The sequence below is a fragment of the Lycium barbarum genome, chromosome 11 (assembly GCF_019175385.1).
Source record: "Lycium barbarum isolate Lr01 chromosome 11, ASM1917538v2, whole genome shotgun sequence".
Classification (NCBI taxonomy): domain Eukaryota; kingdom Viridiplantae; phylum Streptophyta; class Magnoliopsida; order Solanales; family Solanaceae; genus Lycium; species Lycium barbarum.
This window is the reverse complement of record NC_083347.1, coordinates 24650072-24794250: the sequence shown is the minus strand read 5'-3', so window position 1 is coordinate 24794250 and position 144179 is coordinate 24650072. Positions and strand designations below refer to the sequence as shown.

Sequence of the window (144179 nt, the reverse complement as noted above, 5' to 3'; positions counted from 1 at the left end):
ATAGGGGTTGAAGATGTTCAAATTGGTTTAGGGTACAACCAGTCAAATCCCAGTTGGAATGGGATAAGCCAGTCAAATTCCAGTTGGAATGGGACAATTTCGTGAAACCCTTTTGGGACATATTCTAACACATCGAGAGCCAACAGACCTTACAGACTTGATCTCATACAAATGGAGTCCCTTCGGCATAAACAGAGGAAGTTCTTTTGTATAAAAATGGTCCAGTTGAGATTGCCTATCACACTAGATTTCTATATTTGCGCAAAATCTGGTGGTTGTTTGTTTGGATGAAGTTTGTTGCTTCCACATTCAGGGGGCAATTGCTGCTCTTTAAGCAAGCATATGTGATCTTTGAAACTAAACATTGCTGCAATTTCGGTCATTTGCTGCTGTATTTTCTAGGCTAAACGCTGCTGCATTTCAACCTTTTACTGTTGTAAATTTTTAGGCCAAACTTTTGCTGATTTTATGGCCATTTGCAACTCATTTTGGGAGTAATCTATTGCTCCAGTTTTGGCGTTTTGATGCTGTTTTTAGCCCAAAAGCTGCTGTATTTTGAGTCCAAACGCTGCTATATTTTGAGGCCAAAAGCTGCTGCATTTTTGGTCCAAAAAAAAAAAAAAACTTTTATATTACAAAAAATAGTTTAGACACTTTTGTAATATTTACGTAAAGTTAAATAATTTTTTTGCTACAAAAAATAGTTTAATAACTTTAGTATAATAAATTAAAATAGAGTGATCATCCATGAAATTAATCATTCTGATGTTGCATCTTCGCTTCTCCTTTGAACAAAAAATAACTCCTACTCCATATGCTGCTCCTTAATTTTATCTCAAATTTAATGGCGTGATTGGAAGCAAAAAGGGTCGACTCATCATTGTAATTTGTACTTGGAATTGACGTTCTTATTCTATTTATCTTTTTTTTTTTTTTGGGTGACATTAACGTCCAATACATAAGTTTTCAGCCTGTGACCTAATTAAAACCTAGATGGCGAAAATTAAAAAGAAAAAAGAGAACGAAGATAATATAATTAACCTTCTGGATCTCTTGAGCTCGTCATTCTTTCTTCTTCTTCTAGTTTTTTCTTTATTTTTGTAGAGGTGGAGTTAGTAGGCGTTTGGCCATAGAAATCAAAAAAAAAAAAAAAAACACTTTTTTTTTGGGATTTTTAAAGTTGGAGTTGTGTTTGATCATAGTTTTTGCAAATAATATTTGGTTATTGAAATACACTTTTTCTAAAAAAACATGAAATATGATTTATACCTCTCAATTTCTAAAAACTAGCAAAATCACCTAAAACAATTAATAAACATAACCAGGTCGAGAAATATAGCAATTGTATTTGAGATCAGCTTATGGAGTGCTCAAAACTGATGGTTTCTTTCCATCAAAAGGCTGCAATTGGGAGGCTTACTAGTGTACACAAAATATATAGCATTTTAAATATGGTTTTGTTGCAAAATTCCCACTTCCTTTTTTTTTTTTGAGGCTTTTTAGCAAATGATGTTCAATGTTATTGGGGTGGAGAGCAACTGAGCAACATAAGTTGCCGCTGACCAGTGAAAAAAGTTGTATGAACCTTTCGGGTAAAATCTGAGCAACATAAAAACTTTTGGGTTAAAAATTGAAAATAAAAGTAAAGGTCCAAAACAGAAAATGGAAAAAGTGAAAAACAAGTTTTGGTTGTTTCCAAATTCTAAACACAACTTCAAGTTGTGTTGGAATTTTTATGGCCAACCACCGTAAAGTGAAAAAAGTGAAAAAACATTCCGGAAAAAGTGAATAATTCTCATGGTCAAACGGGTTAGAGTTTTAGTTATGAATTTGGCAGAATATAACTTTGACCAAAACTCTATATTAATATCAAGAATTTGCCGCATATGTATAAATAATTTAACGAGAACGCAGTAAGCTATCTTTTCTAAATTTAAGAACTCATAACCTCGAAATTTTGGATTGGGGTCTATACAAAAATAATTGTATGTATCATCAAATATAACCTGGGGAATAATCAATCCAAAAGTAATTCATACTCTAGTGCTCCGAGCCTCTATAATACAACGTAACCATCCATTATTTTTTCTTCACCCTTTTGGATGTTCCCCAAAAGAGAAGCAAGAAAACTAACTCTTCTTCTTCTTTAATAGGAGTATATGATGGCAGTTGTGAAAATAATTAACAAAAAGTGGCTCTTGATTAAAACAAGAAATATTAGGTTGTGAACTTTCTCTTTCGGGATTCTTTCAACATATTTCGAGTGTGGGGTGGTTAGTACAAATAGTTGAAAAGGGTAGTCACCTGAAATTATTAGTAATTAAACAGATGCACATGCATTGCAAGTTGCAACCCTAGATGGCCCATTCCATTTGATTTAAATGACAATTTTTGTCATAATCCAACCTTTGATTGCGCCACAAAATTTTGTAGTAATACTCCCCCTGGCCCCAATAATGCCATTTTTTTCTGTATTTTGTACGACTTAGATAAAGACATTGTTAATATTTGGAAAGAACCATGAATTCCTGTTTTCAAGAGTAGGTCTCACACACAGTACACATAGAGATTGAGGGTTTGGGGGTGGGGGGTGTTGATATTCAGTGGAATTCATCATTAAATGTTGCTTTTAGAATGTTCTGAAAATCCTATGTTACTAGCTAGTTAAATGTATTACTCAAATATATTTGTGAAATGTTAGTAGTTCATCTACTTTATATATAAATGTAAGTATGAAAATAATAGTATGTAATATTCACCTTCAATCAATACCAATATCCACAAATGTGACGCCCAATCATAAAGAGGGCGGGTCAGAAAATGATTGACATGCTTTTAGACTGGCAAATTCTGAAAAACAAATGTGCAATACATGACACCTTAGACGAATCTTTCTTCGGAATTGAAGAAAGAATGAAGAGTTTTATAAGCATATATAGCACCAGTTCACATAGTACATGCGTATTGTGGTTCGGTGATATCGTAACCCAATTGATGAATTTGTGAAGCCTATTGGACCAAAGCGAACATATGTGTCATGGGCTTGAGTTGTGACATCAAAACCCCCCAAAAAAAGTGGGGAGGGGTGGGGGGTGGGGTTGGGGTTGGGAATGTAAGTATTTTTCTTTAATCAAAATCCTCTTGTTAAGTACAGATAGGGGTGTACATGGACCGGGTTGGTTCGAATTTTTTAAACACCAAACCAAACCAATTGCGTCGGGTTTTTAAATTTATACACCAAACCAAACCAATAAAATTCGGGTTTTTCAACCTCGGGTTTTCTCGGGTTATTCGGTTTTCTCGGGTTTTTCGGGTTTTTTTTTTCGGAATAGTCTTGATACAAAACATATAACTTTTACTTCAAATATTCCTTTAGTCCTAGTAAGGTACAACTATATAATTAAGGTGTTTCTTAAGAAAATAACACCAAATGTAAGAAGAGTGATGACATTGTATTAAAATATTTAACAAAAGATAATAAAATCGGTTAAAATAAATATTGCTAATTAACAAGCCATAAAGAAAATGACCATAATCTAAAAATATTAAGTCATGCTAAAATAAGTACGACAAATAAGTATTAATTACATGACAGAGAAAAAAAACTTAAGTTATGTATTTTCACTCTCTAAATCAATTATACAAAACTAAAGAATAGATATCCAACATTATTGTCATTCCTAATGGTAAATTGAATTTCTTTTGTTAGCATTAGTGTTGAGTTGGTTTTGGTTTGGACTTTATTTGAGTTACTAACATCCATAGGATATAAAACTTATTGACGTTCAAAATTTTAAGTTCAAGCTTGAATAATATGATAATAGATAAAAAACTACGAAACAATTTAAGAAATATTTATAAATTACATTACAAATAAATATTTTTATGTATAAAATATTTTAAAAATTGAATACATGTAATGTCGGGTTGGTTTGGTTCGGTTTGACATTTTTTAGTTAAAACCAAACCAAACCAATTATGGTCGGGTTTTTTTTTCAAAACCAAACCAAGTCAAACCAAACCACCAGTCGGGTTTTTTTCTCGGTTTGATTCGATTTATCGATTTGGTGCGGTTTGTCGGTTTACCTTGTACACCCCTAAGTACAGATGTGGTTGTTTTAAAATAATCTTATTGAAGATGCTTCTTTAAACGCATGCAGATAATGTTTCATTTAGACGACACAATTTTAGTTTTTACTGCCTTATATAAATGTAAGTCCATGTTTTAATGACCTAATTAACTTATCTGTACATCGAAAATGTTAATTATGTCTTGCATCACTTAAGAACAGTGATCGTCTGCATATTGTTACTACTGCTATTTAATTTTAGTTAAGTAATTACATGCCTGAATGACATCACATTAAGTCCACGACCAGTGCTGATCATCAAATTGAATCAAACTATCTATATCAAAATTAGCAATTCCAAATACTCTTGCTAGGTCCAATTTCAGTTCTTAGGTATAAAAATAATATGGTTCAACACAAATTAGTGCAAATTAAACTCAATGATACATCCACCCGAGTTACCTTGATAGACTTGGATGCTTTATTCCCAGTACATCAAACCTTAACATCATATGCAACAATAATTTGTTTTAAGATGTTTGATTTGAAAGAACTTGCATGGCGATCTATTCAACACTAGAAACTACTGTATTATTTATGGAAAATTTTATAATATATCTTACAAAAGAGTCTAAGGTCATTTTTGTATTTTTAAATAAGGGAAGTGGATCACCAAGGAGATGGTGAGATAGATGAGATCCTTTTCACCTTTAATAAAAAATCTCAGGTTTTGTGATCATGACGAAATCACTAGTAGAGAGCACATCCCTTTAGTGAACCTTACGTGATGTGAATCTGAATTAATAGGACCAATAAATTTTGAATACCAATTATATTAAAAAATAATAAGGGAAGTGGAAATGAAGATAGGGCTGGGCTCCAATGATTGAGGTTGATCATATTTCACTTAAATACTGTGGTCCTTTCTCAGAAAATGATTCCAGAAGACAACAACTCAATGGTGTCAAATGTTCTCAATCTTAATTTACCCTTGTCTTCAACTCTATTACTATACGTCGATGTCAAAGCTAAGTTAAAATTGACTAAACAAAATTTTATTATCAAGGTTCTCCATTAAGCTTCTTTTAGTCCAATATTGCAACAACAACAAAAATTGTTATTCTAATATTATATAAGTTCTCTCACAATGATTAATGATGGTTTCGAGCTCACAAAAAGGAGAAGAGTTGCGATAAATTAACAACTAACGTAATTAGTTAGTTTATAATGAACGTAACTCTCACGCTACAAAATACATGGTCTTCAACCAACAAGTGAACAATAAATCAGTTTGCATTCACGTCAAATTTCAAATGGAGGACCTATTGTTAATTAGTCATACATAGTTCCATATTGCCCATTGGAATATTTACTCGATGCCATCCATGGTGGGGCTAAAAAGCAAACGGAAAAAGATTCTACTCCCACTGCCACATCCCCCATTCTGTATGGCGATGCTAACATCTAACTACAAACTTTTTTTTTTTTTTTTTTTTTTGGGATTTACTACTTGTTTTTATTACTTTATAATGGTCCTTTCTTCTTGACTATGTTTTTCTAATTTTTACCTTCGTGAAATTATTAGCTCATGTACATATGATCTGCCCAATTTAGGTCATCATTCCTATATACGAAGTCTTCACTGATGGAAATATGATCCGCCCAATTTAGGCGGGTATAATGACCACTCATTATTAACTTAGCTCATTTTAATCTTTTCAATTTAATTAGATGGACTGGTTTGGGCTAAATATAGTCCAAATTGGCTCATGAAAAATTTTCTGATGAAAAACTTGGTCACAATACTTGTTCTTGTTTGATATATTATATATAGCCATAAGACAGAAAAAAAATTTAGTTTTGTGTGGTAATTAAACAAATTATAATAATAAATTAAAATTTGATAATAGTTGACCGAATTGAGCTATGATCCATTGTTTGGTCATCTTGATGCAAATCATCTTAGCTCGGTAACCTTCATTTTTTTGCACGGATTGCCCTTCTTTTGGGGTGGTCTTTAAATTTTGCTCCTCATATTTGTGTTCTTTAAGTTTTGCCCTTCGCTTGGATACCTGAGGTTCTGGATTCGAACCCCCGCTCAGGCAGAAAATTAAAAAAAAAAAATCGCAAGGCAGGGCTGGGGGGAGTGTATGTCAGATCCGGCATACAATCCTTAAGGAAAAACTAAAGTTATGCCGGAGGGGTCAGACTTTGCCTTGAGACATATATATATATATATATATATATATATATATATTTGTTTTTTACTTTTCAAGGCAAACTTTTAATTATGCCTTAAGGAAAAGTTTCGCCTTATGGGGCATACTTTTAGTTATGCCTTAACTAAAAGTGTGCCCCATAAAATATAACTAAAAGTATGCCCCATAAGGCGGAACTTTTCCTTAAGGCATAACTAAAAGTTTGCCTTAAGGAAAAGTTCTGCCTTATGAGACATATTTTTTGTTATGCCTTAATTAAAAGTCTGCCCCATAAGGCATAGTTCCTTAAGGAAAAGTTTTGCCCCATTAGGCATAACTAAACTATGCCTTGAGGAAAAGTTATGCCCCCTCCGGCATAACTTTAGTTTTTCCTTAAGGACTTTATGTCGGATCCGGCATACAATCCTTAAGGAAAAACTAAAGTTATGCCGGAGGGGGCAGACTTTGCCTTGAAACATATATATATATATATATATATATATATATATATATATATATATATATATATATATATATATATATATATATATATATATATTTTTTACTTTTCAAGGCAAACTTTTAATTATGCCTTAAGGAAAAGTTCCGCCTTATGGGGCATACTTTTAGTTATGCCTTAACTAAAAGTGTGCCCCATAAAATATAACTAAAAGTATGCCCCATAAGGCGAAACTTTTCCTTAAGACATAACTAAAAGTTTGCCTTAAGGAAAAGTTCTACCTTATGGGGCATACTTTTGGTTATGCCCTAATTAAAAGTCTGCCCCATAAGGCATAGTTCCTTAAGGAAAAGTTTTTCCCCATAAGGCATAACTAAACTATGCCTTGAGGAAAAGTTATGCCCCTTCCGGCATAACTTTAGTTTTTTCTTAAGGACTTTATGCCGGATCCGGCATACACTCCCTCTAGCCCTGCCTTGCAAAATTATTTTTTTATTTTATGCCTGAGCAGGGGTTCGAACCCAGAACCTCAGGTATCCAAACTAAGGGCAAAACTTAAAGACCACAAATATGAGGGGCAAAATTTAAAGACCGTAAATATGAGGGACAAATTTAAAGACCACCCCAAAAGAATGAGAATTGCCCAGTAACCTTTGGGCGTGTCAATTGAATTGGGTATGACCTATTGTTTGGCCCACTTGACCCTGCCCATCTTAACTCAATAATCTTATGACCCGTCATTTATTAATTCATCTCATTTTAACTCATTCAATGTCAGTATAACTCACCATTTTTTACTCGTTCAAATTCAATTCAACCCACCCACCACCAACAAATTAAAAGTATTTCAGATCTAACACGACGGTAAATCATCCCAATTGAAAAAAATTCAAGTAACCTTAGAGAGATTAAAACACAACTTTTTTCACTATAACAACTTGAGATTCGTAGGTCACACAATTAGGCCCCATTAATAATGTGCATATGGAATTGCGTAACCTCATTCTATGTCTAGCATCTGATATTGCTTTTTAATTTGAGCTTCTTGTTTTGCTATGATTGGACGAGAAAAAGGACTCGAAGAGATGCCCCAAAAATTGCTTTATCATGAGAGGTACCACGTTTGCCTTTCAGTGTCAAAGAGAGTGTTAGGTTTCGTGCAAGTAACACTTAACAACCTTTCATACATTGATTGGCCAAGCGTGGTACATGTTGAAGTGACCCTTAATTAGTATGCAAGTGCATAAAGTAACAAAACTGTTCAATTAACTCAGTTAAAAAAGCCACAATGTAAGCCTGAAATATTTTGCTTACTAAACTATGGTTTAATCCCAAATAATTGCCCCACCAACCCCTTCTTTTTCCTTTCATTGAGTGTTTTTTTTTTTTTTTTTGAAACACGCACATGTTTCAACTCATTTTGCATCAAAAAACTTGATTATGATGTCTTTCAAATCCATTTTTTCAGTTTGAGAACTTATTTGTTTTCTTGTACATGAAATTTTGGCTGAATAAAGATTTTAAAATCTTTCAAAGGCCACATGGCTCAAATCTGCCATGACAAGAAACTCCATTTCCTTTTATATTAACAAATTTTCTTCGTGTTGTAACCTTCATTCGCCAGAAAATCTGTACGTTGATTTGACTCTCTTTTAATATATTTTATTATTGGCGCGAAAACAATAAAAATACAGTAATTAACATGGTTCGGATCGATGTGATTCTAGTCCACGGCGAACGACCGGCACTTTTATTAATATCAAGAGACAAAGTAAGTTACAAGATTGAATTTTCTTAGGTTCTATCTTCTGTCCTACTTAATACATCCTAGCTAGTATGTATTTGTACTACTAGGTCTAATCCTTTCCTAGAAAGGATCTAAATCCCAATAACACTCGAAAACCAACAAAGAAAAAAGTTTTCTTTTATTTCTTTCCGCTTTTGAGTAGGAATTGGCTTGAATATCTTCTCAACTTCACAATCTCCACCTTGAGATGAATTTCAAGCTTCCATATGAACGTCATTCAGTCCAATGTCTCTAAGCCTACGTGAGGCTAACTCCGTGTAGGAAACAAGAGACACTAACCGAAACCTTATACATCCTAGTAGCTCTACCTTGCCCTGTCGTTCTCTATCCTGATGCATCAGTTGATGCGAACTCCTGCCAAATTCATACAATGACTGAACTTGACAAGAGGAACCACCTTGGTCAACATATCTGTTGCGTTGTCCTTTGTGTCAACCTTCAATACCTTAACTATGTCTTATTCAACAAAATCACGAATAAAATGGAATCTAATATCCATGTGTTTGGTGCGATCATGAAATCTCTGATTTATTATCAAGTGAATAACACTCTAGCTATCACATTTTATAGTTGGTTCATGTTGAACCCTACTCAATTCTGACACCAAACCTTTCAACCATATAGCCTCCTTTAATGCTTTTGCTGCTGCCATATATTCAACTTCTGTTGTGGACAAAACAACTATAGATTTGAGAGCTGCCTTCCAACTTATGGCACTACCTGCAAGAGTAAAGATATAGCCCGTTGTTGATCTTCTTCTATCAAGATCACCTGCACAATCAGAATCCACATAACCAAGGGTCGAGAAGCCTTCATTTCTCATCCTACGAAAAGTTAGACCAACATTCGAAGAACCTTTAAGATATCTCAATATCCACTTAATTGCTTCCCAATGTGTCTTACCCGGATTAGATATGAATCGACTTACCACATTCACTGCTTGGGCAATATCAGGCCGAGTGCAAACCATAGCATACATAATACTACCAACTGCACTAGAATAAGGAACTTTTGACATGTACTCCACCTCTTCCTTTGATTGCGGTGCCATCAAAGAAGAAAGTCTGAAATGTTGTGCTAACGATAAAGTAACGGGTTTACATTTATCCATGCTAAACCTCTGAACTACCTTCTCAATATACTTCTTCTGTGAGAGATGTACCTCATCGTTCTTCCTATGAATCTCCATTCCAAGGATTTCTAAGCTTGAACTAAATCTTTCATGTCAAACTCCTTACTTAGCAGTTTCTTCAAATCATTTATCTTTGTCATACTACTAGCAGCAATAAGCATATCATCAACATATAACCGTAAATAAATATTTAAATTACCATATACCGTCATGTGATACACGCAGCTATCAAATGCACTTCTCGAGAAACCTTTAGTAATCATGAACGCATCAAATCTCTTGTACCACTATCGTGGAGATTGTTTCAAACCATACAAAGTTTTCTTCAATTGACAAACCTGGTCTTTTTTTTCTTCAATAAAGAAACCCTCAGGTTGATTCATGAACATCACCTCTTCAAGTTCACCATGTAAGAATGCAGTCTTGACTTCAAGCTGATGAAGCTTCAAGTCATAATGGGCAACCAAAGCTAGTAACAAATTAATTGAGCTATGCTTCATGACTGGTGAGAAAATCTCATTGTAGTCGATTCCCTTCTTCTGACAAAATCCCTTAGCAACCAATCTCGCTTTGTATCTAGCATCTTCTACACCCGGAATGCCATCCTTTTTTCTGAAGACCCATTTGCAACCAACAGTTCTCTTCCCCTTTTGGTAGACTCACCAAATCCCATGTCTGGTTCTTGTGCAGATACTCTATCTCTTCGGTCATGGTTAAACGCCATTGTTTAGCTTCACCACACATAGTAGCTTCTGTATATCTTGAGGTTCCAAATCCTTTATTTCCTCCTCGGTAGTAGCTAATGATAGGCTACAAGATTAGCTTGCGAAGGCTGAGGATAATATTTTGGATTAGGCTTCGAAGTTCGTTTGTCCCTTCCAGTAGCTATACTGTATGGTTCACCTTCAGGTACTACTGTGTAAGCTTTTTCATTATCTGACTCCACATGAGTCACTTGATCCTCCTGCTCAGTGAGTTTCACATTTTCCTCCACCATTTCTATTGTAAGAACTTTCTGTCCGACAAATTTAATATAAGTCTTTCCAGGATCAAGCATAGAGGCCTCATCAAAAGTAACATCTTTACTGATTATAAACTTAAGAGGATATAAACTCTGTATTCGATATCCTTTTACCCATTCAGCATATCCCATAAATAAACCTTTTCAAGCTCTAGGTTCTAGTTTTCCATCACTTACATGATAATACGGGACATTCAAAGATTTTTAAGTATGAGTAATCAGACGGTTTACCTGACCATACCTCATTTGGAGTTTTGAAGTCAATCGCTGATGCTGGAGAACGATTAACAACATAACAAACAGTATTTACTGCTTCCGCCCAGAACTCCTTAGGCACCTTGGCATTAGAGAGCATACATCGTGCTTTCTCAAGAAGAGTGCGGTTCATCCTTTCAGCTATTTCATTCTGTTGTGGTGTATGCCTAATAGTTCTATGTCTCAATACACCATGAATCTTGCAGAAATTGTCAAACTCTTCATTGCAAAATTCCAAGCCATTATATGTTTGAAGACACTTAATCATTCTGTCACACTGACTTTCAATTAATGTCTTCCAGTTTTTGAAATTCTCAAAGACATCACTTTTAGCCTTTAAGAAGTATACCCAAACCTTGCGTGAAAAATCATCAATAAAAGTAAGAAGATACCTCTTTCCACCCTTGGATGGAACCTAAGATGGACCCCATAAATTTGAATGAATGTAGTCAAGTACCCCTTCGGTTTTGTGCTTGTCCGTGCTAAAGCTGACTATTTCTGCTTTCCAAGGACACAATGCTAAAAAAATCAAGGGTATTAATCTTCTCAACTTTCAAAAGGTTTCGGTTGCTCAAAATTCCCAACCCCCTCTCGCTCATGTGACCTAATCTCATATGCCACATCTTAGCCTTGTCATCATCTGATAACCGTGAGGTTGCAGCATTCGCAGTACCTAGAATGGTGCTGCCTATGAGGTTGTAGCATTCGCAGTACCTAGAATGGTGCTACCTATAAGTACATAAAGACCACCCTCCAGTTTGGCCTTTAACATGACCAGAGAACCCTTGGTCTCCTTGCAGATCCCACCTTCACCCGCATGCTTATATCCGCATTTATCAAGACTACCAAGAGAGATCAGATTTTTTTTCATATCAGGAACATGTCGAATAAAAGACAATATTCTTATGATGCCGTCACACCATATACGGGCTCAACCAATGCCTGTTATTTCACATACTGCATTGTTACCCATAAGTACAGTCCCACTCGTCTGCTCGTAGCTCGTAAAACAATCTTTTCTGAAGCACATGTGAAAGGTACAAACTGAATCTAAAATCCACTTGTGTGTCTGTATGTTATCTGTTGAAGCAGTTAGCACATAATTTTCTCCAGATGTCTGAGCTACCTGAACCGTAGATGCACTGACTGTTGTTTTATCAATCTTCTTATTCGGGCAATCCCTCTCAAACTGACCCTTTTTTATGACAACCCCAACATTCAGCATCCTTCCTACTCACCCTTTTCCTAGACTTTGACCTAGTTACTGATTTGCCTTTGCCTCTTTGGCTCGAGTGACCTCTAATCGTCAAACCCTCACCATGGTCCTCTTTCTCACCATTGTTGATATGGTTTCTTAATTCATCTGAATTTAATGCATGTCTTACCATCTGTAACGTGACCACCTCCTTACTGTACATCATTGAATTAACTACGTCTTTGTACGCCGGTGATAATGAAAACAGTAGAGTGCACGCTAGTTCTTCATCTCCCACTTTAATATCAACATAAGTAAGATCCATAGCCAATTTATTAAAAGAATCAAGATGATCCTGTAAAGTTGTACCTGTCTTCATCTTGAAGGTGTGTAAACGCTGTCTTAACAACATTCTAGTTGTTACTGATTTCTTCTAGTAGAGATCTTCAAGTTTCTTCCACAAACTCGCAGCTGTTTTCTTGGTACTGACTTCACATAACATGCTGTCTGATAAGGATAATTGAATTGCGCTAAATGCATCCATCTCAATCTTCTGCTTCTCGACCTTTTTTGTATTTTCGAGATACGAGTCGTCCAAAGCATAGACTGATCCTTCTCTCCGTAACAACGCTATGATCTTAATCTTCTAGATGTTGAAGTTATTACTTCGTCCATCAAAATTTGCTACCTCAAACTTCATAGATGCCATAGTCTCCTCGTCTCCTAGATCTCACGACCTGTAGGCTCTGATACCAATTGTTGGCGCAAAAACAATAAAACACAGTAATTAAGTGATTCGGATCGATGTGATCCTAGTCCACGGAGAACGGCCGACACTTTTATTTATATCAAGGGAGAAAGTAAGTTACAAGATTGAATTCTCTTAAGTTCTATGTTCTGTCCTACTTAATAAATCCTAGCTAGCATGTATTTATACTACTAGGTCTACTCCTTTCCTAGAAAGGATTTAAATCCCAATAACACTCGAAAACCAACAAAGAAAAAAGTTTCCTTTTATTTCTTTCCGTTTTTTAGTAGCAATTAGCTTGAATATCTTCTCAACTTCATATTTATGGTGGTTTTATTGGCTTCCAACAAATACTTACAGTCTTCAATTATAATCTTAGAAGGGTGCATTGTATGTCCTCCTTTGTGATAAGACAATAAGTAGGCATTGTGTTTTCACTTCCGGTTATTTAACTTATTTGTATTAATTGTTATTTGAATCACAGTTTAGTGATTAATGCAAATTCTCATTACTTTACTTGCAAGGTTCCAAACTCTTAATTATATCCTTTCCAATTCGCGGGCTCATATCCATTTCAAAAAACATTCAACAAAAAGAATCTATTTATAAGCCTCTAATTACTTCTTTGATCTTTTCAGCTAGGCTAGACAAAAGTGGGTGCAAATCGCATGAATAGAGGGATTTGGAGATTTTTAATCTTTCTTGAGGGGAGGGTCATGGTAAGTTTGGCGGTGATACTAAGGGTCTGTTTGAAAAGCCACCTGGTAATTGGAATTGGTGTAATTACCAGAGTAGTAATTACACAATATAGTAATTACGACGACCTGTTTGTTTGTGATAATGCAATTACACAGTTAGATTAGTTTAAAAATAAAAATTAATATTTGACAAAAATGTGCCTTATAAATGATATATTAAATTAGGTATTTAAGATACATATTTAGTGCCATCTATTTTCATTGTTCAAATCTTTGACAACACGAAAAAACCATCAGCGTGGGGATCTTTCTGGAAATAAAAACTTGTTTTGTTGAGGCAATTTCCCTGCCCTTTCGAATCCAAAATTCCGGCTCGGCCCGGGAAAGCGCTGGCAACAACTGAAAGGTTTCTTGAATATATATATATATATATATATATAGCACACAGTTTGCAAGAACACATGGGTTGGATGTTTGACCAAAAAAGATTAATATTTATGCATATAATGTCATAACATTATTTAAATGTTTGATCATAAAATAATCTATCAATTATAAGTGGAAAATGAACAACATACAATGTAAAATAAGTGAATAGTACCAAATCAAATAAAGTGAAATCGAAAATAATACTTAAATTCAAAATCAAAATAATAATAATAATAATAATAATAATAATAATAATAATAATAACATGATACTTCAAATTCAAACATAACATAAAATAAGTTTCAACATAACTTAAGTAAATATAATTCAAAAGAAAGTGAAAACAGATATTAGTCTATAACCTCATTCAACAACGGAATTCTACTTTAATAACATCTCTCGTTATATATCAAGTTTGTTAATGACTCTTTCTTTCTAATATTGGGAAGTGTAATTTAAAAAATTAAAATAATAACGTAGTAACGCTAAACAAAGAAAATAAGAAAAGAAAAAAATACGAGCAATTACATGGAATCACAAGAAATAAAAGTTGGGAAATGAGAAGAAAGAAAATGAAAGATAAATAATATAATCTTTTAAAAATAATTTAAAATTTAAAAATAAAAAAAGAAATTAAAATGATAGAAATAAAAAATAAATAAAAAAGAAAAGAAATTAAAATAAAAGAAAAAGTAAAGAAATTTAAAAGTAACCATGTAATTATACGGTGTAATAACACCCAATTCTCGGCCCCGCCTTGAGAATTGGAGAGTGTAATTACATCCTCCCAATTACACTCAATTACATGCTGACCGTGTAATTACTTGACCTGACAAACATGTCAAACTGTATAATTACACCCAATTCAATTACATGGATGACTTTCCAAACAGGCCCTAAGTGAACATATATAATCATGTATTAATCTTTCACTAGAAGTTGATAAATTAAAAGACCACCAAGGCCGTGGGGCATGGCTGAAATTTTTATATGATTAACCACATATCTCGCGTTCAAATCTTGATAATGAAAAATTTCTTAGTGAGGAATTCTTCACTCTCGATCTTACTAATTTATCTGACGCTACGGTATAAACTTACGAATTTTTTCTTGCGGTAAGTTTATATATTGCAACCGCGACTTAAGATACCACTCGATAGGACCTATCACAAAGTTGTACAACCGTAATGTTTATTTACAGGCAATTGCTTAGAGTTTACTTGTGGAACGTTAACTAATGGGTTAATGGCCTAACTAGCACTTTTAATGAGTGGTTCGAACTCGATAATATATTTCGACAGGCATAAATTTAAATAAATCAAATCAGTGAATTTTGAATACTGAATGGTTAAATCAGGAAAAAAAAAAAGGAAAAGATAAAAGGCTCTCAGCTTTAGTTCCCTACATAGACTGATCCCTAACTAAGCTTGTTAACCGGTCTGGTTGGATCGGTTAAAACAGGTAACCGGAACCGATGGGGTGGTTTAACCGAAACCGAAACACCGGCCGCCAGTCTACCGGTTTCGATTTTCAAAATATGGGACCGATTAACCGGAACCTACCGGTTATCAATTTTTATTTTTATTTTTAATAATGCTGCTGTGGACTGGACCATTGGGCAATGGTCCATTTTGCAAAAATGGCCAATGCCAACGGCTCCAAACGGCCATTTTGGCCTCCCAACACCTCCCCCTCTCCCCCAAACTTTTTTTTACACTTTAACCCATCCTCCACTCCTATATAAACCCCTCTCCATTTCCAATTTTAATCCACACCAATTCACTCTTCTCGTTCTCTCAATTATAGCTACTTTGTAACAATTAGCCACTTTAAATTTCTCTCAATTAAATATTATAAAGTTTTATTCTAGTTTCAATTATTAATTTTGCAATTATAAAAAAAATTGTTGGTGGAGTTGGTGATTTTGTAACAATCCAAAGTAGCTCAAAAGCTTTGGTGGATTTGCAATTCTAGCCGCCTTCACTTTGGTGGAAATTAGTCCGGTAATTGGTACCTTCGTTCCAACTCTATCTTTATTTTTCGCTATTTAATTTACGCAATTTAATTCTAGCAATTTAATTTGTTGCAATTTATTTTCTTGTGATTTAAATTAATTCTATTTAATAATGTCGAAGAGAGTGAGTCGTGGTGGCGAGTGGTATTGTTAGGGGTGGATTTAATGAGGAAATATTTGTGACCGAAACACCTAATTTAGGTATTAATATTGGTGGAAATAATCCATTTTTAGATGATGAGGTAATGCAACACTATACCGGCACTTTTAATGAAATTAATGATGATGAAACACAAGCTCTTGAAAATCCCATAGGAGATACAGATCCTGCACAATCACATACACAAGACAAACCGCCAAAAACTGGTAGGCCAACCGCTAGAATTTGGAAATTTATGACTAAAGATAAGGAAAGACAAACAGCTACATGTGATATATGTAAACAAGAATTTATTTTTAGGCAACAAACTAGTAAGGATGGTGGAACGGGTTCACTAACGGGTCATGTGAGATCTAAACATAGGGATGTTTGGGGAGAGAAAACAGGTTCAAATGTGGGGGGTATTCAACAAAAAATAGACCTACGAACCGGTAGAAATTTTAGCTATGACAAGAAAAAAGATCGTATAGAAATAGCTAAAATTGTTGCTTTTGATGCACTACCATTTTCCTTTCCTTCGGGTTTGGGGTTTGTTACTTATATTCAACGTTGTTATAATCCGTTGTTTGAGGGTATTCCTAGAAGTACTTGTAGATCGGATATTATAGATTTATATAAAAAAATATAGATTTTATTTGCGTTATGTATTTAATTCTTTAAATTGTGGTGTTTCTCTTACAGCCGATTTGGGTCTTAGTCTTAACAAGTTAGATTTTTTTGCTATTATATGTCATTGGGTTGATGATAATTGGGTGTTGCAAAAAAGAATTATAGCTTTTTTATATGATGAAGGGAAAGGTCATCATGACGGAATTTTTTTAGCGGATTCAATGTCAACTATTATGAATTTTTTTAACATTTATAGAAAAACACTTTATATTGCTTTAGATAATGCTTCTAATAATACAAAGGCGGTTGGTCTTTTAAAAAGGGAACTAAACCCTCCGCTAAAAAATATTTTTCATGTGAGATGTAGTTGTCACATTTTAAACTTGATTGTTAGATATGGTCTTGACTATTTCGAAGATTCTATTCAAAAAGTTAGAAATGCGATTGCTTTTCTTTTTTGTAATGCTAATAAGCAAAAAATGAGAGATTTTAAGAATTCTTGTGTGCAAAATGGCCTTAGACCTAGGAAAATTCAAGTAGAAGTTGACACTAGGTGGAACTACACTTACATTATGTTACAACAAGCATATGATTATAGGATTCTCATACAACAAGTTCACAACCATTTTAATACGGATAGTGATGATTGGATAAATATTAACGATTGAGAAGATGTTAAGGAATGTATTGAACTTTTACAAAAAATTTATGATGCAACTCTTGTTTTTTCTAGACAATTCTATCCCACGGTAATCGGAATTTTAGCCTACTTAATGGAAATAGCTAGAGTTTACATGAGTATAAAGATAAATCCGGTTATCAAGCAGCTATTTTTTCTATGACAACAAAATTTAAGAAGTATTTTTTTCCCATCCCAACTTTATTTATATTGGGTTCTCTTTTAAATCCTTGTTTTAAAATGTCTTTTACTAGAGGCTTGGTTGGTCAAATTTATAACTATTTAGAAATTGACGAGGGATTTGAACCATCTTTACATGACGCCGAGCTCGCGATTGATGCAGAGTTTAGAAAAGTTTTTAGTCATTATTCTAATTTGGAAGAAAGTGCTACACCCGTTGCTCCACGCCCTACTACTTCTCAAAGTAGCAAAAAGGGCTTGTCGGGTTTGTCGAATTTAAAAGTTTTACATTCACATTCAACTCCCGCTCATAATGCAAACTTTGATGAATATCACCTTTATTTGATGCAGCCAAATATGGATATCAACTAACTAGATGATTTGGACGTCTTAGCATGGTGGAAGAAATACAAGGCGAGTCATCCGGTACTTTCAAGAATGACTCGAGATATCCTTACGGTTCAAATATCAACCGTGGCTTTGGAAAGTGCATTTAGCCAAGGAAGACAATAAATAGGAGACCATAGACACTCATTATCCGGATTTAGCTTGCAAGTACTATTTTGCATTCGCGATTGGATTAGATCGGAGCGACGCAACCAAAACTTAGAAGCGATGAAAGGCGAAGAGGAATAGATTGAAGATTTGATAGCAAGTGGAATAGACAAAATGGAAGACTTTGAAGATATCTTAATAACCGAATATAATATTGCGGATATTAGCCAAATGATTGACACTTTTTTATTTTATTCTTGTACTACTTTTTTGCAACTCATATATTATTTGCAAGTTAAAAAAAACTACAACTTGCAAATAAAATGTTATACATGAATGAATAACATATATGGCTCATTGAGCTTTCTTCTATTTACTTGTGTTCATATTTTTACTTATATTAAGTTAGAAATATATTTGAAATATACTAAGAATATACTTATAATATACATCTACTTAAATTAAAAAATAGAAAGTTATATACTTAGAAAATAACTTAAGTTATAATACATATAACTTTAAGTTATATTAAACACACACACACATACAGATATATATATATATATATTATAAGTAGCTAAGCATATAAGTTAAGTTTTTTCTAAGTTTATAAATTTCTATTTTATAACTTAAGTATATTTATATTATAACTATATTCTTACTATATTTTAGGTATATCTAGTATAAATATACTTAAGTTATAAATAGAAAGTTATAACTTAATATATATACATATACATATATGTTGTTAGTAAATATATAAACTTATATAACATATATAAATATAACTACAATATACTAAGAAATACTATAATATACATATACTATATAAAAAACAAAAAAAGATTTTTTTTTACGTTTAAAACCGGCCGGTTCCGGTTTTCAACTTTGGAACCGGTTAACGGGTCCAGATTTTTTGATCGGAAACCGGCTGGTTTTCTAACCGGTCGCCGGTCCGGGCCGGTTGAAATCGGCTAACAGGCTTATCCCTAACATCACATGGAGACTTGTGATGTTTATAATTCATGATGGCATAGCTAGTAGTATCACACTACTTTTGGCTATTTCCGCTTGGCTATCTTGTCAGATTTTTCGGTAATCACTCTTGTCCTTATATACTCCCTTTTCCAACCACGTTGGCAAGGAGAATTAAATTGGCTCTAGTTTCTTTTTCCAATACTTGCAGATTAATGCGTAAAAATGTGTTTCAATTTCCTTCACCAGATTAACTGCAGAATCTATATCTAAAGTTTATGAATTTGAAGTTATCATCGAATGATCTAATCCAGCTCGTTTTAGGTACTTGTGAGCAGTGGCGGAACCAGGATTTTTAGTAGGGGGTTCAAAAATATGAAGAGGTAAACATACGAAGAAGCCAAGGGGGTTCAACACCTACCATATATACATAAAAAAATAATTTTAACCTTCAATATACACTGTAATTTTCTGCCGAGGGGGTTCGGATGAACCCCCTCGGTTACACTTGGCTCCGCCCCTGCTTGTGAGTTTGTAGTTAAATATTTATATAAAATGAATTTTCTAATACGAAATCTAAATAAAAGTTATTGAGTTCATCCAAAACCCATATCGAATGCTGTAACTCTGCTTGCTGTCACATAGTTAATTCTAATTAAATAGATTAAAAGGATTCAATAGGTCATAATTGGCACAGGATCCTGTATTACCTAGTTGAGTCATGCATGGTAATTAGGCTGAGTGAAACTTTTTAATTACTGTAAGTTAAAAATACTACACATAAATAATAGAGGTCATCATAATTGTGTGCACCGGCGCTGACTTGTTAGCTAAATATTTTCATGTCTTGAATTTGAAAACGACGAAAATCCGCACAAGAAAAGATTCTTGAAACCTTTTGACAACAACGTTGTATTATGAGTCCAAGTAAATAAATATCTCTAAGCTACAAACCTATATTAGAACTATACAAAAATAGGGTAATCATGGTTGAATTTTGTTTTTGCTTTTCCTTAAGATTTGGAATCAGGACTTTTAGAAATTTATAATTGCCAAGTAAACTAGGTAGTGGTTAAGACTTACGTAATAATTAAGCTAAGTAATTAATCTTGTCAAGGAAGTAATTATAAGTCAAGTAAGATTAAATCTTGAGGAGTATGAGATAGTAACTTGTGACTCAATCACTCATTTTAAGGCGAGAAATTGTGAAGTAATCACTGAGAATCGACAGTGTCTCTATCAGCGACCAAATGCTGTTTCCCCCTGTCTCCGGGAAATACGTGAAAAGAAGCTCAAACTAGCAGTACAGGTCTATTTAAATTCTAAAAAAGTATTTCAACTTTTATACAGAGGCGGAGCCAGGATTTGAAGTTTGTGGGTTTGAGATTCTAATTCGTTTAAGTTACTGGGTTCTAAATTAACAATTTATACATATTCACTAAATTTTTAAAGACCAATACAGAGTTCAGACCAAAGTTACTGAATTCGGTCGAACCCCGACTACCATGCTAGCTCCGCCCCTGCTTTTATATATTACTAACAGTAACAGATAGTATAAAGTTCTTTTAACTTGAGATAGCATGATGACAGAAGGCTATATTAGTTGCTAATACTTATCATAAAAAACTTATCTAAAAATAATAAAAATGGCTCATTAAGAGAATATAGATATACAAACTAGTTATGTGAGGCCCGGGCTTACTCAAGATATAAAAGTAGATATTTTAACTAAAAAAATATAATTTGTGTTAGTATAAGTGTACAACAACAACAACAACAACAACCATATACCCATTGTAGTCCCACAAGTGGGTAATTATATAAAAGCAAAATTTTCATTCCACTGCTTTAATATTTTAATTTCCATTTTGATAAAATTATTTACTTCAAATCAAATGCGGAGCCAGAATTTGACATTTATAACTTATGTATCCTAATTTTCTGAAGTTATTTAGTTCTAAATAAATAATCTATACATAGTTAATGAACTTTTAAGACAAATACATAATTTAACTTGTGCAGCGGATGGAGCTGCTCCTCTCTTAATTAGGGATTAGGGGTTCGAACATGGATATGGAAAAAATCTTTGGAGGAAGCGTTCCCTCCGAATAGGCGCGATACAGTGCTAATTATCTAGATTAATTGGGCTTAAATGCGGATATCGAGCACGAACCAGAAAATCAAAGAACATGAAAAATGAGGTAGAAGGTTCGATAGCTTTTGAAAAGTAGACCTTAAAAATAAAAAATAAAAAAATTGACTTAAATAAATAAGATTAGGACCTAAAAGTAATTAATTAATTTTTTTTAAAAGAATTAGAAATTATTGTGAGGACTACAAAAGTCCCCAGGTTCGATAGCTTTTGAAAAGTAGACCTTAAAAATAAAAAATCAAAAAATTTACTTAAATAAATAAAATTAGGACATAAAAGTAATTAATTAAAAAGTTTTTAAAAATTTGGGAAACTCTTGTGAGGACTACAAAAGTCCTCACATTCCCTCTTATATTATATAAATAATATTACACTTTCTGTTTCAATTGTCATAGTAATAGAGTTAAACTAATTAATGTTCGGTGTGAATTTGGACATAGAACCTTCACTTTGTTGAAATTTACATATTTAAAAACTACATAAAAAAAACTATAAGTCACAATAGTTAATAATTCAAAATATTTAAAAAATATTTAAAAAAATTATTGTCAAAAACATATTTTTAAACTTTACAAGTTAAACTAATTAAGACAAATAAATTGAAAAGGAAAAAATATTAATTGTTTAACAAACTAATAGGGAACAACAACATACCCAGTGAATCCCACAAAACAAACTAATAGGGAAATTGTATCAAAATTAGAACCGATGGAGTAAAATAACATGATACATTCATACCCGTAGAAGTAACTCAGTTGATTGAGCATGAGACTTTCATAATGGATGACTCAGGTTGGATGCTTAGGAACTAACATAAATTGCTAATCATGGAAGTTAAAGTACATTTATAGACTAATTTCAATAGTTAGCAACATTGCCACCCAAATATTTTCCACATCAATACCTCAAGAAGGTCATTTTAGAACTTTGCTTCAAAGTTTCAAGGAGAAAAAAGTAATTTAACATAAGCTAATAGTGTGCAGTTTGCAAGATGTGATTGGTAGCTGCATGAACACTGTAATATAAAGAAACAAACTCTTTTGCCAAAATAATGGAACATTCCTTTATTTAAACAAAAACATCATTAGTCCACCAAAGTATCTTCCAAACTCATTGGAGAATAAAAACACTTTTCCCCTATTATTTCAGTTCTTTAGTCTAACAGTTGAAGAGAGAGAAAAATGACAAAAAAGGCTTTCCATCAATTAATTACACACAAAAGCTGCATAAATCATGTTACCTGCCCTTTGAGTTAAAAATCTTGGTTTGCTTTGTGGGGTTGCTCTCAGTAAACCCCTCAATTTTTTTTTTATATATATATATATATATATAAGCCACAATAAATAATGGGTAAGTTACCAAATCTCTCAGGCTCTCTGTATCTCTAGGTTTATCATTTCTTTTTTATAACTGGCATGGCTTAGCTTTCCCTTTTTTTCTTTACCATATACCGCTTTTTTCTGTTTCCTGTTTTTATATGTGTTTTTTATAAGGTTTAGACATGGAATATAGATGACTATATTTGAGATATGAAGTGGGGTTTTTTGTATTATGCAGTATTAATGGGGAATGTGAGTGGGAAGAAAGAAGAAGATGTTGCAGAGACATCAGAAATCAAGAACCAAGAACATGAAGAGGAGGAATATATGGTTCAGTCCCCTCCTCATAGCCCTAAAGCTTATCATCAGTCTCCTTTGATTTTCACTCCACAGGTCAGGCTCAAAAAAAAAAAAAAAAAAGTACTGTAGTAGTTATATTTTTATGTCAGTTAGGTTGGCATTTTCAAGATACCAGTTTAAGAAAATAACTAATATTATCTTGTGGTCTTAAACTAAATATGTGGGTAACTTTGAATTGTGTGGTGTTAAATATGTCATGTGTGGGAGTATATATTGAAAGTGACATTTTTTTTTTGAAAAAAGACTGAAAATAAAAGTAAGACAAACAAAGCAGAGGGAGTACAATTTTTGCTTATTTAAGCTTGTGTTGTGGTAAATCATTGTATTCCGGTATTTGGAGAGAAGTATGTTAGCAAGTCTTCTATAAGTACTGTAGATTTTTTTGGACAGCATACTTAAGAAGGTAATGCTTAAATTGTTAAAGCTCTTCTTGAACTAACTTGTGCGTGGAGGATATATTTGGTAGGTGGTTTTGGCCTGAAGTGGAGGAAGTTACTTTTAGAGTTGGGAGATTTAAGTAGTAATAGTATATATTCCTGCCTGTACTACAAATTTTGTGGGGTTAATGTGTTGTGTCTGGTACTATTAAAGGACACACAAGAAGATCATTTGGCAATTTGTTAGTCACATAAATTGGAGGGGACCAACTGTCACAATAAATGTGAGGCATGAATCTATGCCCTTTTGTTTAACAGCTCACTTGTTTCAATTCCTCAGTGGTATTTTAGTAAAATTCAGGTATTGAAACTTCAATTGAAAAACTGATACTTCTTCTCTATCCTGCAGGTTCCAGTTTTTCCCTTACAAAGGCCTGATGAAATCTTAATGCAAAATCAAAGTGGCAACATATTGCAAAAGACAATGGAGTATGGGGAGATGCCTTGTGAAAATGGGATACCAACAATGATCATATGGAGTTATGGGGGACATGAAGTTGCTATTAAGGGATCATGGGATGGCTGGAAGACAACGTATGTTTGATTGATTCTTGTTCTTTTTTGTTGCATTTTAGTCCCTCTAAACTTAAGCTTGTTAACAAAGTGATTTCACTTTTTTACAATAGAGATTTCTTACAAAGAACAGACAAGGACTTCACTGTCATGAAGGTGCTGCCGTCAGGCGTGTATCACTATCGGTTCCTTGTTGATGGACAATGGAGATTTGCTCCTGATTTGCCATGTGAACGTGATGATACCGGAATTGTGTTCAATGTCTTGGACTTGCAGGTAATAATCTTTTTTAAACATCCTGATTTTAACTCAACATTGGACACTCTATCAATGTGCTTCATTTGATCTCCTTATTGATATATGCCATAGTAAAATGATCACGCATTTGCATGTGTCAATATGGCTGGTGAGATAGGTTAGGTGTGAAAGCATAAATTCTTATATGCTAAAATTGGTAAATACTCCTGTCAGGTAGTGACAAGATTGAGTTATTGGGATAAGGTCTGAAGTTGAAACCAGTAGCTGAGGATAATAAGGTTACAGTGCTGCTTCCTGAATCCAGATCTTGTCATCCCAGAAACTGAATTTGCTTAATCTATTAAACTTAATGTTATGGACCTATCATCACATTTACAATGCCAACAGGATGGCATCATCTGGGATATAAACTACTTAAAATTAAATAGGATGCACCTGCAGATCTTTTATTGAAAGTTTTGAATTTGTAAAGATGAGTAAAAAATATAATTGCCTAATTAATCTTCTGAAAAAGAATTTGGTCCGGAGGCCAAGAAAACGGCATTAGCTGTGGCTTCAAATGGTACTGTCTGTTGTGTACTTTCTTTTCCTGCTCAGTGTTATGTACATTTACATGCTTCACTCCTAAAAGAGAAAGCTGTACTACTGTACAATAATGAGGATTTCCATTTTCACAGGCCTAAACTTGTTTCTATATCCCTAGAACTAAGATCTAAGATGCTGTTAGAGCTTAATTTAACTAGGAATTGATGATCTTTTAACAATACTTTCTAAGGGATGGCTAGTTCAGTATTATATTTTCCTATAATCAACATAACGATTCAACTTTCAACTAATGTGCTATGCAGGATAATATTCCAGAGGTCCTTAATAACACCAGTAGGTCAGAAGAACCTCCTTCCCCTGAATCAAGCTACAGCAATGCACCTTTCAGCACAGAAGATTTTAAGGAAAAACTACCCAATTTGCCTCCTCTGTTACAACAGACGCCCCTCGACCTACTGTCTTCATCTTCTAGCAGTATGGAGACATTTCAGAAACCATTACCAGCAGTGTTGAACCATCTTTACATACAGAAAACACGTAGCAGTCAATCAATGGTGGTACTAAGTTCTACAAATAGATTTCGTACCAAATATGTGACAGCAGTACTTTATAAGTCCTTGAAAAACTTAAAAAAGTGAAATGCTTCCAAGAGTTTTCCGGAGTTGGAAGTCTTCGTCAAGGAAGGAATCTCCCAGTGGATTCATTTTGAATAGGAAAGAAGATCCATGTAAGAAAAGGTAACAAAGGTCTCTACTACATTATGGAACTGCTTTTTTGTTTTTGACACTCATTTCGTAAGTAAGCATCTGAAGCTTACCAAAAATCATGATGAAAATTTTAGATTTTTCTAGATTTTTTGCATCTTCGTTTAATATTTATCAATGTGATGCTTCTGAATATCTGTATGGCAACTATGCCTGTAGAAGACTGATAGGAAGAGTTAGATTTTTTCCAATTTTGCCTGTGTACACGGGTATTGGAATTAATAGAAAGCGACACAAAGCTTTGGTCTACTGTCCAGTGGTAAAGTTTACTGATCATCAATATATGGTTAAAGTTCCAGTAACGTCTCGTTTTCAAAGTCTTCTATATATGAAATGTTTGCAGCTAGGTTTGACATGTTCTAGTTAGTTGTGTCCTTTTCCATACTCGAGTACTTCTTGAATGAATACATTGGACCAATATAAAAAATTTCAGTAATATATTGATCATCTGAACTCTGAAGCTCTTCTCCATTTTCACTTTCCTCTCTTTGTGACTGTGAGGTAATCTTCATAGCGAATAGCATCGTAGAGAGTTGGTTATTCATGAGTATTCAGACTTTAAGCTCTCTTATTTGTATTAATGCTTCTGGCTCTCTCTATTCATATGGCTTAATTTACAACTGCTGCTTTCTGGTTCCACTGAAAAGGATGAAGTGACAACTTCTTACATCTGTTACTCAAATATGTTGTTTTGGTTTTATAAAGTAGTTTTAGTTTGTTCTAATGATTTGCATATAAGCAAGTGAATGTCTCATCTGTTCCTCAATGCAATTCCAGTTTTAAGTTTACTAATTTGCATATATGCAAGCCGATGCTCAGACTCTTCCATTTTTCACTATCAAAGTACAATAAAATGCTATATAGCTTCCGATTTTCTGGCTGTCTTCATGCCCTTTCCAGGATGATAGTAAGTAGTAACATAATCTGACTGAAACCTTTATCCAGCCATTAGCAAAAGCAATGGCCAAGACTATAAGGTGTTCAGACCAACAACAACATACCCAGCAGAGGCAAATCCAGGATTTCAAGAGGATAGGTTCACCATTAGCTATGAGATTTTTTGATTTCTTTTGCCTTTGGTTCGTTGCAGCTTAGCGCCTATGGGGTTTTTTGATTTCTTTTACCTTTTGGGACTTGGGTAATTAGAAATAAAGGGGAAAAATGTTCAGTAGATGTAATATATAAAAAAACACGTTTTTTACGTTTGGGGAATTAGAATTATAGAAGAAAAAGGATTTAGAATAATATAAAAAAGAAAGTTAAAAGACTGCTTTAGAAAATAAAAGCATAGAACGTGCGGGAGCTCAGGTACGATCCCGAGATCTTGAGGAAATAACAAAGCTCCTAACTAGTGCTCCACTGGGCCTAGTTTGACCACGTGTTCCTTCGGGTAATATTAGATATATTTTCAGAATTATACACATAATATATCGAGTTTAGTCGAGCGACCATGTGTTCACGTGACCCAAAATTAATACATAAATACGCCTTTGATACCCAGTGTAATTCCACAATGTGGTTTGGGGAGGATAGGATAGGATTTACGCAGACCTTACCCCTACCTTTGTGGGGTAGAGAGACTGTCTCTGATAGACCGGCTCAAAAATAATGGTGTTGACACCATATATTATAATATAGGGAAGGGGTATTTTCATGGGATTTTCCCCTTCTCTTTCTCCTGCTGTGTCCCAATACCTAAAACAGAAAAATCTCTTTATTTTACTTGTCTCAAATAATCTAAAAGGCAATTCATACAAGTGATCTAAATATTCACTAATATCTTCATGAAATTTGTTTTCTTGGGGTACATGTGTAAGAAAAGAATAACGGGGCAAGAACAACGAATTATGTACCTTTTTCGATTGAAGCGGAAATCGTTAAACTCACCACCAAAACAATTGTTCAAGATCGACTTCGTCTCTCTAAGAAACAAAATTCTTATCACGAACTAAATGCCTTATTATTGTGTGTTTGTGATATTGCTAAAACTTTAGAGAAGAGAATTCTCCATCATGGATTGAAGAAGAGCTTTGTTCTGTATTTTTAAATAAGAGTATAAGAGGAACCGCTATCCCCACCTTCCATGTTAATAACCGTAGAGGTTATTGAGTGTGGGGTAACTTCTCTACAGGTTTTTCATCTTTTAACCTCTTTACCCTATCTCTCCTAATCGGGTCGGTTCAGCCCACATGGAGCGACCCACGACCCAGACAAAAAATCCAACATCTCTCCTTCGCTCATGGTGGGCTACACCCAAAAACAATATCATATCGATAACACACGTTATTCATACAGACAAATAGTTCGTGCGACCTGCGAGCATCAAGAGATATAAAATTTCAAACCTATTAAGGTTGTATAAGATCTCCACGTAGAAATCCAATCACATACAGAAGGGATTCACTACTAACAAGAGGATCTTATTACTCGCAATACCTAAACATCATCTGCTACTCCAGTAACTATTTGTCTGATCCCTCATCCTCAAAGAGGCGAACTCGAGTTCATGTTTAACTTTATATTCACAAGTACACTTGACACCCTTATAGTAAGTGTAATGGTCGGCCTGTGTATACAAGTTAAATTACTAATGTTAATTGTCTTCCCTTTCTATTCGAAATTATCCATCCTTGATCAAATGCTTTCCTAGACATGCACGGCATTGCTGAATCACTCATAGTTATTAGTGACATGCTAAAGTAGCAACGATATGTACTTCAAGAAACAGTAAAAGGTCAAAGGGTATTCCGGTGGAAAGTCAATATTATTTTCTGGGTCTCACACAATGAAGAAGCAGGGATCCATTATTCCATTAACCCATTGGTCGCCAAGCACACATGGTATGAAGTACGTGTTACGGTGTTATCACCTTATATTGGCGCGTGTGTCGCATTTTTTACTCATTCAACACCATACATATCTTGATCTAGACATATCTAGATGTCTAACCTGAGCTTATCTCTTCAATGATCCTCAAATTCATCTTCTTAGAGAAACTCACACCTAACTTTCAAAACAAGTCATAACATGGTGGTGGAACTCTTCTCTTAATGTTTCTCGACGTAAGAGGCGATTGCTCGTGTGAGAAAGCCAATCTCGCTTCTTGTTTGACACACTTTATCAATAAAATTACATCATCACATGCATATAAGATATGGACATAAATTAAAGAGTCAAATATTGATGAGAATATTATAACAACCAAGTCATTTTATAATACAGAAATATGATCACATCCTACGCAAACCTAGAGCCATATCATGTTTCTTAAACAGATATTTAGATATCGCCTTTGTAAAATGATTAGCTATCATTTCTCCCATAGATATGTATTGTAAAGTTATTTCTCCACTTTCTACAATGTCTCTCACAAATTTATACTTGATGTCGATGAGTTTGATTTTGCTGTGATACTTACGATCCTTTGTGTATGCAATAGTTGTTTGACTATCACAATATAAAAGCATTGATCCTTGGGGATTCTTTGCAACGCCCAAATTCTCAAAGAATATTTTTAACCAAACAGCTTCTTGTACTGCAGATGCACAAGCCACGAACTCAGCTTCCATAGTCGAAAGGGCCTGCAAGTTTGTTTCTTACTTCTCCGTGAAATAACACCACCATTAAGTAAGAAAGCATATCCGGATGTCGATCTTCTATCGTTCCGGTCACCAGCCCAATCAGTATATATATACCCTCTCAAGTGGAAATCATTTCCACTATAACGTAGTGAATAATCAACATTTTTTTTCAGGTATCGAAAGATCCTCTTTACAGCTTTGCAATGATTCCCTTCAAAATTGGACTGATACCTGCTAACCAGACCTATGGTATAACAAATGTTCGGACGAGTACACATCACAACGTACATCAAGCTCCCGACAGCACTAGAATATGGAACTCAAGACATCTCTTCTTTTCTTTTTCAGTCTTTGGACACATTTCAAGGCTTAAAGTCTCACCTCTTGCTATAGGAGTATCCATGGGTTTGGAACTATTCATTAGGAAGCGTTCCAAAATTTTCTTTATATAAGTTTCTTGAGATAGACTCAAAAACTTCTTGGAATGATTTCTTTGGATCTTAACATCCAATATATAGTCTACTTCACCCATGTATTTCATGTCAAATGACTTTAAAAGCCATGACTTGATAGTTTTCACATACTCCAAATTATTTTCGGCTTGTAAAATATCATCCACGTAAAGGGAAAGAATTACAAACATTCCATTGGACTTCTTCACATAGATGCAATGGTCTTCATCGATCAAGGTGAAATCGTATCAAATCACCTCCTTGTGAAATCTCAAATATCACTGCCTTGAAGACTGCTTCATGCCATAAATATATCTTTTTAATTTGCAAACTTTGTTTTCTTGGCCTTTAACGATGAAACCTACAGGTTGTTCCATGTAGATTTTCTCGTTTAGTTCTATTGAGAAAAGCTGTCTTCACATCCATTTGGTGTATTTGTAGATCCAAACGTGCAACAATAGCCAAAAGTAAGCGAATTGAGGTAAACTTCACAACTAGTGAAAAGGTTTCCTCATAATCCATTCCAACTTGTTGGGTAAAACCTTTTGCGATCAATCGTGCCTTGTATCTTTCTATTGACCCATCCGCGTTGCGTTTAACTTTGAGAACCCATTTGTTCCCAATAGCTCTACGCCCAGAAGGAAGGTCAACCAGATCCCAGACTTTGTTGTTTCTCATGAACTCCAATTCTTCTTTCATTGCTTTCATGCATTCATCTTTTCCAGGACTTGCCAAAGCCTCAATCACAGAATTAGGCTCATCAAATTTTGTAAGAGATACCAAGAAAACGTAATCTTCAATCTCATAAGATCGTTTAGGTACACCTTTTCCAGTAATCTTACGTTGTTGAAATTTAGATTCCTCTAAAGGATTTTGGGATTCAAAACTCCCACTTGGATCAGGAACCGATCCTTGATATATCTGACTATCAAACATGTCTGAAGACATTGCCTGATCTTTTGAATTCAACATTTCGTAAAGAGGCTCTCCTTCCTTTATTTCGCCTTTTTTTGGAAAATCATTTTCTAGAAAAGTGACATATTGTGATTCAATTTCAGTAATACTTCCATCTTCTAATTCACCAATCATCAAATACCCTTTGGAGTGTTATGAGTATCTTATAAAGATACATTTCTTTTCTTTTGGACTCAATTTTCCAAACTTGCCAAAATGATCTTTTACATATGCAGCACAACCCCAAGGTTGTAGATCATTTAGGTTTGGTTTATAACCAGTCCATAACTCATAAGGAGTGGACGTAACTAATTTAGAAGACACTTTATTCAATATGTAGGCCGTAGTTAATAACACATATCCCCAGAAAGAGATAGGCAAATTTGACCGCGCCATCATTGACCTTGTCATGTCCAATAGTGTTATATTCCTCCTTTCTGCTACACCGTTCTGTTGAGGTGTATAAGGAATAGTTAATAGTCTGAAAATGCCTTTTTCATTGCATAATTCTTCAAATTGTTTTGATAAATATTCACGGCCTCTATCTAATTGATTCTCAACTTCATTCATATATCTTCTAAAGCATTCAAGTGCTTCAGATTTATGAGAAATCAAATAGACATAACTAAAGCGCGTGAAATCTTCAATAAATGTAATGAAATACAAAGCATCAGACCTTGCCCTCACATTCATTGGACCACAGATATCATAATGGATTAACTGCAATAGGTAATCTGCTCTCTTAGCCTTCCCAAATGGTTTACGTGTAATCTTTCCAGCAAGACAATTTTCACAAGTTGACATTTCAATTTTGGAGAAAGGACCTAAATTTCTTTCCTTTGCCAATCTATTCATTCGGTCTTGTCTTATGTGACCTAATCTTGCATGCCATGTGTCATGACCCAAATCGGAGGATCATGATTGGCACCCGGTGCCTACTCAACTGAGCACCACGTACTCTATGATTTCGTTATCATTAAACTTATCCTGGCCATTTAAGGCCACATCGTAGCACATCTACAATGAATACTTAAAACATAACTCTTAATAACTAACCCCAAAAGGAATGTATATATAAATGTAGGGACCGACAAAGCCGTCATAGCAGGCTAACATGACATAACTAAAACTATACACAGGATACTGTCTGCAAAGCCTCTAATAAGACATAATCATAGTATATAAGCCGGGATAGGGCCCCCGACATACCCATAATACAAAAAAACACATATACAAAACCCTGACTTGGCAATGCTCCAGGAAGACATGGAGCTCACTAACCCAAAAGCTGATATCTAGAGGCAACCTACCGTGAAGGATCCTCACCTCGCCTGTCTACACCTGCGTGGCATGAAACACAGCCCCCGAGGAAAAGAGACTTTAGTATGAAGAATATACTGAGCATGTAAGGCAGGAATGTAACATAACAATAAAATACTGTCAATAAGAGGGATAAGAATCAACCTGTAACCTTTCACTTGCCACTGAGTACCATAACGTGTATAATAAGTACAATCTCGTATACATAGATCTATAATGACCTAGCTCTGACTACATCATTATCGTGACATTAACTGCCCAACTGATCAGTCGTAACTGCCCAACCGGCCGTAGCACGGTGGTAAATACATAACTTCCCAATCGGTCGTAGCTTGGTGGTAAACACATGACTGCCCCACCGGACGTAGCTCAGTGGTAAATGCATATAACATAACTACCCAACCCGCCGTAGTTCGGTGGTAAATACATGACTGCCCGACCGGCCGTAACTCAGTGGTATATGAAGATGTAATAGTCAAGCCTATGTATGTACTCTCTCTCTCTCTTTCTCTCTCTCTCTCTCTCTCTCTCTCTATATATATATATATATATATATATATATATATATATATATATATATATATATATATATATATATATATATATATATATATATATATCCAATTCTTACTCTTACGAAAGTACATAAAGATTAGGCAACCCTTTAGGATCTTTCGAACTTCCTTCGGAGTGACGTAAGGTCATTACACCTCTGATTACATTATGAATACTAATATCATCAATAACAATTTCATTAGGAATTAAGAATCAAAGGATCAAGAATCAGAATACATCATAAAGACCAATAATATAAGCTCTATGACTTATTGAGAACGGATTCGTTTACGGTTGTCGCTTGTTTATGTTTCGTTCATTTGAAATCATGCCAAAAGAAAGCAGACTGTGCCTTAATATGCCTCGTGTTGACCCATTGGATACGATAACAAGAATGATACTATCATTAACCATACGAACAATCCACTTAATCGTTTAACAGAAGTTAACATATTCCATAACGAAACGGGCAGCATCTCCCATGTTCTTCTCACTTCCTTCAACCCCATACACCAACATCAACAACCAGAGCAACACACTAATACAAACATCAACAACAAGATATACTATACTAATAACAAGCCATCAATATCTCACAACGAGCGACAAGCTCGGATTGGAACCCTTATAGCCCGTATCACCCCTCATGAACTTCCTACTTTAACTCAATAACATCAATAACATGATGACAAGTTCATTCATCATGAATTCAAACCTTATACCACACAACGTGACCAAGAAAACAGCCTACGAACTCAACAATTCCCATATAGCAACTTTACTCACTAATTCATGCTTATTTCAACTATTTCCATTGACCAATACTAAGATAACCTTAAGCATAAGAAAAAATACAATATACTTACTTCTTACAGCATCTCCAACTCGAAATCCAAGAGTTACCAAGCTTACAACCACCCTTAATGGCACTACAACATCATAGAGATAGCTTTCCTATAGTTTCCATACTTCTTGCCTTGAATTTGAGTTGATTAAGCTTGGGTTGTTATTTGAACCTTTATGAAGTGTTTAGGGGTCTTAGAGAGAGCTTAGGGTCGAGGTTTGGATGAGAAATGATGAAAATGAACTCTCTAACACTTTTAAAACAAAAAAGGTCGGCCACCGCCTCCCATGTACACCCTCCCTGTATGGGGCGTACTTTCATATACGTCCCGTACTTGGATCACGTACCTGGACCTGTAAAAAAACAACATTATGCTTACGAGGTACGGTCCGTACTTGAAATCGTACATTTTTGTACGTGCCGTACTTAGCACCGTACTTCTTTGAGTTGTGATCTGTCAGTTGCATTGGAAAGTAGCCTCTCTGAACGTGAATTTACATAGGTTATGCTTTCCATAAATCCTCATATGCTAGAAGATATACCTCCCTAAATTTGGACCAAAAATCATGTTCAGAATTTTGCCAAATTTTCCCAAAGTTTCGACAAACTTAATTTCTTCGATTCGTTTGATCCCGGAACCTTGAGACACTTGCTTAACACTTGTTAAAAGTCTTACTTAACCTTATAAGGGTTTCATAGCCTCTCCGGGCTTACGCTAGTTTTCTTATGACAAACAATGCAAAATTTGTCGAGGTGTAACACCATGTAATAACATCAACGTCATTAGTAAAATAGTGCTAGAAACATATGTAGCACTTAGAGATGGGTTTTAAAATGGTACCTTTTTTGGCTCGGGACACTCATGAGAAAAATCCCCTGGACATGACAGTTGTAGCATTTCATCTTACTCTTTTCTTTCTTTTTGAAAAATCGTTTTTCCTTCTTGGGATTTTGCTTGTTCCTTTTCTTGGAGGGTCCGTATCCAGTCTCCTTACCCTTTCCTTCATTTTTCAGTTCTTCTTGCGTTTGATGCTTGAAGACTTCATACCACTTCATTCTGCCACATAGGCACTAGATACAATTTAGCAACACCAAGCTGCTTGCCTTCAAGCTCGACATCACGGGCAACATCAGAAAAAGTTTTGATGCTATCGTTATGGGTTAAGTTAACCTTCAAGCGTTCCTAACTATTGAGAAGAGATCGGATCACTGCCTGAATCTGCTGCCTATCAAAGAGAACATGACCAGGACTTCTGAGTTAAGCAATCATGTTAGACATCACCTTAAGGTGTTGTTTGACATTATGATCATGGCCCATCTTGTAAATGTCAAATTTGATAGTCACTGTCTAAGACGGGTCACAGTAGTACCCCCATATATCTCTCATCAGTGTGCCCACATAGCATGAGCAATAGGATATCCCTCACATTCGTGAATGAGATCATCAACAACATAACTCACAATAATTCCATATGCAGTGGAATCTTTCTTTTTCCACGCATTGTAAGCTTCCAAATCTCTGCTTCGTTGGATGGTGTTACCCTCTTCTGGGTGAACCAAAACATGGTTAATACCTTTCAGAATATCTTGCTCTTCCAGTACATACCACATCTTACGACTCCAAATGTCGTAATTCTTACCGTTTAGATTCTCACCCTTGTTAAAATCAACAATGATGCTCTTAGATGCCATATCTGTTAAATGAGACATTTTAAGAAAGTTTTACTCATCAATACTTACTTTAAAAAAATTTGTGCATGTGATGGTCACACTTAAGAAAATTAATTCTCATAAATGACTTCACATTTAGTGTAAAATCGAAAGTTCACAAAGTTTCCGATCATCATCTATTGTCCAAACGTTTAATCGGAAATGGAAAAAATTCCTTAGTGTGAATATTATTTTAATTACTTTCAATGAAGTCTCAACCCATTTAAAAATAAATAAACGGGATATAAAAGGAGAGTTAAACAACATAATTCCATATATTAAAAAGAAATTCACAAAGCAAATTACAAGTTCGTAAGGACATGTCTCTCCCACTCGGCTTCAAGTATTTGAACATACAACCCAAAAGGTTGACTTGGCCAAACCTCGTGATAAATATCGATTAAAATATGACTCCACGCTTCTTGGATGGAATCTACTAAAATTGCTAACGCTTCTCAATCCATGATTACAATAAAATTAGCAAGTTCATCTCGTTTTTAATCGAAAAAGCTCAATATGTTTGGGCACTGAATTAGGAGACATCTTAAAATACTTAAACTCTCTGAATTTCTTCTCTTCTTCCCTTCGTATGGCCCTTTGATCCCTTAGTAGATTTTGCATCACCTTCGGGACATTATTCCTTGTGACTTCACATCCTCGTGAATATGTCCTACGACTACGTACTCTTCTACATTGTGCCCTTGCTCGATTTCGAGAACTCCCGCTTGGAGTACTTCGAGTTTGTCCCTGTTCAGCCATGTAATAAATAGGAACAATGAAACAATAAGAATGGACATACCATTCAATGTGACTACATATGCTACATTTACTCGTAGAAGACAAAATTTATGTTTATAGGTCATCAGGACTAAATAAAGGATACATTAAACGATAGAGAGTTATTCAAAAACCAATTTGCAAAAAATATATATATCCATGATCAAGATGACACAGTGTTTTAAAAAAAAAAAACGAACACTGATTGTCCAAAACAGTAAACAACAGTATCATCCAAAATGTAACCTCAAAGAGGAAATTAGTCCCACTCCTAACACATAAGAGCACTTATGACTCACTCCCACTTATTTAATAACAAATATTGCTACTTATGCAATTAAATTTCATAGCACTGATGATGAAATCTAACCATTGTTATTTATTCTTTATTCATAGAGGAAAGAAAAAAATATACAAAGGTACCATCACTAAAATGAACATCAAGGTGGGTCTTTAATAAATTCTCCTTATGCTCATCTTCTCTCTGTTAACAATGTTGAGACATGGCAACAGAAAAAAGAACTAGTTTCTTCATAATTCTAAAAACAATGGTCATTATTCATATTTCAAAAATTGTTCTTGGAATACCCCTCTCAGAATTTGACTTTCCATAATTCTAAGAACAATTTAAAAAACAATATCAATAAAGTGTAAGGAAATATACAACCATATCAAATCACTTTATCTCTTTTGATTTTACCACAAAAAAACAAAACGAGGCAGTGAAGTTACTTCTGTTTTTTCAAACAATGAAATAAAGTCTAATTAATATTTCATGCCAACAAATAAAGTAACAATTGTGGGGCCTCTGTATTGTGATAACAAAAAAAACTTAAAAAAGTGACCAGATTTCTCGAGACCCGGAAGAATTCTAAACTGAAACACGAAGGTCAAGAAATTAGTTATCTGTTTTCTGCAAATCTTTCGATCGCATAAATTAATTCTCCCACTTTGAAAAGATAGTTGTCATACAAATTGTAAACATATGATCTTCGTACGACAGGACAATACATTCTTCAAACTTTCTTTTCCATTCTTAGCACAATTTAACAAGAAGTGCAAATATCTAGCGGCAATTTTACTGTTTTCTCGTGAAAGAAAGACGAGACTAGGAAAAAAATAACCCTTGGCTCTGATACCATTGTAAATAAAGAATAACGGAGCAAGAACAACGAATTGTGTACCTTTTTCGATTACAACGGAAATCGTTGACCTCACCACCAAAACAATTGCCTAAGAACGACTTCGTCTCTCTAGGAAACAAAGTTCTTATCACGATCTAAATGCTCTACTATTGTGTGTTTATGATATTGCTATAACTTTAGAGAAGAGAATTCTCTGTCATGGATTGAAGAAGTGCATTGTTCTGTATTTTTAAAGAAGAGAATAAGAGGAACCACCATCCCCACCTTCCACGTTAATAACCATAGAGGTTATTGAGTGTGGGGTAACTTCTCTATAGATTTTTTATCTTTTAATCTCTTTGCCCTATCTCTCCTAATCGGGTCGGGTCAGCCCACATGGAGTGAACCACGACCTAGACAAAAAAATCCAACAACGTATATATATATATATATATATATATATATATATATATATATATATATATATATATATATATATCTTCTTTATTTCTATCTTTTTTCACCCACAGTCTTGCTTGGAAAATCTGTCATTCAAACTCTTTAGGTCCAACATCTTGTGAATTAACATCCTCTCTGGACTAGACATTTCTTTGTGTGAACATCCTATTATGCCCTTTACTATTATAAAAACATTTGGCTCAAAAGAAACTAAGTTTAGTTGGCTCTAACTGATATTGTTTTTTTTTTTAATATGAAAAACACATGGATATAATAAGCATCTTTATTTGGAAAAAATCAGTAAATGATTTAGACATTTCAGTTAATGTGATGCTACTTGTCTACTTCATTAATGATGTTCATCTCTCCCGAATTTTAAATATTGAAAATTAGAATATCAAAATTTCAAAATAATGAAATATAAAGGACATGTGCCAATGACCTTATCAAAATAATGAATTCAAATATGAACTATATTGATTCTAAAAAAAAAAAAAATAGTGATACTCTTCCCAGAAATTAATAAGCATAAATAGAGTTAATATCATCATCAACAATAAAAAGAGGGAGCAAAACAAACTCTTGAACAAAACCATGGTGACAGAGAACTGAAAAGGTATATGTAAGAGGTTGAAAGTTGGAATTCCATTCCAACTCAAATTTTATTTAAAATCAAATGCATATTTATCCTTATCTCAATGCTACGAAGGACTTCTTCTTTTTTACTTTATGGGGTTATCTACTTATTTACGTTGTCTTTAAAAAAAAAAAAACTTTAGAATGTGGAATTCAAATATATCATTGCGTGTCTACCTAATTTGTACTTATATATTTATACTATAATTTTGAAATACTCTCCCGTCCCAACTTTGAATTATTATATCAAATATTCTCTCGTAATTCAAAATTGCATATTGAACATTTTATGTACTTCTCATTTTTCAATTGTTGAAGCACTTGTCTCCAATCCCGCACTTGTCTTCAACCCCGTTGATGCACTTGTCACCAAGCCGAAACAGTTGTGGCACGGATGGGAATACATGCTACGAAAGATAGCGTCAAGTCTGATACATCAACCGTCTACTCAATATCCTTGTAGGGGTCCACAAGGACTACACGAGATGAATCTTGATTTGGTGAATTGAAGTTGGACGTAGGTCTAATAGGACTTCCAGTTACTACGCGCGATCATATACTGTTGCTCCCTGGGACACTTTGTATAATCCGATGTCTTTTCTTCAAATGGATGAACTCCCACAAATAATAAAATACTTAGGGGTAACAGTAGTGGAAGTAGATAGTATGAAATTTCTTGGGCACTTACCCGCATGATTTGGCCCATCTTTCTTTCCTCCATGAGAAAATACTGCTCAATGAGAGAATATAGTCAAGTCAATAGCAACCAGAGCAAAAGATTGATATATAATGAGAGTTCCCCTTCTTGTGCCAACATCTCCATACTAAATAGTTTTGAAAATTCTGCAGCAAATGGTTACAGAGCTGCTTGGGTGCACTCAAACAACTCTTTTGTCACGCCCTAAACCATGGCCTAGGTGTAACACGGCACTCGGGCCTAATTGCATGTGGCCGAGCAACCCCATAGGCTGGCTGAATCAACATGTGATATCAAAACAAGCAATAATAAGGAAATAAGACTAACACATGCTGATCTACTAAAAGTCTGACTGAGAAATATATTAAATGCGAAAATACTGGTTTAAGTCTGAACATCTGAATAAACAGCCAACAAGGCTAATACATAAAAGACTACTAATATCTGATTGACTGAACTATATCTATGAATCCTCTCCGAATACTGAAAAGATAACTGTCTAAAACTGGACAGACTGAAAGTAGGATAACGCCCCGGAGGAACTGGGGCTCACTAAGTAGCTGATATGAGTAGTCCTAGCTAGCTGGATCGTCAACCTGTATGTTGTTGCCTGTATCGCGAGATGTAGGTCCCCAAGCAATAAAAAGGGACATCAGCACATTTGAATTGTACTGGTATGTAAAGCAACTGAACGAAGAAATATAAGTACTGAAACTGAAACTGAACTAAACAGGAAGGTAAGGATCTGAAGTACACCCTGTTCTAAATGAAGAATCACTTGTAAAACAGTAAATATAACTGTGGCCTAGGGCCAAAATAATGTGCACAAAAACTGTGGCCTCAGGGCCAACCAATACGTATGTATAAACTGTGGCCTAGGGCCCAAAAATACAGAAACAGGTGTTCAATATTAAACAATTTACAAGATTGAGACTGGCTATAGTTGATAGCATGATAACTGTTTCTGATTATGAAACTTAAGCAAATAACTGATCATATACTGACTGAGACTCATGTGATGTCAATACACAAGTCTATAATGATTATGCACTGAGTTCATGATATTCAAAGTGATTACCATGAACGAATTATGAAACTATAACCCTAGGTGATAGCAGTTTTACAACTATTCAAGGAACTATAGCTAAACTGTATTCTGAGTCAAATTACTGGTAAACATGTAGAATGAGGCGTAGAGAGAATCATAAACGTTCCCTAACGTAGATAGTTGGCCTTAAATACCTTAACTGCTTCACAATCCACAATAAAAGTCTGAACTTTGAGAAGAATCCCAAAAGCTTATGTCTCAAACCTTGAATATGGGTTTTCTTGAAAACCCTAGGTTAAGAACAAAGATTTCTTATTTAATATTCATGAATATATGTTGGAATTCACTTGGAATGATTAGAATAGACTTACCTTGGTGTATTCTAATGGTAGGGAGAGAAGAACTTCGTACTAAGGCTTGAAGAATGTGAAAAACTGATTTTTAGGAGCTAAGTGTTGCATTTATACAAGTCCTGGCTCGTCCCCAGTCCTTGCTTCGTGAGAATTTAGACTCTCCAGGCCATCGGGGGGCGCCACAAACTAGTAAAGTGAGGCCATAGGCGAGGATTTTGGCGAGCTCGCCTCGTCTGCCTTCCTCGCCTCGCGAGGATTTTGGCTAGCCCTGACTGCTCTCAGTAAAATGGCCATAACCTTTTGTAGAGATGTCATCTCCTTAATTTGGAAAGGTATTTCAAAGGGCTGCAACTTTCACGTTTTATGTTTTTTCATATTCTTTACAGGTTTTCACTAAATCAGGCTGGAAGCCAGACCTACAGAAAACTTAGCCGATTCTATCAAATCTGAACACCCCTCTATTAGCCATTTTGAGACGATCATATCTCCTTGATCCGGACTCCGATTGTCCTGATTCTTATACTACGAACCCTATGATTCCTTCAGGTAGCGTCAATACTGGAGCAGAAGTCAATCTCTTCTTCAACTCTTCAAAACTTTGTTCACATGCCTCTGATAATTGGAACTTGACTTTCTTCTAAGTCAACTTAGTCAACGGAGCTGAGATCGAGGAAAATCCCTCAACAAAACGCCTGTAATAGCCTGCCAGACCCAAGAAACTTTTGATATCTGATGCTAAGGTGGGTCTGGGCCAATTCTTAACAGCGTCAATTTTTTGAAAGTACACTTTAACACCTTCGCCTGAAATCACATGGCCTAAGAATGCCACTGACTTTGGCCAAAACTCGCACTTTGAGAATTTTGCATAAAGCTCGCGAACCTTGAGTGTCTACAACACTATTCTGAGATGTTCTGTATGATCAGCCTCACTACGGGAATACACCAATATGTCATCAATAAATACAATGACAAATAAATCGAGATAAGGCTTGAAGACCCTGTTCATAAGGTCCATGAAAGCAGCAGATGCATTCGTCAATCCAAAGGACATGACAGGAAATTCAAAATGACCATAACGGGTTCTAAAACTGGTTTTAGAAATATCAACTTCCTTAACCTTTAACTGATGGTAGCTTGATATGAGGTCAATCTTGGAATAGCACTGAGTACCTTGAAGTTGATCAAATAAGTCATCGATTCTAGGAAGAGGATACTTGTTCTTAATGGTGAATTTGTTCAACTGGCGGTAATCTATACACATACGCAAGGATCCATCTTTCTTTCAAACAAAAATGACCGGTGCGCCCCAAGGTGAGACACTTAGCCTTATAAATCCCTTGTCAAGAAGATCTTTCAATTGAACTTTTAACTCTGCTGGGGCCATTCAATACGGAGGAATAGATATTGGCTTAGTGCTGGGAAGTAGGTCAATCCTAAAGTTAATTTGCCTATCGGGAGGAGCTCAGGGTTGATCATCTGGAAAGACTTCTAGAAACTCACTGACAAGAGCAGGAGTCTGGGTATCTGCATCCCTGACTCGAACTAAGTAGTAAATATACCCATTGAAAATCATCTTTCTGGCTCTAAGATAGGAAATAAATCTTCCATGGGTGCTACTGAATTACCTTTCCATTATATAAGTTTATCGGGAAAATCAAAGGTTACTGTTTTGGTTTTACAACCCACTAAGGCATAACAGGACTCTAAACAATTCATACCCATGATTACATCAAAGCCTACCATCCCTAATTCTATTAAGTCTTCTATGGTACTGCTGTAGTAGACTAACACTGGACAACCCCTATAGATACGTCTAGCTATAACAGATTCTCCAACTGGTGTGGATACTTCAAAGGGTTCATGCAACTTTTCGGGTTCTATCCCAAATTTCTTAGCAATATAAGGGGTTACATAAGATAGAGTGGATCCTGGGTCCATAAGAGCAAAAACATCGAGGGTGAAGACTGTTAGCATACCTGTGACAACATCTCCAAGGGTCTTTGTATCCTAACGTCCTGACAGTGCATATAGATAGTTCTGACCACCGCCCGTATTTCCAGACTTTGCTGCCCTACGCCCCTGCTGGGCTTGGGAATTTCAAGGAGCTGCTGAATTAGTGGACTCAGCTACATTATTGTTACCTCCGATATTCTGTCTTGCTGATGGACACTCCCGCAGAAAATGACCTGGCTGACCACACCTAAAACAAACATCCATGCCCGAACGGCATACTCCTGAGTGCTTCTTACCACAAGTATTGCAAGTAGGGTGTTGGAAATCACGGTCGGTCACGCTGGCCTGTGACTGTGAGCCTGTTTTTCCGATGTTTTGACGTTTCTAATTAAACTTGGACCTCTGAGATTGAGCAGTAGCTGTAGAGGGAGCAGGTCCTGATGACCTATTCTTAAAGAACTGATGCTTGCCACCTCCTTGAGATCCTCCCTGACTGAAATTACCAGCAAACTTAGCCCTCTTGCTGAACTCTTTATTTTTTTGCTTCTGCAAGGCTTCTTCTTCCTTCAACCTAGTCTTGTTACCTTGCACAAATGCTAGTATCTTCGAAATAGTCATCTTGTCGTTCTCAGCAGCGTATTGGCACCCCTGTGCAATTCGGGTTTAAGCCTAAATACAAACCTTCTAACCACGACTTTTATATCAGGAACCATGTGAGGATCATGTCTGGACAATGACACGAACTTGAGATAATAGTCCTGAACAGTCATGTCATTCTGCCTTAGATTCTCAAACTCAGTAGCCTTTGCCTCCCTGACTTCGATTGGCATGAAGTGCTCAATGAAAACGTCTGCAAATTCATCTCAAGTAGCAGAAGGTACATCCTCCCCTCGGGACTATTCCCGTGTCTCATACCAAATATGGGCCACATCTTGCAGCTGGAAAGCTCCAAGTTTTGCTGCCTCTGTATCAGTAGTATGTATCACACGAAATACTTGAGTCCATCAATGAAATTCTACGGGTCCTCATCCTTCTTTGACCCTGTGAATACTGGCAGCTTCATCCGCAGAAACTCCTGAGTCCAAAAACTATTCGACCCATTATTAGCACCTGAGCTAGGAGCCATTCCTTGTTGCTGGGCTTGGTTTGCCAAAATCTGAGTGACCAGCTGAATAGCTCCTCTAACATCCGCGTCCGAAGCATTAGGAGGTATAGTTGTAGCATTAGTTGGGGCGGCAGTCTGAGCCTGAGTGTTATCTTCTGTAGTATCCCTCTGGCTAGTAGTTGTATTCCTCTTGTTGTACTTTCTTTTCGGAGCCATTTCTGAAATACGTAATTCGCACGAGTTAGAAGAATTCCTAAAAGTATTGCACGAACTAGAGTATGAAAGAAGTGAAACAAATCCTGAATGTCTTGGTGGTAAACTATTTATATATGTGGGGCCCTGAAACATATAAAGGCGACCCCACTAGACACGGCTTCATAAACTCCCTAAGACACTTGAACCTAGTGCTCTGATACCAAGCTTTGTCACGCCCCGAACCATGGCCTAGGCGTAACACGACACTTAGTGCCTAATTGCATGTGACCGGGCGAACCCATAGGCTGGCTGAATCAACATATGATATCAAAACAGGCAATAATAAGGAAATAAGACTAACACATGCTGATCTACTAAAACTCTGGCTGAGAAATATATTAAATGCAAAAATACTGGTTTAAGTCTGAACATCTGAATAAACAGCCAACAAGGCTAATACATAAAAGACTACTAATATCAGACTGACTGAACTATGTCTATGAAGCCTCTACGAATACTGAAAAGATAACTGTCTAAATCTGGACAGATTGAAAGCAGGATAATGCCCCGGAGGAACTGGGGCTCACCAAGCAACTTATACGAGTAGTCCTAGCTAGCTGGATCGTCAACCTGTATATCGTTGCCTTCATCGCGAGATGCAGGCCCCCAAGCAATAAAAAGGGACATCATCACATTTGAATTGTACTGGTATGTAAAGTAACTAAACGAAGAAATATAAGTACTGAAACTGAAACATGAAGGTAAGGATCTGAAGTACTCTCTGTTCTAAATGAAGAATCACCTGTAAAACTGTAAATATAGCTGTGGCCTAAGGCCAAAATAATGTGCACAAAAACTGTGGCCTCAGGGCCAACCAATACGTATGTATAAACTGTGGCCTAGGGCCCAAAAATACAGATACAGGTGTTCAATATTAAACAATTTACAAGATTGAGACTGGCTATAGCTGATAGCATGATAACTGTTTCTGATTATGAAACTTAAGCAAATAACTGATTATATACTGACTGAGATTCATATGATGTCAATACACAAGTCTATAATGATTATGCACTGAGTTCATGATATTCAAAGTGATTACCATGAACGAATTATGAAACTATAACCCTAGGTGATAGCAGTTTTACAACTATTCAAGGAACTATAGCTAAACTGTATTCTGAGTCAAATTACTGGTAAACATGTAGAATGAGGCGTAGGGAGAATCATAAACGTTCCCTAACGTAGATAGTTGGCCTTAAATACCTTAACTGCTTCACAATCCACAATAAAAGTCTGAACTTTGAGAAGAATCCCAAAAGCTTGTGTCTCAAACCTTGAATATGAGTTTTCTTGAAAACCTTAGGTTAAGAACAATGATTTCTCATTTAATATTCATGAATATATGTTGGAATTCACTTGGAATGATTAGAATAGACTTATCTTGGTGTATTCTAATGGTAGGGAGAGAAGAACTTCGTACTAGAGCTTGAAGAATGTGAAAAACTGATTTTTAGAAGCTAAGTGTTGTATTTATACAAGTCCTAGCTCGTCCCCGGGCTTTGCTTCATGAGAATTTAGACCCGCCATGCCATCTGGGGGCGCCACAAACCAGTACAGTGAGGCCAAAGGCGAGGATTTTGGCGAGCCTGACTTGCTCGCCTCGTCTGCCTTCTTTGCCTCGCGAGGATTTGTGCGAGTCCCAACGGCTCTCAGTAAAACGACCATAACCTTTCGTAGAGATGTCCGATTGACCTCCATAATATACCGTTGGAAAATTATTTCAAAGGGCTACAACTTTCATGTTTTACGTTTTCTCAAATTCTTAACAGGTTTTCACTAAATCGGGCTGGAATCCAGACTTGCCGAAAACTTACCCGATTCTATCAAATCTGAGCACCCCTCTATTAACCATTTTGAGACGATCATATCTCTCTGATCCGGACTCCGATTGGCCTGATCCTTATATGTATGGAAAGGTATTTCTATGTACTACAACCTTCATTAAGGAACCTTTTCCAAATTCCCAAGGAATCAAAGTGTTATGGTTTCCCGAAGTAGACCCCTTAGTCACTTTCGCAAAACGTTCAAACCTTCAAATTTCCTCTGAAACTTTAACTATACGAGTCTAACCTTTATTTTAAGATACGGGGTGTTATATCTTTTCGGGAAATCTTTCAATTTTTGTTGAAGCACTTGTCTCCAACCCCTTGATGCACTTGTCACCAACACCAAATTTTTGTTGAAGCACTTATTTCCAACCTCGTTGATGCATTTTTTTTTTGTTCTTTTTTTTTTCTTGAACTCTCTTGAACTTTTAGAGAATAGTTTCTTCTTGTTGTGTAGGGCTGTTCAAAGTCGAGAACCGTTACCGATAACCCAATTGCAAAATTGGCATATTGGCTTATTGGTATAGGATTATCCGATTAACGGTTGGTGAACGGATTACAGTTTTATAATTAACGATTTATTGGTGCGGGGACGGATTAGTCAATTTCCTTATTGGATAAACTGTTAACCCGTTAAGAATTGTCATATTTATATTTTTACCTTTAGATATAAAAATGCATATTGTAAACCCTAAAGCAGTAAAGCAATAGCCCCAGCCCCCATTCAGTAACTATTATATATTCACTACTTAATTATTACTGTGTGGTTTCATAATGAAATTTGAAGAACTCAAAATGTAAGTTTTGCCTTCCTTATTTCAAAGAAATCTGAAATCGTATGAGAAAAGAAATAAGAAGAAGAAACTCTTCTTTGATTGGTGAAAATTCTCAAGTAATTTATTCAATGATTTCTGATATTTATTCATTTTGGTGGACCATTAAGTTTTTGTTAGCTTTTCCCCCTTTTGAACAACAAACCTAGATGATTATATAAGTCTCTTGCAAAATTTTAACTTACACTTTCTCTTAGTTTTAGCCAATACACCGCGCGATAACCATCTAATAATTGTTGACCCGATACGGAACCAACCAATATCTTATCGGTTGGCTAGCGGATTAGTATATTTTTAAAGCGGATAACTGATAAGGCGAACCGTTAAGCATAATTAACCATCTGATCCGCCTGATAAGCAGCCCTATTGTTGTGTCATATTTGCTAGCAGCTCTTTAAACTCCCAATCTTTTTGCTTTTGCCCAGGCCTTCTACAATTAAAACACTTGAGTTGACCTTTATACCAACAATCCTTATCTGCATGATTAGTTTTCTTACATATACCGCAAGGTGGAAACTTCTCTTTTCTAGTTGATTTGTTTGTTATCTTTGCAATGAAAGACTCTATGGTTGTTTATTCATCTCTACTTGCCCTCCTTTGCTCAACAGCTTGCAAAGCATTCATTAAATCATTAACTGTAATTTTTTAGAGATCTTTAGACTCCTCAAGTGAAGAAATCTTGGACTCAAACTTCTCAGGCAAGGTTATGAGAACCTTCACAATAATTCTGTTGTCTGAAAACTTTTCACCAAACAGTCTAATTTTGTTGGCAATTGATGTGAGTTTGCCAACATAATCCTTAATCCTTTATGGTTCTTTCATCCTTTGAATCTTAAATTCTCTTTTAAGATTCACAACTTGCATCAATTTTGATTGATCATTTCCCAGATATTCACTTTTTAGAAGATCCTATATTTCCTTTGGAGTTCCACACGCCATGATTTTTATGAAAATTGTTTCAGAAATAGAGCAATATAGATTGTTTATTGCTTTGAATGTCCCTTTTCCTCATTGTGGTTCTTGATTTGAGCCAAAGTTGGATTGGTTGGCAATGGTGATGCTTCTCCATCTTCGTCAACTACATCTCATACATCCAATGATTGTAAGTACACCTTCATCTTCACAACCCATAATTGATAATTATCTCCTTTAGACATAAGATAAGAAACCAAAGGAAACATATTTTATGTCATAGCAAAAATAAAACTATGTCACTTGGTGGTGGAGATTACCGGCTCCGATACCAATTTGAAGAAAAAAATTATTGATAAACTCTCTGAACTTGTACTCTCTCTGCTATTCTCTAAAGAATTATATAGTAATAGAAAATATTTTTCGTTCAAGATTACGTACCCGCTCCTATATATTTTAAAATTTGAATACAGATAATGTTACAAAAATCATCTAAAAGTCCAGCTTTAACTTTTCAAAATTTCAAATCCACTGAAAGTTTAGATCATTTTCTAGGCAAAGTTCATGATGACATTGTATATATATATACTCTAGAAGTTGGATGAATTATACTCTAGAAGTTGGATGAAAAGTTTTGATCACATTTACTTTCACATGGAAGTGTAGAAAGGAAAATTAAAAGCAGACAAGGGCAGAACAAAACTAACATGACAATTTTCTTTATATGTGTCAAACAGGTTAAGCTTTTACCAAATCAGTTCTATATACATTGCATTGTACGTGCAAAAGGACATTAGTACATTGTCTAGTAGAACCATTCTAATATTATAGATGTAATACCTAAAAATATAAAAAAAAAAAAAAATTGCATTTTCAAGTACATCGTGGGCACATCTGAATTCTGAATGCATCATCAGCAGGAGCGGTACTCATCAGTCTTAACACACCTTTGTCATTCCAAGAACCACAACATGACAGATAAGTTTTTAAGAACCTATAAAAGCAAGTAAACACCAATCAATTAAAAGAAAATAAGACTTAGAAGATTGCAAAAGAAAAATATTGTGAACGGGAGTGGCAGTACTTTAGAATGCCAATATAACAATAGCATAAGAGGATGTAAAGACTAAGATAGAACATTCAATATTCACATGGTGCCTCCCGCAGTTGCTCTGTGTTCACCTGCTTGCCTCTAAACATATGGTATGATGAAAGGCAGCATCAAGATCAAGATTGATCAAGATGCTAGTGAGCTGCAGACTAAAGTTATTATGATCTTATGGACACATGACGGTCAAATTAAAATTTGTAAATCAGAAATTCTAGTTGTTTTCTTTAATGTTAAACCAAAATAAATTCCTAATTGGAGTAAATTATGAATCATTTATATGCCTAAAGTAATTGTCAATTTTATATACGTGGCTTTGAACTGTCAAACCTGTAGGGGCAATTGATCTGTCAAACCTGCTTCACCAAATCTTCCTAAAGTGATCTTACCAATATAAAAAGTACAATAACCATTTCAAAGGCTGTCCCCCACAAATTACAACTGATTGAAGAACTGCAGATCCAAATTCTATGACAACACTCCTCATGCCAAGAAGATGTTCCGAGGAAAACAAAAAATATATAGAGTTCAATCTTTCTAGATTTAGCATTTTCTTTGATATAGCTAGCTAGATATAAACTCTAAAAACATGGGTACAGATGATCATATACCCAAAATAAAGGAATTCAAAATGAAAGGGTACGTACATTATGGAATCACAACAACCAACTCCATCAAAAATCACAACGAATCCTCACCATCCAATTTCTAAAATTTAAACAAGGAATTCCATTAACCAAAACCATATTGCTCAAGAACAATAAGAGATTCAGCCTTTCAATATCAATACTCGCTACATCAAATTATCATATCGAATGGATGAAGATCAACTTCGAGAACTCATCCCCTTATTACTATCTTTATTTTAGATGTTGAGAACATTCATAGAGGTGCTAAAACAAATAACGATATGAATGTACACATTACATAAACAAACATCAACAAAGAATAGAGAAAATTAAGTAGAACTCAGAAATTCACATATAAACAGGAAAAAAAAAGTGTAGAGATTAGCAAACAAATTATCCAAACCTACAAAAAGAAAAACTCAGACATACCATTCTTCCAAAAAAAAAAAAAACGAACATTCAGTAGAAAAAGAATCCAAAAGCGTCAAATTCAACTATCGAAAAATACCAGAACTGAGTTGTTTAAGCATATTGTCAAGCACCTTGGCTGCAACAACTCTGTCTCTTCACTTTTTTTGCTTTACACGGAACTCCAAATGTTACGAGAGCTTATTTACACCTATGCGGGAAATTTTCGAACATGCACGATGCTAATCGAATATGCACAATCTAGGAAACCACTGAAAAGAGCAGCACAATAAAAGATCTCAGTTGAATACACATTATCAACAAAGGGAGGCAAGAAAAAAAGACACGGTGATAAGAATTCACCTCAAAGACAAAGAATGCGAGAGAGAGAGAGCGCAAATGGCAAAGGGACATAACAGTGAGAAACTCAGGAGAAGAAGCAGAAAGTTTCTGAACTATGAAGTTGAGCAATAAGACCTGGCGTAGGACACATGGGTCCGTAAAATCAATTCTAGCAAACACGTGTCTTTTGACTAAATAATTAAAAGACATGTAAGTGTCATTAATGAATTACAAAGTCTAAACTTTTCTATAATATAGTGTGTGACTGTGTGTATATATATAAGCAAGGTTGGAAGTTGGGGGTACCAAGTGTGAGTTTTCAGAACTTTAAGTCTTCAAAGAACTCAAAAGTAAAATATTTGTTCCCAGATAAAAAAAAGCTAACGTCTTTGCCCTGCCAAATTTAGCCGAAAAATAGACCGTACGATTCATTATTAGTTATTTCAACGTCAGATCCTAAAATAGTAAAACTACAAAGAAAAAAGAAAACCAAACCAAAAAAAAAAAAAAAAAGTAAAAGAAAAAAACCTTGGAACAAAACTAATTGGTTAGAACTTATAACTTTGACTACTCTATCTTGGTCGAAATGATTTACCCTCACAATTCTGTTGTTTTTGACATTCTAGAAAGTCGGCTGAAACGAGGTTGGAAATCGTATTTACGACTCTGGTTATGCTATTAATGTTTCATCACTAACGACGTTGTCATCGCTATCATTTATTAACTACCATCACCCACCATCTACAACCACCATTCTTTGCCACAACCAACATCGCCTCCAATTACCATAGTTTAGACTTCTGTACAATTAGTCACCATTTACAATTAATACCACCAACCACTACTACCACAGAAGCTACCAATCACTACTGACAATCACCACTATCAACAACATTATATATCATCAGCCACCGCTATCAGTCATCAATCACCACCACCACCACCACAATTAACAATCACTATCATCCATCATAACTATCAGCTTTCACCATTAACAACTACCATCACTAACCACTACTGCCATCCATCATCACCACAAGCTAGTACGTATCGAAACCACCACAATCAGTCAATACCACCACCAACTGCTACCCTTATCCATCATCACCACCAACCACACACATTCAAATATTGAAAAAATAAATAGTCTTAATTATTTAATACTCAAATTTTAATACGACATCATAAAATTTATATACGATATTCAAATTCAAACATATTATATTCAAATCTTAATCTTAATAAAAATAAATAAATTCTTAAATCCTTTTGCTTTACAAATAACAAGTCAATAGAATAGGAGAGAGAAAATCCAATTGGGCCGAAAATGAACTTTTATAATGAGATTCGACTACAACCACTTCTTACTCACCAAGTTGTTGAGCTAGAACAATCACAATCCATTAGGTGATCTCCTTTCGTAAACTTCAAAAATACTTCAATTTGTCCATCATCAGCCGCACTCCCACGGCACGTGACCGACCTAACCCCCTTGTACTTTTGTGAAGTTTCCACTGAAGAACCAAAGTCGTCCTATTAGTGAATATCTCAAAGTATTATATAGTAAAGTTATAGTTATTTTTTATTTTGTATTAATAAAATCATTTGATTTAGCATTTTTCTCCACTAAAATTATTTAACCAAATTTATTATTAAGAAAATTTGACATGACAAAATAATTTAAGTTATTTCACACACACAAAAAAAAAACCTTAAGTACAGAATAAAATTGAATAACTTTACTATTCCTTCGATTCTAAAAAGATCATGTTAGTTTGACTTAACACAGAGTTTAATAAAAAAAGGAAAGACTTTTGAAATGTATAATTCAAAATAAGTCTCACATATTTATATGACTGTAAATTATATCATAAAATTAAATTATTTTTACATATAGAAATATGACAATATTTTTGGGAGAAGAAAGTAAGACAATATTTGTGATATTACTCTATTTTTCGTTATTTCTAGATTTGCCCAGAAAAGATCTAGGTCTTTTACTTGAGTCCTGACGACTCTTCTTAATTGTTCATTAGTCGTTTCTTGACTGGACTTTTGCACCCTTTGACTGTTCTTGAACATTTTGATAAATCTGAGGCTCCAACATTCCATTTTTCATATTATCCTAAGTGGGTTAAGATTTCCATAAGGTTTTGATCAATTCTTGATCCCAATATTTGCCTTTGGATATGGTCAAAAAATTCAAAACCCCTGTAGTTTTCTTGTTTTTATTTTGAAGGGTTTTGTTTATTTTGGCCAGTACATCTAAAATTATTGAAGTTCAGTACTATGGGGTTGCTATAATCCAACTTTGAAGAGCATATTGAAGATTCTTGATTCTTTTTTGATCTGTAAGTTCATGGCATAACTGTGAAGGTTTTAACAAGTTGGATTCTTTTTGTGTTCTTGATAGAGTTGTTGTGTTATATAGCAATAGTTTAGTTATGGCTTCATCTAAAAAAGGAAGAATAAAAGATGCAGCTTTTAGACGTTTAGTATCTCTAGCATTGATAACTGTGCTTGGAGTAATTTTGCTGTTAGTTCTTGTTAGGACCAATACAATATCTAGTTTGATAAACAGTGATACTTATGAGGGTAGTACTGAAAGTATTGAAATTATTGAAACAAAGGAGCTTACTGTAATTCCAAAACTAATCTTGCATAATGAGTTGTCAGTTGTCTTGAAAAAGAAAAATCAGATCCCTCCAAGGAACTTGGATTTGTTTCCAAAGTTAGCAAAAGATCATGTAGTTGTTGTTTTGTATGTTCATAACCGGCCTCAGTATCTTCAAATCGTGATCGACAGCCTTTCTCACGTGGAAGGAATAAGTGAGACTCTGTTGATTGTTAGTCATGATGGATACTTTGAAGAGATGAATAAGATTGTGGAAAGCATCAAGTTCTGCCAAGTGAAACAAATATTTGCCCCTTATTCGCCTCACATTTTTACCGATAGCTTTCCAGGTGTATCTCCTAATGATTGCAAAGACAAAGATGATCCAGTTGAGAAACATTGTGAGGGAACGCCTGATCAATATGGGAACCACCGGGACCCGAAAATTGTCTCGTTGAAGCATCATTGGTGGTGGATGATGAATACTGTGTGGGATGGATTAGAGGAGACTCGTCAACACTCAGGTCATATTCTTTTTATAGAAGAAGACCATTTCATTTATCCCAATGCATATCGCAATATGCAGTTACTTGTGGATTTGAAGTCAAAAAAGTGCCCCGACTGTTATGCTGCCAATCTAGCGCCATCTGAAGTGAAGTCGAGGGGAGAGGGATGGGAATCTTTAGTTGCAGAAAGGATGGGAAATGTAGGTTATGCGTTTAACCGGACAGTGTGGGGGAAAATTCATAAAAAGGCAGCGGGATTTTGCTCTTTTGACGATTACAATTGGGATATAACAATGTGGTCGACAGTTTATCCTTCGTTTGGTTCTCCAGTTTACACATTACGAGGGTCTAGGTCCAGTGCTATTCATTTTGGGAAATGTGGTTTGCATCAAGGTCATCATCGTAATCTAGCTTGTATGGACAATGGTGGTGTGAATATTGTTGTCTCTGATATTGATAAAGTCACAAATATCAAACCAGACTGGGAAGTTCGGAAATATGAGCACCAGGCAGGATATCAGGGTGGTTTCAAGGGCTGGGGAGGCTGGGGAGATGTACGGGATCGCGAATTGTGTTTGGAGTTTGCTAAATTGTATGTCTAAGGATGGCCATCCCCTTTTAAGGTTTGGATATGGAAATCACTCTTAGGTGTAACACGTGTGTAAAATTTTAGGAATTACATTATGTTATACATTCACATGCCAGCTATTATTGAATGCACAATAAATTTTGTTTTTTATAGTTTGTTTATGTTTGCAGATAGGTAAGCCTTTTTATGCCTGGGTTGCATCTATAATCTATGTTGTCGCAAAAAAGCTTCTTTTTCTGGCTTGGCAAGCGTGATAGATATTTTTTCTGGATAAGGCACTAAATTAATGGCTGCCTGTATGGCGTGAGGCAGAGACTAAATGACATACTTTTATGTAGGGGCAGAGCATTTACCGAGTTCTTTTAGGTGGTTTCCATTTTCTGAGAGTGAAGCAATAGAATCGAAAGTAAAATTAAGTTGTCATTTCCAGCATTGCATTTCTTTTCCATGTACGTTCGGTAAGGTTGTCTCTGTGCTGTCGGAACATCTTATTTAACTCTGAGCAACTTCTCCTTTTGGAATTTGGAAATATTTAGGATCTCATGTTAATCGTTACATCCATTATTACTACGTTGTTTCTCTTCTTGTAATTTGTTCTTTTATTACTGGGTCTTTTACGTGTGACCTTTATAGTCTCTGCTATTTATAGTAAGTTCCTTAACTACATTGACCAAGTAACCTCACCAATGTCAGGTTGCAAGTCACTTTTTTATCAGAAATTGCAAGCAATTCTTCAAAAAGGATTTGGCCTAATATATCAGCTTTTTATTTTAAAATGAGAATTCTCACCTTATTTCTTGCTGTACTCTCAGAAATGCTTAGGGTTGTTCAATGTTAACAACTTGCTATAGTTGAAAGTAGAGCCTGTTTTCTATGTTCTGAGCAGAATTAGTAACTACTTAACTTGTAAGAATTGGTGCATCTGAATATAATTCCTTCAGTATTGATTGGTTGTTTCCTCTTCCGAAAACAAAAGGGACTTTTAGAATATGGATCAACTGATCAAGGAGGTGGCCTATCGGCCAAAGAGCTAGATTAACAACCTTGGGAACAGAGGTTCAAATCCCAGCAGAGGCGTAACTAGGTAATTTGTTCTCATCTGTCTAAGCTTAGGTGGGTAGAGTTACCTGGTACATGTGTTGGTGGATTAGTTGAGGTGCGTGCAAACTAACCATGACACCACCATTATTTGATATAAAGGACATCTAGAATATGAAATAGTGTGCCTGGAGAATGCAGAGAAGTGCACAACTTCTATGCGTGTCACAGAATTTAGAAGGATTTTAACAGGTAAGTAGGGGATAAGTAGATTTATATCATTGGATTTATTTATTGCATGCCTCTGGAAGACGGATAACCAGGAAACTAGTTTTAGCTGAAGTGGTAGTCCAACTGGACTGTGAATATGGAAATGCTGTGCCTTTCAAGATAAAACATCTCTTTCCTATTTATATCCAGAGTTCATCGTCTGCTGTTATTCATCTCTTTTTTAGCTGTAGCACATCTCTGTAAATTATCCATTTGATGCAAGAGTAGATCAAGCTTTAATGTTCCTTCTGTGTGTGCATAGTTGTTTTCTTGAACCATTGATTTCGGAACAATCTCATGTTAACTAGTTTTCATGCTTATAAACTGAAATCTCTCGTCTCGTGTCTTCTATTGAAATGAGATGCACACACTGCGCTCACTTGATACGATTGTGCCATTGGTGTCTCCAGTATGACAAACCAATTTGATATGCATAGTTACATACTAAAATGGAGAAAACTGAATTGATATGACTTTGCTGCTGCACATGCCTTACTTATTTAAGCTTATATTTTCTGTATTGTTCTAGTTTTTAGTTTTTCATCGCAAAAGTTCCTGTCCTTTGTGCATATATTTCTATGTATCACGTCTCAAAATTAGTACAGGTAGAGGGTGGTTGGTTGCAAACAGTATCAGTATGCATATGAGCTCGTCTCCCGGGAAGCTGTAGCAACCACGTTTGTTGTTACATTGTTCTAGTTGGTGGTGGGTTGGTTTTTTTTGTTTCGTTTGGTTGTTGTTTTTGTTTGTTGAGGAATATGGTGCACCATTGATTTCAACCTTTTTCTTTGCTTGGAGGTATTAACTTGTACTATTTCTGGTCTCTACTCGCCTACCTCCCACCTCCTCCGATAAGGTTGGAGCGATACTTCGAAAAACATCTGTATGCATATAGCATAATATCAATAGCAATTCAAAACAATGTTTTATGAGAACAGTAATCAAGCACTCAAGGGTGTGGTCTAGTGGTTAATGAAGTGGGTTGAGCACCATCAGGTCTCCGTTCAAATCACAATAGACACAAAACACTAGGTGGATAGTATCCCATGGAATTAGGCGAGGCACACAAGCTGGCCTGGACACCACGGTTATCAAAATGAGAACAGTAATCAATTCAAATGCTTCATAACTTCTCATGTGACTCAAACAGCAGAACTGAACACCCAAAGAATATTAGGTACCCTTCAGAATAGTTATCGTTAGTATGTTGTTAACTGATTTTGTTTAATATGGAAATAATCTATCACTCGATCATGTATCACTATTCACTAACAAAAGATTTAAACGATAGGTAAGCAATATGCAAATAAGACGCGACGAATAGAGAAAGACCTCTTTGAAAAACAAATTTGTCAGCTAATAATTGAATGATGTGCAATTTGTCCCTCCTGAAGTGTTAAAATTTCCAATCCAGAGATTTTTATACATTTTCGTCAATATTATTTTGCTAAAACGTTACATTCTCTCCTGTATTGTAATAGCAAGCTATATCATTTGGAATTTCCCTTTATTCTTGAAAAAAAATATACTCCATATCTTTTGGAAATTATGAATCATTACGAATTTCAAAATGTTTTATTCTAAATTCTAGCCATTTGTTCTTTTTCAGTTTCTAAAAGAAATGTAAAGCTGGCAGCACTTCTTTCTTTCACTTTATTTGACGTTGTGTTCTTATTTATCTTTTTAAAACCGGATTGTGACATTCTTATATTTTATAATGAAAAATTCTTATAGCTACAAAAACAAATTTTAAAGGTTTTATAGTCACACAAATGTTATTATATGACATATTTTAAATTATAATAAATCATTTTATTTTTTATTTCAAGTCAAACTACGACTAACGAATTAAAACGGCAAAATTAAATATGTAGTTTTGTAACTGACAACCTTGTTCGTTCTTCCAGGAGGCAGGTAATCCCCATCCCCACGCCTTCCCGTTCCCCCACCTCCCGCCCCTACAGGAAAAAACAAGGTTTTCAGTTTAAAATTACCTATGATCTTCAACTTTGACTTAAAACTTCAATTCTTACACCAACTTTCGACCATAGACATTTTTGCCTCTCGTAACCCTAGTAAATTGTAATGCCTATTTTCTCCTTTCTAATTTTAATTTCTTCGTCTATGTAATATATTTTTATATCTATTGTACAACAACAACAAACATACCTAGTGTATTCACAAGTGGGGTCTGGAGAGGGTAGAGAATACACCTTATCCTATCTTGAGAGGTAGATAAATTGTTTTCGAAAGACCATCGACTAAAGAGAAAACATGACAAAGAAGACCGGACAAGAATTGACGAAATTAGAAAAGCCATGGCAAAATGCTATTGATAAGAATTATGAAGAAAAGTAACAGTAACGTGCCACAGATTGGACCCCCGAATTGGGAAAAAGTATATAAAAGTGGTAGAAAACTTAAGAAGAGCAGAGAAGACTCTTTTTGTGGATTGCATAACCTGACCTTGGGCCGCATATTGGGACCCCAGTCCTCAAAAGTTATAAGAAGAAGAACTTGGGACCAAAATATGACGGTCCACTGCGGTCCACATTTGAGACGGTCCGCATAACGGTCCTGCGATCAAATGCTCAATCCAAGTTTCAGGCAGAAATGCGAACCACTAAAACCCTTGTGCAGACAGACCCATTCTGCTGTCCAATTCCAACATCGCACTCCCTGACTCTGCGAATCCTAGCTATTATGCGGATGCGGTGCCATTTTTTAATTAACTATTTTCTGATTTTGGGACCTTATAAATGTAATCTCTAGGATTTTGTGTCAAATATTTAAGTCATAAGATATTCTCCTAGTCATTAGAGTTTTCTTGTCAAGAACTCCTTCTATCTTTTGCGTATTTCCAAGTATTAAAGTGAATAGTATTTTCCTACTTTTCAATTTAATCATTGTTAGATTCCATGGCCTTATTTGCTTTTATGTCTTGTCTTTTAGTTATCATGAATTTGTCTTTTATTTATCACGAGTAGCTAACTTTAAAGCGGGGGTTGTGAATTCAAATGAGCTTTTGTGCGTGGGTTAAGTCTTAAAACTTGAAAGAGGTGTAGTAAGTGGGTATTTAATTACACCTCATTATTAATGTTAATGTGTAGTTCAAAACACCCCTTTTAAGCCTATTGTCTTTAGTTAAATTCAAAAAATGAAACTTAAATTCAAAAAATGAAAGTAGAGTCTAGGACAGGGTATATTATTTAGAACTTGGGTCTTTAAACCTCATTTGATGAGTCCCAACCAGAAATAAAAGGGATTCAACTAAGGTTATATTGTGGGTGTTTAAGAATTCAACACTTTAGGCTTTGAAAAAACCTATTTGTGAAATCAAGTGGGTATATTGAGAAATCTTCACTTGTAATTGAGTCTTCACTACCCATTGCACGTCCTCTACACCTACTTTTGTCAAATAACCCATTGTATGAATTACAACCCTAAACTCTTAGTTAAATAGTTTCAATTTAATCATTCTCTACTGTTTGCTAATAGTCAATTAATCTTAAAAGAGATAAGGGTTAAAAAAAACACCTAAAGTATTACTTTTTTTTAGTTTTCTACCTGAACTATTAGGTGTGAGAGCTTCCTACTTAAACCATCACCAACTATTTAGCAAAACACACCTCAACTATTATTTGTTCACTTTTCATACCTCAACTATCAGGTAGGAAAAGTGAACAATTGATAGTTGAGGTGTGTTTTGCTAACTAGTTGGTGATAGTTTAGGTAGGAAACTCTCACACCTAATAGTTCAGGTAGGAAACAAAAAAAAAAAAAAGTGACACTTGAGATTTTTTTTTTTGACCTTTAACTCATCTTAAAACCAAAGTCTTGGTTACCTTAGTACGCTTACATCATTTAAAAAGGTGTAGTTTGCCGTAAATCAAAAGCCACCTTATTTTTGTGTACAGCAACATTGAGGGTCTAAAGCTAAACTTTGTTAAGAGAGGGTAAACTTTAAAAAAGAATCATATTGAATAACTTGATTTATGCTTTATAATTGATGTATTTGAATTCTAATAAATAATAATAAAATATTATAATGTGGTAAAATATATTACAAAATCAAATTCAAGGAAAAATATAGTTGACCGTTAGAATAATAAAACTTGATTTAAGAAGTTGATAACTTGATATCATAATATAATTTTATTATTTTAACTTATTTGATGCAGTGCTTGAGAACTTGAAGGAACAAAAAGATTTAATTTAATCAACTTGTTTTTCAGATTATAGACAGCTTAGTCAGAGAAATAATAGAATATAAAGCACAAATTTTATTATGAAAAGAAAGAAAAGTATTATTATTACACAATAAACTAAACAATCGTCCACCATCAATCACATTGCCTAAAAAATTCATTTTTATTTTAAAAATAAAAATTTATACTTTTTTATCGTAAGTGTATATATATATATAGAGTATTTAAGGAAAATTATCATAGAATTAACCTATTACCCCCTCTGTATCAATTTATGTAATGTACTTTTCTCTTTAGTTTATTCCAAAAAAATACTTTTCTATTTTTTTTTAACTTTAAATTTCTCATTTGATCATTAATAAAATAATTTATAGACACACACAAATGTCTATAATTTATTTTAGATCACAAAGTTTAAAACTTTATACTTTCTTAAATTTCATATTAAGTCAAATTGCATTACATATAATAGGACGAACGGAATATATTAGTTAATTAAATTAAAAGATGAGGACTTAAAAGTTTTGGGGTCTAAAGCCACTGCTCACGGGCTGACCCTTAAGCTCACGTGTTTGTGTAAGAAAGTTATTTAAAGTAGATGAGAAGTGGTCAATTATAAAATTTTAAGTTTCTATTGACACAATCAAAATTAAATTAGCTTATAATAATAGGTAACTATTTATATTAATCTGAAAATAATATAATAACTCGAATAATTAGTAAAAGAAAATAAATAGTATTTCTTATACATGGAGTTATGATAGATTCATCTAATCTTTAATGAGAGATGTTGGATTCCAACTTTAAAAACAAAAATAAAAAAATATTGACGGGAGGGCTTCCCAGCCAACACCTGTGACAAATGAGAGTTACTCACGTGGTAAAATACCTCCACCCACCAGGTAGGTCTAGGATTTGAGTCCAAAATGATTTTTAAAAAAAAAAAAAAAGAAAAAAAAGAAAAAACTTACTACTTTTTCCTTGTGCTAGTGTGGCCTCATGTTGGGATGTGGAGCATCCTGCATCGTATAGGAACTTATAAGTATACTTTCTTAGTTACAGCAAACTTCAGTTGTTTCCTCCTGATTGGTCTTTCAAATTAATTGCTTCTGCCACTATTTAAAGGCTTTTTGGTTAAGCCAGAACAAAAGTGGAGTATATGCTTTAAAGACTCTATTTTTAGCTGACCAATTTTCTTCATTTGGGTGTTTCTTAGTGATTGAGAATCAGCACACAAATGGGGTTCTAAAAAAAATGGAATCTTGGATTGCTACAAGATAGTCCCAAGTGGGTATCTCCTTTTTTCTTTTGTCTTTTATGTTGTTGTCTTGAATTTGGTGGATTCTTGTTGATAAAAGATTATGTGAAGTTCTTTTTCATCTTATTTTGGTATAAACTGGGAGACTTTTTTGGTTGTTTCTCGATTCTTCTAGGCTTTTCTGTGTGTAGTATTTGATTGGGGGTGTACTAACATAAGGGAATTCCATCCCCCAATATTGATATCTTCTTGTTGAATATAAGAATCTAACAAAGTAGTTGGAAAACTGAAACAAAGAGTATTTAGAGATGTCTTCTAGTTCTACAACAAACAAGACTAATTGCTCAAGGAGCAGTTCAGCTCGATCTAGGCATGGTGCTAGAGTTATTGCTCAAACCCCAGTTGATGCAAAGCTCCATGTTGAGTTTGAAGACTCTGAACAACAGTTTGATTACTCTAATTCAGTTAACTTGTCTAATTCCACTAGCAATGTTTCATCTTCAACTGTATCTGCTTATCTCCAGAAAATGCAAAGGGGAAGTCTAATTCAGCCATTCGGCTGTATGATTGCTGTAGATGAGAATTTCGCTGTCATAGCGTATAGCGAAAATGCACCAGAAATGTTGGACTTGACACCTCATGCTGTTCCAAATATGGAACAACGAGAGGCTTTGACCTTTGGGACTGATGTCAGGAAGTTGTTTCGTTCTTCAGGTGCTTCCGCGCTTGAAAAAGCAGCTAGTTTTGGAGAACTTAGTTTGCTTAATCCTATTTTGGTTCATTGTAAAAACTCAGGCAAGCCTTTTTATGCGATTTTGCACCGTATTGATGTTGGACTAGTAATAGATTTGGAGCCTGTGAATCCGGATGATGTCCCTGTAACTGCGGCTGGAGCTTTGAAATCTTATAAGTTAGCAGCTAAAGCTATTGCAAGATTACAATCTATTCCAAGTGGGGATATATCATTGTTATGTGATGTATTAGTTAGAGAAGTGGAGAACTTGACAGGCTATGATCGTGTTATGGTTTATAAATTCCACGAGGATGAACATGGGGAAGTAGTTGCTGAATGCTGTAAGCCTGACCTAGAACCTTATCTTGGTTTGCATTATCCTGCTACAGATATACCACAAGCTTCAAGATTTCTCTTCATGAAGAATAAGGTTAGGATGATATGTGATTGCTTAGCTCCACCAATTAGGGTGATTCAAGACCCAAGATTGGCTCAGTCGTTGAGCCTTGGCGGGTCCGTGTTAAGAGCTCCCCATGGCTGTCATGTACAATACATGACTAATATGGGTTCTATTGCATCTATGGTTATGTCTGTGATGATTAGTGAGGAAGATGACGAGTTGGATAGTGACCAGCAAATGGGAAGAAGAAAATTGTGGGGTTTGGTAGTTTGCCATCACAGTTCCCCTAGATTTCTTCCTTTTCCTTTGAGGTACGCGTGTGAGTTCTTGGTTCAAGTTTTCAGTGTTCAGATTAATAAGGAAGTGGAAGTGGCAGCTCAAGTTAGGGAAAAGCAGATACTCCGAACTCAAACTATTCTATGTGATATGCTTCTAAGAGATGCTCCTATGGGGATTGTTACTCAGTCTCCTAATGTTATGGACCTTGTAAGGTGTGATGGGGCTGCACTTTACTATAGGAATAAACTTTGGTTGCTTGGTGTTACCCCTATGGAGTCCCAAATCAGAGATATAGCTGAATGGCTTAATGAATCTCATGGTGATAGTACAGGTTTAAACACAGATAGTCTCATGGAAGCTGGCTATCCAGGCGCTTCAGTGCTCGGTGATGCGGTATGTGGAATGGCTGCTGTAAAAATAACTTCAAAAGATTTCCTCTTCTGGTTCCGCTCCCACACAGCTAAAGAGATCAAGTGGGGTGGTGCGAAACATCTTCCTGGAGAGAAGGATGACGGAAGTAAAATGCACCCAAGGTCATCATTTAAAGCTTTTCTAGAGGTTGTTAAGCGGCGGAGCCTGCCCTGGGAAGATGTGGAAATGGATTCCATTCATTCCTTGCAGCTGATATTGCGAGGATCTTTGCAAGATGAGGTTGCTGAATGTTCTAAAATGATTGTGAATGTCCCTGCTGTAGATACCAGTATAGATAAAGTGGATGAACTTCGTATTGTCACAAACGAAATGGTTCGTCTCATTGAGACAGCATCAATACCCATTTTGGCTGTTGATGCTTCAGGCAGTATCAATGGATGGAACTCTAAAATATCTGAGTTAACTGGATTGTCGATAGAGAAAGCTATAGGTGTACCCTTAGTTGATTTGGTTATTGATGGTACAACAAAAGCAATTGAAGGTGTGCTCTCCCTGGCATTGCAAGGTGATATTCTGGTTATCCTTGGCATTTACTTTGTTAGTTCAATATTTGCAACATGTGTAGAAGAAAGTACAGTCTGAATGCTTAGAATAAAAAATCGTCATGCCTTTTTATCTATTTTTCTTTTCTTAAATTGCAACTTATGCACGAGCTGCATCGGCTATGTCAAATTGTTTATTTATAAATAGATAGCATATTTGGTCTCAGTTTAAGTTTGTTTCCTCTTATATAAGGACCTTTGACATGAAGCTCCTAAAAAGAACAAAAAGCAGTGTCAGAAACTAAAGTGGAATTAAATGAACTATTTTGGACATTGCAGTTGGGCATTGCTGGTCTTTCACATTTTTGGCCCCTTATGCTCTGAAACCTGTTCTTTATTTTTTCATCAATGCTAGATATTAGACAACTAGGATTCCTATTCAGGGTACTTCCCTCTTCCTTCCTACCTTATTTCTCTAGTATTGCCACTTGACTTCCATGCAATAGCTTATGTGCTTATTTTGTTCTTTCGATATTTGCCTTGAAAATTATTCTACTTTGATATTTAAATTGCAGGCAGGGAGGAGAAAAATGTAGAAATCAAGCTTAGAACATTTGGTCCTCAAGAAAATGTCGGACCAATTACGTTAGTGGCTAATGCCTGTTGTAGTCGAGACGTAAAACAAGATATTGTTGGAGTTTGCTTTATTGGGCAAGATGTTACTGGGCTAAAGCTGATTAAGGACAAATATAGTCGCATTCAAGGTGATTATGTTGGAATTGTCCGCAACCCATCTCCTTTAATTCCTCCAATTTTTGTGATGGATGAAAATGGAAGATGCTTGGAATGGAATGATGCTATGCACAAGTTGACTGGGACGAAGAGGGAGGAGGTCATTGATCAAATGCTTCTTGGTGAGGTTTTCACAGTCAATAACTTTGGTTGCAGGGTGAAAGATCAAGACACATTAACCAAGCTCAGGATATTATTGAATAGAGTAATTGCTGGTGGGGAAGGTGAGAAGTTGTTTTTCGGGTTATTTGATAAACAGGGTAAGTATATTGAAGCCTTAATCTCTGCAAATAAAAGGGTTGATGCCGATGGTCGGGTAACTGGGGTCTTGTGCTTCCTTCTTGTTCCTAGTCCAGAACTTCAATATGCAATGCATGTGCAAAAGATGTCAGAACAAGCTGCTGAAAATAGTCTTAAAAAGTTGGCTTATGTTCGTCTTGAACTAAAAAACCCTTTAAACGGTATAAAGTGCATTCAGAATCTGCTAAAATCTTCTGATTTAAGCAAGGATCAAACACATTTGCTGAAGACAAGCACAATGTGTCAAGAACAACTAGCCAAGATCATTGATGACACTGATATTGAGAGTATTGAGGAAAGGTATGATAATCTGACCTGCATTTGTTGTTGTACTTTCTATGTAAAGAAGAAATATCTGCTTTACGCTCAGGCCATTGCACTAGTATTTCTGCACATCAGGATCATAGCTGTAGGTTATATGTACTTGCAAAGATTGCTAAGGAAGCCTTTTTTTTTTTTTGCCCGTTTGATAGAGATATCTTTGCTTTCAGAAGTCTTTGATGTCTTTCTCTCTTCTTGATGTTAGCTCATGTATCTCTATGGTGAAAGGCGGATATGGAGTGAAACATATGAAAAAAGGGTTGCTTAGAAGTTCCCTTAGGTTATTTGAAAGGCTAATGATCCACAATTTATGCTATGTGGTCACTATTAGGTTGAAGGCTCTTACCCTATGTTGGGAAAATAGGGAAAAGAAGTGAAGAGAAGTCAAAGTATAAGAAGGGAAAATAGGAAAGAGAATAGTGGGCCAGAAATGAAATTTATCTCCTCTCTAGTTTCCAAACTAAGAATTAGAGGTGGTACACTGAATGACAACCTATGTTGCGTGGACTCTTCAAAATTCATGTCGCACCGTGTCGAAACGACATGTGTGTGGGATTGATACCTAATTTGGTCAACTTACCTTGGGTACTTTGACTACATTCTATGACCTTGAAGTATAGATTGATTGGGTATTTGGTTTGATTTTTGGGTTTATTATATATATATAGTTACACCCTCCGTCCCAATTTATGTGAAGTTGTTTGACTAGGCACATAGTTAAGAATGAAAGAAAGACTTTTGAAAGTTGTGATCTAAAATAAGCCATAAATATTTGTGTGGCTATAAATCATCTCCTTAAGGGTAAAATGGGAAGTTTAAAGTTAAATAGTTACTAAATATAGAAAGATGTTATACTTTTTGGGACTAAAAAGAAAAAAAAAATGTCACATAAATTGGGAGAGAGAGAGAGTATATAAAGTATGAAAATGCTCTTCTATTACGCAAGATATTTTATGAGCAAAATTTTGGAGTTATAAGAATAACGTTGTATTAGTTTTAGTTCAATAACTTTAATTAATCAAAATATGTAGTTTATATGTCGTAGTATACATTTATTGGTCGTATCTCGGCACTCATATCCGTACTCGGATCCATACCTTCAACAACAACAACAACCTACCCGGTGTAATCCCACAGGTGGGGTCTGGAGGGTAGAGTGTACGCAGACCTCACCCCTACCTCATGGAGGTAGAGAGGTTATTTCCGAAAGACTCTCGGCTCAAGTAACGCATATCAAAGCAATTAGAAAAGGAAAATACAGAATTAAATCGGTCATAGCAAATAATAGGTTGAGCATTACATAGCGTTCAGAAAAGGGAAAAAAAAAAAGGAACAGTAACAACAGTCAAATAATACGATAACCGAAGCGCAAGAAACAACAGGTAGTAACGGGAATAAAAGGACAAGGAACTAAAAGAATAATGCTACTACTAGTGGTATGAAAGGAGAAACAGGTACAGTGCACCAAACTACCACCAAACCTATCTCGCAGGAAAGAGAGACAACGTTCTAGTAACCTTCTACCCTAATCCGTGAACTCCATATCCTTCTATCTAAGGTCATGTCCTCGGTAAGCTGAAGATGCATCATGTCTTGTATAATCCTAAAATTTAGTAACTTGATTTTATATCCGTAACAAAGGAAGATGAGCAGGAATAAACTCATGGGTGAACAAGAAGTTAAAGAGTTGAGGGTGAAATATATCATGTAGCTAATCCATGATCCAAATCTGATGGATGATAACTGCCTTAAAATGTGAAATTTGTACTTTTAATCAAGAATTTAATCTTCAAGTAGCTGTCAGTAAACCGTATATGGCAATACACGATACAAACTGCGGTATATGATAATGTTTGTGTCTTCTTAGCGTCACACCAACTTGCATCTTTTGAAGCATTTAGCATATATTAGACTAGCAAACTATGCCTGTGCGATGCACGGGGCCCAACATGATTAATTTGGTGACTCACTTTAGTTAGTCTTTATGGTTTGAATATTTTGCAAATGATATCGCGATTTTCCTTAGTGAGTCTCCATATTTTGTTTCTTTTCCTCTTATTTTCCCCCTTAATTTCTCAATTGTTGTTAACATTTGTATTATTTTGGTTATGTCCGCCTCTTTTTATATTTAGTAAGTTGACAATTCGAATATCCTACATGTTAAGTTTATAATCACAAGATTCAAAGGATATTTTATTATATTATACATATTGTTCTCGGTTGGGATCGGGGGCCAGGGTTGGGGGGGCTAAGGGGGTTGAGAGTAGGGTCTTGGAATATTGGGACTTTATCGGGAAAGTCCATGGAGTTAGTTAAGATTCTTAAGAAGAGAAGGATTAATATAGCTTGCATCCAAGAGACTAAATGGGTAGGACCTAAAGCTAAGGAATTGGACGGGTACAAGCTTTGGTTCTCGGGCAAGTCGAGGTATAGGAATGGGGTAGGGATCTTAGTAGATAGTGAGCTTAGAGATCAGGTGGTAAAGGTTAGGAGGATCAATGACAGGATGATGGCGATTAAGTTAGTCGTTGGAGGATTCACCTTGAACATTATTAGTGCCTACGCGCTACAAGTGGGTTTGGACGAGGAGGTAAAAAAATGCTTTTGGGAGGACTTGGACGAAATGGTGGTAAGTATACCGCCTACTGAGAAGTTATTCATAGGAGGATTTCAATGGGCACATTGGGTCTGTTTCGAGGGGTTATGACGAGGTGTATGGAGGATTTGGCTTCGGGGACAGGAATGGTGGAGGAGTCTCACTCCTGGATTTCGCAAAAGCTTTTGGATTGGTGGTAGCCAACTCGAGTTTTCCGAAGAAGGAGGAGCACTTGGTAACCTTCCGTAGCTCGGTGGCTGCGACGCAAATAGACTTTCTGCTTCTTAGAAAAGATGATAAAGGCCTTTGTAAGGACTGCAAGGTCATACCGAGTGAGAATCTTACGACCCAACATAAGCTATTGGTGATGGATTTGGAGATAAGAAAGAAGAAGAAGAAGAGGGTCGTGGATGACCGACCGAGGATTAGGTGGGGAAGTTTGACTCCGTCTAGTGCCCTAGAGATGGGGGAGAAGCTGATGGCTATGGGAGCGTGGGATAGTAGGGGGGATGCGAGCAGTATGTGGAATAGGACGGCCAGTTGCATTAGGGAAGCAGCTAGAGAGGTATTGGGGGTCTCACGAGGCCGCCGTGGTGGGCACCGAGGGGATTGGTGGTGGAATGGAGTAGTCCAAGGGAAGGTAGAAGCAAAGAAACAGGCATATGTGAAGTTGGTAGATAGCAAGGATGATGAAGAGAAGCGGACGAACAGGGAAAAGTATAAGATGGCGAGAAAGGAGGCGAAGTTGGCAGTTTCGGCGGCTAAAACGGCAGCCTTTGAACGCCTTTATGCAGAATTAGAGGACAGAGGTGGGGATAAGAAGCTATTTAAGCTCGCCAAGGCGAGAGAGAGGAAGGCACGCGACTTAGATCAAGTGAAGTGCATCAAGGACGAGGATGGCCAAGTGTTGGTACAGGAATCTCGCATTAGACAGAGATGACAGTCATACTTTCATGAACTCTTGAACGAAGGAGGGGACAGAGACATTGTGTTGGGAGACTTGGAGCACTCGGATAGGCGTCGCAACTTTGGATATTGTAGGAGTATAAAAGTTGAGGAGGTTAAGGTAGCTGTTCGTAGGATGCGCAGGGGAAGAGCGACCGGACCTGACGAGATTCCTGGGGAATTTTGGAAGAATGTAGGCAGGGTAGGCTTGGAGTGGCTGACTGGGTTGTTTAATGTCATTTTCAAGACAGCGACGATGCCAGAAGAATGGAGGTGGAGTACAATGATTCCCGTGTACAAGAACAAGGGAGACATTCAAAGCTGCAACAACTATAGAGATATCAAGCTGCTAAGTTACACTATGAAAGCGTGGGAACGGGTGGTGGAAATGAGGGTGAGGAGAGGTGTGTCTATTTCAGAGAACCAGTTTGGATTCATGCCGGAGCGCTCGACTACAGAAGCCATTCATATTGTAAGGAGATTGGTGGAGCAGTATAGGGAGCGGAAGAGGGACTTGCACATGGTATTCATTGACCTAGAAAAGGCCTACGACAAAGTGCCAAGAGAGGTCCTATGGAGATGCTTGGAGGCTAAAGGTGTACCTGTGGTGTACATTAGAGCGATAAAGGACATGTATGATGGAGCTAAGACCAGGCTAAGGACGGTAGGAGGAGACTCGGAGCACTTCCCTGTTATGATGGGGTTGCATCAGGGATCAGCTCTTAGCCCGTTTCTATTCGCCCTGGTGATGGATGAATTGACGCGACAAATACAAGTTGAGGTGCCTTGGTGTATGTTGTTCGCGGATGACATAGTCCTGATTGACGAGACTCGCAACGTATTTAACGATAAGCTGGAGGGCTGGAGACAGACGTTGGAGTCTAAAGGATTTAAATTGAGTAGGACCAAGACAAAATACTTGGAGTGCAGGTTCAGTGTCCTACCGCGTGAGGCTGACGAGGAAGTGAGGCTTAGTACCCAGGCCACTCAAAAGAAAGGAAGTTTCAAGTATCTTGGGTCTATTATACAGGGAGATGGGGATATCGGCGACGATGTTTCTCATCGTATTGGTGCAGGGTGGATGAAATGGAGGCTCGCCTCCGGAGTGCTGTGTGATAAGAAAGTGCCACCAAAACTTAAAGGCAAGTTCTACAAAGTGGTGGTTAGACCGACTTTATTGTACGGGGCGGAGTGTTGGCCAGTCAAGAAATTTCACGTTCAGAAGATGAAAGTCGCAGAAATGCGAATGCTGCAGTGGATGTGTGGGCACACTAGGAGGGATATAATTAGAAATGAAGATATCCGAGACAAGGTAGGAGTGGCATCGGTGGAGGACAAGATGCGGGATGCGAGGCTGAGATGGTTTGGGCATGTGAAGAGGAGAGACACAGATGTCCCAGTGCGGAGGTGTGAGAGGTTGGCTATGGACAGTTTTATGAGCGGCAAAGGGAGGCCGAAGAAGTATTGGGGAGAGGTTATTAGACAGGATATGGCACAGTTTCAACTCACCGAGGACATGACCTTAGATAGGAGGTTGTGGAGGACTCAAATTAGGATAGAAGGCTAGGTAGCTAATCCTTTCACCATAGTAGTTGTAGTTTTGCTCATTTGTTTATTGCCATTTGATTTCTGCATTTGATTGCTGCTTATATTTGTTGGGCCGTTGTACTTTGGTTATCTTATTTATCTATAGTAGTTAATGCTCATTTCTTTCCGGACTGTTCTACCATGACTTTCTCGTTTTTGTTATTCCTTGCTTCATATTGTTTTCGATATGCTTGGTCCTATCTGACCTTTTGTCTTGTTTTTCCTCTCTTGTTCTTCTCTCTTGAGCCGAGGGTCTTTCGGAAACAGCCGCCCTACCTTTCAAGGTGGGGGTTAGGTCTGCGTACACTCTACTCTCCCCAGACCCCACATGGTGGGATTATACTGGGCTTGTTGTTGTTGTTGTTGTTGTTGTTAATTTAGAACCACAAAATTCAATAGTCTATCTTTATTTCTTAAACTCCGTGTCTAGTCAAATTTAGACACTTAAATTGAGACAGAGGTAGTATATGCCAAATGAAGGAAATGAAAGGACAATTGACACACTGCGTTAGATCTAATTAACAAAGAAATTTGTAGAATAAACTCACCAAAGTATTTAAATAGGAAAAATTAAAAGAAAATCTCAAATTCAGAGTACCAACTATATGAACCACCAAGCAGCCCAGAGAAAAATCAGATCGAGCAAGTGAAGACTGGAGAAGTGGAATAAAAGCTGAGAGACCATTGGAATAGTGAAGAAGAAAGACATTATTCACGTTAGTTAATCTTTATGGTTTGTATATTTTGCAAAGGATACCGCGATTCTCCTTAGTGAGTCTCCATATTTTGTTTCTTTTCCTCATATTTTTCCCTTAATTTCTCAATTGTTATTAAAATTTGTCTTATTTTGGTTTTGTCCGCCTCTTTTTATATTTAGTAAGTTGACAATTCAAACATTCTACATGTCAAGTTTATAATCACAAGATTCAAAGGATATTTTATTATATTATATACATTTTTAATTTAGAATCACAAGATTCAAAAGTTTATCTTTATTTCTTAAACTCCTTGTCTAGTCAAACTTAGACACTTAAATTGAGACAGAGGGACTATATGCCAAATGAAGGAAATGAAATGACAATTGAGACACTGCGGACACGTGGAGACTTAAAAAGTAAACACACAAGAGGTAGAATTAATGTTAAACTTCTGAAATGTATACATGTTAGTCCCTGCTTAGAGTACAATTTCATGTGCTTTCTATAATAGAGGAATAAAATGAAGTGTAGAAGTAAAGAAATATGATAACGTAAAAGTGGAATACACGTGTACAGAGAATAGGTGGCAAACCAAGTACCCCTCCGTCCCAAAAAGATTGTCTTAGTTTGACTTGGCACAGAGGAAATAAATGTGTCGGAGAATTAAAATTGAAGTGCATACGTGTACACATGAGAAGAGAATAACTATTCATTACTATGATATATGTCCACTTGGGATAAAAAAGTAGTTAGTTAAAGTGTACAATTTATATAGCTTTTGGTACAAGTATTCATTGCGTGTACAATTTATAAAGCTTTTGGTAAAAGCATTCACAGCTGTGTTAGTCTCTCTTGGATACTTATATTCAGCAAGAACGTGAAAAGTCAAAAGGGAACAAGTAAAAGTGCACGGAGGAAATAAATATGTGTCGGAGAATTAAAATTGAAGTGCATATGTGTATACATGAGAAGAGAATAAATATTCAGTACTATGACATATATCCACGTGGGATTTATTAATTCTTAAAGAAAAAGTACACGGAAAAAATAAATTTGTGTAGGAGAATTAAAATTGAACATGAGAAGAAAATAAATATTCAGTAAGAACGTGAAAAGTCAAAAGTGAACAAGTAAAAGTGCACGGAGGAAATAAATGTGTCGGAGAATTAAAATTTAAGTGCATATGTCTATACATGAGAAGGGAATAAATATTAAGTACTATGATATATGTCCACGTGGAATTGAAAAATAGTTGGATAAAGTGTACAAGTTATATAGCTTATGGTACAAGCATTCATTGTGTGTACAATTTGTAAAGCTTTTGGTACAAGTTGGATATGCTGTGTTCGTACCTGCAAGGCCCTTATGTATATTAGAAATGTATAAGATCTGGTACTGGAGACGTATCAGATTATTATCTTTATTTATTTTTGGACTGGTCCTGATCGTTGCAATATTTTTTTCAGCTATATGGAAATGAATTCTTGTGAGTTCAATCTTGGCGAAGTTGTTAAAGTGGTCATTAATCAAGTTATGATTCTAAGTCAGGAGCGCAAGGTTCAGGTCACATGGGACTCACCTGTCGAAGTATCACAGTTTTACCTGATTGGTGATAATTTGAGGCTTCAACAAGTCCTTTCTGACTTTTTGAACACAGCTATCCTCTTTACTCTTCCCTTTGAAGACTCCTCTGTGCATTTCAGAGTAATTCCAAGGAAGGAACGTATAGGGATGAAGATGCACGTCATGCATCTTGAATTTCGGTAATCATTCTCTTATCACTCAGCTTTGGATTTATTGGTTATCTTGCATGCAAGTCATTTTTCAAAATGAAGTCTATGGGCCTGTTTTAGATTGTAAGGAACTAACTACTGCTAATTATCTCAGCGTAATTCTAGCTACGTTGTCAAGGTTGTGATTGTACTCCTTACACTTCTTTTGCTGTTTTATGGGAAAACATGACTTTTTTGAAGTATTGTTTGTGCGGCTTAAAATGTTTAAACAGAGGAAATTGCAGAAATTTGACTAATACGAGTACTAATGTGACAAGGTGGGGAAGTTCCACTCATCATTTCCTCGAAGTCATTTTTGCTCTAATGACATCCGAAGAAAGCTACTCTGGATGAAACATAGGAGACCTTTAAGTGAACATGTAAATTCTCTTGAATTGGAGGTGACAGATGCATATAGCGTACCCGCAGACCATGCTGAAGCTGAAAAAGGCTAAAGTTTTTTGACCTGGTGAAGCAGCATGAAGATGCCCTACTACGCGTTAATCTTTTAACTCTCTTAACGTAATATGGGATTATAATAATAAACATATTAAATAGGGGCAATCTGCCTCAAATTTCTTTTCCCTGATTGGTTATAATTTACCTAGAAGTAGCAAATGCAGTGCTCGATTAGGCTTTTAGCAGTTTTCACTGATTTGTAGAGACTTCAAATATTGAAACTATCTGGAATGCTCCTTTTCTGTCTCCCTTTTCTGGAATTAACATTACATATATTATCATAATATCCAACATTTTCTTCTTGTTAAATAAAAAAAAAGGGGATGGAAAGAGAAGGGGCAAGTTGAGATTACCCTCAAGTAAAGAAAGAAGAAAGCAAGGAAAAAAGTACATAAAATCTCTCAATTTATCCATATTTTATAGAGATGCAATTAATCTTCTGTATTATTCCACATTATTGTACTTTGGCTCGTGACCATTCTTACTATTTGAAGGGGAAAAGCTTCCTCCGACAATTCTGTCAAGGCAGTTGTGTCAAAGGTAGCTTAAATTGATCACTTTGTGAAAATGAGAAAGAAGTAAATAAGTAGACAAACAGAACCGCAACAAGATGGATAAAACCAAAATTGAGGAGACTAAATATAATCATTTGAACCCACACCTTCGACTGTGCACTTAAAGAATTTAGATACAGTACAAACTTCATCATGGGAGGTGGTCATATGGTCTTAATAAGGGCACTTATTATTTTATTTTTTGGTTAATGCTGATGCTTAACTACTTCAAATTTGTAATCTTTTAGTTCTATATCACGCTAAAATCTCACCTCAAATGATAAAATATCTCATCCCTCTCCTTATTCTTCACCAAGGTTTCCTTTAAAGTTTGATAGACTGATCTGCTTCTTTTGTACGTTAAATCTTACTATATTGCATTTGACCTCTCAGGATCACTCATCCAGCCCCAGGGGTGCCTGACGAGCTAATTCAACATATGTTCCACTACAGTCAGAACATATCAAGGGAAGGTCTTGGCCTATACATCAGCCAGAAACTTGTTAAAATAATGAATGGCACTGTCCAGTATCTTCGTGAAGCGGAGAGATCCTCGTTCATTATCTTAGTTGAATTTCCACTGACAGATAAGAGCAATGACTAATAATTCTAGCCATCAGTGTTCCTGACTATCCTACTGCTGACAACTCATTTTTACATGACAAGTTTTTCAAGATTTTGACAGATTGAGAGCCAAAGTCTGCTGACTATCTAGCCAATGCTATTAGATGGGGCACCTCATTTATTGCTCGCGGGAGTCGCATTCTATTATTTCTAGTGGTTCTTCACTGTTTACCAAGGCTGTTGCAAATGGGGTTCGCTAGAACTTAATTGAGCATTCCCATTGCTGATCTCTTTGCTCCATCAGGATTCAGGGGCATACATTCAAGATTCCGGAAAAGGCTAAATTTTAGAGGATCAGTTAATCTGCTGTTCGATGAGCCAACTTGGTTGTTATTTGAATGAGCTATATGTTACCCATTGGAGTGGTGGTTTTAGAATGTCATCTAACATAGAAGCTGCAATACCAGTATCAACAATTGCTTTTCGAGGCCAGAGAGTCGCTTCTTTTTCTACTTGAGAGGGCATCTTGATAGCCATTTAGGCACATTGTTATGTTACTGCTTTGGGTTATACTCTGCCAAGACGATTGCATCAATTTCTGGTGGTGGAAGATCCATGGTTGAAATGTTTTCGGTCTTCTCCATGGCATCTGCAGCAAAGGATGTGATAATGCTTCGTTCACGTTCCACAGAAAGAGAACGCAGCAATCAGCATAACTTAGTTATCAGGAACATTTCTTTCGTCTGACAATTCAACTGACTTATTGTACAGGTTCGATATAGATCTTTTGTTTTGTACAACGTTGTTTAGTGAAGATTTCTTGGAATAGATTATAGTTCCAGATTGAGACCATTGCAGGGTGAAGCAGTCTGTTTTTAGCATATTTTCAACTGAAATACAAGATCAGCTGCTGCTATCTTTACTTGTTAATCTCAGCAACTGTTGGTGCCAGAGTTATACCTTTACCTTCCTTTTTTTGTTCTGCAACTGTTTTATATTTAGCGTGGTTCATGCGAGATCCGAGAATTTCATTGGAATTCACGCATATTCATCCTGTATGGTTTTAATAATGTAGTTGTGATTCAAGATTATGGAAGAAGCACAATTTCTTCAATTTGTTTCCTTTCCTTTTGTTTATTATTATTAGCTCAGGGTAATAGGCTGAACGTCCTGTTATCTGCCATGGGGAATAGATAGGGCGCTTCGCATATTGCTAATCAAAGAAAGAGAATTCTACATGGGTGACATCTTCTTGATTCAGTTTGTAACAAGTCAACTTGAGAATATATACATGCCTGAGTAGAAAAACACAAATATAGTAAAGGACTAAAGGTTTGATCATTTGATTGAATCGATATACAGAAAATGACAAGATAGATTTGGGCAGATAGCTTCATAATTGTTGATTTGGGTTGATTAAAATAGGAAATAAAAGAAAGATGAAATATTAAGCTGGAGCTACATAAAAGAATGATAACTTTTTATCATTTTCAAAAGATAGAGGGCTAGCTCACTGTTAGAATATATTCTACTGATATAAGGTTAAACTCTTATATATCCATCTCCCTACCCCCTTCCCCCCTATCCGAGTCCCCATCCACCTCCAGGAAATTTTTTATTTTCATATAGGATGTGCTCTCAATAGTGTGAGGCCTTTTGGGAAAAATCTTACCAGTTTAGCTCAATGCAAACATATTGTCAAAATGGCACCAGGTAGCCACTTTTAAGACTGCTGTTTAGGTCTTAGCCAGCGCTGGTAATTTAACTATAGTACCACAGGCAATTAAACCCAAGATATTTGGTCAAGAGAAGCTGTGATGCAATTGTTTTCAATGTCACCATGGGTTATGGTGGAGCTGTATGTATTCATTCACCCTTAATCAGAGATTTCAGATTTGAGCTTTTGATAGGGAGTCGTCCTAGGGAGCGCCTTACCCCTAATCTGGAACTTTGCCGCACAAATTCGAATTTAAGTATATTTCGATGTCACTGGGGCCGCAATGTGGTTGGAGGTCTCTAACTCTAACTTGCAATGATTTCTTTCGGTTGAGGGATTTATCGCATAAGTCAAACTTTCTTTCCCTTTCAAATTTCAATTCATCAAAAATGATACCTCTTTGATTTGATATTTCATCCTATGCACATAATCACAGAATATTAGCTTTCTCAAAAAAAGTTCTCTTATTCGTTTTAATCAGAACCACTTTCTTCCTTTCCAAGATCTGGCTTACCTATTTGTACTCACTGCTATATTTAAAGTAAATTTGATTTTCTCGATTTTTTTTTATTTAATAATTGTATAGTGTACATGTTAGGTACAATTTGTGCACAACTCGACTAATTTATCGAGTATTTATTATTTTCGAGTTATACAAATATCAAGTAACTCTATTCATCAACATTTAGATAAATGATAAGAAGAATTTGAACTTTGATCATGATCGTTCATTTTAGTTTCATTAACCACTAGGTCATACCGTGGTGGTTCTCGATTAATTGATCTTATCAGTTGAGCTACCACCTAAGCTGTTGATCTTATTAAGAGATGAGAGGTTGCCAAAGCTTTTGATTGCAATTTCCCTCTAATTAAGGTCATCATAACTTGTGCTTAGATATGTTACATGTGACATTTTAACAACTTCGGGTAAATTGGCATCATTAGATCCCATGTGCCAATAGTCCCTGCTGTTTTGGGACCTCCTACTGTTGTTCTTTAGATTCTCAAACTTTGTTTTTGTCCATCTCAAAGTGTCTACTATTTGGTTCATATATAAGTTACGTGCGATATGAAGGTTATATGTAACACCCACATAGGCACTACAAAAAACGGGAAAAAAAAAATTGTTCTCTGCCACAGTTGAAAATGTTATCCAGCGACAGTTCAAACCGTCACATTGGAGTGCGACTAAAATCGGATCGCGCACTACAAGACCCATTTTGGTGGGGGGTGGGGGGACATTTTTTTTTTATTCTCAGGGGCTCGAACGCGAGACTTCTGATTAAGGGTGGAGCGATCCCAACCATACCATCACAAGCCATGTTGATGTTACAAAAGTTATTATTCCGTCTGTTTCATTTATGTGAAACTATTTTTTTACTGATTCGTTTAGAAAAGACGATATATTTCTATATTTACATATAACTTATCCATACCTTTTGAAAGCCAAACAAGTAAATCAGAAAGTTAGTGATAGCTGGATGCCAATAACATTGCTTGCGTTTTTAAATTGTTAGAAAAATATATGAAATGTATTTTTTCTTCTTCTTTGTTTGCGATCTTGTAATTGTAATTTGGGTATGATTCATATTAATTTAACATGATAGTTAGGTTGAAAATAGTATGAAGTCATACCGATTTGTTATGACTTGTATGTTACAATTCTGAAATATATGTTTTTCTTCTTCTTTGTTTGTAGCTCGAAACTCATGACAATTTAGTATGATTTGTGATTAATTCAACAATATAATTATAGAATGGCATGAAGTCATATTGCTTTGTAATGACTAGCGTAGCACAATTCTGAAATGTATTTTTCCCTCTTTTTTATTTGAGCTTTGAAATCATAACAATCTGGTATGATTTGTCAGTAATCCAATACGATACCTAGATTGAATATAGCACGAAGTCATACTAGTTTGTCATGACTTGCATGCCACAATTCTTAAAATATGTTTTTTCTCTCTTTTTTTTAAAAAAAATTTATTTGTAGCTTTGAAATCATGATAATCTAGTATAATTTTTGAGTAATACAACAGGATAGTTAGACTGAATATAGCATGAAGTCGTACTGGTCTATCATGACTTGCATCACACATTTCTAAAATGTGTTTTCCCTCTTCTTTGTTTACATCTTTGAAATCATAGAAACCCGGTATGATTTGTAAGTAATAATCCAATAGGACAAATAGGCTGAATATAATATGAGGTTACGTCGGTTTGCCATGACTTGCCACAATTAACCGAGTTTAATTCTGTCTCTTTATCATCTCTATTGCTTAGAGTATTTTAGTCTAGAATTTTTTGTTAAATTTAAGATGGCTAGTTTCGTAAAATTTAAAGCAAAAAAAAAAAAATTACATGCATCAAAATATCTTTTTTTGTAGATACCCCATGAATTTGTGGAAATTGAAGATGAATTTTTCAACCTCACGTGAATTCTATAAGAAGTAACGAGAAAATTAAAGGAAGTAAAGGGATAGGGAAATCAGGAATTAGGGTTGAAAGATAAACAAGAGCTCAACTATGAATTAGTTGAATCCTTGTAAATTACACAACAATAATTACTAATTCAAGATAGGTGGAAAGAATATGGTTGTCTAAAGTTGAATATCAATTAACCCAAGAACAATTAAAGATGACATAAAACTAATTAGATAAAAATTCTAATTATAGAAACAAATCAAGGGAAAAGGGATATACCTCATACATGAATTACTGATCACAAGTGTAATTAAGGAGAGGTCCATTTGAGAAAAATGAGATAAAATACTCCCAAGTCACCCAGAATATCCGTGTTGATTCATCAAAGCTAATTGAGGAATAAAGCCTAAATTGTACTCTCTCCAGTTTAGAATAAGTGTCCACTTACAAAATCAAGAAGAAATTAACTTTATTTTTCCAGATTTACCCTTATTAAATACTAAGTAACCGAATCTCAATACATATTTAATTAAGGATAGTTTAGTCAAAATACCTATTTTTCCCTAGGAGTAGTATTTTGTTAAGGGGTGTGCTAAATGCTAAGTGGACACTTATTTTGAACCGGAGGAGTACTATCTATAGTGGTCATTAACTAATTACAAAATTACCAAAATAGCCCTTGAATAGATTGCAAAATCTAGCCTGAACGCTAGTTTTCGCGTTCACAGTTATGCTTTAGCGTGATTCTTCTTTGTTTATGGTGTTACTTGTGTGGCTTTCACGGGAAGTTTGAGCTGCCTTTTCTTCACTTGACTCTTAGTTTTCATGCTCTCTTGAAGCACTCTAAGTTATTGATATCAACTTGGAATTCTCCAATATACTATGACTGTCTTCCATGCTTACATCAATTGTTATATATGGTATCAGAATAACTCCGCATGTAATCGTAGGTGGTGGTGTGGCAAACCTCAGCATTCAATTAAGTTTTAGAAAATCTGACATCTTTGAGATGATGGTGGAATAAATCTCATTGAGGACACTGAATCCTTAAATGGGATGTACTGTATTAGCAAAACAGAAGAAAGCAAGGTAAACGATATCACTGATGACTCGGGCAGTTACATTCTCTCACCAGTGACATGCTATTGCTCAGTTGTTAAGTATAGACTAAAGTTATGTACATAAATATTGTCAAGTGTCAACCACTTAATATTCAGAAATCTCTCCTTTCTACTCTGACTATATATCTTCTACTCAGATACTCCGGATTCTCACCACAAAAAGAAAAGCATGTCATAAGGTCCCCCCACCAGGTTGAAATCAAACCTAATTCCCATTCCCTACTTCCTTTTCCTCACTATAAAAATATGCACTATAAATAACCAGTAATCTGAACATTATGCCCAAACAAAACATTCATTCATTTGTCTAAAGCATATCACATTGGCCTCTTTGCAGAATTGAGGATAACAACTGCTTAGAAAAAAGTATTTTTGTTCTTCTATCTGTGTACGTCTTTCCTGCTCTTTAAATAGAGTGCTGTTTAATTTATGATAAAGTGCATGCAATAGTTAGCCTCTCTTTCCTCTCAGTTTTTGTAGCATTAGCAGTACATATTACATGACAAGTTAATCTTTGTCTTTCAATTTATTTTTTTTACCCGCAACCACAACAACAACAACAACACACCCGGTGTAAGATTACACTGCAATCCCACAAGTGGGGTTTGGAAGGGTAGGATATACGCTGACCTTACCCCTATCTTTGTGGAGTAGAGAGGTTGTTTTCGATCGGCTCAACCAAAATTTCTCGATCTTGTTCTCTTAGCTAGTTTCCCATACATTTTGCTCAGCAACTAATTCTTATCTATCTTAAATTGCAGTTAAACTTCTATGTTGCCATTTCAAATTATCCTACATGGATTTCTTCTCTGGGCTTCCATGGGTTTCTTGATGCCTATAGGGATTCTTGTAATAAGAATGTCAAATAGAGAGGAATGTGAAAGAAGGCTAAAGATTATTTTCTATGTTCATGCTACTTTACAGGTAAACTTTTGTGGTCATAACCTTTGTCAGTCAATGAATAAGTTATTGGCATGACAAATAGCATCTCAACAGTTACTAAAGTCATTGCTCAATCTGTTCCATTTTTCATGGCACTGTCTTACTAGTTCGTTTCAATTCTTATAGCCAGAAACTATTTAACTGAAAACTTTTTAATTACCCTTAACGACACATATTTTATAGCTACAGAAACATCATGATATATTTAAGACCACAAATTTCAACCGTCTTTTTCCATCTTTTAAACTCTACATAGTCAGTTTACCCGACATAAATTAAAACAGAGGTAGTAATATTACAGTTAGCTCTCTTATTTTAATTTATCTAGAAATGAGCGCCATTCAAGTTAATTATGATGTTAGGTATAACCGTTTTGTTTTATCATGTGATACTTGATAGCTCTAGAAAGTCCATGTACAATTACTATATCATTATGCAGTGCATAAAATTCACGTAGATATTATTTCATTTTATTTTGGTTATTTTGCAGATACTATCTCTTCTCCTTGTAACAGTAGCAGCAATCATGTCGATAGAAAGCTTTGACAACTCTTTCACAAATAATCACCAAAGGATTGGCTTAGCTTTGTATGGTGCCATATGGCTGCAAGCAGCTACTGGAGTTTATAAGCCTGACAGGTAAAGGATATATACCTTAATGTGTCTATAGAAGTTAATTTCTGCGAGTTTTCTTTTAGAATGGTAACAATATTACAAATGTAGCACAAAGACTAGGCTGTGTCAACTTTACAGCTTACATAAAACCAAAAGTCAAATCATTCCCCCAGATCCTACTACAGGGATTTTTGAATGGGGAAAATTACGGCGGAATGCATTTGGGTGATCTAGTTTACAAAAGATGACCAAATGTATAGGTTTTGTATATTTATTGTATAATATAATATACATACCTATACATATATTATACATAATCAGTGTATAGGTTTTGTATATTTCGACCAGATTGGTAAATAAGTTTGGCCGAACCGTACATATTGGTAACATTGAGTCAACACCCTGTACAAATCTTCTTGCTAATTGCTGTAATTTAATATTGTATTTTGTTCTTCCGATGCAGGGGAAGCAAAGGAAGGAGTATATGGTTTCCAATTCACTGGCTTCTTGGAGTTACAGTTTCTTTACTGGGAATCAACAACATATATACAGGTTTACAGAACTATCACACGAGAACATTGAGAAGCACAAGTGTTTGGACCTTGGCTTTCACAGTTGAGATTGTTGTTATCCTGTTCATCTATCTACTCCAAGAAAAATGGCAATATATAAAGCAAATCAGGAGTGATTTAGTCAATGAAACAGTAACGGCAAGCGAATTAAGAAACATCTTCAACAGATAAGAAAAGGAAATGTCATCATCATAGCCATGTTAAGGCTTACAGACAAACAAAATTTGATTTTTACTAACATTAATTGAATTATATCCAACGTTGTTACAATTTCAGAACAGATATGAGAGTTTTGTGTACTATCAATGTAGAGCATCATATACAGCAAATAGTATGAGAGACTTTTTGTGTACTTTGTAGATAATAAAATTCGCATCGAGAAAATAATAATCAAGACAGGAAAATATCGCAATAATCGTTGTATTTGATTTCAGAATATGAGTGTTACAATCTCTATGAATCCTCTGATTAATCTTTTCAATAATGAATTCAAGGGCTTTTGAGCTTAATCTTGAACTTGAGGGATTTGGTCTTGACTTGTACTTGAATTCAAGGGCTTTTGAGCTTGATCTTGAATTTATGTTGCATTTGATTTTGATTTGAATTGATTCATCACGAACACTTTGATTGCCGCCACGAACAAGTGAATTTGATCTTGAATGCCTTGATATTTGGTTTGACTTCGTTCTTGATCTTCGGATATTTGAAACTTGTAGAGAAATGCTTGCAGCTTGTAGAAAACTTGTAGTGTTTGATCCACGAGCTCCCTCTGACTTCTTGTTTGAATTTCTGGTCCCTTTTTTGGATTATGAGACCCCTATTTATAGTTGTAGGATAGAGGAGTTGTGATAAAGATGAACTCCTTTCGACCAATCAAATTGAAACTGACATGACAATATTTAATTGGTCGGAACATGTCACTTGTACACATGTCGCATTTTCATTGGCCTTTGATTTGACTGTGCTGTGTCATTTTTTACATGTGACATGATCATGTTAGCTCTTTCATTTGACTTGGGGTGCCACGTCATCTGACACGTGGCACCAAATTGGGCCTCTAGGAAGATGACATCTTGGGCTTAACAAAATGAGGCTCATTATTTATAGCCCAAATTAATGGACTAGCCCAACAAAATTAGATCATTAATCAAATTCATATTTATTGGACTTAAATAATTGAGTCACTCGTATTAGCTCATAATATTTAATTGGACTAATATATCTTGAATTTAATATAATCCAAATTTTTGTGGATTTAAATTTAATAAAATATCATTGTCCACACTATTAATGTTTGAGCATCATACACAGCAAATAATATGAGAGATTTTGTGTCCATTTTTCTGCCTTACATTTTTCGTCCAAAATTTGTAACTAGCAAAAAGGATAACCCCTCCGCATTGATGATATATGCATTATATAGATGTATTCATTCCATATTGTGTAAAAGATTTTCTTTATAATTTGATCTATTCCAAGAAATTATCCAAATGTTTTATCCTTTTTTTGTTTTTGTTTTTATTAATAGTCACAAACTCATTCTTCAGTGAACACATGAAACGCAGATTGATTGTAAAATGTTTTGGTTCTGGATTTAATTCTGTTAGAGCGTGGATAAATTATAACCTTGTTAGATATAGGCGGAATAGATTGATAGACCCTTGTATTTGTTTATTTTTGTCATCTCGATATTTATATTTACTACTTTGCCAGCTGAACCCTTATACCTCTTGAAACACAGCATTTTAAACCCTTTTTTTCCGTTCGGTCAGCGTGCGTGTAATACAATCGACTACACGTGAAATTCCACGTCATGTTTTAATGCCACGTAATCATTTTCTCTTTCTACCACATTTTTGTCCCGATTTCTAGCAGCTGCCATGGTACTATCTCACGGTCTGAAACACCATTGCAGCAGCCATGAAAATCAGTCTTTCTTCGTCGTCTTTTTCGCCGTTTTGATAGTTCTTTAACCAATTTACCATTGAGACCATGATGATACTTTGTTTCGGTCACCCCATTTCATGGATAACTCCAATGCAAATCTGAAATTACAACCAAATTAAATGAGACCCATCATGAATCTTAAACCAATTTGAAGAAAACCTACAGATCGAAGACCAAAAATACATCGTCGCGAAAACCCATTTATTCTAGTGGAACCCATTTCAAAACCCATCTCCTGAATATAAAGTATATGGTCTGTGTGACCACCGAAAATACCATCAAGAATATTTCATTATGTTGTCTCTTTACCACTTTCTTTTAGTTTTAGTCTAAATATGTGTGTATGAGCACTAGGCTGTGATTATTTCTCTACTGGGGAATTCGAGTTGCATAAAAGTATTTTTATGTATTTGCCAAAATCTGTTCAATAAGATTGTAATTAGCAACGATATATCGATATGTTTAAAGGAAAGAATGGAGGGCGAAAGAAAAAATTGGAGGGGAAGAAGCAGAGAAATGGGGGAAGGCGGTACAGGGAGGAGGAAGAAGGCTCTGTTCTTTTTTTGTTTTCTTTTTTCTTAACTTTATTTTTGGCCTTCACTTTTTATTCTTATTTTTATTTTTAATCAAAATTATTGTTTTCACTCTCTTTATGCGCGTGTATTATACACATTTTGTCCGACTCAACCTTTAAGTGGGTTTAAAATATATTTTTTGATTAAGTAGAAGTGTCCGGATGAAACTCTATAGACTATGAACACAGAAACGATAAAAAATAGACAAGTATAGGCGCTTACCAACCTATTCCGCCTTAGATATATTGTGACTTGTGAGAGACCCTTGCGAAATTGATGCTGTTCGAGCTGTTTGTGTTGTTATTTTTTTATAAAATAAATTTAAGCATTAGATTTTTAAAATTTATTAGTCGGACTAATTATATTTTGCATCAAATAGGTTCATCCAAAGAAAAGGCGTGCATATAAAAAAATTACTTCATCCGTTTCAATTTTTTTTTTTTTTTGGGTTTGTCCAAAAATAGAGTGCTTCTTTCTGTAATATATTAAGTTGACAATTCAAATATTATACATAACAAGTTAAAATTATAAGATTTAAAGTAAATTTTAATGCATTATAAGCATTTTTTATTTAGGATAACATAATTCAAAAGTTTCTTCATATTCTTTAAATTTTATGCTCAATCAGAACACTTGAATTGACACGGAGGGAATATTCATTTAAGGGTCAGAATCCAAAATTTTGATGAAGGATGAGCAAATTTCAATCATTTCACCTTATAACTTCCCGATAATTCAAGAATTGGTTTGAGAGTGCAATTAACAAACGTGGACGTTTATTATTTGTTAGGTAAATACAAATCCCTGGCCTACCCTGAATATTCAAGAACAGGAACGAACGCTCTAGAAATGACGTCCAGAAACTTGTAGACCTCACATTTAATTTCATCTAACCGACCACCAAAAAAACAGATCATCTCTTTCCTATATAAATCCTAGTAACTCTCTACTCATCACTAACAAACAAATATACCCAAGAAAAGTTCCTCTCAATTACCTTCCAACCCATAAACCAGTGTACTTAAACGAATTGAATATCAAGAATGGTGAAAACAACAGTTAGCTTGATGAGCTTTCTTGTTTTAGCAATGGTTGTAGCCCTTCTTCCAACCCAAACTCATGCACTAATGCCATACACACGTCCCATGTGGGACATAATGTTTCCACCAGATGACCCTTTCAGGATTCTTGAACAAACCCCACTGACAATGCCGAAAGGTGTAGAAACAATCGCCTTAGCTCGTTCAGATTGGAAGGAAACAGCAAAAGAGCATGTAATTACACTTGACATACCAGGGATGAAGAAAGAGGACATCAAGATTGAGGTAGAAGAAAACAGGGTGTTGAGAGTTAGTGGAGAAAGGAAAACTGATGAAGAAATTGAAGGGGACAAGTGGCATAGAACCGAGAGAACTTCAGGGAAATTTTGGAGACAATTTAGACTTCCTGGAAATGCTGATTTGGAACATATTAAGGCTCATTTGGAAAATGGTGTATTAAAGATTACTGTGCCAAAGTTGGCTGAAGAGAAGAAGAAACAAACTAAGGTGATTAGTATTGCTGAGGAAAGTAACTCTGCTGGTGGTGAGGATATTAAAGCTACCAAAGCTAAGATGTAACTTAAGAAGTTTGAACTGTGTTAGTCTGATGTTTGGTTGGTTGATGATCGTCTTTTTATGTGTCTGTAATAAAGTTCTTGAATAATATGTGTAATTAGGTTTATGATTTTGATACTACTAACACCTTGTTTGGATAGTTGTTAGCTGACAGTATTACTTGTGTTTATAATATTTGTTTTGATTATTATTTAAATTTAATTGCATTGTTAAATCCTTCCTTTACGGAAGGATGAAAAATCTTATTCGCGAGGTCGTGCACGACCTCATTGAGTAATGAGGTTACGATATGATCGTTCCCTATTCTATGTTTAATACAAATAACCTAAATGTGTTGTGCAAATTGATGGCGAAGAAAAGTGACTATCAATTTTGTGCTTCTTTTCACTAAATGTAGAACTAGATTGATTCTCTTTAGTGACATATATATATATATATATATATATATATATATATATATATATATATATATATATATATATTTTTTTTTTTTTTTTTTAATTAATGCGAGCTTTCACTTCAATCTGGCGTAATGGCATCTGCATTTTTTGATATGCACTATTTCGTCATTCTTTTCGTTACATTGCATTGATGATGCGCAACTCTTCAATTTTGTTTAAACATCCTGTCTTGCTGGGCTAAATCAGCAAGTTTTAACCTCTCGGGGAATATGTGTTGAGGCACTAAATTGTTTAACAATGTCAGAGATCATTTCCATGAACCTATATCAAAAAAATTGTAGGGTATAAATGTCCTAACTTATAATTGATTGCTATCCTCAAATATTTGAAGCCGAGGACATGCTTATGGGAATCTAGTGTGCAAATTATTCTTGTTGAATTAAGCTTTCATCGATTTGAAAATAAGCAGAGTGTATCATGAATCTGATAGCTAGATCCTTGTGTAATTGGTATTATAGATATGTGAAACTTTGAAGCGGAACAATCAATTCAAGGTGCGGAGTTGATATCTACAACCCGCACACATGATTATCGGTAATCAAACCAAAAAGCTCGAAGGAAAGATAGGGAAAATATCGGACTGTTAAACAAAATTACGGGAAGCGCGTAAATTAAGAAGGGACATTTGGCCGCAGAAATGGTATGGAAATAAAATCCACATGGAATTTGTGGAAACCTCCTTTAACTCAAAATCTCTGGGTGGACGCTGACAATGGTAGTGGAGTTTTCTGCTATGGATTTGCTTCCTCTTTACGCGTTTGAAATTGTAACAATTCCTATTGTTTGAAGACATTGTGAATAATGCCTGACTAAGTTAAGGATGAAGTGGAAACCACATTAAGGATATTTATTTAAAACTCACCGAGTTTATGGAGAGGAACCTAAACTCAAAATCACAGAGCGGATGATGACAAGAGGAGTGGAGTGTATTGCTACGGATTTGATTGTTATTTACGGCTTTTGAATTCAACTTCTCTCCTTATTGCTGTGTGGTCGTCTAGATTTTGTGGAAGAAGCACTTCACTGCTGTTTAATATTGACAGAAGTAAACAAATCAAAACAGTTGAAATTGGAACGGGAGCAATAAAATGGAGAAGGAAGAACAATAAAGAGGGAGGGGAGAGAATGAATGATGCTGAGAGATTTGGTGCGGGAGAAATATTGAGAATGAAGAATTGTGGAGATGAATCATTGTAATGTTTAAGTGGGCTGTAACTGAAAGTTGAAGTAAACTGTAAGAAAATTTAACAGTTATGACTTTTGGCTTTTTTTTTTGTATGTAAAAAAAAAAAAAATAGTTTTAATTCATTAATTTGGTTGGTCTATTTTCTAGCAGTGTTTGAATGACACCAAAGGGGTGAAGCCGAAAGCAACGTTGTTCAGAAGATTCATGTGGGATTCTTAGATTTTGTTATTGATATTTTATATTTTGGTTTCTGATTCCCTTTCCGATTGGCGACAATATTATTATTGTACTCATTTGTAATCACCACTGTAAAACGGTTACACTTTAGACAGTCTTACAATTGTAGGTTTGTCAGATACCATGTATGTAGAGGGATAATGGGCGACTTGACAGCAAAAGCAATAAAATATCTAATATAGAAGATTATTTCTAAAATCACAGGATATGACTGATTAACGTGCGACTTGACAACGGCTAGTTCATTTGCTAAAGTTCTTTGCCGTCTTCGAACTTACTTGGTTCATCCATGTACTCTCCCCGGGATACGTCTACATTTTAGAGTTTATTATTAATTTATGTGCGTCATTACTTTCAATGTAAATAATAGGATGCGTTTTATTTGTCTTGAAAATTAATTTGGCAAGATGTCACTGTCAAGTATATAATCTTTTTTATGAAGCTGTAATCATAAAAAATGAATTCTTTTTTATCAAATCAAATGAATTCTATTCATGGTAACATAATCTTTTTTCCAATTCCGAATTGAAGATACGGCAATATTTTTGGAAGGTGTAATCATCCGAAGAGCCAGCTCTGTTTTTATCATGGTTTAGGAATTACGGGTTCTTTTAATTAAATTAATCTAGACCCTTAGATCTCTAAAGTGACAGGTGTATTAATATTAGAAGGGCACTGGACAAACTTGACAGATTTGGTACTGGAGAGGAGTTGCAAGCCGCCCGTTTATTGTGCCAATGCATACACCGTTTGGGTGTTCCTTAAATTTGATATAACTGTCAAGATTGTCCAATTACTTACTCCATTAATGTTATATTTGTGTTCCAACAGTTCAACCCACAGATCTAAATTAAATATTAGCCCTTCGTCTAAACCAGAAACCAAACATTCCAAGAAAAAAAATTAATTAAAAAACCAATTCGATCAATCGACATTTGCAAAGCCACTGAATGTTATTTAAAAAATTTGCTTCTAGGAAATATATTGAAGTTAACGTGATCCAAATAGATTATTTAAAAAATTTGCTTCTAGGAAATATATTGAAGTTAACGTGATCCAAATAGAGAATAATGGAAGGCAAAACTTGGGCAATGTATTTTTAATTAAAAGGAGATACAAAGACCATCAGGCCTCGAAGCACAAGATGATTACATACAAAAATCATTATTTCTAAAATATAAATTTTAAGTTCGCGAACCAACATTATTCGTCCTCATCTATGAATCTTCTCTTCTGAATAGTTCTTGCAGAAGTTCTTCTCGTCCATCTGGAAACACCATCGGCCGTGTGTAGGTCTTCTTGGCAGTCCTCCAACTTGGCCAGATAGGGAGTAGAAGGTTCTTGTTTTTTTTTTTTTTTCAATCTTCTCAACTTACTTGTTGAAGTTGGTCGGTTCGAACTCGTACCTACGTCACTGTCAAGTAGATCTTCCACTGACTCTTCGAAGTCGTCCACTGAGGCGTGTTCCTGAATGTTTGTTAAAAGGGTATTTAATCACATAGCTATTATACATATGCAATGGTTAGTCGGTATAAGTAACCTGCCAAAATAAATTAGTAAAAGAAATTACCTTTCCCTTATTTAATCCTGCAGCCACCTGGTTTATGGGTTCATCGAGATCATCCACTTTGTTTTTTCCCTGGATAAGAAACAACCCCGCACCTTATTCACAGTGAACATGTAATGCATATGAAAAAGTGAAGCAATCTACATTACTTTACTTTTTTCTCTTTCTTTAAGGTGTGTTGCAGTTCTAATTCCTCATCGGGACGGAAAAGCTTTGTTACGGTGAAGTTTTCATGGCCCTTTTTCAGGTTGTAACTGTTCAGTTTGAGCTTGAAGACATAATCACTGCCACAAAGATTTTCGATTTGCGAAGGTATAACATTATCGGCCGATGAAAGCCTATTTACCAACTTGTGCGCAGTCGAGGAGTTTTTCGGCAATAGCATTAAACAACACTAAAGTTGTCCCACCAGTTTTGTCTGCCACGCGGATGTGTATTTTGAACCTACATTTACACAATATGTTAGGTTATTCGAAACGTATAAAAGTGAGTTTCATAACTCATTCCTTTCTTACCTGACTAACGGGAACTTGCATTCTTTTGCACAAGTGGGGCATATGTACACACCATTTGTAGGTTTGATTTTCTTACGGCACAAGTAGCAAAAAATGTCATACCAATCGAAGAAGTTGTCAATTTCTGTGATCTTGGCCCGAACCGTAACAATGCATTCTTAAAATACATAACAACACAATTATATAGTAGATGGTTGTGTTTGAATTGTAAGTTTAAAAAGAGTAGCAAGCATAAATAGATTTATAACCTATTCATCTACGCTCCAGTCCGATTCCAACAGTTCGCCAATGGTCATCCTATTTTGGAACATCTCTTCCTCTAAGGGAAGCGTATTTACATTAGCGCTTTCGAGAGTTTCCACCCCAACAGATTTGGCGGAAAACTTTTCAATTAGAGAGGTGATGTAATCTGTTTCCAGATTAACATAATTTTTGGTTGCACAGGTGGTTACAAAAGTAACCTCTCCTATTAATAAAGAATGAACAATAACCCAACTTTATGATTCCTTTAGAATATTAGTAGGGGTAAAATAACGGTAAGATTTTAAAATCTAAAACATTTACCGCAGAATTCTTTTAATGTTGTTGAAGTAACACTTATAATATACGGGCCAGAGATCGTCGGGACCAAGTTTTGTCACGTCTCGAACCATGGCCTGGCCGTAACACGACACTCGGTGCCTTTCTGCATGTGACTGAGTGAACCACATGGCTTGCTGAATTATCATGAGGCATAACATGAGCGGAATATAATATGAAACATGATGAGCCTTAATAGAACATGAGAAGTCATAATACTTAATAAAAATACTCGTATAAAACGTGAATACGGAAATATCATAAACTGAGCCAAAAATGGCTACACAACTCTGAGTATCGACATAACTGACTGACTAGTCTATGAAACCTCTATTATGAATCTGAACTGTAAAACATACTTGCTGGGACAAGGCCCACAACATACCTTAACTTGCTAAACATGCCATGAAAATAAATAAGGATAACACTCGGATAAGATGGGGCTCACAAACAAGCTGATACGAGCAAATCCTACAGAGTAGATGCGACGTCATGTAAATCCGTACCTGCATCGTGAAATGCAGGCCCCCGGTGTCACGACCCAACGGGAGGGCCATGACGGGCACCCGGAGCTAACCCACTGGGCTCCTTTCATCGTACTTCTACAATCATGATCTATGTGAGCCACATGGCCTATTCATAATCTCTATGCATAGTAACACAATTTCCATCGAGCTAAGACACCTTTTATCAATATCAACGACTAAGCCCATATATACACAAGCCGTTAAGGCTATCAAAATGATATACCAAAAATATGAGCCAACAAGGCTAAAAGACATCTAGTTATATGTAACTGTCTACGAGCCTCTAGGAAGAGCAAGTATCATCATAAAGACGGGACAAGGGCTGGCCATGCCCATATATGTACACAAAAGAATAGTACCAACACTGCAGCTCCGAATCAAATGGAGCTCCTCTAGACAATCTCTGATGAAGCAGCCTAAGGGTCGAGTCTGTCCCCTAGTCCACCTGCGGGCATGACGTAGCTTTCACAACAAAAAGGACGTTAGTATGAACAATCACTGAGTATGTAAAGCATAGGCCATAACATGATAAAAGCATAAATGATGACATTGAGACAAAAGAGCCATGCGATAGAAGAGCCATTTGTACCTCTTGAGATGTTCATCATATTTACTTACCCCTTTTCTTTAAAGAAGACCTTCCATACGTATACATATAGAATTATCATTATAGCATACCCAGCCTTAATAGGACTCGGTGTGTAACATACCCCGTCATAATAGGACTCGGTGTGAAGCATACCCGACCACGATGGGACTCGGTGTTATTCATACCCAACTGATCAGTGGTATGTACAATAGATGTCATACCCGACCATATGGGACTCGGTGTTAAGCATACTCGGCCACAAAGGGAATCGGTGTCACAACATAGCTTTATATATATATATATATATATATATATATATCCATATAGAATTACATAAGCGAAAGTGACATCTTCATAATCATCTTCACTATACCTTTCCCTTAGAGGATCAACTACTATAGGATGGAATCAATGACATCATGAAAGTGTCAAGAACTATGAACGTTAGTGATTCTAGGAGTGAAGTCATCATGAAAGACATTATGTATCACACGTGAAGGTATACAATAATGGGATCATGCCTTAAGAAAGAAGGGTTAGCCTTACATAACTTTCTGTCTTCTTAACTACTTATCGTTCACCTCCAAAGCCCGAGAAATCTACATTTAAGAGGGTCATACCAAGGTTAGGCTTCAAAGACACCCTTAAGTTCCAACTACTATAATTCGTAAGCTAGCGAAAATTGGGTAGCATGTCCCCTATTTCATCTACTTCTACCAAATTCTAAAACAACTCCCAGACAAAAATGACATTATTAACAATACCATAATCAAGAGACTTTATGCAATTTAGGCTCCATTCAATCCTTAAAACTCCTTTTCAAGATCATTCGTAATAATATTTTCAACACAACTCCATATACACTTATATATAATACTTCCTCAACATCGTTAATATCATCCATAACAAGATTATACTCATAACATGCCAAAACTCCTCATATTCTAGGAGATATACCTCTATCAAGTTGGACCAAAAATCCTGTCCAAAATTTGCCAAGTTTTTCTCAAAGTTCCGACAAACTTAATTTCCTTAATTCGCTTGTTCTCAAATCCTTCCATAGCTTATTTCATGAACTTAAACCCTCATAACCATAAGATAGGAACATATAATCTCATATGTCCTAGAAGATAACTCCCGTTTCCACGATTAGGACAACCAACACCTAACGAGTCTCAACGTACAAAATTACGAGGTGTAACATCCTCCCCCCCTTAAGAATATTCGTCCTCGAATGTTGGGCTCTTAGGGATTCTACAAAATTTTTGCCAGAGTTTGCCCTGTAATATGACACTACCATCCTATCACAACAACGCAAAATATATCGCCTCACAGGGCTACAACAACAATGGCCACTCACGACCAAGAAAGCATCAAAAGAAGCATTACATACCTGAGGACAATGGCGTCTCTGCCTGAGTCTCCTCGGGAGGTGTAAATAAATATGGATACTTGAACTTCATGTCTTCCTCAGCTTTCTAATTCATTTCCTCTTTATTATTGTTTCTCCATAACGCTTTAACTGAAGCCACATCCTTGGTTCGAAGTCTTCGAACTTGTCTATCTAGAATAGCAATGGGAACTTCTTCATAAGAAAATTGCTCGGTGACTTGGACATCATTTACCGGTACAATTCTAGAAGGATCTCCAATGCACTTATGAAGCATCGATACATGAAAAACCGGATGGACTGACTCCAAATCTGAAGGGAGATCTAACTCATAAGCCACTTGGCCTACCTTGCACACAATCTCATAAGGTCCAATATACCGAGGACTAAGCTTGCCCTTTTTGCCAAATCTCATGACGCCCTTCGTTGGCGACACCTTCAAGAATACCCAGTCCTTTACTTGGAACTCTAAGTCTCGTCGACGATTATCTGCATAAGATTTCTGACGACTCTGAGCTGTTAATAATCTATCCTGTATAAGCTTGACCTTTTCTATGGATTGCTGGATCAAGTCTGGCCCTATTAGTTTAGTTTCTCCCACTTCGAACCACCCAATTGGTGATCTGCACTTGCGCCCATATAAAGCTTCATACGGGGCCATTTGGATGCTAGAATGATAACTGTTGTTATAAGCAAATTCAATAAGCGGTAAGTAATCATCCCAACTACCTCCAAAATCCAACACACATGCCCGTAGCATGTCCTCGAGAGTCTGGATGGTATGCTCAGCTTGCCCATCAGTCTGTGGATGAAATGTTGTACTAAGACTCACCTGAGTCCCCAAACCTTCTTGAAAAGATTTCCAGAAATTGGCTGTAAACTGTGTTCCTCTATCGGAAATTATAGATACTCGGACACCATGGAGTCGCACTATCTCTTTGACATAAAGCTTTGCATAATCTTCTGCTGCAAATGTAGTTCGGACAGGTAGGAAATGAACTGAATTGGTAAGTCTATCCACAATTACCCATATAGAATCATACTTATGCTTAGAACGAGGTAAGCCTGCGATGAAGTCCTTATTAACCACTTCCCATTTCCAAGTTGGAATTTCCATAGCTTGCAACAATCCGCCGGGCTTTTGGTGTTCAATCTTCACTTATTGACAGTTAGGACATTGAGCCATGAATTCCGCTATATCTTTCTTCATTCCATTCCACCCAATGTATAGATTTAAGATCATGGTATATTTTTGTTGCTCCGGGATAAAAAAAATAACGAGAACAAAGGGCTTCTTTCAAAATCTGATGACGTAAGCCTGCAACGTTGGGAACACACAACCTGCCTAGATATCGGAGAAATCCGTCTCCAGGAATCTCAAAGGATGACTTCTCTTTCTGAGGAAGTGTATTTCTGAAATGAACTAGCATGGGATCCTCATATTGGCGCTCTTTCACCTCTGCCACTAACGACGAAACAACTGAATTCTGAATGGTAGCCCCCTTATTGCCCGAGTCCATTACCCGAACTCCTAGTCTAGCTAACTGATGGAGCTCACGAGCTAACTCTTTTTTCTCTGGCTGAACATCACATAGGCTACCCATCGATCTATAGCTAAGAGCATCAGCCACAACGTTCGCCTTCCCAGGATAATATAGAATGTCGACATCATAATCTTTCAACAACTCCAACCATCGCCTTTGTCGTAAATTCTACTCTTTCTGCTTGAAAATATATCGAAGGCTCTTGTGATCCGTATAAATATCAACATAAACACCATACAAATAATGTCTCCATATCTTCAATCGATGAATCACCGCCGCTAACTCAAGATCACTGGTTGGATAGTTTTTCTCATGTTTCCACAACTACCTTGAAGTATAAGCAATCACCTTACCATGCTGCATCAACACACATCTTAACCTAATGCCTGAAGCATTGTAATAGACAACATAGCCTTCCGATCCTTCTAGAAGTGTCAGAACTGGGGCAGAAGTTAATCTATTCTTTAACTCTTGAAAACTGCGTTCACAAGCATCCGTCCATTGAAATTTAGCTGCCTTTTGAGTCAGCTTTGTCAATGGTGCAGAGATAGAAGAAAACCCTTGTACAAATCTTCTGTAATAGCCTACCAAGCCCAGGAAACTACTGTTATATCCCGTATTTTTGAACGTCGGATTATTTGTAAGCTGAGGTGGGGCCCACACGTCAAGATTTTTTTTGGAACATGTGACAAGTTATATGAATCACATATGTAAAGTTAAACACAACTCACGAAGGACCCTTGGGCCAAATCAAAGTGGAAGCCCTCCAAACGAATATTTTTAAGAAAACGTTTTCGGGTGACCTGACTTTGAGGGGACAAAACGGTATTATAAGTTTGGAATTTGGAAAAATACCAAGAAGTAGAAGTTGTATATAATTGAATTAGATTTTCAACCATAGATCGTGGGTTCCCAGGTGACGTCTGTACAAGGAGATATTGACGTTTTAAGGTCGAAAGGTCAGTGGGCTAGGCCCAACTCGGGGCCAACCGGGTTAGGCCCATGACAAAAAAAAAAGAGAAGAAGAGGCCCAATAGGGGCCATCCGGCCATGGTCCATAAAAAGGACCCAAGCCCAAGTGAATTTTCCATGTGATAATTAAATATAAGGGAGCATTATCATTAGAAGTTTCAAGACAAGTTGAGAAAGAGAGAAAATAAAACAAGAAGAGCAAAAGAAACAAGGCCATTCGGCCATGACCATGGAATTTTAGCCCCTTAAAATCTTGTTCCAAAAATTATTTTCTTGTGGTATTCCTACTAATTCAAGGGCCCTGTACAACTTGATGTAGTTATTTTGGAAGATAGGGAGCGTGTTTCGTCAATTTAACACTTTATTCAAGTGAAGAGGATTGAAGAAAAAGGTAAGAATTAATTCCTTTTTATTATGTTAGGAAGGTTTGTTTATGTTGTAGTATGTAGAAATGAGTAGAATTTATGGAAATATGGAAGTTTGCTAAGTGGGTGTGCATGTGTGCATGTGGCCGTGTGTGTGTAATGTTGTATAAATACGATGAGTTGAATTTTATGTATTATTCTAGTTGTGGTTATGGTGGACTTCATATTGGAAATGAAAGTTGAATGAATTTGGTTGAGGTTGGAAATATGGAATATGGCCGTGTGGTGTGGGAGAGAAAAATGGAAATGAATTAATTTTGTTTAATATGTTAGTTGTGTTGTTGTGATCCTTATAATGTAAATGAAGGTTAAATGGTTTAAGTAGGCATTGAAATTGATTGTAGAAGATTATGTCATTTTAGTACGATTTTATGATATTGTGGAAATGAAGTTGTTAAAGTGTCGATTGTTGTTGTTGATTATGAATTTGAAAGTAGAAAATGCGTCGTGATGGTTTTGTTGCGTATGTAGGAATTCGGGTAGAATATGGAATTGATGGAATTGTTGAATATTGTATAGAGTGCTTGGAATGTTCTTGGCCTATGTTTGAATGATCTTAAATTAGTGTATGAATATGGAAATGTTGATATTGATTTGGAAGTGCAAAATTGGATTGGAAGTTGTTGCACTATTTGAAAAGAAGACAATTTATGCTAGAATGCGTTTCAAATCGATTGTTGATGATTATTGGTATTGTTGTTGGTATGGTTGTTGACATTTGAGCCGAGTTAAAATCTCGGGGATGTTGAATTTATAGGGGAGATGCTGCCCAAATTTCTGTAGAAAAGTGTTAATTTAAGATTCAAGTCCTAAAGTCTTACAGTTAACATTTGGTAATTGCGACCAATTGTAGATTTTGGAGGAAACGGGAATTGAGTTTGGAGAGGCGCAAGGAGTGAATAAGGTATGTAAAGCTTTACCTTTCCTTCTCTTGGCATGTCTTAGGTGTAATAGGTTTGGATACGAGCCTCGGGGACGACTCTACTCTTAGGAATCCGCGCCTAAATTTGTCCCTTTTTCATTCAGTAGAATTGAATTGAATATGTTATGAATAGTTGGAAAAAAAATTGCCTAAACATCTAGAACTTGCACAAATAGGACCCGACTACCTTAAAACTCCCATAGGTGACGTCATGAAATGTAACGTACGTAAATTGTGGGCGCCACCTCATTTGACCCGAGGCGGGCCCACTTTCCCCGATTCCTCCCCTATTGTGTATTGACTTATTTTTGAACGATTTTAAAGGAAACGTTTTAACTACTCTTCTAACTACTAAATAAAAATTGTTGTAAATATTCTGTTGAGTCTTATGAATTGTTTTGGAACATGGAAACAATCCCAGAAAAATTATTTTTACGTAACCTATTGTGACATTCGAAATATACACAAAAATTATCGTCCGATTCCATTATTATGATTTGTTATTCAAGATGTCCCATCGAGTCTTTGTAAATGTATTATATTTTATATTGCATTTAGTTTCTCACTACGCCACTCGTGGATGCCTCAATGCTTCTTTCACTGAGCCCGGGCCAGGATATGTTATCACGCGTATTCCACTGCATTGTTCGCCGTGCCTCGATGTGAGGGGGCAGGTATGACATGTACATGGGTTCAGGAGTTATGTTGTGCCATGTACATATATTCTGACATTTGATGATGTGATATGATATGTGCACACTCTGATATTTGATATGATATGGCCATCTGATATGTTATGATATGTTACGGAGATATTCCCTACTGTGAAGTTATGTTGTGTTGTGGCGCCAGTGACGGGGTGGAGACCACGTTCCGTTCACCGTGTCCCATAATGGGGCCGGATATGGCATATGTTCTGACATGCATTACCTATGTTTTATGAGTAAGCATTTTTGATACTCCGGTTACTACACTCATTTTATGTATCCCCTGTTCAGATTATGATTCTGTTTATTGTACCTTGTGCTTTACATACTCAGTACATATTCCGTACTGACCTCCTTTTCTTCGGGGGCTGCGTTTCATGCCGCGCAGGTACACCCAGATGATGTGAAGTTACTATAGAAGATGTTCTAGCAGAGTTGGCAAGCTCCATCTGCTCCTGGAGTGCTGCCGAGTCAGAGTTTGTATGTGTGGTTCTTCTGGATTGATGTAGAGACTTTGCAGACAGAGTCGTGGGTATAGTATGTCAGTTGTGTATGCGGCTTCATCAGCCGATATGTCCTTCTATATTATGCGTTAAATTCTGTATGATCATAGATTCTGTTTGATTTGGAAAACATCGGACAAGAACATTTTGAGAGTTTATTGTGTATTTTATTTTATTTGATTTAAAAGCCTAATAAGATTTTGTATGTCCTAAAGGTCTGTGGGTTCGCTCGGCTCCGGATATGGGGCCGGGTGCCCATCACACCCTAGTGGAATTGGGGTGTGACAACTACGAACCTCAGTAGGTGTTGTAGGCCTTGGTCAAGTCTTCACCGCCTCAATCTTCTGGGTCCCGAATACCATCGATTGAAATAACATGCCCTAAAAAGGTTGTCACACCCCATTTTTAACCCCGGAGAGTTAAATTTAGAAGGACGACATATTGGAGATTCCTGTTTTTTCGTGTTTGTTTTATTTAAGGAGTCGCCACCTAATTATTTTATGGTGAATTAGGACACCTAAAGTTTATTAAAGTTATTTTCTAAAGTGAACTCTGTTTAAGGCCTGCGAAACTTAAGATTCTAGGTAAGGGTTCAATTAGTCTAAAGGAAAGGTATTAGGCATCCTTTAAGACCCATTAACAATGGTTAACCGACCGAACTAAAATTTAATTAGGCTAAGTGTAACTATAATATTATAGAAAGAAAATGATTTTTTTTCTAAGAGTATTGATAAAGTTGTTTAAAGTAAAATTGGTAAAAAGTAGTAATTGCATAAAAGAGTTTAGTTAAAGTAAACTAACAGAAGCGAAACATGTGATGTTTATATTGTATTTGGAAAAAAGTGAATTATGCCGACTCACAAATTAAAAGGATTATTATAAGATTAATGTTTAATAAATTTTAAAGGTTTCATATAAAGACTAGTATATATGTTGTGCTAAAGTTGTTTCAAACAAATATGTATTTCAAGTGTTGAACAGAAACTAAAGTGAAAAAAAAGTTATCCGTTGAAACTAATTTGCTTTTTATTTCTTAGAATAAGCTAACGTTAGTGTAAGATTTGTGACGTTTTAAACTTCTAAGACAGTAAGCATAATATATATATTATAGATACTGTAAATAATTTCAAAAATAGAAGTGAATGTGATTTGTGGAATTAACTACCCATACTAAACTACTAATTCTGCTAAGGTTTACTTACTCTAAGCAAATAAACAAGTATCAGTCATACAATTACCAATTAAATGCACAAAAATAAAGTGGAGGAGCAAATAGGTTAAATGGGTTCAGCCCATTTCCAGGGACTGCTGCTGCGTCACTGTTGCTGTTCACATTTATTGGGCTTAGGCCCAAATTTTATTTCCTTGTTTGGCTGTGGATTGGCCGCTACTATATGGGGGCTGATTCGAGAGGAGTTGTGTTGGGCTTTAGCCCAACGCCAAGTGCGGAAGGAGACGACAAGTCGCTTGAACTCGCGCACGAGATGTCATGCATAAAACGAAAGAAAAAGATTAGTATATGATTGATGAATAAAGCTAAACATACATAATGTAAACTCAAGAGAAGGACAGATTAACAACTCACATTAACTCATATACGTGCTATGTATAACTAGTATATTCCATGTATACAAATTCATAGGGAACATAGAAGCAATCACAATCTGTTTGTTCTTTTAAGGATAAAGCTATAAGTTAAAGTTAAATTGTTCTATAGTAGATATAAGAAGATGTCATTTTTAATTTATTGAGACTGATAAAAAAAAGAAAGATAGTGTCAACGGAACTGAGGGAGCGTTAGTTTCTGAGCTAGTAACTCAACACTTTATAACATTTTGGAGACAGCTTATGTCAAGACACTAGCTAGGTTAGTGTATATCTTCCAGAAAGATATCAAGATATTAAATGCACAAGGCATGACGTGTTCAATTCACAGCCAATTCTCAGTCATATGTAATATACTTTGCCCTAGCTAAAGGAAATGCGACCATGTACTGTTATTTAGGAGAAATCCTTTTGTAGATGCTTTATGGAAAAGTCGAGTATAAATAATCTATCAATCTGCCAACTTAGTAATTACTAGTCTGGTACTTAGTTAATGTAACCATCAATTTTAGCAACCCAAGAACTTTATGCCTCTATGCATTGTTTTTGCTATTTTACTTGTGATCACCTCAGAAGTTGCATAACTCCCAGTGCAGCCAGTGTTTTAAAGGACAACAACATGCACCAAGCATGGGGGACCATTTCAACCACAGGCATGGCCAGTCTATCTGATGTAGTTTCCATTCTTTTATAGAACAAAACCAGCAGGCAGCATTCCAACTAATAGCTATAAACAAATCTGGGCATAAAACAGTCGGCATTCGCTCGCATAAGCAGGACTGTGACATTTCGTTAGGCTTACCAGTAGACTACAGTAATCCCTCCCTTCATATAGATCCAAACAAGTATTCTACAATAGTATACATGCATCCAATTTACAGAATTCCCCCGGGTGAACGCAAACAGATTCAATTTATTAAAAATGATCAAGTAGTACTCAGCTAGTATGTTTCACCAACAAAAGAAGTTTCAAACATCCTCACAAAACTCAGCAGGTCACTTGGATAGATTTAAAATTGTTAAACTGGGCTTTTAAATGCTTAGACGCTTTTGAATCCATTCTGATTTTTAATAATACCAGAACCAACACCAAATTAAAGGTGCCAGCTTCATGGTTTTCGAACAAAATCACCAAAGATGGAACATCCCAGGGTCAGGGTCAGATCAGCTTGTATCTCATTTAAACTCAACTGAGAGTGTCAGATAATAAATAAGAAAATAGGACCTTTGTGGCAACACTTGGTTCATTCACACATTTAATTAATGCATAACCCAGACCTCACATGGAAGAGGAGAGCGAGAAGAAAAAGAAGAACAGAATAGCAACAGTTCCAATTCCTAGTTATTACTAGATGAAACTTTTCTAATTAAACAAATGACTCATAAACCTCAAGACTTTCTTGCTTTCTGCAATAAACCAAGTATTATCCTTCAAACAAGATCATTACAGTAACAACCTGGGAAAACATGACTCTTAAGTTCCAAACCATTGTATTAAAATGGCTTTCTCAACAGTCTTGCAAGTATTTAAAACTAGTCAGCAGAGGTCGTATGTGATTATGTATTAAGCTCATTTGCCTGACAGACCTTCCACTAGAAAAATTAATAACTGAACGACACCAAAGGTTTATACAGGACTCAGCGATTTAGACTTTGTAAAGCAAAAATGAGCAAAACTCTTCCACAAGTTTTGAATAATCAGACAAGGATAAGGAACGTCAAACTAGACTACGATTGCCTGACTTAAAGCAAGGCAAGTATTTGGCACAAGTCTCAGATGTTTAGTTTCAAGTAAGTTACTGAAGAGTCAAAACAAGTATAAAGCAATTCAAACGACACTTAGGGAACAAACAGACCCTGAACTTTTATTGATACATCATAAACCACAAAGAAATCATGCAAGTGAACAGATATGATGTAGAGAGGCAGTTTCATGCTTAACTCCCGATCGATATAAGAGAATATATATGGAATGTTTTTGTTAAGAGATTAAGGCGTATTATCTTAATGTAAAGCAACTCAATGCAATCTCTACATCAAATTGGGTGCACATAAGCTTGAATAATCATACTAGAGTTTTTAACTGCTATCTCGAATTCATTTTTTTTTTTACATATAAGAACTTCATGCGACTGATTTGAAACCTTTTCAACCCCCTTATATACTAAATATACCAATTAATGCACGTCTAAACGGGTATGAAACTGAATGCCTCGAGCTTACCCACCTTTAACACTCCTCTGAAGTCAGTCATACCAAATAGAAACAATCAAAGGGGAAATCATGCTGAGGTATTGAAACTAAAGAAAATCATGTATACGGTTGCACACAGAATCAAAACAAGAGGGTAACCACCCGAAAACGAAACTGAACCAAACAGGGGACTAACTACACCAAATTGTGCCTAGTAGACTTAACAACAGGAAACCAGCCATTCTAACACATACACTGATATTTAGACTACATACACAACACATATATATAAAAACAATACTTGGACTAACACAGAACCATTAACACACCTTAAGATCTGAACAAAATGGCAAGAGAAAAAGAAGATAGCACTGACCTTTTGTTGGTGCAGTGAATGGGCGATGGGGTCTCGAATCTACTCGAAGACGACGAACAAACGATGCTTCGATTAAAACCCAAAATTTGATTGTATAAAAATATGGTGATTTTAGAGTAATATCCGGCTAAAGTTCACCGGAAAAGTGAAAACTATGGTTGGAAAATGGTGTGTGTCCTTAAACACTGAATCAATTCCTAAAAATCAAAAATCCTTCAAGATACCCCAAAAATCCCCCCTAACTCTGTTCTCGATTCCCCTTTTTATGGAAAAAATGGAGGAGCGTAGTGGAGCGGAGGAAGAGGAGCGTAGGGGAGTGTGTGTGGGGAAAAGGGGAAAAGGAAGAGAGAGAGATGAGGAGATGAGGCGGATAAAGAGGAGAAAAGAGAGAGGGAAGGGAGGCGGCAGGTAAGGGAGAAAAGAAAAGGGATTAGGGGTTTAGGGAAATAAAAAATGGGCCGGACCCGGGTCGGGTAAAAAATAGAATTGGGCTGGTCCGTTTGGGCTGGCCCATTAATTTAAATATGGGTTGAAAATGTGGGTTGGGTATAGAAATGTGGGTTGTTTGTTTTGGGTAGGAAATAATATTGTATTTGTATTTTAAGCCATTAATTTGCTGAAAATATTGGTCCTTCCTCCGCTATTTTAATTATTTCCGGGCTTCTAATTTAGTAACTAGTACAATATTTATTATGTGAAGATAAATAGTAATTAGTATATAGAAAGTAAGGATTTACAAAGTGTTGTCTTGTAATTAATTTAACGATTCCAAACCCGAAAGTGAAATGACGATGAACATTTAAAATTTGTGATAAATTAATACTTGTAATGTTAAAATAAAAGTAGCGAATATAAATAGCAGTGAAAATAAAGTATCTAGCTCGTCAATAAATTTAGACGTCCGAGTGAATAAAATTAAATAAAGGGGGGACAAAATTGGGTGTCAACAGATGCCCCTCTTCGACCGGAGGTGATGTAAGAATCTTCGGGCGAAGAAGTTGACGTAGTAGCCAATTTTGTTTGGACCAACGAGTATGAGTTTGTAAGAAAGTATGATTTAGGAAAATTAGTGGAAAATATTATGAGGGCCGAAGGAATTATGAAAAATTATGGCCGAATCTCAGTTTCGAGTCGCCTACATATCTCGGGCTGCACGAGAATCAGGCCATGTGTAGTTCGAAAGTTTTTGTGGGTTCATAATCTTGCGGGGGTTGTAGACAGGTGACGAGAACGTTCAAGAATGGAACACATGCTTATAGCCTCCTAATTATAAATGTGGCGCGCAACACACCTTTAAGTAGGACTCTACTAGGCACGATGTAAATTCTTCAAAGATGCCCCAGTGTTGAGTTATGGAGACACTGGGGATGTAGAAAGGAATATGAGATTGTGGAAAGAGTTGATTGAAATAGAGTTTTAGTAGGGAATATGAAAGAAAAATTGACCTACGTATCACGTGTTTGTGGACGTAGGCGGAGTTGAGTTCGAGAGTAGATCCGTGACCTTTGCTTATGAGTTTGATATTCCTCTTCAGCGTATTTTCCCCAGTTCACTGCGTAAGATAAAGTTCCACGTTGCGTTGCGTCACTGCAGGTTGTACTTTCTGCCAAAACTGAAATTTATGTCAAAATTAGTAATAAAGTTGAAATTATAAAGAGTGTAAAATGATAGTAAATATGAGTGTGGGAATGAAAATGTAGCCGTGTGGCCAATGTTGTCTCTGGTTGTCTTCAGGGACTTGAATGAATGCGTGACGCGTATGCTGAGGATGTGATAATATCTCTAGTTGCATTTGAAAATGATAGTGATAAGGTCTCCGGCTGTCTTCCGGGACTCGATGATAAATGATATCTGCGAATTTTAAGGTAAATTCATTAAAGTGGTAAAGTAGATGATGAAATAAAGGAATGAAGTAAGGAGTAAAATAAGTGCATAGCCGTTTGGCTTTATGCAGGTGAGGCCGTGTAGCCATGCGATGTCTCCGGTTGTCTTCGGGGACTTGATGATATGTCTCTGGTTGTCTTCGGAGGCATAATGATATGTCTCCGGTTGTCTTCGGGGACTTGATGCTATGTCTCCGGTTGTCTTCGGGGACTTGATGCTACGTCTCCGGTTGTTTTCGGGGACTTGATGCTATGTCTCCGGTTGTCTTCGGGGACTTTATGCTATGTCTCCGGTTGTCTTCGGGGACTTGATGCTATGCCTCCGGTTGTCTTCGGGGACTTGATGCTAATCCTGTAAAATTCAAGATAAATATGTGAATTCTTATTTTAGGGTAGAATGACCCAATATGTCCTATTTTAGGGTGGACGAACCCAAGTATCCTATTTTAGGGTGGAAGAACCCGATATCCTATTTTAGGGTGGAAGAACCCAATATGTCCTATTTTAGGGTGGACGAACCCAATGTATCCTATTTTAGGGTGGAAGAACCCGATATCCTATTTTAGGGTGGAAGAACCCAAGTATCCTATTTTAGTGTGGAAGAACCCGATATGTCCTATTTTAGGGTGGACGAACCCAAGTATGTCTCCGGTTGTTTTCGAGGACATGATGCATATGCCGTGTGAGGCATTTAAAGAAATGATATCCTATTAAAGGCGGACGAGCCTAAAGTGTGTAGTTATTCTCGGAGTGTGATATTGATGCCTCCAGCTGTCTTCGGAGACTTAACAATGATTCCTGCAAAGTTCAGAGCAAAATGGTTAAAGCTGGTAAAGTATATGATAAAGTAATTGATAAAGTGTGGAGTAAAGTGGTGGAATAGCCGTTTGGCTTATGATGTTGATGGCATCGTGACAGGCCAAATTCAGGACACGTAATCTTGATTTAATTCGCCTTCAATCTCGTCAACCTACAAAAACAGGTATATAAAGTCATAAAATTATTTTGATAAAAATAATTTAAAAGATAAGGTTGGAAGTAAAGCCGTATGGCTTTTTGAGGCGAGGCCACAATGGGCCAAAGGATGCTTTTCTGCCATGATTGATAGACTTGACTGTTGATCTCGCGCTTTTAGGTTCCTGCACTCAAAGAAAAATTCTTAGTTTGGGAGGGGGAAGTTGATTCGTGTTGACTCGAAGCTTGACGTTGTTGGCTGCTCCATTCGTCTTGTTTGTTTGGATCTTGTGACCTCCGTTCAAATCTCGGTAGATGAACAATAGTGAAAATGATTGAAAGAAAGTGTTTCATTTAAAAAGTGTATATGTAAGTGTATATATAAGGAAAGATATATATGTAAGTATATGTATATAAGGAAATATATATGTATAAATATATGTATGTAAGTTGTAAAATATTTCTGTCAACTTCAGATTGTGACACTTCTAAGGTAATTGGTCTATAATACTTCCTATCTGGTAGCCTCAATCTTGTCGATGTCCAACCGTTCTTTTGTCTATATATTTTCAAAATATGCCCCAGTTTTGGGTTCAGAAGGGTATGTTAAATTTATGTTGTGGTGTGACCGAACCTTGTATAGGTTGCCTACGTATCCCTCCAAGGGAATCAGGTCGGAACGTAGTTCGTAAGGTATATAAGAATGGTTTAAAATTTTCTAATAAGGGATCGAACCCGATGTGGATTGCCTACGTATCCCACCAAAGGAATCAGGTCAGCGTAGTTCTGTTATGTAAATGGCTAAAGGTTTGTAGGATTTCTATCTAAATATGATTGACCGGTATGTTGATAGTCTACGAATCTTACTGAGGGAATAGGGTCACGTGTAGTTCTCCTTACATAAGGATTTTTTTTTTATTTTCTGTTATAAAGCAACCGAACCCTATGTGGGCTGCCTACGTATCCCCCATGGGAATCAGGTCAGCGTAGTTCGTATGCATGCAAATGGCAAAAATTCTAACCTAGTATGACCGAGTCCCTATGTGGGCTGCCTACGTATCCACCGAGGAATCAGGTCAAGCGTAGTTCGTTAATAAGATATTTTGGATTTTTTTTGTTCTAAATGCAACCGAACCCTATGTGGGCTGCCTACGTATCTCACTATGAGAATCAGGTCAGAACGTAGTTCATAAATAAGATATTTTGGATTTTTTTGTTCTAAATGCAACCGAACCCTATGTGGGCTGCCTACGTATCTCACCATGAGAATCAGGTCGGAACGTAGTTCGTACGCATGTAAATGGCAAAAATTCTAACCTAGTATGACCGAGTCCCTATGTGGGCTGCCTACGTATCCACCGAGGAATCAGGTCAAGCGTAGTTCGCACCGGTTGTTAAAGGAAAGGTTGCAAACTAGGTTGTCTTTCCTAATGTCTTCGTTTGATCTCTTCTTAGATTGCTAGCTTTCAGGCTTATGTTATCACCTATCGGCTATTTCAATTCTTTTGAGCGGAATCTCGTCTTGTCCCTAGTTTCGGGATGTATGTTTGTTTATTTGTTCATGTCACAATCGTAGAGTTGGCAGATTTGATAATTATAGTAGAAAATAGATGATTAAGGAAAATCAGAAATGCATTCATAGTTTTGCAATTCAAGCCTCCACAAGATGAAGCAAAACAAACAAAAGTTTTGAGGCACGGTTTAAGCCTCAATTTTAAAATCGTGCTATCACAAAAGTTTTCTATATGTGCAAACTACCAAGACTCCTGGAGTAGGAATCCAATTGTTCAATGTCTCTCCTGGTTCGGCATCCCGGATGGTCGGTGTCTCGACGTCAACATGGATCAACTTTTTGGGAATAAAAAATAAAAGAAACGCAATAGTGCAAATGATGTCAGTCTCACAACATATCTAGGTAAAGTCATGATCACATAGAGTCAAGTAAGTCATGTAACAAATAATTCATCAAATAAAGTCAAACAAGTTGTCATGTAAATGGGTATATCAAACAATAACGCGTCCTAGTATGCATATGACCTCTTTGTGCCAGAGGTAGGCCTAACGTTTGTTTGAAGGGTAAAGTGTGCCATGATACGTCATCCCGTTGCTTTGATTAATTAAACAAATTCTATTTTCCCAAAAATAGAGTACAAAAGTTGTGTAATATGTTGACACCCAATTTTGTCCCGCATCTCCTCCGAAATACCTATTTATACTTCTGGTATTTCGAGAAATTAAAAAAATATGCATTTAAGTTTTACTATAATTATTAGTCTTTTATTAACACCCACGTTTTATTTATTCTTCTGCAGTTTATTATTATCATTATTATTATTATTGTTATTATTATTATTATTATTCTTAAATTATCATTTTTTGTCATTAATTATTATTTCTTGTTATTTCCATTATCATTATCATTATCATTATTATTATTAATTACTAATCATTATTATCAGCGTTATTTGTTATCAATTATTAATCATCATTATCATTGTTATTTTTTATTATTAATTATTATCATTATTTTATCAATAATTGTTATTTATTATTATTATTATCATCATTATTATTTCTTATTATTATTATCATTACTATTTTATTATTATCCCATTATTGTTATTATTATTAATTTATTATCATTTTGTTATAATCAATAATTGTTATTTATCGTTATTAATTTCTATCATCTTTATTATTATTATTATTAATTATTATCATTTTTTAATTATCAATGTTTGTTATTTACCATTATTATTATATCTATTATCACCATTATCATCAACATTATCATTATTACCATTATCATTGTTATTTAGCAGTATTACTACCGCTATTTATTTGCTACTATTATTTAGTATTATTGAAACTTGCATTTCTCAACGTTCTACCAACTTCCGCATACACATCGCATTTATTTCGCACATTTAAATGATAGCGTTTTTATTGCGCGGTCATTGCAACATGATATAACTTTATAATCCGGGTCTTTTACAATTACACATTTTTCGTACCAGGTGATATTCTGGCACCCTTAGTACATCGTTAATCAAAATGTGTCTCTTATTCAAATTTAGAAGCCAAACTATTTCTTGCACTCAGTCCGTATTTTGACTTACCGGACCCCAAATCAAAGTTCGATTAATTCCTAATACTTTTGGACTACACCATATTTTTATCTCAATTTTTTAGATCAGTCCATGTTTAATTTACTAGTCCATTCTTTTAAACACCCAGTCTAAAATTTGACCCGGTTCACAAATGGACCGGGTCCAATTCATTTTCAGCAAAATAAGGGAAACCCTTTTAGGGTTTCCCCTTCATTTTCCCCTCATTCCTCACCGCCGCTCCCACTCACCCCCTTTTCCTCCTCCTCCGCCGCTCTTCATTTCCTCTCCCCTTCTCCTCCTTTCCCGCTCCCTCGCCGCCGCTCCCACTCACCCCCCTTTCCCTCCTTCTTCTCCGTTCCCCACTCACCCTTGTCCCCCACTTTTCTCTCCCTTTTCTCCGCCTCATCTCCCTCGTCTCACTCACCCCACCACCGCCGCTCATCCTCCCTTTTTCCGACCACGCCGTGCCCTTTCCCCGATTCCCTTCCTTCATCATTCCTTACCTCACACCGCTCCTCTCTCTCCCCATTCTATAAAAAAACAGGGGAGTTGAATCGTTTAGTGGGGGGGGGGGGGGGGGGGATTGGCAAAAAAAGCCGAATCAACTTTAGACAAACAAGATCAAAAACCACGAAAATCCCACAAAAACACAAGTTTTAATCAACAAAGACAGCGAACGATTACTCTATTTTCTTTCATTTTCTGTTTAAAATTTTAGTTTTCTTTAATCGATTTCGAGCTCGTCGTGTCGAGTAGATTCGAGACCTCGTCGACACCCACTTCACTGCACCCACAAAAGGTTAGTACGATTTTTTTTTTTCCTTTCAATTCTGAAGTTTCGAGTATATTCGCGTGTTTGTTTCAGAGGGTTGAATGTTAGTTTATAACTTGTAGTTATGCGTGCTCAGTTTTGTTTAGTTTTGGGTTTTGCTTTTAAGGACGTTTGTATGTTTACGTTTTAATTCAGTTCGGGCTTTGTAGTTTAATAGTTGTTAGAATTTATATGTTTATGCCTTAGCTATGTTGGGTTTTGTTTTCAATTTTTGACAGCATTTAGATGTTCATATGGGCCAGTTTTCTGAAGTTAGTCAATCATAGTCTAATCTTACTCAGTGATTTTCATGCCCGCTTAATGTGTTAATCATGTCGTTTGATTGTTAGTTGATATGTGTTAGGCATCAAACTTGCTTACGATTAATATGTGTCCTGTTTTTGAAGAGTATGATAAAATCATATTCAGTTAACAATGCTTTCACGAATGCAAATCTGGTTAACGGAGCTGTTTGGTGTGTTAATAATGTTATTACCCCAGTTTAAGTATGCATATCTTGATTTTAGTCCTGTCCAGGTTTTTTTTGGTTTATTGAAAAGTCCAAATTTGTTGGCAAAAGGGTTCTGAAGAGTCAATATATGATCATGATATGATTTGTGTGACCAAACATATCCTGTATGCTCGAGAATTAAGATTGAAAGGGAGCTGTGAGTCATCATAGTAAAAAAAAATAAGATTTGCAAGTAATTTATGCTCAGTATGATATCCCCTAATTCCCCTCCTCATCTCAGTTTGTCTATGCTTAACAAATCAGTTTCTGAAATCCTTTAAAATGTTCCACACTTGGCTGTTGGTTTGTTGGCAATTATTTTTATTTCTGCCCAGAGTTTGTTTGGTTAAACACAAACAGTGCGCTTAAATTTAGTTCATGTAAAGTGTTGCTGTTTCGACAAGATGATTGATGTTTGTGGTTATCTGCATTGCTCTTAATGCTATAATACTATGCTTTGTTTCAACTTTGTCAAAATATAGTCGTTTAGCCTTATGTGTACTTGGAAGACTAGCCGTATGGATTCTAAAAAAAATATCATTTATGTATCTTTGACTAAGCTATAAATTAGCTTAGGTTTTGATGTCATCTTGTTAAGTTGTGATCTTCTTCGGTTTAAAACGCGATCTGTGTAACTAATTAACCACGAGTTTTCTTAAGTCTAAAAACTCTAATTCAACTATGCCTGTCCAGTTCTGGTCATAAATCAGTAGGCTTATGGTCCTTTTGTGGTCCGAATATATAAAGAAGATTCCTACGTTGATGTCCAGCTATTGTGGTTCTGTTTCCTGTTAACATGGTTTTCAAACTCGTCCACTCTAGTTTTTGAAACTAATAATGATCTTGTAATGAGAAAGATTAGCCAAACAATGGCTTATCCAGTCTGTATTCAGCATCTTATCCCCCTTTAATCTGTTATATCTTGATGGATGATTTTCCTTGCAATTATATTCTACCATTGTTGTCCCTGAAACTGCTGCGTAGAAAACTTGGTCGCATAGGGACAGACCTGTAAAATGTCGCGAGTGTCAACCTGTTTCTTTATTTTAGTTTCCATTTTTTCTTAGTTGTTGTTGGAATGTTGGTATGTGACTGTCATTTAGCCTTAGAATAAGATTAAAAGAAGGTTCTGAGTTTTTGTTAATAGTTTCTGGGGATGGATTTAGGCCAAACAGTGGCTGCCTTCACTGCTTCTCTGTTAACTGAAAGATATACCTGAGGTCTTCCCTTCCTTTTTCCTCTCTGAAGATTGGCTGAAAAGCATAAAATGATACCAGCCTTCCTTTCCCCACTTGTTGCAAAAGCTATTGAACATCTGTTGAATTTTAAATTTGTAAGGGTATCAGCCAAGTGATTATTGATCTCTCTATTGCTTAGTATTGTGTTGTATTTCGTTGGCTTCCATATGGACATGTATACAGGAGATATGCTTAAATATACATAGTATATACATAATCTGCTACTTCATTTTTTGTTATATTTTCGCAAGTTTGAACTCGTTTATCATTCGTATACTAATCCTTTCCTTTGCTATTTATGCATGAACACCGCGTATGAGTCCGAGGACTCGTCATGTCCCCCGTTTCGGCGTTGGGATAAAAGCCCAACATAATCTCCATCATATCGGTCCACCCGCGGCAGTCCAGAAATGACTGGGCCAAAGCCCAACAGCAGCTTAGTCACAACAATGCTAAAATGGGCTAAGCCTATTTAACTTATTTGCTCTTCATTTCGTTTTTTTTGTTGTGTATTTGTGCTGTATGACTAACATTTTGTTTGTTAATTTAAATGAACTTTAGCGAATTAATGAAATTTAGTTTAATAGTGGGTAGTTAATTCAAAAAGAAAACTAACAATTAGCTTCACTAGTTTACGTCGAAATTATTTATTATTCCTAATATTTATCCTTTAGAATAATTGATCTTCAAAGTACCATGACTATATATCTTGACTAAGAGAATCAAATTGCACTATTTTAGAAGTTTTAAAACACTCCAAATTTTACACTAACTTATTCTAAGAAAATAAGAAGGAAATAGGTTTCAACGGATAACTTATTACTTTAGTTCCTTCCAACACTTAATACACGATTGTTCGAAATAACCTTAGCACCATATATATATATTAAGTTGCTAGTCTTTACATGAAGCCTTTAATATTTATTCAACATTGATTTTACAATAACTCTTTGAAATTGCGAGTCGACATAGCTCACTTTTCTTCAAATACATATAAACATTATCTTTTAGTTCATTTTAACTAAACTCTTTTATGCGATTGCTATTTTCTATAAGTGTTATTTTAAACAACGCTATTATACTTTCGTTTTAAAAATCTTAAAAATATTTATAAGTCGTATTTCAAAAAAAAAAAAGAGCATTAAAAATACTCTTGTACACAAACTATTATTTCCTACGGGTTCTATTTTTAATAGCATTCTACATATTTATCTATAACTTTAACCATACTTACAAAATTACTTTCCTTTTTTCTCTCTATAACATTATATCTACATTTAGCCTAATTAATTTTAAGTCCGGTCGGTTAACCGTTGTTAATGGGTCTTAAAGGGTGCCTAATACCTTCCCTTTAGACTAATTGAACCCTTACCTAGAATCTTAAGTTTCGCAGACCTTAAACGGAGAACATAACTTTAATAAACTTTAGGTGTCCTAATTCACCGTAAATAATTAGGTGGCGACTCCTTAAAAACAAAAAACAGGAATCTCCAATACGTCATACTTCTAATTTTAGCCTCCGGGTAAAAATGGGGTGTGACATAATATTTATTACATATCAAATGAATACAACATAAAGTGTTTCCTAATCTAAGTAAAGTAAATACAATTTCCTATGTCTAAATTTCAGCTCCGTTTTGTGATGTCATTGATCCTCGTCATTCGTTGTACTCCAATGCAAATCCATACCTGTCATAGAAACGTTAGTCATTCCCTCCTTCCTAAAGTTTAATTAATTAGAGAAAATAGTCAATATTTAGGCACAGTTATCCTTCAAACGTGCATATAAAGTATGATTATTGTCGCTTGGGGTCGTGAACCCGCTTGGACGTTTGGGTAAAGTCATCTAATGGGCTTAATACACCAAGGGTATTAAACCTCCTAGGTCATGAAATGTATGTTCTTAATAAAGGGTGTTGGTTTAGCTCTATCTTAGGCTGACTAAGAGTTGTTTTCCTATGACACAAGGTTCCCCCAAGCGGACAACTTGGGAGTGGAAAGTCTGTGGCCGTCGACTGCACCGCCGATCGACTAAATCCACAAGATCGATCCAACTAAAAGGTAATTTGATAGTGAACGGGCGCGAACCGCGAAACCGTTTTAAGTGTGTGAATATGTGTGAGTTTTCCAGAAGTGGAGGAAATATAAACGGAATGACAGTTTTATCAAAGCAGTAACACATAAACAGTTTATATCAAACAAACAGTTTATATCAAGCAAACAATTAATAGCATGTAAAAACAGTTAACAAATGAAAAAGTAATTTCAAATAAGCACACAAAGCCTATTTAAACTAAGTCCGTTATGGTTAGAACCTAAGTAATCCCCAGTGGAGTCGCCAAGCTGTCACACCCCATTTTTAACCCCGGAGAGTTAAATTTAGAAGGACGACATATTGGAGATTCCTGTTTTTTCGTGTTTGTTTTATTTAAGGAGTCGCCACCTAATTATTTTATGGTGAATTAGGACACCTAAAGTTTATTAAAGTTATTTTCTAAAGTGAACTCTGTTTAAGGTCTGCGAAACTTAAGATTCTAGGTAAGAGTTCAATTAGTCTCAAGGGAAGGTATTAGGCATCCTTTAAGACCAATTAACAATGGTTAACCGACCGAACTAAAATTTAATTAGGCTAAGTGTAACTATAATATTATAGAAAGAAAATGATTTTTTTTTTCTAAGAGTATTGATAAAGTTGTTTAAAGTAAAATTGGTAAAAAGTAGTAATTGCATAAAAGAGTTTAGTTAAAGTAAACTAACAGAAGCGAAACATGTGATGTTTATATTGTATTTGGAAAAAAGTGAATTATGCCGACTCACAAATTAAAAGGATTATTATAAGATTAATGTTTAATAAATTTTAAAGGTTTCATATAAAGACTAGTATATATGTTGTGCTAAAGTTGTTTCAAACAAATATGTATTTCAAGTGTTGAACAGAAACTAAAGTGAAAAAAAAGTTATCCGTTGAAACTAATTTGCTTTTTATTTCTTAGAATAAGCTAACGTTAGTGTAAGATTTGTGACGTTTTAAACTTCTAAGACAGTAAGCATAATATATATATTATAGATACTGTAAATAATTTCAAAAATAGAAGTGAATGTGATTTGTGGAATTAACTACCCATACTAAACTACTAATTCTGCTAAGGTTTACTTACTCTAAGCAAATAAACAAGTATCAGTCATACAATTACCAATTAAATGCACAAAAATAAAGTGGAGGAGCAAATAGGTTAAATGGGTTCAGCCCATTTCCAGGGACTGCTGCTGCGTCACTGTTGCTGTTCACATTTATTGGGCTTAGGCCCAAATTTTATTTCCTTGTTTGGCTGCGGATTGGCCGCTACTATATGGGGGCTGATTCGAGAGGAGTTGTGTTGGGCTTTAGCCCAACGCCAAGTGCGGAAGGAGACGACAAGTCGCTTGAACTCGCGCACGAGATGTCATGCATAAAACGAAAGAAAAAGATTAGTATATGATTGATGAATAAAGCTAAACATACATAATGTAAACTCAAGAGAAGGACAGATTAACAACTCACATTAACTCATATACGTGCTATGTATAACTAGTATATTCCATGTATACAAATTCATAGGGAACATAGAAGCAATCACAATCTGTTTGTTCTTTTAAGGATAAAGCTATAAGTTAAAGTTAAATTGTTCTATAGTAGATATAAGAAGATGTCATTTTTAATTTATTGAGACTGATAAAAAAAAGAAAGATAGTGTCAACGGAACTGAGGGAGCGTTAGTTTCTGAGCTAGTAACTCAACACTTTATAACATTTTGGAGACAGCTTATGTCAAGACACTGGCTAGGTTAGTGTATATCTTCCAGAAAGATATCAAGATATTAAATGCACAAGGCATGACGTGTTCAATTCACAGCCAATTCTCAGTCATATGTAATATACTTTGCCCTAGCTAAAGGAAATGCGACCATGTACTGTTATTTAGGAGAAATCCTTTTGTAGATGCTTTATGGAAAAGTCGAGTATAAATAATCTATCAATCTGCCAACTTAGTAATTACTAGTCTGGTACTTAGTTAATGTAACCATCAATTTTAGCAACCCAAGAACTTTATGCCTCTATGCATTGTTTTTGCTATTTTACTTGTGATCACCTCAGAAGTTGCATAACTCCCAGTGCAGCCAGTGTTTTAAAGGACAACAACATGCACCAAGCATGGGGGACCATTTCAACCACAGGCATGGCCAGTCTATCTGATGTAGTTTCTATTCTTTTATAGAACAAAACCAGCAGGCAGCATTCCAACTAATAGCTATAAACAAATCTGGGCATAAAACAGTCGGCATTCGCTCGCATAAGCAGGACTGTGACATTTCGTTAGGCTTACCAGTAGACTACAGTAATCCCTCCCTTCATATAGATCCAAACAAGTATTCTACAATAGTATACATGCATCCAATTTACAGAATTCCCCCGGGTGAACGCAAACAGATTCAATTTATTAAAAATGATCAAGTAGTACTCAGCTAGTATGTTTCACCAACAAAAGAAGTTTCAAACATCCTCACAAAACTCAGCAGGTCACTTGGATAGATTTAAAATTGTTAAACTGGGCTTTTAAATGCTTAGACGCTTTTGAATCCATTCTGATTTTTAATAATACCAGAACCAACACCAAATTAAAGGTGCCAGCTTCATGGTTTTCGAACAAAATCACCAAAGATGGAATATCCCAGGGTCAGGGTCAGATCAGCTTGTATCTCATTTAAACTCAACTGAGAGTGTCAGATAATAAATAAGAAAATAGGACCTTTGTGGCAACACTTGGTTCATTCACACATTTAATTAATGCATAACCTAGACCTCACATGGAAGAGGAGAGCGAGAAGAAAAAGAAGAACAGAATAGCAACAGTTCCAATTCCTAGTTATTACTAGATGAAACTTTTCTAATTAAACAAATGACTCATAAACCTCAAGACTTTCTTGCTTTCTGCAATAAACCAAGTATTATCCTTCAAACAAGATCATTACAGTAACAACCTGGGAAAACATGACTCTTAAGTTCCAAACCATTGTATTAAAATGGCTTTCTCAACAGTCTTGCAAGTATTTAAAACTAGTCAGCAGAGGTCGTATGTGATTATGTATTAAGCTCATTTGCCTGACAGACCTTCCACTAGAAAAATTAATAACTGAACGACACCAAAGGTTTATACAGGACTCAGCGATTTAGACTTTGTAAAGAAAAAATGAGCAAAACTTTTCCACAAGTTTTGAATAATCAGACAAGGATAAGGAACGTCAAACTAGACTACGATTGCCTGACTTAAAGCAAGGCAAGTATTTGGCACAAGCCTCAGATGTTTAGTCTCAAGTAAGTTACTGAAGAGTCAAAACAAGTATAAAGCAATTCAAACGACACTTAGGGAACAAACAGACCCTGAACTTTTATTGATACATCATAAACCACAAAGAAATCATGCAAGTGAACAGATATGATGTAGAGAGGCAGTTTCATGCTTAACTCCCGATCGATATAAGAGAATACATATGGAATGTTTTTGTTAAGAGATTAAGGCGTATTATCTTAATGTAAAGCAACTCAATGCAATCTCTACATCAAATTGGGTGCACATAAGCTTGAATAATCATACTAGAGTTTTTAACTGCTATCTCGAATTCATTTTTTTTTTTTACATATAAGAACTTCATGCGACTGATTTGAAACCTTTTCAACCCCCTTATATACTAAATATACCAATTAATGCACGTCTAAACGGGTATGAAACTGAATGCCTCGAGCTTACCCACCTTTAACACTCCTCTGAAGTCAGTCATACCAAATAGAAACAATCAAAGGGGAAATCATGCTGAGGTATTGAAACTAAAGAAAATCATGTATACGGTTGCACACAGAATCAAAACAAGAGGGTAACCACCCGAAAACAAAACTGAACCAAACAGGGGACTAACTACACCAAATTGTGCCTAGTAGACTTAACAACAGGAAACCAGCCATTCTAACACATACACTGATATTTAGACTACATACACAACACATATATATAAAAACAATACTTGGACTAACACAGAACCATTAACACACCTTAAGATCTGAACAAAATGGCAAGAGAAAAAGAAGATAGCACTGACCTTTTGTTGGTGCAGTGAATGGGCGATGGGGTCTCGAATCTACTCGAAGACGACGAACAAACGATGCTTCGATTAAAACCCAAAATTTGATTGTATAAAAATATGGTGATTTTAGAGTAATATCCGGCTAAAGTTCACCGGAAAAGTGAAAACTATGGTTGGAAAATGGTGTGTGTCCTTAAACACTGAATCAATTCCTAAAAATCAAAAATCCTTCAAGATACCCCAAAAATCCCCCCTAACTCTGTTCTCGATTCCTCTTTTTATGGAAAAAATGGAGGAGCGTAGTGGAGCGGAGGAAGAGGAGCGTAGGGGAGTGTGTGTGGGGAAAAGGGGAAAAGGAAGAGAGAGAGATGAGGAGATGAGGCGGATAAAGAGGAGAAAAGAGAGAGGGAAGGGAGGCGGCAGGTAAGGGAGAAAAGAAAAGGGATTAGGGGTTTAGGGAAATAAAAAATGGGCCGGACCCGGGTCGGGTAAAAAATAGAATTGGGCTGGTCCGTTTGGGCTGGCCCATTAATTTAAATATGGGTTGAAAATGTGGGTTGGGTATAGAAATGTGGGTTGTTTGTTTTGGGTAGGAAATAATATTGTATTTGTATTTTAAGCCATTAATTTGCTGAAAATATTGGTCCTTCCTCCACTATTTTAATTATTTCCGGGCTTCTAATTTAGTAACTAGTACAATATTTATTATGTGAAGATAAATAGTAATTAGTATATAGAAAGTAAGGATTTACAAAGTGTTGTCTTGTAATTAATTTAACGATTCCAAACCCGAAAGTGAAATGACGATGAACATTTAAAATTTGTGATAAATTAATACTTGTAATGTTAAAATAAAAGTAGCGAATATAAATAGCAGTGAAAATAAAGTATCTAGCTCGTCAATAAATTTAGACGTCCGAGTGAATAAAATTAAATAAAGGAGGGACAAAATTGGGTGTCAACAAAGGTCACCGAATTCAACCAAAACTCACACACACGTCTACGAGCCTCTACATGGAATACAAATGATCATAAGGACAATACCAAATAGACTGCAGCTCCGAAGAAAGTGGAGTGCTCCTGAGAATCCGCTGATAGAAGACCTACGGGTCTGATCCATCTCCCTGCCTACCTGCGGGCATGAGCGCAGCATCCACAAGAAGGGACGTCAGTACGAATAATGTACTGAGTATGTAAGGCATGAATAACAACATAATATAGATATGAAAGGTAACATGGAATATGAGAGATAACCTGTACATCGGGATGCCTCATAAAGCGGATGCCATGCATGCTTAGCCTTAAAAAAAACATTGTATACATATACATAGTACCATGCCCGGCCATTAAGGCTCGGTGTCATATATATAGTATCATGCCCGGCCATTAAGGCTCGGTGTTATATATATAGTATCATGCCCGACCATTGAGGCTCGGTGTTATCATCATTAGCCAGCGTCCGGGGCAATATCATAACATGTCCACTGCAGTGGTATGCACATCTACGTGCCATGCCCGGCCGAATATAGCGCGGCGCGGTTTGAGAAAATACATACATATATATAAAGAATGCATGAGAGCTAAATAAAAGCTATAACTACTTTGGAGTGACGTAAGGTCGGTAACCTCCGATTTTCATTATGGAATTATCATCATCGCTATATCTCACCTTGAAGGAACAATTATTATAAGGTGAGATCAACAACAATGAATAAAATTGAGAAAATCATGAAATAATCTCAGTAATCTCATAATAGTATTAACATCATAAGCTTTGGAATTTCTAGAATTAAATTCATAATCATCATAGAAACATTCTCATCTTTAACATCGTCATTCATATTGTAAAAACATGTCCGTTGTTGTTGTCATAAAAGCTTATAGAATCATAAATCTTTGACTCGGAAAATAGGGACATTTTGGAAAATATTTATGGGTTATCAAGAAAGAAGTCATGCCTTTGAATCATGAACTCTAACTTTTGGAAGTAAGGAGGTTATGAAACATATGTAAGGAATTATAACATAGGAGTTTCTAGAAATAGGATCATCGTCATCACAAAACACATTTATCTTTAGCATCATAAGAACTCTATGAATCATGAATCTCTAGCTTTTGAGAATAAGAATATTCTTGAAAAACATTTATGGATTCACAGAAAGGGATTCTGGGACATTTGGAAAACACCTATTGGATTCATAAGAAAGGAATCATGCCTTTAGAAGAAAGGGACTAGCCTTAACATACCTGGAAGATAATTTCTCGACTTCCAACTTACTTCCTGTCTTGCAATTCACTTAAGATCAATCGTAGCCTCGTAATCTACATATACAATCATTCATACTATTGTTAGGCTCATCATCATACGCTCGTCTTAAACCCTTAATTTAAATCCATTTAGAATCTGCCGAAATTCGGGCAACATCTCCCCTGTTTATATGCCTAGCCTGAAATCACAATCCAATAACCAACAACAACAACAACAACAATACCGACATCACAACAACATTATCAACACCAACAGGCTCTATAAAACATCTCACACGATGTTTTCCAAGTTTCCCAACTATCCAACTTATTATACGACTATGTAATAACTTTATCTCCGTAAATAAACTGAAATTAATATTAATAAGGAGAGATTCATACCTTATTATTTCTAGAGCAGCAATATGTTCAATATTTACTTTGAATCCAAGCCAATTCCGCCGCAAGACAATACTATAATCACAACCACACGTTACTTGGACCTCGATTAATACTCCGTCACTTGAAATTACTCAAAATCCTGGCTTTTATGTGATATATAAGCTCTCTTGCTTGGCTGAATTTTCTGGAATGTTTTGGGAAATTTTTGTGCAGAAAAATGGGGTTTTTGCCCCTTATATAGGTGCTAAAGTCGGTACACTGTAGCAGCACTGTAGCGGCGCTGTTTCTGCTCTATCAGCTGAACTTGTTACGTCCATAATTTTCTACTCCGATGTCCTATCGACGAGCGGTTTATTGCGTTGGAAACTAGACTCGACGAACTTCATTTTAGGCTTTTGTTTCACTCCAAACCACTTCATATGATAAGAGATATTCGTCCCTCAAGTTGGACCAAAATTTTCATACAAAACTTTACCCATCCTTTCTCCAAAGTCGTACTACTCCCCCTGCATGATATTTATCATTTATTATACTTGATAATGCCCATGTTCTTGTGTTTCAAAATAGTCTTTCCCGATTACGACTTACGAGATCTTAATTCATCATTTACTTCATTGTTACATACTTCTGATGGCTTGTACCTTCCAAAACATCAAGGGACGTCTCCGATATTCCATTACTACGGTGATGAACATGGCATGCTCATGCTCTGAAAGTGTGGGGTGTAACACGCTCACTACAAAAAAAACCCCAAATGCCAACCGATTTTACCAACAACCCAAATCCGTTAGTATATTAGTAATATATTACTAACAAATTGGCTACCAATTTGTTATTAAGAATTTAGCAACAGATTCCTAACGGAACACCAACCAAAATTTTACTAACTAAATAATTTTGTTAGTAAATATGGCGGGAAAAAATGGCGCCTAATTTAGCAACTTTCTACCAACGGATTACCAACCAAAATATTACCAACAAACACCTTTTGTTGGTAAGGCTACCAACGGAGTATATATCGGTTGGTAAATATGGCAGGAAAAAGTGAAGTATAGTTTAGTAACAGATTACCAATGAATTACTAACTAAGTATTTACCAACAACAGAATTTTGTTGTTAATTTTACCAACGAATTAGAAATGTGTTGGTAAATTACCAACCAAATGTTATCTGTTTGTAACTTACCAACGCATACTCTATCGGTTCGGAATTTTTACTAATGGATCAATTTTGTGGTTTATAAATAACTAACATATTAGAATTAGTTGGTAATATACCAACCGATAATACATTCATTGGTAAAATTTACTAACAGCTCCATCTTTAGTTGGTAATATTACATACAAACACCGAATTGGTTTGTAATTGCTACCAACTAAGGTCAAATTTGTTGGTGAATTACTAACTGATACTGAAATAGTTGGCAAATTTACTAAATACGAGGTTATATTGGTTGGTAAATTAATAACTGGTGCAGAAACAATTGGAAAATTTAACGATGGATACTAAATCAATCAATATTTTTCGAATCAATTACATGTTTCATATACATACTCTTATAAATAGACTAAAAAATCGAACCGAGTTCTTTTAATAGTACTTCACCCCAATTTTTATTTATTCTTTTATTATTTTTGAAATTCAGTAAAAAAATAAAAAAAAATATTCAAGTTAGTTATATATTATGAACTAATGAACTAGACCGTTTACTGGTTATAGGAACCATTAACACTTACTCAAATGAATTTTTCTTGGTCTATGAACGGGAATGATAAAAATTTAATTAGTATACTAATTCCTCATCCACACAAGTTTGTCACTCCCCAAACCAGAGAGGCGAGACCGAGACCCCACCTTACTTATCAGCAGCAACCTACATCATCTATCAGTCCAACCTAAGAAATAACATGGACCGACAAGGCTGTCACATGATGAACTGACACTTCATAACCTTAGACCATTCTACGACAAGTGATTCCCATAGGACTCATGTAGGTTATTTTCTCAAATAATAAATACTTGAAGGAGGGAAATCTTGATAGAATTTGATAAAGCAAATGACAAGTCAAAGACAATACACAGAGAGAGAGAGAGAGACACACTCCATCGCCTACTTCAAGGCTTGTTGACGCGTAGGCTTGTCGTAACTTAAAGACGAGACTTCAGACTTTGTAGATTGATTTTATTGAACCAATTCACCTTGACCAATAGTCAAATATCAAAGTGGTCCTTAATAATAGCTTCTAATGAAAAATCAAGAGATCCTCTCACGTTTTTTTTTCACGTTCTTGGTTCTGTCTTCTGTCTTATAGCTGTTCTCGAATCAAATATTAAAGTAACTTTACTTTCCATCTCTGATTCTAAGGAACACCGTCCTTGTCCTATTGAAAAGAATTCACTGTCGTTAACCATCTATATAATGGTCTCCAAACATACAATTTATGCATCTTTTACAAGTTTGATGAATTAAAGTCGATCATCCTTTCTAAGTTGGGGCAATTTTGGTTCCTTTTATTGTTTTCATGTAAGCTTCATTGTTCTGTAATTCTCTGAACTTGGTGTGCTTCAGTTTTAATACGCAGTCAGAGTTGGAAGCAGTTTTGTGTGTTCAAAATTTATGTGTTGTGCCTTTTTATTTTTTTTATCTAACTGCAAACTTTTTCAGCTTTAATTTGCGTGTCTGCAATAGAAAATTCACATCTCGTTGTAAGAGTCCAAAATGCGAGCCACTTGATTCTACCAAAACTAGACTTAGAGAACCACAACGTATCAAAAATAGTGAAACCCCTCCTGGATCAGCTGGAATTATGTTTTGAAGTTGATCTACACGTTTGGCCTGTTGTAATTTGACGAAAGACCACCTGGAGCTTCCCCTTGTAGTTTTGTGTAGTTTCGATTACTTTATGTGCCCACTGCTCGCCGTTTTGCTTATGTATTAATTACAAACTCCTCAATAAATAGGGATCGTCATGAGTCCACAAAAGGGACATCATAAAGAGGATTGAGAAATACACATATTAAGAAGCCTTCATCTCTGACGGTGATCTGAAAGTCTTCATCATATGAAGAAGCTTTTATCTTTGACAGTGGTCTGAAAGTGTTCCGTATATGAAGAGTCTTACTCCGCATTTATATATATCAAGAAGCCATCCCTTCAAGTGGTGATCAAGAAGTCCTCCATATATCAAGAAGCTTTCTTCTCCGGTGGTAAGTATTCTTTATCAATCTTACTTTTCCCTGGTTTGTTTGATTCGATCAATCAATTGTAGATCTGCTGATATACATTGTTTGCTTGGGTGATATATACTTGTGGTTTCAAATCCCCTTGATAAAGGTGATTTCTCTAAGATAGTTATGAAGTGGGTTCAAGAGTTCTGTTAGGTCTTTCAAGCCCCCAGTTGCACAACTTAATTTCTAGTGTTTTGGTTTCCCTCGTGTTCCTTGTTTTAATAAACAAAGACTCTTTCCTTTTCTGAAAAGAGGAACATTGGACTTTATATATATATATATTTCTTTTTGTCCCTCACTGTTGCTAGGCAGCTATCTCTGTCTCTAAACTAATAATACAACTAAGATATAATCCATAAAAGAATTTCTACAAAAAGAAGTTTTGATTTCAACAGATTAAGCCACATCATTTAAAGCCTAACAGAGGGGTTATGGAATTTACAGAAAGTACTTACTGTTTAAAAATTGTATGACCGTGCGAGTTGTTTTTGAACTTTCAGACACAGTTGTGTTGTATCTGGATCTTTAAAGTGGTATTATATCGAGTGACCAAAGGCGATTTAGAAAACACCGCAATTAGAAATAATTTAGCGCGAAAGGTACAGTTAGAAATATCTTTTGTCAATTTGTTGGTACACCTTAAATGAAGCAAGACTTATTTAGAAATTGCTTAAGAGAAACTAACTGTGAAAATGTCCAGACATTTATTTAGGAGAGCTGGAAGACTAACTTGGGAGACTGCGGCTTTTAAGGAGAAATCTTCACAATGTTCAAGAAATTAACTAAGTGAGAAATGTGGCGAAGGGTCTGGCCCTGCACGCCGTACAGGAAGCGCCTGCACTCACTGGTGCATGCAAGACAATTGGTATATTCATTTTTATTTCGTCAAGTTATAACTTTTTCAAAGCTATTCCTTATGTATTAATTGTGGTAGATGCATTTCAATTTTAGTTTAAAGAACTAGGGCGACCACCTTATCCACACGAGCTTTTGAAGAAGACACATATCAAGGCGAATGATGAGTTGTTCCCGAGAAGTCTCAGAGCACATGTGTAAGTGATTTCAAGCATTGTTAATTATCTTCTTAGATTTGTGTTGAGGTTCATTCTTAAATCATTCCTCATGTTTACCCCCATACATTAAGAACAACAACAACAACATACATTAAGTTATCATATTATACATAACAGAACTCATCCTCGTTGTTTGGAAAAGGGACATGTTTGGTTCAGAACTAACTGGGCATTAATCAAAATGGATTTTGGTTATTGCTTATAGTTCTCCAATAGTACTAATTTACTTGACTATCAAAACACAGTTGTACGATGTTTGTGGGCTTTCTGTCAAGACGCAGCAGTAAAATGAAAGTGTTAGATACATAACAATAGGGTAGAGCTATGAATTATCTATTAGTAGTTTTCTGACATGTAAGACTGACACTATAAATTAATCGATGTTAATTAAAATGAATTTTGGTTACTGCCTTACTTTTACTGGACTATTAAAACACATTTGTATGGTGTATGTAGTTTTCCTGTCAAAACACAGCAATATGATGAATGTGTTAGATACATGACATTATGGTAGAGATATAATTTATCTATTAGCACATACAACCTGACATGCAAGACTAACACTATAAATTAGTCTTAGATACTTCTGTTATCATATTCTACGGAAGTAGACTTGCTTGAAATTTAATAGATCTCACTGTGTAGAGATGTGGTTCATTTTGGTTACGCTTGGGGCAGAATAGTAATGCCTAATGTTGTGAATACAATACCTGCTCGTGTAATATTGTTTGTTCACAAAAAAATTGATTTAAGATAAGCTGTGTTTTTAGGTATAAGAGAAGCCAACTTAAGAAAATGCATAATTCAAATACCTTTGTTGTGACAATTTGCTTTGAGCCTTAGTAGTACCTCTCATAGTGCCAGCGGAAGAATCTAGTTGGCTTTGTTGTGACAATTTGCTGTGACCCTTAGTAGTACCTTTCATAGTGCCAGCGGAAGAATCTAGTTGGCACTATTCTGCCTAATTTAAAACAAATGTTTCTAAACAAATCAGCTAATTTCTTCTTGAGTTAAGTTTGTTCAAAGTTGAAACTAAAGAGAACTATGATGTATGTGGTCTTCTTAGACCGATGACAACAAAGACTCAAGTAAGTATTACTTGTATTCATACATTTGGGAAATATTGAGTATGGAATACTGTACCACTTAACCATTGGTGTGGGTACAAAATGTGATATCAAAAGATGACACCTTAAAGACTTTGAAGTTATTTATCACCATGGACTATTAGAAAAGAATACTTGGAAAGTAGCTATTATATGGCTTCTAGCTCTTTACTCATTTTTTATAATGGTTGCAGTGTCTAGATAGGAGTATGTTTTAACATAAAATTTTCTTGCTTAACATAAAATTTTAACTCCCATAAGAACTTTAATATTTGGTTATCGTGCTTTTGAAAAGAAATTTGAAATTTAAAGTCATCTCTGAGATTTCTTTAGTAGCTTGCAATAGCATTCCCTAAAGTTTAATCTACAGCCTCTGTTCGATCACTATTGTTGTGTGCTGAAGAAATTTCCTTACTCATTTTCTGTGATGTTGAACCTCTTATAGAAGACACCATTTCAAATAGTATCAGGTAGGTTTTGCTTGTAAGCATTTGATGAGTTTTAATGAGAAGAACTAGAAGGGCTACAGTTGAGTTAATTCTGAAATGGGGTTTGGCATAAATGGAGATCAGGAACACCAATACATAGATGTTATTTACATATCTCACGGTTCGCTCACATTTTGTTAAGTTTTGATATCACAAATCCCACATTCAATGAGTTAAGGAATCGATCAGAATTGGCTTTTATGATTGCTCATTTGAGGAAGTCTTTCCACCTTGTAATTGCTTTATACTATATTTTACTTCGAACATCCTTGTGGGTCGTGTTGTAACTTCATTGTTTAATTACAGATTATGGTACAGTTTAAAAGGAATTCAACATTAGAACCCAGCCCATTAAATTTCACTCTCGCAGTTATTGGTTAAAATTTTCCCTTTTGAAAGATTAAAGTAATGATATGCATTATATAGGATAGCATTTCAGTACAACGTGTAAATTCACATTCTTTGGCACACATGAATAATTTTTGCCTCTTATTAACTCCAATACATGAGCAAACTCATGAACTCTCCTGACAGATGCTAAACACAATGAGGCTAGCTAGCTTCTTTATTTTATTTATGGACACACACAAAACACTATATGTTAGCTGTGTTGTCTCTCTGACTATTCCTTGATGATTTCTTAGCGCAATACGTGAAGATCACACCTGCATCTCAATGTACAGATGAATTCATTGAGGCTCCAACTATTATTTTTCACAAATTTACTAGTATGAAGTGGGTGGAGTTAAGAGGGCATGCACTTATGACCTTGATTCTCAGGCAGCTTTCTAGGGGAATGTTGGTGCATCATCCACAACTTCTCGGCTTCAAGATCATGATTTTGATGCTCGGGTGAAGGAATGAAGATGATTTTTATACCGTTTACGAGAGATAGAGGATGATATGAAGCAGGACATTAGAGTAGAGATGAGACAAGAAATGAGAGAAGAAATAAGACACGAAATGCAGCAACAAGTGCATGAGCAGGTTGCTAAGATTCGCCAAGCCCGCCTGTCAATTCTCACTGCAGGCCTACCTACATTGCCACTTGTACACCGCTTCAATTTAGACATGATACGCCATCAAATATTGATACGGGTCATAGATTTCTTTAACTCTTATCTTAGACAGATTTTACATTGTTTTATTTGAAATTATGGTTTATAAAAAAACTGATACTTTTGGATTTGTTTTAGTGCTCTTTTAGATTTTTTAATGCTAGTATAAATTAATATAAATATTTAAAACAAAAATTTTACTATCGAATAGTCATGCAGTTTGTAAATTACAAACAAAAAATTTTCTATTACTAATGTAATTTTGAAAAATAAATAACCGTACTTACTAACGAATTTAAAATTTGTTGGTAAGTTACCAACATAACTTTTCTGTAACTAATATTGCTAACTGATTACCGACGTATCTTGAAAAATCTACTATCCAACTTGCCAACCAAGTTATTATCCATTAGTCAGGTATTAACGGAATACCAACGACATTTCTTCTTCATTACTATAGTTACCAAACAGATTACCAACGGAATTGAATAATGAAGAACTAAATTTACTAACTCTTTTTCTATTCGTTAGAAAAGGTACTAACGTTATATCAACCGAAAATTAGTTAGTGAATTTACTAACGGAAATTTTAGGGCCAAGTTTCAAATATTACCAACAGTTTCTTTGGGTGTTTACCAACCGATTTTTAGTTGGTAATTTTACCAACGAATTAAATCGGTTGGTAAAATTTACCATCGAGCCTTTTAACAATCGATCAAGATCAGTTGGTATTTGGTTGGTAACTCAATTTGCCAACCAATTTGATCGATTTACCAACGAATTTTTTTGTTGGTAATTCGGGGTTCTTTTGTAGTAGCTGGGCCTGAGCGGCAACTAGCTAAGTCAGCAAATGAATAGCCTCTTTCACATCTTGGCTCGAAGCATCTGGTGGGGGAGATGGGGGTGCTAGAGCTGGGGCTGAGGCTCCCTCGTGCTCTTCTAAAATAGGCAATGTATGAGAGGACCGAGATGGAACCTCATTCTGGGACTCACCCTCCTCTATAACTATCGGCGGTACTCTCTCAGTCCGCCTCCTTGTCACTGTCTTGCCCTTTTGGGCTGCTGTAGCTTTTCTCTTTACAGGCATCTCTGAAATACATAACACACGGTTAAGGAAAGAGAAATCCTTATATCATGGCTCTATCGCATGATCTATGAAGAAAGAAGGTCATTCACTCCTAAATGCCCGCAGCCTCCTGTTTACAAGTGTGGCGCGCAACACACCCATAAATAAGACTCTTCTGGACACGGCTCATAGACACACCCTAGGACAGAACTGCTCTGATACTACTTTTCTCACGACCCAATGGGAGGGCCATGACGAGCACCCGGAACTAACCCACCGGGCTCGTTTCATCGTACTTCTACAATCATATCTAGGTAAGCCACATGGCCTATTCATAATCTCTATGCATAGTAGCACAATTTCCATCGAGCTAAGACACCTTTTATCAATTTCAGCGACTAAGCCCATATATACACAAGCCGTCAAGGCTATCAAAATGATATGCCAAAAATATGAGCTGACAAGGCTAAAAGACATCTAGTTATATGCAACTGTCTACGAGCCTCTAGGAAGAGAAAGTATCATCATAAAGACGGGACAAGGCCCGGCCATGCCCATATATGTACACAAAAGAATAGTACCAACACTGCAGCTCCGAATCAAATGGAGCTTATCTAGACAATCTCTGATGAAGCAGCCTAAGGGTCAAGTCTGTCCCCCTGTCCACCCGCGGGCATGACGCAGCGTCCAGAACAAAAAGGACGTCAGTACGAGTAATGTACTGAGTATGTAAAGCATAGGCCATAACATGATAAAAGAATAAATGATGACATTGAGACAAAAGAGCCATGCGATAGAAGAGCCATTTGTACCTCTTGAGATGTTCATCATATTTACTTACCCCTTTTCTTTAAAGAAGACCTTCCATACATATACATATAGTATTATCATTATAGCATACTCGACCTTAATAGGACTCGGTGTGTAACATACCCGACCATAATAGGAGTCGGTGTGAAGCATACTCGACCACGATAGGACTCGGTGTTATTCATACCCAACTGATCAGTGGTGTGTACAATAGATGTCCTACCACTTTTGTCACGACCCGGCTAGGCCATGACGGGTACCCGGGGCTAACCACCGAGCACCAATCGTTCTATTACTCATTCTGCGTACAATCGTATTTCTTATGCTCATAATCGTAGGAAAACCATTTTCATTGGAAACATATTTACCTTTTTATACATAAGCTCTTTGGATATCCACATAATACATATATACACGTGGAAAATCGTGAGACCATACTACCCACACATACGTATCTACGAGCCTCTACTAGAGTATTAGACTTATGGATGGGACAGGACCCCGTCGTGCCCAAAACATATATGTACATATAATAGTAAATCAATGGCACCTCCGGAATTATGGAGTGCTCTAAAAAAAAAGTCTGCTTATCGGCTTCTATAAATCTGGGTCGCCTCCCTGTCTACCTGTGGGCATGAACACAACGTCCAAAGAAAACAGACGTCAGTACGAATATTGTACTGAGTATGTAAGGCATGAATGAAATGAACATAATAGAGAATCATATGACATAAGATGAAGACATAACCTGCGTAACTTTTAAGGGAGGATACCTTTCATGCCTATATCATATATAATCATAGTACATGTATCATCATAGCGCATACATCATCGTATTATACATATATATCATAATACCGTATCTGCTCATACACATTAAACGTTATTCGTATTCGGCCATGTAGTGGCTCGACAATATCACATACATATCTTCCGGGCTTTTCATACATATATCATATATATAATCATAGTAGTATCGTACCCGACTATATAGGTTCGGTGTCTTACGTGCCCAGCTATAATAAAGCTTGGTGTTATACGTGCTTGGCCCTACCAAGGCTCAGTGTTATCCGTACCCAACTGCAGTGGTGCGCACGCATCATCATATATATATATATATATTCTACCCGGCCATATAAGCTCGAGGTTTCATAATAGCCATACATAGGCACATATACATAAAAGCCCATAAACGTCTTTAGCGTCATCACTATTATCATCGTCATCATTATCATCATCACTATCAACTTCGTCATCGTTATCATCACATATATCTCATAAGCTTATTATAACCTTTCATAGAGCATGCATTTGAATTTAAAGACAACCTATGGAAATCATATCGTATTCGTAGCATAAACTTTGTAAAAATATCGTATGATGGACTTTATAATCCCTAGACTTAGACTCATCATTACCATCATCGTATCTATGGCATATCTCTTACCTTTATCTCATACGGAACCCCCTATGAACATAGATTCGTAACGTTTCGGAACATTGGTCATAGGATATGCATTAGAGCGTATAGACAATCTATAACAATTTCGGGGTGACGTAAGGTCGAGAACCCCCGATTACGTTATGGAGTAATCACATCCATCATATCTCACCTTAAAGGAACTAACATTTTAAGGTGAGTGTACCTCATGAACAACATTAAGGGATCGTAACTAGGATCATCAACTTCATGGACATCATATCTTGCTTCAGAATCTCTAGACCTAGACTTATCAACATCATTATCATATTCATGACATATTTCTCATCTTTATCTCATAAGAAGCTCTGTATCAACTTTTTCTCATAGTTCCCGAAATGTAAGAAAGTCGTGGAGAAGTAGGGAAAATACTATCATAGGAATCATTAGCTTCGTAGGAATGTCATATCATGAGCTTGAGGACTTCTAGACTTGGATTCATCATCGGTATTGTCATGCTCATAACATATCTCTTTTCTTTATCTCGTATGAAGCTCTTTGTAATCGTAGACTCATAATTTCTGATATGTAGGAAAATCATGGAAGGATAGGAGAATTCATACCATAAGAGTCATGCCTTAGAAATAAAGGACTAGCCTTACATACCTCTTTCGTTTAACAATTTCCATCGCTTGATTGTTCTCCTTCAATGCTCACGTTTCTACCTTCAAGAGAATTCACATTCACATTAGCTAATCGATTATATGAACGTGCTTACTAAAGCTAGAGAAAATTGGGCAGCATTTCCTTTGTTTATACAACCTTCCCCATTGTTATACCCCGTACATTTATACGACAAATTACCCGCAAGCAAATCGACTCAAGTTAAAGACGGGATCATTTTCGGGCACGAAGTAGAAATCTTTAATTTTCGGTTTCTATTAGAACATGAATTGCTTATAAATTTTACTTAGTGTATAAATATTAATGGATATTAGGGATTAATTAACCATGATTAGATTATTAAGTGGAGATTAAAAATTAATTATTCACTAATTAGGCACTAGTGGTCGTGTGGGCCCCACCAAGACATGTGGCCAAATTTGATGGGCTCAAGCCATGAGTAGGACATGTGTCCAACTAGTAGGCATGATATTTAAGTCAAATTGATGACTAAGGAACTCATTTATCATCTTTCAAACTTGAGAAAACTTAGAGTTAGAGAGAGGGGCTCTCAAGCTTAGAGAGAGAGAGAAGTTCCCGGAGCCACTATTCACGGCGGCGCCACTGTTCACGGCGCCACTATTCATGATGGTGCACTGTTCACGCGCACTGTTCATGCCGCCACTGTTCACGGCCAAGAGGAGAAAAATCCAACCCCATTTCTAGCCTTCCCAAAAATAATTCCTTGGTGTTAACCCACTATTTGGAGGTTCCTAAGTAGCGTGGAAGCATTATTGGAGCGATCAAACCATCCATTTTTGTAAATCGCAAACCCTAACTTTCTTGTGGAGTAAAGAACAAAGGTAAGAATTTCTATTGTTTTATGGGCTATAAATGTTTTATGCATATTGTGGTATGTTAATATGGATGAAATTGGTGAAATATTGTATGTTGGAAGTGGGTTGTGTGCTTGGAGAGCTAGCCGTGTAAATGGGTGTGTGATTGGGTTAATGAATAAAATTTTTGTAGCATGTTTGATTGTTGTAGAGTGGAGAAGAGAATAAAAATCATCAATATATGTGTATGTGTGTAGTGTGGCCGTGTATAGCCCCAATGTTTGGCAAAGGATGAATCAATATCGCTTAGTGTTTTAGTTGTCGTCGTTATGAATTCTAGTTTGGAAATGAGAGTTTAATGTCCCAAATTAATATGGTGAATGTTGCGGACTGATTTGGAGAATTTTGTGAAATTAATGCAATCTTTATATTTATGAGAATTATATCGTTATAGTGTGGATTGTTGATACAAATCATGACTTAAAAATGAGGAATGTGGTAAAGGGGCTGCTCTCGGTTTTTGGGGCTGTTTTCGGCCCAATTTGGAGAAATTGTTGGATCGTTGGAAATATTATGTGAATTGCTTAGAATGTTATTGAATGTTGTTAGTATGGGTTTGGGTTAGTATTTGAATGTATAGGCGTTGATGTTGGCTTGAAGGTAAGCCGTTGAATTGAATATTTGGAAAGTTGTCGAATGATGAAAAAGAGAGTATTAATGTAATATTGTCTTTCGGATTGGTTATTGGAGTTGCTAGGTTGGTTATTGTGGTTGTTGTTGTTGATTTTGAGCTAGTTAAATTCTCGGGTTGGCCTATTTACAGGGGAAATGCTGCCGAATTTTCTGTAGAATTTAATGTTAGTTTGGAATGAATGGCTTAAGTGCCTATGTTTAATATTGGATATTCGTTGGCATATTTGTAGACCATGGGGAGCCCGAGGCGTAGATTGGGATTTACTTTAGATTGACTATCTTGGAGTGCGTACGAGGTATGTAAAGTGCAACCCTTCTTTCTTTTGGCATGCCTTAGTTTTCAATAGGCTAGATTATAAGCCTTGAGGAAAATTCTAAGATTCGCAATCCGAGCATGTTATTACCCTTATGTATCCCTTGGCACTCTTATGTATGATTTGATGAAATATGAACCATTATGTCTTTGAAATAATCGCTTTCCGAACTTTGCATAAAAAGATTTCACTTTAAGGAATTTCGAAATTTTTTTGAACGCCATATCTTTCACAGAAAGGCTCAGATTGCTTTGATATGTTCGTAGAAGTTTGTATGGCGTATGATAAGTATGTTTTCCATAGGCGGGCCCGGCTCGGGTCAATACCCGTCCGTGGGTCCCGCGACTTTCCTTTATGTAATTCGGATGACTTTTGAAAGAATTTGGTATGATTATCATTTCGAATTTCAAGTATGGTCATTTACTTATATTTGAGTCTATGATAATGATTTTATGCATATGGTTACTCATGACTCTGCTCGTGCGTTCTGTTATATCTTTCGCCGGTTCCCGGGCCGGTTCTGTTATCGTGCGCACTTTGATATACTCCGGAGTTATGCTGTGTTTATGGTTCACCGAGCTACTCGCAAAAGAGGGTCGGGTTCCACCTATATTTGGTGTTATGCTGTGTATGGCGTTATGTTGTGATATGTGACGGGGATACGGAGATTTGAAACATTCTGGTGTTATGCTGTGTTATGGCGCCATCGACGGGCGGGCGACCATATTCTTCTGTACCCTGCGCATGACTTATATATTTTTGAAAGTAAACAAATTTTGATATGTTGGATTTATACTTATGTTCTGTACTACTATTTCGTTTATGCCTCAGATTTGTTTCTGTATTTTCTGCTTTGCATACTCAGTACATATTTCGTACTGACCCCCTTTCTTCGGGGGCTGCGTTTCATGCCCGCAGGTACAGACGCACAGTTTGGTGATCTACCCATTTAGGACACCCTCTTCTGCTGTTTGGAGTGCTCTTCTCATTTCAGAGCACACATTTTGGTATATATATATTCGTTCGCTATGTATATATGTATTTGTTCAGGGGAACGGCGGGGCCCTGTCCCGCCATATGATTCGGTTTGTCTGTTTAGAGGTCTGTAGACGTATTTGTGGGTGTGTGTGCCTACTTCTGTACGGATGTGTTTGCATGACTCTATTCGTTATGGCAGCCTTGTCGGCTCGCACATGTATATGTTGTTCTGTTGGCCCTGTGTGGCCTTTGTTGGTATTTGCTGTGTACAAGGTTATTTTGGATAGTCCGAAAAACAAAGGAAACTCTGCCGAAATTTTCTTTGAAAATCCCATAAATATGAAACACCGCCTTGTCGGCTTCTGTTATATGCCTGGATGGGTTTGATATAATCTGAGGCAGTGTTTGATATTTGTGTCGGTATAAGTTATCTGTTTGCCACTCGGATTTGTGATTGTGTTCGGGTGCCCAATTCGGGCACTAGTCACGGCCCACGGGGTTGGGTCGTGACAGAAGTGGTATCAGAGCGGTTTGTCCTCGGAATGTCTACAGGCCATGTCTAGTAGAGTCTTGTTTATCGGTGTGTTGTGCCCCACATCTATAAACAGGAGGCTACAGGACATTTAGGATGTTACCTTTCTTTCATATCTTAGATCGAGCGATAGAGCCCAGTCATAGGAAATGAAATTCCTTACACTAACCCTTGGTTTCAGCGGTAGACCGGCATCGACAGAAAAAAGTGACTAATATTATTGGAAGTTACAAAGTACTCAGGTAAGCAACGGTACGAAGAATGTATGTCGGGTAAGGTATTTGAAGTACGATTGAAATGTAAGGTTAAAGATTGAAAGGGAAGGTAAACAGGAAAGTGTAACAGGTGCAGTTTGGATTAGACATACGAGGTAAGTCCATCATTTTCATATTGTTGTTAATATTGGGAGCCCTGTGTGGCTATGACACGATATGATATATGCATATATATGTTGGCCCTGTGAGGCATTGTTGGTATTTCCTGCGTGCAGGTTTTGGAATAGTAAGAAATACAGAGGAACCTCTGCCCAAATTTTCCCGGGAATAAGAAAACAAAAAGAGAATGAAATATAGGTTCATAATGTGCCTTGAAAGTTGATACCGATAGGGAAAGATCAATCAGAAAAGGTGAAGGGTTAGGTACGCCTAGTCCGCAGGATGTAATATGAATACCATAAGGATTGTTATAAAAGTGAGTGAATCCTAGCAAGGAAGTAACTAGAAGATATGATGTGATTAGTGTGAAACGGGAAAGCAAATATAAAATAAGAAAGACTTACAAAGTTCTATAGGGAAAATTTAGGATAAAGGTCAAGTGGTAACGAAAGTGAAAGCGAACACAGGAAGAGGAGGAGTTAATTGAAAGAAGAAGGAGTCAAGTTAAGACTAAGCGCACAAGGAAGAAAGTAAGATTTCAACGGAAGAGCTCGGAATACAACTGACAACGGACAGCGAAGTAAGAGGAGAGTGAAGGCAATGACGTGGAATTATTACCTCGGGAAGCAACAGAAAGAGGAAATACTACAGGAATGACTACGTAAGGACCTGGAGTGCGTTATAATGAATTAAAGCAAGTCGACAAACAGAAGAGGTATGTGAAGGACATAATTAACTAAGAGAACACTTGAGAAAGTATTGAGAATTCAGAATCAGTTCAACATTCGAGGACGAATGTTCTAAAGGGGGGAATGATGTTATACCCCGTACATTTATACGACAAATTACCCGCAAGCAAATCGACTCAAGTTAAAGACGGGATCATTTTCGGGCACGAAGTAGAAATCTTTAATTTCCAGTTTCTATTAGAACATGAATTGCTTATAAATTTTACTTAGTGTATAAATATTAATGGATATTAGGGATTAATTAACCATGATTAGATTATTAAGTGGGGATTAAAAATTAATTATTCACTAATTAGGCACTAGTGGTCGTGTGGGCCCCACCAAGACATGTGGCCAAATTTGATGGGCTCAAGCCATGAGTAGGACATGTGTCCAACTAGTAGGCATGATATTTAAGTCAAATTGATGACTAAGGAACTCATTTATCATCTTTCAAACTTGAGAAAACTTAGAGTTAGAGAGAGGGGCTCTCAAGCTTAGAGAGAGAGAGAAGTTCCCGGAGCCACTATTCACGGCGGCGCCACTGTTCACGGCGCCACTATTCATGATGATGCACTGTTCACGCGCACTGTTCATGCCGCCACTGTTCACGGCCAAGAGGAGAAAAATCCAACCCCATTTCTAGCCTTCCCAAAAATAATTCCTTGGTGTTAAACCACTATTTGGAGGTCCCTAAGTAGCGTGGAAGCATTATTGGAGCGATCAAACCATCCATTTTTGTAAATCGCAAACCCTAACTTTCTTGTGGAGTAAAGAACAAAGGTAAGAATTTCTATTGTTTTATGGGCTATAAATGTTTTATGCATATTGTGGTATGTTAATATGGATGAAATTGGTGAAATATTGTATGTTGGAAGTGGGTTGTGTGCTTGGGGAGCTAGCCGTGTAAATGGGTGTGTGATTGGGTTAATGAATAAAATTTTTGTAGCATGTTTGATTGTTGTAGAGTGGAGAAGAGAATAAAAATCATCAATATATGTGTATGTGTGTAGTGTGGCCGTGTATAGCCCCAATGTTTGGCAAAGGATGAATCAATATCGCTTAGTGTTTTAGTTGTCGTCGTTATGAATTCTAGTTTGGAAATGAGAGTTTAATGTCCCAAATTAATATGGTGAATGTTGCGGACTGATTTGGAGAATTTTGTGAAATTAATGCAATCTTTATATTTATGAGAATTATATCGTTATAGTGTGGATTGTTGATACAAATCATGACTTAAAAATGAGGAATGTGGTAAAGGGACTGCTCTCGGTTTTTGGGGCTGTTTTCGGCCCAATTTGGAAAAATTGTTGGATCGTTGGAAATATTATGTGAATTGCTTAGAATGTTCTTGAATGTTGTTAGTATGGGTTTGGGTTAGTATTTGAATGTATAGGCGTTGATGTTGGCTTGAAGGTAAGCCGTTGAATTGAATATTTGGAAAGTTGTCGAATGATGAAAAAGAGAGTATTAATGTAATATTGTCTTTCAGATTGGTTATTGGAGTTGCTAGGTTGGTTATTGTGGTTGTTGTTGTTGATTTTGAGCGAGTTAAATTCTCGGGTTGGCCTATTTACAGGGGAAATGCTGCCAAATTTTCTGTAGAATTTAATGTTAGTTTGGAATGAATGGCTTAAGTGCCTATGTTTAATATTGGATATTCGTTGGCATATTTGTAGACCTTGGGGAGCCCGAGGCGTAGATTTGGGATTTACTTTAGATTGGCTATCTTGGAGTGCGTACGAGGTATGTAAAGCGCAACCCTTCTTTCTTTTGGCATGCCTTAGTTTTCAATAGGCTAGATTATAAGCCTTGAGGAAAATTCTAAGATTCGAAATCCGAGCATGTTATTACCCTTATGTATCCCTTGGCACTCTTATGTATGATTTGATGAAATATGAACCATTATGTCTTTGAAATAATCGCTTTCCGAACTTTGCATAAAAAGATTTCACTTTAAGGAATTTCGAAATTTTTTTGAACGCCATATCTTTCACAGAAAGGCTCGGATTGCTTTGATATGTTCGTAGAAGTTTGTATGGCGTATGATAAGTATGTTTTTCATAGGCGGGCCCGGCTCGGGTCAATACCCGTCCGTGGGTCCCGCGACTTTCCTTTATGTAATTCAGACGACTTTTGAAAGAATTTGGTATGATTATCATTTCGAATTTCAAGTATGGTCATTTACTTATATTTGAGTCTATGATAATGATTTTATGCATATGGTTACTCATGACTCTGCTCGTGCGTTCTGTTATATCTTTCGCCGGTTCCCGGGCCGGTTCTGTTATCGTGCGCACTTTGATATACTCCGGAGTTATGCTGTGTTTATGGTTCACCGAGCTACTCGCAAAAGAGGGTCGGGTTCCACCTATATTTGGTGTTATGCTGTGTATGGCGTTATGTTGTGATATGTGACGGGGATACGGAGATTTGAAACATTCTGGTGTTATGCTGTGTTATGGCGCCATCGACGGGCGGGCGACCATATTCTTCTGTACCCTACGCATGACTTACATATTTTTTAAAGTAAACAAATTTTGATATGTTGGATTTATACTTATGTTCTGTACTACTATTTCGTTTATGTCTCAGATTTGTTTCTGTATTTTCTGCTTTGCATACTCAGTACATATTTCGTACTGACCCCCTTTCTTCGGGGGGCTGCGTTGCATGCCCGCAGGTACAGACGCACAGTTTGGTGATCTACCCATTTAGGACACCCTCTTCTGCTGTTTGGAGTGCTCTTCTCATTTCAGAGCACACATTTTGGTATATATATTCGTTCGCTATGTATATATGTATTTGTTCAGGGGCACGGCGGGGCCCTGTCCCGCCATATGATTCGGTTTGTCTGTTTAGAGGTCTGTAGACGTAGTTGTGGGTGTGTGTGCCTACTTCTATACGGATGTGTTTGCATGACTCTATTCGTTATGGCAGCCTTGTCGGCTCGCACATGTACATGTTGTTCTGTTGGCCCTGTGTGGCCTTTGTTGGTATTTGCTGTGTACAGGGTTATTTTGGATAGTCCGAAAAACAAAGGAAACTGTGCCGAAATTTTCTTTGAAAATCTCATAAATATGAAACACCGCCTTGTCGGCTTCTGTTATATGCCTGGATGGGTTTGATATAATCTGAGGCAGTGTTTGATATTTGGGTCGGTATAAGTTATCTGTTTGCCACTCGGATTTGTGATTGTGTTCGAGTGCCCAATTTGGGCACTAGTCACGGCCCACGGGGTTGGGTCGTGACACCCATATTGTGTATCAACTCCCAAACATTTATAATAGCGTTCACAATATCATAACCAACAATCTTCATTCATCTACATTACCCTCATTTCATAATTTCACTTCAATTCATCCATAATCATGGTCATAGTATACTAGTACGTTTTCTCACATATAATGCTTATCCCATGTCCTCAATATCATTTATAACATAAGCATATCACAACACATCAATATTCATGATTCAATCCCAACTACCATTCAAAAATGGCACTATTCCTACATTCATGACCCATTTTGTATGTCCTTCTACAATCCAAGTGTTTCAACTTTTCAACACCTTAAATAACATGTAAATACCATAAAACTTACCTTTGATAGTGTGGTAATGAGCTTTAAGTGGAAATACTTCACTTGAGAAAAACCCTTGTTCCACTTCCCATGGAATTTCTTGACTTGGATGAACTTTGATGTGTTTCTCACACTTAGTTTTGTTGATTTGATAAAGTTGATCATCAATTTCTCATGAGTTCTTGTATATGGAGTGTGTGGAAGGTTCTAGAGAATTCTTGAGTTGTGGAGAAGAAAAATGAAATGAAATAAATGTGTTGAGGTCCTTATATCAATTTTTAAAAATCTGTCCCGACGAAATTATACGGACACTTATACGGTCCGTATAAATTTATACGGTTCGTATAAGTGACTGTAAAAATCATCCCAACATCAACTCATATTGTGACAGTTATACGGTCTGTATAAGTGACTGTATAATCCCATCAGTGAGGGACCTTGACTGTAATGATTCTGCGGACCATTACACGGACCGTATAATATTATACAGACCGTATAATCGGTCGTATAATCTACCCTTTCTCCAATTTTGTTCTCGTCACTTCGTTTGACCTCAAATCCTTATGGAACCTTCTTAACACTTGTTTATTAACAATCTAAGGAACGTTATAACTCTTCTCCAAAGCATCATTAAATCATCATACATCGTTGCTCGTAAATCTTTTCCGATACATAACGTATGCCTTGCCTTCCTTAACAACTTCCGTCTCCTACTTCACATGTCTTTGAAATCTCATTTAGAATCATCAAATGTTACTTCTTACTTATCAAAACGTCATATACGTCGCGCCCTTCGTCATTCTATTCACTGTACATGAACGGAAAATTTTCCGAGGTGTAACACCGGCAATATAGGAATCGGTGTTAAGCATACCCGGTAACAAAGGGACTCGGTCTCACAACATAGCTTTATATATATATCCATATAGAATTACATAAGCAAAAGTAACATCTTCATAATCATCTTCACTATATCTTTCCCTTAGAGGATCAACTACTATAGAATGGAATCAATGACATCATGAAAGTGTCAAGAACTATGAGCATTAGTGATTCTAGGACTGAAGTCATCATGGAAAGCATTATGTATTACACGTGAAGGTATACAATAATGGGATCATGCCTTAAGAAAGAAGGGTTAGCCTTACATACCTTTCTGTCTTCTTAACTACTTATCGTTCACCTCCAAAGCTTGAGAAATCTACATTTAAGAGGGTCATACCAAGGTTAGGCTTCAAAGACACCGTTAAGTTCCAACTAGTATAATTTGTAAGCTAGCGAAAATTGGGCAGCATTTCCCATATTTCATCTACTTCTACCAAATTCCAAAACAACTCCCAAACAACAATGACATTATTAACAATACCATAATCAAGATACTTTGTGCAATTTAGGCTCCATTCAATCCCCAAAACTCCTGTTCAAGATCATTCATAATAATAATTTCAACACAAATCCATATACACTTATATACAATACTTCCTCAATACCGTTAACACCATCCATAACAAGATTATACTCATAGCATGCCAAGAATCATAATACAAGTTAATTTATATCTCATGATATCCTCAAATTCATACTTGAACTCCATTTTCACTTTTTCTTTCTTCAACCCAATGGTACAACAATCAAACAACCTTAACCATATACAAGAGATGTAGAAACTTACCTTAATCACTCAAGAACAAGTCTTGGATTCACTTACTCCACCAAAGTGAAAATCCCTAACATCAACACCTAAGGAAAACTTGAGTTCCACAAGCCCTAGCAAACATCTTAGCACTTGAATCCTTTGATTCTCTAAGATTTAGCTTGGATTAGTTTATAGACTTGAAGAGAGGGTTTTTGAGAGATCAAGGATCTGATTTGGGAAAATAAAATGTCCAATGAACTGAAATGAAATATATAAAACATAACTTAAAATCTCATCGGGCAATCCTACGCCCACTTTGACGGATTGTCAAAATTCCTACGGTCCGTCAAAATGCTCCGTCAAACTGCCCATCCAAACATAGCTCACTGTGATTATTTTACGCTGGGAAAATACAATTTGACGGGCCGCAGAAATTTCTGCGGTCCAACAAACTGATCCGTCAAAATGTTCCGCCCTAGCAGTCTGTCTTAAAACACCCATAACTTTTTACTCCGATTTCACATTGACAAACGATTTGTTACATTGGAAAATAGACTCAATGAACTTCAATTTGGATAAAGAAAACACACCAAAACTCCTCATATTCTAGTAGATATACCTCTCTCAAGTTGGACCGGAAATCCTATCCAAAATTTGCCAAGTTTTTCCCAAAGTTCCGACAAATTTAATTTCCTTAATTTGCTTGTTCTCAAACCCTTCCATAGCTTATTTCATGAACTTAAACCCTCATAACCATAAGATAGGAATATATAATCTCATATATCCTAGAAGATAACTCTCTTTTCCACGATTAGGACAACTGACACCTAACGAGTCTCAACGTACAAAACTACGAGGTGTAACACCCGGGCAATAGAAAAGAGACATGAACACATTGAATACTGGTATGTAAAGCAACTGAATTAAATAAGCATGGTACATGAAATAACATAATAAGAGCTAAAACTGAAACTTAAACCTGTCCATGAATATGAAAATGAACACATATATAAATAACATGAGTAAAAATATCTATGGGAGAGCATTAGTATAACCGACATGTAACCACCACTTTAGTACGTGGCGTCTGATCTCTGCTCGATCAGCTAAGCCATCTTGTAACTTGTTAGGGTACAGGACATGAACATGACATGAATGGATCCAAATCCCTCAGTGGGGAATATATGAAGGAATACATAAAGGAATCCTTTTCTGGGCGGAGCGATCCTTATCCTATGTTGGCAAACGTAGTTTCAGGTATAAAACCTTCTCGGAAATTTGTGCAACTCCCAAAAGCATGAACATGATAGAGTTGGCTGAGAAGTCCATGAATTTTGTAAAAAAACATGACTTATATTATAAAATGGATATCTTGTTTCATAATCATGGATAAAGTTATATACTTTATTTGCATGAAAACGCGTAGGCATGTAGGATATTCATGAAAGTAAGTATAATATTTAATGACTTGCACGTAGGAACCCATGGAATGCAATATATGAGTTTTCATGGATTAAAGACAGATTCCCAATATCCAAAATGGAAGATTAGGAATACAACAACGAATATATATTTCAAACATGGTAAATCATGGTGCATGGACTTAGGGTTATCCTGAACTTGGTTATAGTTCCTAGTTTAATGAACATTTTCATAATCATAGAAGAACGTGGTGTGGAGAAGAACAAAGATGTTCCCACACATAGATAGAAATCCTACATGCCTGTTAGTGCTCCAAAACTTGTAATAGAGCCTTGAGATGGATTTCTTGAAAATCCCAGGTTAGGAACAATGATTTCCTTATTAGATTATAAGAATATATGTTAGAATTGACTTGGAATGACTTGGAATGGCGTACCTTGTTGTTTTGGATTGATGGGAGAAGCAAACCTTCGTGCCAGGGCTTAGGAGTATGAAAAATAGAATAAAAAGGCTGAACTGGGATATTTATACTTAACTGAGTCGAGCATTATACGGTCTGTATAAAGTTATGCTATCCGTATAAACTGACCGTATTTAACAATGATTAAAATTCCAGAAACTGGAATTTCCCAAAAGAGTTTTATGGACTGAAAGTACGGTCCGTATATTATTATACGATCACCAAGTACGGTCCATGTAAATTTATACGGTCCGTACCAAAGCGTTTAAAAACTTTGACAGAAACTAGAGTTTTCCACCTATTAAACACGGTTTGAAAGTACGGGCCGCAAATAGTATACAGTCTGTATATCTGGACGTAAAAGAGGGACTTTGCTGAATTGAGACAAATTTATTCTCAACATTTCTTATCTGGTCTTCTAAGTCTCAAATCATGAACGTAGCCTAGTTTAATGGGACGAGATGTTACAATATCTCCCCCTTGGGTTCATTCGTCCTCGAATGATGGGTCATGGTTAGGAATGTGGCTGGACATGGCTTGAATACATGAATGTGAGGAAACATGATGTGAAACATGGAGACTGAATTAACATGACATAGTTACATGGAAACATGAATACTGAGACATGGAACATGAGCACTGGGTACATGAGCATGAAACATGAGACATGACATAGACTATAGAAAGGTTAGCTTGGGCGTTCTCTGCTTTCTCTTCAAACAAATATGGATATTTGGATTTCATGTCTTCTTCGGCTTCTCATATAGCCTCTTCAACTTTTTGACTCATCCATAAAACTTTAACCGAGGTAACTTTATTAGTTCTGAACTTGCGAACCTGACGATCAAGAATGGCTACGGAGATCTCCTCGTAGGTGAAGCCATCCTTAACCGTTATAGAATCAGTAGGAACAACCAACGACGAGTCTTCCATGCATTTCCTTATCATAGACACATGGAATACTGGATAAACAACAACCAATTCTTGTGGCAATTCAAGCTCATAAGCTACTTGACCAACCTTTCGCAGGATTTTCTAAGGTCCAATATATCTGGGGCTAAGCTTCTATTTCTTCCGAAATCTCAAACACCCTTCATGGGTGAGACTTTGAGGAATACCCAATCATCAGCTTAAAAATCTAAGTCTTTTCGCCTCACATCTGTATAGGACTTCTGGCGACTCTGAGCCGTTTTTAAACGCTCATGAATTAACTTAACTTTCTCCATAGTCTGGTAGACCAAATCTGGTCCTAAAATTCTATTTCACTAACTTCAAACAAACCAATAGGTGATCTATACCTTCACCTATACAAAGCTTCAAACGGTGCCATCTTGATACTAGCATGATAACTGTTATTATAAGCAAACTCAATGAGAGGCAAGTGATCATCCCAATTACCTTTAAAATCTAGGACGCGTGCTCTCAACATGTCCTCAAGAGTCTGAATGGTACGCTCTGCCTGGCCGTCTGTTTGAGGGTGGAAAGCTGTGCTGAGGTTTATCTTAGTACCTAATCCTTTCTGAAAGGATCTCCAAAAGTTCGTTGTGAACTGAGCACCACGATCTGAAATAATAGACAAAGGAGTCTCATGCAATCTGACAATCTCCCGAATATACAACTTAGCATAATCTTCTACTGAATTTGTGGTCTTGACTTACAAAACGTGTGCTGACTCAGTGAGTCGCTCCACAATCACCCAAATTGAATCATGTCTGGGGGATGAACACGGTAGACCTGTTATAAATCCCATATTTATCATCTCTCATTTCCAGACAGGAATATCAATATTCTCAACCGAGCGACCAGGCCTCTGGTGTTCGACTTTCCTGGATGATGGAGAATATCCATATCATAGTCCTTAAGCAATTTGAGCCATCTTCTCTGCCTAAGATTTAGCTCCCTTTGCTTGAAGATATATTGCAGGCTTTTATGATCCGTGAAAATATCAACATGCACTCTATACAAATAATGACGACATACCTTAAGTGCAAAAACCACAGCTGAAAATATCAACATGCACGTCATGAGTCAGATAATTCTTCTCATGAGTCTTAAGCTGTCTAGATGTATAAGAAACAGCCTTACCATGCTGCATTAAACCACATCTGAGACTAACTCCCAAAAGGATAATAATAAACCACAAACCCTTCGGTTTCTTTTGGTAGTGTCAAAACTGGAACAGAAGTCAATCTCTTCTTCAACTTCTTCGAAACTCTGTTCACATGCATTTGACCATTGGAATTTGACTTTCTTATGAGTCAACTTAGTCAATGGAGCTGAGATAGAGGAAAATCTCTCGACAAAATGCCCGTAATAGCCTGTCAGACCTAAGAAACTTCTGATATCTGATGTTGAGGTGGGTCTGGGCCAATTCTTAACAACGCCAATTTTCTAAAAGTCCACTTTAACTCCTTTGCCGGAAATCACATGGCCTAAGAATGCCACTGACTTAAGCCAAAACTCACACTTTGAGAAATTTTGATAAAGCTCATGGTCCTTGAGTGTCTATAACACTATTCTGAGATGTTCTGCATCATCAACCTCACTACGGGAATACACCAATATGTCATCAATAAACACAATGATGAATAAATCGAGATAAGGCTTGAAGACTCTATTCATAAGGTCCATGAAAACTGCTGGGGCATTTGTCAATCCTAACGACATGACAAGAAATTCAAAATGACCATAACGGGTTCTGAAAGCGGTCTTAGGAATATTAACTTTCTTAACCTTTAAATGATGGTCGCCTGATTTGAGGTCAATCTTGGAATAACACTGGGAACCCTGAAGTTGATCAAATAAGTCATCGATTCTGGGGAGAGGATACTTGTTCTTAATGGTGACCTTGTTCAACTGACGGTAATCTATGCACATGCGTAAGGATCCATCTTTCTTTCGGACAAACAACACCGGTGCGCCCCAAGGTGAGACACTTGGCCTAATAAGTCCCTTGTCAAGAAGATCTTCCAGCTGAACTTTTAATTCTTTCAACTCTGCTGGAGCCATTCTATATGAAGGAATAGATATCGACAGTACTGGGAAGTAGATCAATTCCAAAGTCAATATCCCTATCAGGGGGAATTCCAGGTAGATCATTTGGAAAGACTTCTGGAAACTCACTAAAAATTGGTACTGACTGAAAAGCTGGAGTCTGGGCATCTGCATCCCTGACTCGGACTAGGTGATAAATGCATCCCTTGGTAATCATCTTTCTGACTTTAAGATACGAAATAAACCTACCTCTGGGTACTACTGAATTACCCTTCCATTCTATAAGTTCGCCGGGAAAATTGAAACATACTATTTTTGTTCTACAACCCACTGACGCGTTACATGACTCTAACTAATCCATACCCATGATAGACCATAACTGGACAACTCCTACAAATATGTCTAGTTATAACTGACTCTTCAACTGGAGTAGAAACTTCAAAAGGTTCATGTAACTTTTCTGGTTCCATCTCGGATTTCTTAGCAATAAAAAGGGTCACATATGATTGGGTAGATGCGGGATCCATAAGAGAATAAACATCATGAGTGAAGATGGTTAGCATACCTGTGACCATATCTCCATGGGCCTTTGTATCTTGATGACTTTCCAGCGCATACAAAAATCTCTGACCATCGCCTATATTGCCGGACTTTGCTGCTCCACGCCCCTGTTGGGCCTGATTATTACGAGGAGCTGCTGAATTTGTGGACTGAGCCACATTGCCTCCGGTACCTTGCCTAGCTGACGGATAATCTATCTGAATATGGCCTCTCTATCCACAACCATAGCATACATCCATACCCATATGACACTCACCTGGGTGTCTCTTACCACATTTGCTGCAAAGCAAATTAGCATAGGCCT

The 144179-nt window shown here is 36.1% G+C and overlaps 6 protein-coding genes and 2 long non-coding RNA genes across 11 annotated transcripts; 6 read left to right on the top strand and 2 right to left on the bottom strand.

The window, feature by feature from the left end:
• Positions 1 to 9085: 9085 nt before the first annotated feature.
• Positions 9086 to 9724, bottom strand: LOC132619586 (secreted RxLR effector protein 161-like). The gene has a single exon (XM_060334443.1). The coding sequence runs from the start codon at positions 9722 to 9724 to the stop codon at positions 9086 to 9088; it is 639 nt and encodes a 212-aa protein (XP_060190426.1).
• A 12713-nt stretch (positions 9725 to 22437) lies between these two features.
• LOC132618974 (SNF1-related protein kinase regulatory subunit beta-2-like) lies at positions 22438 to 25723 on the top strand. Of its 3 annotated transcripts, none has more exons than XM_060333961.1 (5): positions 22438 to 22627; positions 22835 to 22989; positions 23743 to 23927; positions 24020 to 24182; positions 25013 to 25723. In XM_060333961.1, exons 1-5 carry the CDS (start codon positions 22624 to 22626, stop codon positions 25346 to 25348), a joined length of 843 nt encoding a protein of 280 aa, XP_060189944.1. In that variant the 5' UTR covers positions 22438 to 22623; the 3' UTR covers positions 25349 to 25723. The 3 variants fall into 3 exon arrangements, with proteins under 3 accessions (XP_060189944.1, XP_060189945.1, XP_060189943.1); XM_060333962.1 differs by lacking the exon at positions 22438 to 22627 and adding an exon at positions 22651 to 22665; XM_060333960.1 differs by lacking the exon at positions 22438 to 22627 and having other exon boundaries at positions 22675 to 22989.
• A 22054-nt stretch (positions 25724 to 47777) lies between these two features.
• On the bottom strand, positions 47778 to 50261 carry LOC132617596 (uncharacterized). The gene is made up of 3 exons (XR_009573785.1): positions 49380 to 50261; positions 49117 to 49288; positions 47778 to 47865 (listed from the first exon to the last, which is right to left on the bottom strand). It is a non-coding gene; the product is annotated as an uncharacterized LOC132617596 (long non-coding RNA).
• A 1083-nt stretch (positions 50262 to 51344) lies between these two features.
• Positions 51345 to 53520, top strand: LOC132617278 (alpha-1,6-mannosyl-glycoprotein 2-beta-N-acetylglucosaminyltransferase). Its single transcript, XM_060332246.1, has 2 exons — positions 51345 to 53101; positions 53238 to 53520. Exon 1 carries the CDS (start codon positions 51803 to 51805, stop codon positions 53078 to 53080), a length of 1278 nt encoding a protein of 425 aa, XP_060188229.1. The 5' UTR covers positions 51345 to 51802; the 3' UTR covers positions 53081 to 53101; positions 53238 to 53520.
• Positions 53521 to 59576: 6056 nt separating this feature from the next.
• LOC132618436 (phytochrome C) lies at positions 59577 to 73685 on the top strand. Its single transcript, XM_060333496.1, has 4 exons — positions 59577 to 62190; positions 62743 to 63559; positions 70873 to 71169; positions 72585 to 73685. The coding sequence occupies exons 1-4, from the start codon at positions 60150 to 60152 to the stop codon at positions 72793 to 72795; spliced, it is 3366 nt and encodes a 1121-aa protein (XP_060189479.1). The 5' UTR covers positions 59577 to 60149; the 3' UTR covers positions 72796 to 73685.
• Positions 73686 to 78095: 4410 nt separating this feature from the next.
• LOC132618518 (cytochrome b561 domain-containing protein At4g18260-like) lies at positions 78096 to 80918 on the top strand. Its single transcript, XM_060333553.1, has 4 exons — positions 78096 to 78405; positions 78779 to 78941; positions 79450 to 79598; positions 80038 to 80918. The coding sequence occupies exons 2-4, from the start codon at positions 78789 to 78791 to the stop codon at positions 80315 to 80317; spliced, it is 582 nt and encodes a 193-aa protein (XP_060189536.1). The 5' UTR covers positions 78096 to 78405; positions 78779 to 78788; the 3' UTR covers positions 80318 to 80918.
• Positions 80919 to 83615: 2697 nt separating this feature from the next.
• On the top strand, positions 83616 to 84404 carry LOC132618001 (22.0 kDa class IV heat shock protein-like). Its single transcript, XM_060333068.1, has one exon. The coding sequence runs from the start codon at positions 83712 to 83714 to the stop codon at positions 84285 to 84287; it is 576 nt and encodes a 191-aa protein (XP_060189051.1). The 5' UTR covers positions 83616 to 83711; the 3' UTR covers positions 84288 to 84404.
• A 35531-nt stretch (positions 84405 to 119935) lies between these two features.
• Positions 119936 to 124934, top strand: LOC132617744 (uncharacterized). Of its 2 annotated transcripts, XR_009573819.1 has the most exons (5): positions 119936 to 120378; positions 120816 to 121061; positions 121783 to 121947; positions 122034 to 122134; positions 124394 to 124934. It is a non-coding gene; the product is annotated as an uncharacterized LOC132617744 (long non-coding RNA). The 2 variants fall into 2 exon arrangements; XR_009573818.1 differs by having other exon boundaries at positions 119940 to 121061; positions 124394 to 124933.
• The last annotated feature ends 19245 nt before the right edge of the window (positions 124935 to 144179 follow it).

What these genes read in the sequence shown, in the direction of transcription:
- LOC132619586 (XM_060334443.1), bottom strand. Translation starts at nt 9,724, where the DNA reads ATGGAGATTCATAGGAAGAACGATGAGGTACATCTCTCACAGAAGAAG.
- LOC132618974 (XM_060333960.1), top strand. Translation starts at nt 22,807, where the DNA reads ATGAAGTGGGGTTTTTTGTATTATGCAGTATTAATGGGGAATGTGAGT. An exon ending in TGGGATGGCTGGAAGACAAC is followed by an intron (nt 23,928 to 24,019) that starts GTATGTTTGATT and finishes TTTTTACAATAG; the next exon opens with AGATTTCTTACAAAGAACAG. An exon ending in TCAATGTCTTGGACTTGCAG is followed by an intron (nt 24,183 to 25,012) that starts GTAATAATCTTT and finishes TGTGCTATGCAG; the next exon opens with GATAATATTCCAGAGGTCCT.
- LOC132617278 (XM_060332246.1), top strand. Translation starts at nt 51,803, where the DNA reads ATGGCTTCATCTAAAAAAGGAAGAATAAAAGATGCAGCTTTTAGACGT.
- LOC132618436 (XM_060333496.1), top strand. Translation starts at nt 60,150, where the DNA reads ATGTCTTCTAGTTCTACAACAAACAAGACTAATTGCTCAAGGAGCAGT. An exon ending in GCTCTCCCTGGCATTGCAAG is followed by an intron (nt 62,191 to 62,742) that starts GTGATATTCTGG and finishes TTTAAATTGCAG; the next exon opens with GCAGGGAGGAGAAAAATGTA. An exon ending in ATTGAGAGTATTGAGGAAAG is followed by an intron (nt 63,560 to 70,872) that starts GTATGATAATCT and finishes TATTTTTTTCAG; the next exon opens with CTATATGGAAATGAATTCTT.
- LOC132618518 (XM_060333553.1), top strand. Translation starts at nt 78,789, where the DNA reads ATGTTGCCATTTCAAATTATCCTACATGGATTTCTTCTCTGGGCTTCC. An exon ending in ATGTTCATGCTACTTTACAG is followed by an intron (nt 78,942 to 79,449) that starts GTAAACTTTTGT and finishes GTTATTTTGCAG; the next exon opens with ATACTATCTCTTCTCCTTGT. An exon ending in GGAGTTTATAAGCCTGACAG is followed by an intron (nt 79,599 to 80,037) that starts GTAAAGGATATA and finishes CTTCCGATGCAG; the next exon opens with GGGAAGCAAAGGAAGGAGTA.
- LOC132618001 (XM_060333068.1), top strand. Translation starts at nt 83,712, where the DNA reads ATGGTGAAAACAACAGTTAGCTTGATGAGCTTTCTTGTTTTAGCAATG.